At 46.9% G+C, this 140,414-nt stretch overlaps 3 protein-coding genes across 3 annotated transcripts; 2 read left to right on the forward strand and 1 right to left on the reverse strand.

Annotated features, from left to right (window-relative positions):
• Positions 1-2,162: 2,162 nt before the first annotated feature.
• Positions 2,163-91,605, reverse strand: HK1 (hexokinase 1). Its single transcript, XM_053586603.1, has 18 exons — positions 91,380-91,605; positions 63,619-63,781; positions 49,941-50,089; positions 44,273-44,392; positions 39,388-39,483; positions 38,711-38,810; positions 38,423-38,606; positions 32,325-32,480; positions 22,543-22,776; positions 19,695-19,999; positions 18,114-18,262; positions 17,734-17,853; positions 15,990-16,085; positions 14,009-14,108; positions 10,957-11,140; positions 8,588-8,743; positions 4,166-4,399; positions 2,163-3,066 (listed from the first exon to the last, which is right to left on the reverse strand). The coding sequence occupies exons 1-18, from the start codon at positions 91,440-91,442 to the stop codon at positions 2,922-2,924; spliced, it is 2,754 nt and encodes a 917-aa protein (XP_053442578.1). The 5' UTR covers positions 91,443-91,605; the 3' UTR covers positions 2,163-2,921.
• LOC128582584 (protein S100-A10-like) lies at positions 79,961-80,323 on the forward strand. The gene has a single exon (XM_053586609.1). It carries the CDS (start codon positions 80,030-80,032, stop codon positions 80,321-80,323), a length of 294 nt encoding a protein of 97 aa, XP_053442584.1. The 5' UTR covers positions 79,961-80,029.
• A 26,701-nt stretch (positions 91,606-118,306) lies between the features above and the next one.
• LOC128581069 (DNA damage-inducible transcript 3 protein-like) lies at positions 118,307-118,822 on the forward strand. The gene has a single exon (XM_053583494.1). It carries the CDS (start codon positions 118,319-118,321, stop codon positions 118,820-118,822), a length of 504 nt encoding a protein of 167 aa, XP_053439469.1. The 5' UTR covers positions 118,307-118,318.
• The last annotated feature ends 21,592 nt before the right edge of the window (positions 118,823-140,414 follow it).

Raw genomic sequence — 140,414 nt, forward strand, 5'->3', positions numbered from 1 at the left:
CTCTAGGAGGACTCAGCCACCAACAAGAATCAGAAAAGACAAAGGGCTTCCCACTTGGATCGTCCCTCTGCTGCCAGAGGCTGTTTCCCCTCTTCTGTTCACTTTCTTTTACTTATCATGCTTATCAATCTTTCTCTCTGTCAATAAACTGTCTTGGCACATTAAAAAAAAAAAAAAAAAGAATCAGAAAAGGCAGTATGAACTAGTATTTTCCTAATCTAGTCTAAGACTTGTGAGCTCAAATGCCTTCCCGGGGCATATAACTTTCAATGGGTACATTGGATCCAGTGTAAAAGAAAAACTGCAAATGTGATAGAAAGCAGCTAACTTCCAGCTTCCGTGTTGAAGTAATAGGGAATGGTGGGGACTGCGGCAAACTGGAGGGGACAGGTATCAAAGGGGACAGAAACTGCTCAACTCTGAACAAATGCTGCCACGTGGTAATGGCCACCCACTGATACCAGATCTTCTAAATCTTTCAAGAGAAGCTGCTAATCCAAATTTGTATGTAAGACCTCCTGATTTGTTAAATTTAGCTTGCATTCTCATAATAAACTTTAGGTAAGCCAAACAAAATATGTCTGTGGGCAGTATGAAACCATGGCACTGATTTGTTACCAGGCAAAAGATAAGCTTTGTATTTCACAAAGCTCAGTAGCTGTGAATCAACCCAGGGCTTCTCTGTCTCAACATCTGAGAAGTCGGATACAGCCCAATATAGACTGTAAGAGCCAAAAGAGTCAGCTATGTTTCCTCAGGCAAGTCACTCTGACCCTCAGCCTCTTCCTCATCCCATTGTCAAAATCACTTCACAGGGATGCTGTGAGGATCAATAGAAGTGACATCTATAGGCTCGGTGCCTGTAGCTAAGCGGGGCTAGTGGGTTCGAACCTGGCCCAGGCCTGCCAAACAATGACATCTATAACCAAAAAATAGCTAGGTATTGTGGCAGGCACTTGGAGTCCCAGATACTTGGGAGGCTGAGGCAAGAGAATCGCTTAAGCCCAAGAGTTTGAGGTTGCTGTGAGCTGTGACACCCCAGCACTCTTCCAAGGGCGACATAGTGAGACTGTCACAAAAAAAAAAAAAAGTGACATCTATACACCAGCAGGCAGACCAGATTAAGTACTCAATAAATGATAGCCAAGATTTTCATTACTACACAGCCATTTTTCACAAAAGCCACCTACAAATTAGCAGCACAGCTCCCACCATCACTTCTGCAACAAGCTGGCAGAGAACACCTATTGCTCCAGCTCTCAGAAGGCTCCAGGCCTGGCCCAGTCCACACCGAGAGCACCTCTCCCTGCCTGCTAACACCCTGCACACCCAGAGCCCCTCCGGAAAAACCACATAAACACTGTCTATTCACATCAAAAAGTTTAATATCTGTGTTCACCACAAAAACCACTGTGCCAGACACTAATGGCACCGTGCCCAAATGAAGGGATTCTGATCTACCTCACTCATCCAAGTGGGCAGGCAGGCCCTGGGGGAAGTCACTTAGAGCTGTGGTCATGGCTTGGGACATCTCAGAGAACCTGGATGCAAACTGACATGGGGTCCACCAAAGAGCTAGGGGAGACCCCAAAATGGCATTCAGGAGAGCCAGCAATCTTAAGGTGGGGGTGGGGATGGTAAAAGTAGTCAGTTTAAGATCAGGGAGAGGGTGGGTGTAGCAAGCCTACTACCCTGGGTGCTTCAAGATGTCACTTGCATCAGGGCAGGCGGTACATTTCATCACCTGGTTTGGGGTTGGCACGAGGGGACCCAATGTTGCAGTGTTCTCTCATAGAACCCAAAAGAGGCTTTTTCTTTTTCTGTGTTCCAACTATGAGTGAGCAAGACAAAGGCCTTACATTCTTTACCCTCTTAAAGGTGCTGGGGTGGAAGCTGCAGGAGACCCTCCATGGGGTGGGACCCTGGGATGCGTAAGGACCTGGCAGGATGGTCACTGGGAGACGCAGCAAGAGGTACTTTCGTGACATTCTGCAGGATGTGCATGGAAGTCCTCATGCCAAACAAAGGCCGTGTGCTGAAGACCATAATCTTTATTTTAAACTCTCTCCCCACCCAGGAGGCTACAAGAACACCCAGTGTTCGGTCTTCACCATGTCCTACGATAGCCTCCCCCTGCCCCACTACAAAGCACCACTCGGGTCTTTGAATTGGTACAAAGTTTACTAGGTCATACAACATGGCTCACAAAAGCGATGGGAAGTTCTGGTGATGGCACAGGTTGTTGATTGGTTCCTTTTACCCAAATGGAGACAAGACATTTTCCCGCAGGACTGCCCACCTCCCCCCACGAGACAAACAGAACGCAAGACTGTCACACGTGGCTAGGACTGGTTCCATGGACACACGATTCGGTGGCAATGCCATATCCCAGTGGGACGCCGGGCCGCAGTGGGTGCTGGGACGGGAGGAAGCGGCTAATGCTATGTCCACACTCGCCTTCAGGCCATGCCCCAGGAGAGGGGTCCCGGCAGTGTCTGCTGGTGATAATACATTTCACTCAGGAAGAGGGACTGACCCCAAGGACGGGCTTTGGAGGCCCAGAAGGCCTGTCAGGTGGTGTGACTGTCCATCTCGTGCCAATAAATAACTCCGCTGGATGAATGCATACAGTAGAAATGGAAGCCACGACACGTCACACGTGGGGACCGGGTGGAAATCAGATCATGCACAGTGGCAGGGCAGGTCAGGAGGATCCAGGTGAGAGATATTATCAACAGCACACACTCTATTTTGTACCCTATATTATGCGCCATTAGTTGGATTTTCTTTTCCTCCCCTCTGTGGCCATGGCAGGCTCAGGTGCCGGCAGCTCCCAGCACGCACAGCTCACTGGGAGGGGCGGGGGTCGCCACTCAAAGAGAGAAGTGCTGTAGGGACAGCAGGCTGGGGGTCCGGGGCTCTTAGCTGCTCGTCTCTCCGCGTAACCGCACGCCCACGGCCGTGATGAGGGCAGCCCCCTTGCCACTGCCGTCCTCAGATAGGAGGAAGGACACGTTACACTTTGGTGACAGTTCCTTCACAGTTTGGTACATGATTCTAGAGAAGCTAAAAAGGACAAAAAAACATAGTAGAAGGTAAACGTAGGTAGCAGAAGATGAGAAGAGAATGGGGGTGACCCCCAACACTAAAGTAAAGACAGCCCCGATGTGCAATGGTCGACTTGGGCTTTTTCAATGTTGCAATGGGTTTATGGGATGTAAGCACATGACAGGTGGGGCCTTCTGTAGCCAACAATAGGAAGGAAACAAGGAGGGAGGGGAGGCTGCTTAAAAGAATGACATGCAGGGCGACACCTGTGAGTTCAAACCCGTCCTGGCCAAAAACTGCAACAACAACAAAAAGAAGAATGACATGCAGAATGACAGGGAGGAGCGTGGCTTCAGCCCAGCTCCTAACCAGAGTCCTCAGCAGGAGGGCCACCTCTTCTGTGCAGCTCTGCAGGTGAGGGCAGGAACAGCACACTCACAAACCCCACCCTCAGGGCCTGGGGCTCTCAGAGGGGACCTGGAAACCAAGAGGGATGCTAGGGCCTGCACCTGAGCGGAGAAGGCAGGCCCAAGTGACTTATGCACGGGGTCACTTCGGGAGAGCACACAGGAATAACCATGACTCGCGCCCTGCCACAGCCTGTTGAGGCCCCCAGCATCAACAGCCCCAGCGCCCAGCACCCAAAGAGCGTTCCAGTGAGGGGCAGTCTCTAAACAAGCGGTGACTGTAGATGCTTTTATGTGTGTTTGTGAGACAGTCTCACACTGTCACAAAAGCCACTTCCCTGCCTCCCTAAGGGAGAGGTTTATTACCTCATCCCAGACAAGCCCCAACCCCTGGATACACAGCCACAGTTCCTCTAACCCAGTGCTTCTCAACCTTCCTAATGCCGCGACCCTTTAATACAGTTCCTCATGTTGTGGTGACCCCCAACCATAAAATCATTTTCGTTGCTACTTCATAACTGTAATTTTGCTACTGTTATGAATCGTAACGTAAATATCTAACATGCAGGATGTATTTAGGTGACCCCTGTGAAAGAGTCATTCGACCCCCAAAGGGGTCGCAACCCACAGGTTGAGAACCGCTGCTCTAACCCTAAAGGGAACTCGCCGTCCCAGCCAGCTCTGCCCATCCCACCGGAAGGCCCACTCACTGCGGATGAAGCTTGTAGAGCGTCCCATCCACTCCCACAGTGACATTCAGACGGTCCAGACCTCTGTTCTCGCGGATCTTGTCCACCACTGCAGCCATGCCTGCGCCACACAGCTGTGCGGCCCTTCTAGACACCACCCCGCACACGGTCTTCACGAGGATACTGTCGTCACAGGTGCTATTCAGACCCAGCTGCTGAAGGATGGCCCGGACCTGGAGCAGGGCTAACCGGTCACTGTGGCAGACAAAAGGCCAGGGGTCTGGATGTGGCCGGATCAACTCCAAAGGACCAGTCCCAAATCACTGCACTTATCCACAAACACAGTAGTTATTGTTTTCCTTCCAAACATCTTTCTTAATGATCCCAAAATATTACATGTTAAGTTGTAAAGATTTGGCAAATCTAGGAAAATAAAAATTAGGAAATTAAAACTATTCACAATCCTTGCCAGTGGCTCACACCTGAAATCCCAGCACCCTGGGAGACCAAGGAGGGTGGATTGCTTGAGCTCAGGAGTTCAAGACCAGCCTGAGCAAGAGCGATATCCCATCTCTGAAAATAGCCGGGCATTGTGGCAGGCGCCTATAATCCCAGCTACTAGAGAGGCTGAGACAAGAGAATCGCTTGCACCCAAGAGTATGAAGTTGCTGTGAGTTATGATGCCATAGCACTCTACCAAGGGCGACAAAGTGAGATTCTGTCTCAAAAAGAAAAAACTATTCACAAGCCCAACATCCAGGAAAATGCTGTCAACACCTTAATGTACGTATTCCCTTCCAATCTATTTTTCCGAGATGTCATTAAACAATGGTACTGTCATGATATGCAAAACAGAATTATCCTTTATATATGACTGTATTTCTTTTTTTCGAGGCAGAGTCTCACTTTGTCGCCCTCAGTAGAGTGCTGTAGCATCACAGCTTACAGCAACCTCAAACTCTTAGGCTTAAGTGATTCACTTGCCTCAGCCTCCCAAGTAGCTGGGACTACAGGCACCTGCCACAATGCCCGGCTATTTTTTGGTTGCAGTTGTCACTGTTATTTAGCAGGCCCAGGCTGGGCTCAAACCTGCCAGCTCAGTGTATGTGGCCGGCACCCTATTCACTGAGCTAGGGCACCGAGCATGCATTTCTTTTTTTCTTATTTCATATATCTGAGAACAGGATTGGAAGCAGCTGCCACAGTATTCTACTCTAGGGATGCTCCATAATTTATTTAACCAGTTTAGAGAAATTTTTTTCTTTCTTTCTTTCTTTCTTTTTTTTTGAGACAGAGTCTCACTTTGTCACTCTCAGTAGAGTGCCATGGCATCATAGCTCACAGCAACCTCAAACTCTTGGGCTTAAGCAATTCTCTTGCCTCAGCCTCCCAAGTAGTGGGACTACAGGTGCCTGCCACAATGTTTGACTATTTTTCTGTTGTTGCAGTTGTCATTGTTGCTTTTTAGCAGGCCCGGCCCAGGTCCAAACCCACCAGGCCTGGTTTATGTAGCCGGCACCCTAACCACTATGCTATGGGTGCCTAGCCCAGTTTGGAGAAATTTCAGTTATTTGCAATTTTCTGCCATTATAAAGTAATATTTATGAAGTTTCTTGTTCATAAATCTTTGTGGGCAACTCTGATATTTTTCCCTTGGGATACGTTTTTGGGTCAAAGGGATTTTGAAATATATTACCAAGTGCTTTTCAAAAAATTGTATTGATTTACTCTCTCACCAGCAGAGTATCTGGCTCTGTTTATCAGTCTCTGTCTGGCTCAATGGAAAGAATCTTTTTTTTTTGGTGACAGAAACTTACTTTGTCACCCTCAGTAGTGTGCCGTGGTATCACAGCTCACAGCAACCTCCAAGTCTTGAGCTCAAGCAACCCTCTTGCCTCAGCCTCCCAAGTAGCTCGGACTACAGGTGCCCACCATAACACCCGGCTAGTTTTTCTATTTTTAGAAGAGACGGGGTCTCACTCTTGCTCAAACTGGTCTGGAACTCCTGAGCTCATGAGCCACCGTGTCTTGCCAGAAAGGATCAGTTTTTAAAACTTTTGATAATTTCAAAAGAATGGCATCACAACTATGGTTTAATTTGCATTCTCCTCTTAGTGGTGAAGATGATGTTCACGGGCCCTATAAACTACCTATTGTGTCCCTTTTTTTCTCTTGAGATATTTGTCTTGGTCGTATTAAAGTAAGAGAAACGGCAGTGACTGGTGATTATGACCACAGTGACACAACCAGTCAGCCTTCCTGTGTGACAGGTGTTGCTTTTTTTTTTTTTAAGAGACAGAGTCTCGAGTCTCACCGGGCACGGTGGCTCACGCCTGTAATCCCAGCACTGTGGGAGGCTGAGGAGGGAGAATCGCTTGAGCTCAGGAGTTCGAGACTCGCCTGAGCAACAGCGAGACCCCGACTCTTGAAAAAAAAATGGAAAAACCCAGGCGGGCACCTTGGCGAGCACCTGTAATCCCAGCGGCTTCCGGAGGCTGAGGCAGCGGGGTGCCTACAGCCAGAGTCTGAGGTTGCGGTGAGCTACCACACCTACTGCACTCTGCTCAGGGGCATAGGGTGGGACCCTGTCTCAACAACAACAACAAAAAAAAGAGACAGAGTCTCACTCTATCGCCCTTGGTAGAGTGCCATGGTGTCACACAGCTCACAGCAACCTCCAACTCCTGGGCTTAGGCGATTCTCTTGCCTCAGCCTCCCGAGTAGGTGACAGATGTTTTATATACATTCCCTCATTTATTCCTCAACCAGTCAATGCATATGTGATTATTCCCATTTTAAAGAGGAGGAAACTGAGGCTGGGAGCACATAGCCAGCGTAGCAGAGCAGGTCTAAGCCCAGATCTGCCAAAGCCCACCATGCCATGCTGTGCACCTTGTCACATGTACATGGCTTCCTAGGTTCACCATTTGCTTTTAAGTTTCATTACCAATGTTTTTTTAACTTATACAAGCCATGTAGCTACATTTCGCAATTTTTCCTTTATGATTCCTTTCTTTGCTACTGTTTGAAAAAACTTTCTCCAGCTCGGCACCTGTGACTCAAGCAGCTAAGGCGCCAGCCACATACACCTGAGCTGGCAGGTTCAAATGCAGCCTGAGGCTGCCAAACAACGACGGCTGCAACCAAAAAAAAAAAAAAAAAATAGCTGGGCATTGTGGCAGGCACCTGTAATCCCAGCTACTTGGGAGACAGAGGCAGGAGAATCGTTTAAGCCCAGGAGTTGGAGGTTGCTGTGAGCTGTGATGCCACAGTACTCTAACCAGAGCAACAGCTTGAGGCTCTGTCTCAAAGAAAAAAAGAAAAGAAAAAACCAGTGTGAGCAAGACTGAGACCCTGTCTCTACTAAAAATAGAAAAACTAGTCAGATGTTGTGGTGGCACGTGTAATTCCCAGCTACTCAGGTGGCTGAGGCAGGAGGATCTCGGTTGCTGCAAGCTGTGACGCCACAGCATTCTACCAAGGGCAACAGAATGAGACTCTGTCTCAGAACCAAAAAAAAAAAAAAGGTATATACATAACAATGGAGTGCCATTCAGTCTTAAGAAACAAGGAAATTCTGAGATCTACAACATGAGGACATCATGCTCTGTGAAGTAAGACAGTCACAAAAGGACAAATGCTGTCTGATTCCATTTCTATGAAATATCTAGATCAGTCAAATTCATAGAAACAGAAAGCAGAATGCTGACTGCTGAGGACTGGTAGGAGGGAGGAATGGGCAGTGAAGTGTTTGGTGGAGTACAGAGCTTCAATTTGAGACGAAAAGAGTTCTGGAGATGGATGGTGGTGACGGCTCCACACCCAGGTGAATGTACTTGATGCCCCAACTCCACAATTAACAATGGTTTTGCCTGGGCGAACGCCACCCCCAGGCTTTGTCGGGTTATTATGCAGAGCCTACAGAAGGTTACTGTGACCATCCTAAGAACAAGGTGGTGTTTGTCCAGTTGCTTTCTTCTCACACAGCCTGGCTTGGGAAACAGCAAATGTTCCTCCACAAAAGAAAAGCAGGAAGAAGGTAGAACAAGTTGCTGAGGGACATGCCGCTACCAGGTGGTCCTGGGGTGTGCCACCCCAGGCTGCCTTTCAGATGAATCAAGGGCAGCTTCTAGTTCGCCCCTTCAATACAAGTATTTGCAATGTACCTTTACTGAAACGGGATCCATATAACCTACATGCACACCCAATTTCAAAGAAATCAATATAATGCCCCAACACGAAGAATGGATAAAAGGAAAATAATTTATAAAAAATTATATAGTATCAATATATAAATGCTCAGGACCTTCTATATCAGAGGAAAGAAAAGTCCCACACAAATTGCTTAAAATGTCTTCTAAGGTCCCTACTACCCCCACCAAAATCCACTGACCAGGTGACGTCTCACGGATGGGTGATGGCAGGGAAACCCTTCCCACTCACCTCTCAATCTGAGACAGAAACTTGGTCTCAAAGATGCCCCGGGTCTTCAGCGGCTCAGAGATCTGCCCTCGGAAGAGGAATCCTTTCTTGGTGAAGTCGATCAAGATGTTGCGGACAATTTCGCCCAGGTACATACCACTGATCATCTTCTCATACCTGAGATAGGAGGAGGGCAGTGAGCTATCTACGTAAAGTGGCCAGAGGGACTGGCAGGCTTTGGTCTCACAGTCAGTCCAGGTCTCTTACTGCCCTTTAAGGGCAATGACAGCAGCCAGCTGGGTACCCCACCCTGTGCTCCCTGCACACACCAGAAACAAAACCACAAGCTCTCGTGCCTGCCTGTAAGACTCGTTTCCCTCCTTACCTAACTTCCAGCTCTCAGCCCCAAGACCACTTCCGGAAAGGCTGTCATCCTCCCCATCCTGTATTCTACCTGTTTTGGGCTCACACACACCTCACCCTTCTCAGTCTTCACATCACCACTGCAGTGACAGCCCCAGAAGGACAGGGAATGAGAGTCACACTCAGCTCTGAGTCCCCAGGGCATAGCACTGCAAAGCATTAAGCCCTCAGTGAAATACATACCTGCTGATAAGCAGATGACTGGGCTGAGTTTTAAGGGACAAGAAGACAAGACTTTTTTAAGGTTTTGCAAACACTCAGAGTAGTGGCCAAGCAAACAAAAGTAATGAGGCCATGCAGTAAGGAGAATTCGGGTGGCCACCACATATGGGAGGGCAACCTGTTCTTGGGATTTTTACCTTCTCCATGCTCAAGGGCCTCAAGAAATAACAAGGGATTTAAATGTTTCCACAGCACACACTTATACCCAGTGTCCCCAAACTGAGAGGACCAATGAAATACAAATACTCCAGGATTCCTCAGAAGATTTCATGTGGTCCATAGAAGGAAATGAAATATGAGTCACAGAACTGTCATTACCCACCCCATTCCTCATTTTGGTGCTGACATGTCTTTAACCCCTCCCCACACTTGCTGATCTCCCTTTATAACAAAGGGCATCTTAGTTAAGACTCTTTGGTGGTGACAATATTAGGGAGAATTGAACGATGCCATTCTTCACTATATTCCATGCACACCTTTTCCCCCTCCCTTTTCCCTCCCTCATTTAATTTACATAAAAACACAAGCTGATTTGGCTTGGCGAGTAGAATGCCAGACACATACACCAAAGCTGGTGGGTTGGAGCCCAGCCCAGGCCTGCCAAACAACAATGACAACTGCAACCCAAAAATAGCTGGGCATTGTGGCGGGCACCTGTAGTCCCACCTATTAGGAAGGCTGAGGCAAAAGAAACACTTAAGCCCAAGTTTGAGGTTGTTGTGAGCTGTGATGCCACAGCACAGCACTCTACTGAGGGCAACATAGTGAGACTCTGTCTCAAAAAGAAAAAAAAAAGCTGATTTAAAGAAAATTGTAAGTTAGAGGCAGCAAAGATGGCATCCAGAAAAGGCAAACAGCTGAGGGCAGCTGGGGAACAACTCATGAGATCTGCTACTCTGGACCATTTTTCTGCTCCTAGGGATACAACTGGGACTGGCTAGTCCTGGCTGCAGCAGAGGACAGCCTGATTCCTGGGGACTTGAGACAAAAGGTCATTCATCTCATTTCCGAGTTGGGCGGACACTGCCATTTCAAAGTACCTGAGACCTGAGCTGCAAAGCTCCATGCAGCCACTGGGTGGTGCTGGAGGCTCTGGGAGGAAGAACCATTGCAACTCCATCTCCTGCACCCCAAATATCCCCACCTCCATTATTCTGACAGGGAAGAAAACACAGAGCAAGGAGAAAGACAGGCCAGAAACCTCCATGCTGAAAAAGGTCACTGAGATAAGAGTGTGGCCACTGTCACCTGGGCAGAGGAGACTCCCAGACAGAACATCAACCCCAGGCCATTTTATTTTTTTAGAGATAGAGTCTTACTTTATCACCCTCGGTAGAGTGCATGGCATCATAGCTCACAGCAACTCCTGGGCTTAGGTGATTCTCTTGCCTCAGCCTCCTGAGTAGCTGGGACTATATAGGCGCTTGCCACAACGCCTGGCTACTTTTTTGGTTGCAGTTTGGCCAGGACCGGGTTCGAACCCACCACCCTCGGTATATGTGGCCGCCATATCTACTGAGCCACGAGTGCCACCCCCAGGCCATTTTATACCATGCTGGGGGCCCATCTACCAGTTTTCTGCTACCTTTAGACCAAAAGCCAAGGTCAGGAGTGAACCAGAGGGACCAGTCTTCAAGCCTATGTTCAGACCCACTCCTGTAAGAAACTTCTTCCATTGCAAGGAAAATGCAGCCAAATGCTCTCCCCATCCTGACCTTAGGTGGCTTCTCTACCAGGCAAGTTACCTTTGTTTCCCAGCATTTAGAGAAAATTCATCCACCAGTCTGTCATAGAGTGTTCTGATGTCATCCAGACACCCGTTGTCACCAAAGGCACCCCATTCCATGTTGATACACATTTGCCCCTCGGTCCCCTCCACCATCTCAACGTTCTTCATTTCTTCCATGTAGCAAGCATTGCTGCCAGTCCCTGAGAACACAAGGGAACAATGAATAGCTGTGCCACCACACCGGGGGGCCTGCAACTGGGCCTGGGGCCTGGGGCCCGGATTCCACAGGTAAGGGGGATGTTTTATAAATGAAAAAAAGAATAGTTTTGCTTTCTCAAAGTTTTCCAGGATAATGAAACATAAACAGAGAATCTGAGTTAAATCACCCAGAGCACATTTGATTAATTTACTTTATACCAGAGCCTCATGTTTACCTGTCTAGGGAGAGCTATATTTATTTTAATAGAAGATGGTCTTAAAATAAAGCACTGTTATCTTCAATGGCAGAATTTTCCACAATATTCAGATTGGAAGAAAAAAATATGTATTTTTTTTTTCCATGCACACAGATCTTTTCTAAAGCAATGGTTCCTCACCTTTTAGCCTTTTAGTATTACAGACTTAGGAAAATTTGATGATTCTCCTGAGAAAAAAGGGTGTACCCACAAACTGCACACATGAAATCCGGCATATGTTTTCCAGGGGTTGAGGAGCCTCTGATTTCCATTCCTGTGCTCCCTTGAGTAGGGCTATGCAAAGTGGGGCTCACCAAGGGCCTGGGCAGGGCCATGAACTATCTGCTGTCCCAGTCCATGGGAAGCTGAGAGAAAGCTTTTTTTTTTTTTTTTTGTAGAGACAGAGTCTCACTTTACTGCCCTCGGTAGAGTGCCGTGGCGTCACACGGCTCACAGCAACCTCCAACTCCTGGGCTTACGTGATTCTCTTGCCTCAGCCTCCCGAGTAGCTGGGACTACAGGCGCCCGCCACAACACCCAGCTATTTTTTTGTTGTTGTTGTTGTTGCAGTTTGGCTGGGGCTGGGTTTAAACCCACCACTCTCGGCATATGGGGTGGGTGCCCTACTCACTGAGCCACAGGCACCGCCCAAGAGAAAGTTTCTAAAACTTTCAAAATCCTCTTAGTTACCATGACATCCAAGCTTGAGATTACTGCCTTGTCTCACTCAACAGATGGGGGAGTACTGTCTGCCCATCTAGGTGGGAGGTAGGTGAATGTTCATCAGAGGAAAACAAAGAAAGACATCCCCCCTAAAGAAACTCAAGTAGAATTAAAAGACTGTAACTGAATTATTTTTGTTTTCTCAGCTCCCTTTCTCTGATGGTTAAAACTGAGAGCAGTGGCTCACACCTGTAATCCTAGCACTCTAGAAGGCCGAGGTGGCAGACTGCCCTGAGCTCACAGGTTTTAGACCAGCCTGAGCAAAAGTGAGGCCCATCTCTGAAAAAAAAAAAATAGCTGGGCATTGTGGCGGTGCCTGTAGTCCCAGCTACTTGGGAGACTGAGCCAAGAGAATTGCTCGCTTGCTCTTGAGCCCAAGAGGTGGAGGTTGCTGTGAGCTGCGATGCCATAGCTCTCTACTGAGGGCAACAAAGTAAGACTATCTCAAAAAAGAAAAACAACTGAGAGGAGGAATTCCAGAAACGGAAGAGGCTGGGGGAGGACAAAGAAGGCCCAAACACGTAAACCACGCTTCCTGCTCATGGGAGTTCTGAGCAAAGATCCATTTACAGAGGAAAGAAAAGGTGGCGTTGATTGTGGCTGGAGTCCACAGCGGGAACATCTCAACTGGGCAGGCCTGCCCTCCCAGGTGGGAAGATGAGGAGAACTGCTGTGTCACTCTGGCTTGGCATCTCACACCTAAGCCCTTCCTAGCCAGAAGAATGGGAGCGGTTAGGCAGAGAAAGCTTTGCAATGAAAGGAAGAAACAAAGCCCTAAAGCAGGCCCCAAACTAACCCTCGCAAGTATCTTAAATTTCAACAGAAGCCAAAAGTGGTTTACCAGTGAAAAATGAAAAGGTCTTCCTGGGACTTGCATGAGCTCAGGAGTTTGAGATAAGCCTGAGCAAGAGTGAGATCCCACCTCTACTAAAAAGAGAAAAATAGCCAGGTGCTATGGCAGGCACCTGTACTTCCAGCTACTTGGGAGGCTGAAGCAGGAGGATGGCTTGAGCCCAGGAGTCTGAGGTTGCTGTGAGCCAGGCCACAGCAGTCTACCCAGGGCAACACAGTGAGGCTCTGTCTCCTCCAGGTCTTTCGGGCACGAGGAGGGTGGCCCACCACTGCCTCATCCCAATCTGTAGACATTCAACAAATGATCCAGTAGCAAGGGTGCCACTTCTCCCTGGACAGGTAGAGCCTGTAGGTGTCAGCTAGAACCTGTCCAGGGTCATTCCCAACATCTTCTGACACTGAGCAGAATCAACAGGACAAATGGTTGCCTCACAGCCCAAATCAGTAGGCTTCAGGCCCAGCCCCTCCACGTGTTTGGAATATAAGGGAACAATTTGCACAGCCAACAGATAACCCCTCTGCAACCCTGTCTGAGGGCTGGGACCACTCACAAACACAGTGGCTATTAAAGGCGAAATGAAGCCCAAATCCACCTTGCCCCTTTCTAGCTCTCAGCATGGTTAGGAAAAAAGGGGGTCTCTGCTTCCTTTCCAGCCTCAGACTCCCTGCTGCAATACCTGCCCGGAGCCCCCTACGTACAACCTCCAGAGAGTTGCCATGATGTCCAGGCCAGCTTTAGGTACCCATTCCTATCCACTCAAGCCATGAGAGCCTTTTGGGACCTCATTCCTAAAGCTCAGTTCTTAATAGTCTGATCACAATCAATGTGCAGCACCTGGGGGGGTGTCAGGGAGCTAAGAGTCCCCTGGTGAACTCTGTGGCCTCCCCATCCAGCACTGAACTCTGGATGTGGTCTGGGGATGGTATTAACCAACAGAGGTCCCACACAGAGGACTGAGCTGCTGGGTCAAGGGCCCACAAAACAGGAAAACACCAGCCTTCCCTTCCCCACAGAAAGAGATCTTCCAGGACACCCACCTACAATGAGTCCAACCTCGCAGGTGGGCTCCTCGTAAGCACAGGTCATCATGGTGCCCACCGTGTCATTGACCACAGCCACCACGTCCAGGTCAAATTCCTTTGGAAAGAAAGGAACACATTTTTAAGATTGTGATCACTCTGCCATAACATGAAACCTGCCAGTTCAGTCTGCTGCACAGTAGTCAGAATCTAAGACAATTTTCTTCCTAGCCTGTAAGAGGGTAATTAAATGCTCCTTCACTAATGAAACACCAGCTACCTGACCCATTTTACAGATGGCATTGAGTATTGGAGGGCACTGAGGAAAAGGGGCAATGTCCAAATAGCCCTTTCGCTTGGAAATTTAAAGAGTTACAACTTTTCAGAAGACAAAATGGAAATATCAAATCCACTTCTCAAACTCTGTCCTTTAGAAACAGTCATGCAGGGGCACACAGGTATATGTACAAGGATATTTACTGCATGACTTGCAGTAGTCAGACCGAAGAAACAATCCAAATATAGATCAAAAAGGGTGATGCAAACCACAGTTCAGGCACACACTCAAATCCTGTGCAGCCAGGAAAAAGAATGAGATTGGCCTCTATGTGGTGAGGAGACAAGATTTTATATTTAATGAAAAAAGCAAATTGTAATGTTATATGCATGGTTTGATTCCCATGTTTAAAATGTGTGATGTTTTGATATAACTAACATTAATAGTTGTAGAATGAGCAGGAATAGATTTGCAGGTAGCTTTTTAAGGAAATACCAGATGCTATCTAGAACACCCTGCCAAGTGCAACCCAGGGCCCTTTCACACACACATGCATTTTAGCCTCCCTGACTGTCTAAACTATCTGCCTGATCTTCAGATTGTCATTTGAACTGTTGTTTTTTTAAAAAAATTTCCCTCATTAATTAATGAGTTAAATAAAATCTTTGGAATTTTCCATTTTATGTTTTTTTCAATGCTCACCAGCCAAAAACCACAAGAAATGCACCTGTGGTTGAACAAAGTAGAGCTTAGTGACTCCCTGCAACGCAGAACACACCCTATGCCACCTCTCAGGAAGTACTAGAAAGGAACTATTAAAGAACTTGGGTCTATGAGGCAAGAGAATTAGTTAAGCCCAAGAGTTGGAGGTTGCTATGAACTGTGATGCTACGGAACTCTACCCAGGGCGACATAGTGATGCCACTCTGTCTCAACAATATAAAAAAAAAAAAAAAAAAGAAAGAAAGAAATTCTTGGTTCGGTGCCTATAGCACAGTGGTTACGGCACCAGCATGGCAGGTTCAAACGTGGCCCGGGCCAGCTAAACAACAATGACAACTGCAACAAAAAATAGCTGGGTGTTGTGGCAGCTGCCTGAAGTCCTTGCTACTTGGAAGGCTGGTAAGCCCAAGAGTTGGAGGTTGCTGTGAGCTGCACTCTACTAAGGGCAACAAAGTGAAACTCTGTGTCAAAAAAAAGAACTTGGGCCTGTATTGTGGTTTGGGCTAAAGTTTAAAGAAGCTCTTTGCTCTGGATTAGATGCTGCTGGGAACCCAGGAATCAGGGGCAAATCTATAATTATGTTCCAAGTCCTGACCTGATTACAGAGTGGTCTCACTCTTCTCTAAAGCAATCATGGTCACAGAGTGGCTATGTCTGATATTTACATGCTGTACAGTGTTCGTGCATTCTGTGAAATTTATTGTGTTCAACACCACCAAGGGCTACTGAGAGTTCCAGGCTGGGCACGGATCTCAAGGTCCACTTCTCTGTTCAATTTCTGTGGGAGTCATAACTTCAAATTTCTTTTTAAAACACCAAAAAAAACCATCCTTTAACGATCCAAAACTACGGACCCTGGTTCATAGCCAGCAGTTAAGAGAGAAAATGGGGAGCTTTTATAATGCAGGTCACGTATTTCTATATTTGAATCCTTTTAAGTTTTTATAAACAAACAAAAAACAGTAAAAGATTTTCTTCAAACATTCTTTTAATAGTTACCTCTCTCCTTTTTACCGCATCCCTTAGTAAGGTGGCTACATCATGCCCCACGCAGTCAGTTGCCTTAAAACCCTTTGTCCAGGTGATCAAGATTCCCTGAAACATGAAAGGAACCAGAAGAGTCCTCTGTAATTAACGTTTGGGGGCAGAATAAAAAATGTCACACCTTCCCTTCTGAGTCAACAACTGCTGAGGACTTGTAACATTTGACCTACAAACCAACAACACATGAAGAGAGCTCTCCAGGCCTGGCCCCCTCCTCACTGTCTCCCAAGGCATTTGAAACGATCCCTGTTTCACAGATGGAGAGGTCGAAGCACACAAGCTGTCTCTACATCGCTCAGCAAACACTACTACGGGTATAACCACTAGCTCCCCTGAAGAAGAGTGTGCTAACACCATAACCAAAGGAATCTAAGATTTCAGGAACACTGTTACAACCTAAAGCAGTGGTTCTCAACCTTCCTAACGCCACGAACCTTTAATACAGTTAAAAGGGGTCGCCATCCACAGGTTGAGAACCCCTGACCCAAAGTAAATTTTCAGTTTCATCAGACTGAAGTTAAAACACTTGCTGGGGGGAAAAAAACCCACAAGTGTGTGTTCACTAGGACAAATAGAAGTGAAAGTATAAGCAAACTGCTTTAAAAAAAAAAAAAATCACAGGTGGCGCCTGTAGCTCAGTGAGTAGGGCACCGGCCCCATTTACCCAGGGTGGCAGGTTCAAACCCAGCCCCAGCCAAACTGCAACAACAAAAATAATAGCCAGGTGTTGTGGTGGGCGCCTGTAGTCCCAGGTACTTGGGAGGCTGAGGCAAGAGAATCGCCTAAGCCCAGGAACTGGAGATTGCTGTGAGCTGTGTGATGCCACGACACTCCACCAAGGGTGATAAAGTGAGACTGTCTCTACAAAACAAAAAAAATCACTGGATGTTTAAAAACGTCCAAAAAACATGTTTATATAGATCCAATTGCTGAGATCTAAAAGGGTTTTGGAGGAAAAAAGTTCCAAGTCAGCAACAAGACTGGATAAACTGGTTTACCCAGGCAGGTGGCCCTCCCTAGCTCTGAGAGTGCTACTAAACAAGCCTTAAATCCCAGCCTAAGGCCACCTCCAGGGCCTCCACCCTAGCAGCTCCTGCGGCACACAGAGCTCCTTGCATCTCTTCCAATAGCACAGGCTCTATCTTGCTTCCCAGACTCTGCCCCGTCACCGTGACTGCACCAACATGGGTTACTCCTGCCCGCCCCTCCCCCCCAGCCCTTACTCACTGCTGGAGGTGACGACTAAGGACTAAGGACTTGGCTTTCCCAGTAAACTGTGGGTGCCCAGGGGACAGCAGCTGTAAACTGCAGCTCTGAGCCCAGCACTCAGTGCTCAGCAGGCGCTCCACCTCTGATCTTGGGCCCTGTCTCATCCCATTTACTGAATAGACATTTATCTCCTCTGATTGGATACTGTGGGGGGGCTGTGTGGGGATACAGGTGGTTGCTCAGGGAGCACACTACTTACTAGCAAAAAAAGAAAATCACAGTCACTAATAACTTAGTAGGCTATGCCATAATCGAGGGAACAATAAAAAAACAGGGAACACAGAAGAGGATGAGGTTCTTTTTGCCTGGATGAACAGAGGCAAGTGCTTTCAAAGCCTGGTCAACCCACTGTGACCTGGGAGCCAGCCCTTCCTGGCCACAGAGGAGTCAGAGTTGCCCCTGGACTGATGCCTGGGAGATAGGCACTCACAGCATCCAGACTGGTCTGCTTGCAGGGAAATGAGAATGTGAAGCCCAGAGGCATCCTGGGGCCTTTGATCCCCATGTAGTCCAGGAAATCAGAGATGCAGGAGACGATGTGATCAAACAGCTGCAAGAGAAAAGAAAGAACTACCATGCTCTCTGTGGTTTCATACTTGCAGCGCACATGTACAAGTGTGCACCCATACATAAACACGCATGTGCAGACACACACACAGCCCCCTCACCCCAAGATCTCCCCTGTCACTGGAGCATCCTAAGCCAAGCATGGCTTAAAGTGCCTCATGCTTTGTGGCCACAAGGACACAAATGCATAGCTGGGGATCACAAGGAGGATTCTGGTCAGAACATGCCACAAACGCCACTCACCTCTTCCCCTGTGCCCTGCATGATTTCAATGGGAATGGCATAGATCTTGTTGTGCATTTCCACCGTTCTCTTTTTCCCACTGCGGATTTTCACCAGCAAGACGCGGAAATTCGTTCCTCCAAGATCCAGGGCCAAGAAGTCGCCATGTTCTGTCCCAGTCAAGAACATAAAGAATCTCAAAAACAGCTACGTGCTTCTCGGCAGCCAGTAACTCTAAGACTCTAGACCTTCCAGGGGAGAACTCATCCAAAAAAGATGTCCCATGCCGAATACAGGGGGAAGCTGCGACTCCTGCCTCCAGCACACAGCACAGGTGCAGAGGAGGGGATGGCCCTGGGTCACCAACCACAAAGGCCCCCTGGGTGAACTATCACCATAAACAGACATTATCATGGTTACTAAAAAGCCTAGCAACAATGCCCTGGTTTTAAGAAAAAACCTCACATAAAAATTAATATTTATGGCTCAGCACCTGTGGCTCAAGTGGCTAAGGCGCCAGCCATATACACCTGAGCTGGCGGGTTTGAATCCAGCCCGGGCCCGCCAAACAACAATGACAGCTGCAACCAAAAAAAAATAGCTGAGTGTTGTGGTGGGCGCCTGTAGTCCCAGCTACTTGGGAGGCAGAGGCAGGAGAATCATTTGAGCCCAGGAGTTGGAGGTTGCTGTGAGCTATGATGCTACAGCACTCTACCCAGGCCCATAGTTTGAGGCTCTGTCTCAAAAAAAAAAAAAAAAAAAAATTAATATTATGTCAATGTGCGAAGTATTTGTAGAAATGGCTACAGTCATTCCCTTCCCTGTACCTGTCCGTCGTTGCATTATGTCTATGTAATTCCTCTTCCCAAACAGACCAAAAGATGGACCCTACTGCTAACTGCCAGACATGTGAAGGAGGCTGCCCGAGATCAGTTTCCAGCTGACCCACCATCTTACTGCAGATGCGGAAAGAGTCCAGCAGACGTCAGCCAAGCCCAGCCCTGATGAGCTTTAGAACCATCCAGCTAACCCACAGACAGTAATAAATGGTGGTTGTTTTTAGTCACTCTAAGTTTGAGAGTGGTTTATAATGCACATAGGACATATTCCTATCATAAATCTTCATTACTCCGAGGGCTCACCCCAAAACCTCTTCAGATTGGCCACTGTGTTCAGCTCTAAGAAGAACCACTAAGGTTAGCATTAAAGTAGAATGTCCCTGTCTACTACACACGCCCTATCAAGATTTAAGAAGGGCACATGGGTATTTACCCTTCTGCTGGTTTATTGTGTTTATGAGAGAACCTATTCAGTGCTGTGCCATTTGCCCAGCTTCATTCTTACAAGAACACTCTAAGCAGGGCTATGCCTTTGGAGATAACACCTGCCTAGGAGGTCCAACCTCATTTAGCCCCAAGTCACACACATGACACATCAGTGGTAAAAATAGAAAACAGATTTGAGTGAGTTGCCAGCTCTTGCAAAATCATGCAGCTCCGGTGCAAATGCATCCACTGGAAAACAAAACCTCCGCCCAGCCCTGCTGCAACTTGGTCCCTAAAATGAGCAGGAGAGGCATGTCAGCCCCCAACAGGCCCTCACCGGTCCCATCTGGAGTGCTCCGTACGAAGGAGGGCAGCATCTTGACCACGGCCTTGTCATTCGTCTCCTTCCTCAGCCCCAGCTCCATCTCGACCCGCATCCTCCTCTTCACCTCCAGCAGCATCTCTTTGGTAAGGTGGAAGTGAGCCAGGGTCTCCTCTATCTGCCGGTGCTGCTCAGCCAAGCGGTAGGCCACTGCCGTCACCATGGCGGCCCCCTTGCCGCTGCCACTCTCCGAGAGAAGAAAACGCACGTCGGAGTCGGGCACCAAGCGCCTCAGAGTCTTGTGGAATCGCCGAGAATACCTGGGGGTGAGGGGAGATGGATGAGCACCTGCTGGCGACCTCTCCCCACCTTTCTTTCTCCATTCTTTAACTTGATTTTCTACCCTACTTTGTTTCATCACATTAGTCACCAACATCCACTATAGAAAAGTTAGCAAATGCAGACAGGCAGAAGGGAAAAATGAAATCGCCCACAACGGCACATTTCAAAAGAGGATTCTCATTATGACATGTGTATGGAATACAAAAAATGCAAGATTTTGTTCTTCACCACGTAAAGATGATACAGCATGGAGGTCAACAGCACAGTGCTGAAAGTCAGATCTGAAAGCCAAGGGCAAGCACCACCATTCCCATGTCAGATGACCTTGAGCAGGTGACCTTGAAGGAAATGAGGGTCTCAATATATACTGACGGTGATGTGGAAGGAACTAAAGGCGCTAATAAAATGCTTAGATTAGTAACTGGAACGAGGAAGGGCTCCATAAACAACTGCTCTTGTTTTTTATTTTCACTTGGCTCTTCCCTCTCCCTCAAAAGTCTGGATGTTTCTTAGTGGCTAAAAGAGGACTTGAGGACAGGACTTGTACAGAAGGACAACAGAGGACAGTATGGAAGGCTGCCTGCCAAAGGAAACAGGAAAAACAGTTCCCCGAAGTATTGACCGTGTTCACCTCGAAGGGGTGGGACTAAGAAACGCTTCTGTTCTCTTTGTTACTTTTTGTTACAGTTTCTACACTAAGTATACATTATAAATGAAAAACATTTAATCAGTTGTTTTTTTAAATGTGGTATCACAGACAAAAAAAGAGTCCGAGAGAAGGCTCGTAGAGTTGCATGAAAATATGAATGTGCCTGTAGTCCCAGCTACTCGGGAGGCTGAGGCAGGAGAATCGCCTAAGCCCAGGAGTTGGAGGTTGCTGTGAGCTGTGTGACGCCACGGCACTCTACCAAGGGCGGTACAGTGAGACTCTGTCTCTACAAAAAAAAAAAAGAAAATATGAATGTACCTAACACCACTGAACTGAACACTTAAAAATGATTAAGATGGTCATTTTTGTCTATTTTACCACAATTAAAAAAAAAGTTTTAAAGTGATGTTGCAAATTCCTACACTTTTCTGCCCAAAATATTTTTTTAAATGACATAATTAGGCTCAGCGTCCGTAGCTCAGTGATTAGGGCACCGGCCACATGCACAGGGGCTAGTGGGTTCGAAGCTGGCTGGGGCCTTTTAAACAACAACAACAACAAAAAAAAAAAAAATAGCGGGGTGTTGTGGCGGGTGCCTGTAGTCCCACCTCTGTGGGAGGCTGACGCAAGAGAATCGCTTAAGCCCAAGAGTTTGAGGTTGCTGTGAGCTATGACACCACAGCACTCTACTGAGGGCAACACAGTGAAACTCTGTCTCATAAGTAAATAAATAACAAAATTAGGAACTTGGCAGATAACATTACCTAACCCCTCTGAGCAACACAGAGCAGAGCATGAAGGTGCAGTCTCTGCAAGGTACTTTGCACATATAGCGGGAAAAACCTGAGGTCCTGTACAGAAAAAATCCTGTCACAGCAATTATCATAAAAACTTATTTTTTTCTTTTTTTGTGGGAGACAGAGTCTCACTATGTCTTGCTCAGGCTGGAATCCCATGCACTCAGCCTAGCTCACTACAACCTCTTGTGTCAGGTGATCCTCTTGCCTCAGTCTCCCAAGCAGCTGGGACTACAGGCAACCTCCATGACACCCGGCTAGTTTTTCCACTGTTAGTAGAGACGGGGGTCTTGTTCTTCTTCAGGCTGGTCTCGAACTCCTAAGCTCACGCAATCCACCCACCATAGCCTTCCAGAGTGGTAGGATGACACATGTGAGCCACTGCACCCGGCTTCATTAAAACTTACTAAGTAAAGATTTAGAATTTACCTTTGGCCTTTTTAAAAGGTATGAACCAAGTTCTTACTAGTCAAGGGGGCTTCTAACACAGATCAGCCAGCACAGGGGGATGGCCTGGGCACCCAGGGGACCAGAACCCAGCATGACAAAGCAGCCCCACCTCAGCAACGGGGACTGTTTACAACTCACATTGTGCTGGCTCTCAGATACGAAAAATAATGTCTGGGGCAGCGCCTGTGGCTCAAAGGAGTAGGGCACCAGCCTCATATGCCGGAGGTGGCGGGTTCAAACCCAGCCCCAGCCAAAAACTGCAAAAAATAAAAATAATAATAATAATGTCTGAAGGTTTTGAGGATTTTAACAGGAGACTCTGAAACAGAAACCTGAGTACTGCACCTATAACCCAAGCTATAATGAGGATGAAGGTCCTCCAGATTAAATGTAGACAAGATACAGACACATTCCACCCAGAGGTCCTGGCAGCTACAGAAGTCCCTGCTACATCCTCTGTAAAGGTGAGATGATGACAGAGTACAGAAGGAACACAGGTGAGGATCAGCTGAGGGTGGGCAAGTATTAACCGTTCAGCCTTCGATGGGTACCAAAGTCCAACCTCTGGAAAAGGTCCCTCCCCCCATGGGTGTGAAGTCTCAATGACAGCAAAGGGCAGACTCACTGTGGGTGCGTCTTGTAAAGAGACCCGTCAACACCAACCGTGGTCCGCAGCCTGGGCGCGCCCTTGTTATCACGCAGGCGGCTCAGGATGGCGCCTAGCGTGGCAGCCACCAGGTTGGCCGAGCGAAACGAGACGATGGTGCACACGTGCTGGACTGAGATGCAGTCGTCATCAGACGGCTCCACTCCCAGGCGGGTGAGGATCTCCCTGGCATTATGGATGCCTTCTTTATTCCTGTGAGGGTAGAGGCCAATATTTAAGGTCCACATAGGGCAGTGCCAAGCACTAAGGTGTGACGGTACCTGGGAAGGCACATGGAGAGAAGTGAGAAGCAAGACTACGCGGCCTCAGCTCACGCCTGTAGCTCAGCGGTTATGGGGCTGGCCATGTACGTACAGCGGGGCTGGCGCGTTCCAGCCCAGCCTGGGCATGCTACAGCAAGGAAATGGCCAGGCATTGTGGCTGGCGCCTGTGGTCCCAGCTGCTTAGGGGACTGAGGCAGAAGAGTCACTTGACCCCAAGAGTTTGAGGTTGCTGTGAGCTGAGATGCCTCGGCACTCTGCCAAGAGCGACATAATGAGACTCTGTCTCAAAAAAAAAAAGACTATACAGCCTCTGATCAGGGAGAAACAACTGCTTCCACCCAGCCACCAGTATGTTGTGCCCTGGGGAACCTCCTGCTGGTGGGGTCTGTGAGGTGCCAGGAGGGTTAACACACTCTTCTTTGATGTTTCTAAGTCAAATTTTAATTTTCTATATACATGTTTTATATGACTCCTGTTGGACTCCTTCTGAGGTACTTTATAATTTTGTTACTATTATGGATGATGTCTTTAAAAAATATACATACAGGGAAAATATGCAGTGCCTGGCCAGCACAAAAGGGCTGGGGAGCGCCCGCGGGTCTCGAACCGGCTCTGCCAGATGCAGAGGATCGAAAGCAATGCACTGTCGAAGGAACCGCTGAGCTAAAGCCAGCCCGGATGCAGTCCTGGGGTTGTAGTTCCTTGACTGGTGAGAAAGACTTGCGTCACAAGGGGTGAGCCACAGGATGGGTGTTCCCGATGACTCAGCACCGGGACTATCCAATCGGCTTTCCCCTGAAGACACTGGAGGGCACCAATCGGGGACACACAGCAGGGGGACTCAGGCTTCCCACACTTCCCCATGGTGTGCTCTTCTGCAGTTGTGGACCAGCTGGTTCTCTCCTACTTAGCAGTCACGGGTTCACAGGAGGCCCCCTCCAACCTCAACCTCTGAGCTCCCCAACAACCACACAGGGGCGCTTTGTGATCACATCAACTTTCACAGCTAGCGCCTGGTGCAGCAGAATGGAAGATGCAAATTGTACAAATTGTATTTCAGACTCTTACCTTGGATCTTAGCTGCTAAACCAGATAAACCTCTGCCAGGTGTTATTTAAGTTTTAAAATCACTTCCTCTGTGCCATTTAAAAAATTTATTGCTTTTTTTTTTTTTTTTTTTTGAGACAGAGTCTTGCTCTGTCTGGGCCAGAGTGCAATGGCATCAGCCTAGTTCACAGCAGCCTCAAACTCCTGGGCTCAACCAATCCTCCTGCCTCAGCTTCCTGAGTAGCTGGGACTTCAGGTGCCTGCCAGCTAATTTTTCTCTTTTTAGTACAGACGGGGTCTCACTCTTGCTCAGACTGGTCTCGAACTCCTGAGCTCAGCGATCCTCCCTCTATGATTGCCTTTTTTATCTCATCTTTAGACATCTTTCTAACTTCTGCTGTTATTCTATTCATTTGCCTGTATATATTTTTGGAGGTGATCCATATAGACATTTACCATTTGCAGATGACAGTTTCAATTCTTTTTTGATCTTTATATATTTCTTTCTTTTCTTTTTATTTTTTTAAAACACTGGCTAAGACTCCAATACAAAGCCCAGTGGAAACTGGTGACACTGTCTTATTCCTGACTTCAGAGAATGCTTCTAACATCTGCCCTTGTGGGATGTTTTATAGGTTTTTTTTTTTTTTCTTTTTTTTTTTTATTGTTGGGGATTCATTGAGGGTACAATAAGCCAGTTACACTGATTGCAATTGTTAGGTAAAGTCCCTCTTGCAATCATGTCTTGCCCCCATAAAGTGTGACACACACTAAGGCCCCACCCCCCTCCCTCCATCCCTCTTTCTGCACCCCCCCATAACCTTAATTGTCATTAATTGTCCTCATATCAAGATTGAGTACATAGGATTCATGCTTCTCCATTCTTGTGATGCTTTACTAAGAATAATGTCTTCCACTTCCATCCAGGTTAATACGAAGGATGTAAAGTCTCCATTTTTTTTAATGGCTGAATAGTATTCCATGGTATACATATACCACGGCTTGTTAATCCATTCCTGGGTTGGTGGGCATTTAGGCTGTTTCCACATTTTGGCGATTGTAAATTGAGCTGCAATAAACAGTCTAGTACAAGTGTCCTTATGATAAAAGGATTTTTTTCCTTCTGGGTAGATGCCCAGTAATGGGATTGCAGGATCGAATGGGAGGTCTAGGTTGAGTGCTTTGAGGTTTCTCCATACTTCCTTCCAGAAAGGTTGTACTAGTTTGCAGTCCCACCAGCAGTGTAAAAGTGTTCCCTTCTCTCCACATCCACGCCAGCATCTGCAGTTTTGAGATTTTGTGATGTGGGCCATTCTCTCTGGGGTTAGATGGTATCTCAGGGATGTTTTGATTTGCATTTCTCTAATATATAGAGATGATGAACATTTTTTCATGTGTTTGTTAGCCATTCGTCTGTCGTCTTTAGAGAAAGTTCTATTCATGTCTCTTGCCCATTGATATAAGGGATTGTTGGCTTTTTCATGTGGATTAATTTGAGTTCTCTATAGATCCTGGTTATCAAGCTTTTGTCTGATTGAAAATATGCAAATATCCTTTCCCATTGTGTGGGTTGTCTCTTTGCTTTGGTTATCGTCACCTTAGCTGTACAGAAGCTTTTCAGTTTAATGAAGTCCCATTTGTTTATTTTTGTTGTTGTTGCAATTGCCATGGCAGTCTTCTTCATGAAGTCTTCCCCCAGGCCAATATCTTCCAGTGTTTTTCCTATGCTTTCTTTGAGGATTTTTATTGTTTCGTGCCTTAAATTTAAGTCCTTTATCCATCTTGAATCAATTTTTGTGAGTGGGGAAAGGTGTGGGTCCAGTTTCAGTCTTTTACACGCAGACATCCAGTTCTCCCAACACCATTTATTGAATAGGGAGTCTTTCCCCCAAGGTAAGTTCTTGTTTGGTTTATCGAAGATTAGGTGGTTGTAAGATGTTAGTTTCATTTCTTGGTGTTCAATTCGATTCCAAGTGTCTATGTCTCTGTTTTTGTGCCAGTACCATGCTGTCTTGAGCACTATGGCTTTGTAGTACAGACTAAAATCTGGTATGCTGATGCCCCCAGCTTTATTTTTGTTACTAAGAACTGCCTTAGCTATACGGGGTTTTTTCCGGTTCCATACAAAACGCAGAATCATTTTTTCCAAATCTTGAAAGTACGATGTAGGTACTTTGATAGGAATGGCATTGAATAGGTAGATTGCTTTGGGAAGTATAGACATTTTAACAATGTTGATTCTTCCAAGCCATGAGCATGGTATGTTCTTCCATTTGTTAATATCCTCTGCTATTTCCTTTCTGAGGATTTCATAGTTTTCTTTATAGAGGTCCTTCACCTCCTTCGTTAGGTATATTCCTAGGTATTTCATTTTCTTTGAAACTATGGTGAAGGGAGTTGTGTCCTTAATTAGCTTCTCCTCTTGACTGTTATTGGTGTATACAAAGGCTACTGACTTGTGGACATTGATTTTATATCCTGAAACATTACTGTATTTTTTGATGACTTCTAGGAGTCTTGTGGTTGAGTCTTTGGGGTTCTCTAAGTATAAGATCATGTCGTCAGCAAAGAGGGAGAGTTTGACCTCCTCTGCTCCCATTTGGATTCCCTTTATTTCCTTGTCTTGCCTAATTGTATTGGCTAGAACTTCCAGCACTATGTTGAATAGTAAAGGTGACAGAGGACAACCTTGTCTGGTTCCAGTTCTAAGAGGAAAAGCTTTCAGTTTTACTCCATTCAGTAAAATATTGGCTGTGGGTTTGTCATAGATAGCTTCAATCAGTTTTAGAAATGTGCCACCTATGCCTATACTCTTCAGTGTTCTAATTAGAAAAGGATGCTGGATTTTATCAAATGCTTTTTCTGCATCTATTGAGAGGATCATGTGATCTTTATTTTTGCCTCTGTTAATATGGTGGATAACGTTTATGGACTTGCGTATGTTGAACCAGCCTTGCATCCCTGGGATGAAGCCTGCTTGATCATGATGAATGACTTTTTTGATGATAAGCTGTAATCTATTGGCTAGGATTTTGTTGAGAATTTTTCCATCTATATTCATGAGTGAGATTGGTCTGAAATTCTCCTTTTTGTTTGGGTCTTTTCCTGGTTTTGGTATCAGGGTGATGTTTGCTTCATAGAATGTGTTGGGGAAGATTCCTTCTTCCTCAATTTTTTGGAATAATTTCTGCAGTACAGGAATAAGCTCTTCCTTGAAGGTTTGATAGAATTCTGGAGTGAAGCCATCTGGACCAGGGCATTTTTTAGTTGGAAGCTTTTTTATTGTTTCTTTGATCTCAGTGCTTGAAATTGGTCTGTTCAGGAGGTCTATTTCTTCCTGGCCAAGTCTAGGGAGAGGGTGTGATTCCAAATATTGATCCATTTCCTTCACATTGTCAAATTTCTGGGCATACAGTTTCTGGTAGTATTCAGAGATGATCTCTTGTATCTCTGTGGGATCAGTTGTTATTTCCCCTTTATCATTTCTGATTGAGGTTACTAGAGATTTTACTTTTCTATTTCTAGTTAGTCTAGCCAATGGTTTATCTATTTTATTTATTTTTTCAAAAAACCAACTCCTTGTTTCATTAATTTTCTGAATGATTCTTTTGTTTTCAATTTCATTGATCTCTGATTTGATTTTGGAGATTTCTTTTCTTCTACTGAGTTTAGGCTTAGATTGTTCTTCTTTTTCCAATTCCATAAGGTCTCTTGTGAGATTGTTGATGTGCTCTCTGTCTGTTTTTCGAATGTAGGCATCTAAAGCGATGAATTTTCCTCTCAAAACTGCTTTTGCAGTATCCCACAGGTTTTGGTAGCTTGTGTCTTCATTGTTGTTATACTTAAGGAAGTTAGTGATTTCCTGTTTGATTTCTTCCTGCACCCATCTGTTATTCAACAGAAGATTGTTTAATTTCCATGCCTTTGGATGGGGTCGAGCATTTTTGTTAGAGTTGAGTTCCACCTTTAGTGCCTTATGGTCTGAAAAGATACAAGGTAAAATTTCAATTCTTTTGATTCTGTTGATATTTATTTTGTGTCCCAGGATATGATCAATTTTGGAGAATGTTCCATGGGGTGATGAGAAGAATGTATATTCTTTATCTTTGGGGTGGAGTGTTCTATATGCATCTATCAAGCATAATTGTTCTAGGGTCTCATTTAAATCTCTTATATCTTTGTTTAATTTCTGTTTAGAGGATCTGTCCAGCTCTGTAAGAGGTGTGTTAAAGTCCCCTGTTATGATGGTATTATCAGATATCATATTGCTCAGACTGAGTAAGGTCTGTTTCAAGAATCTGGGAGCATTTAAATTTGGTGCATAGATATTAAGAATTGAAATGTCTTCTTGTTGTAGTTTTCCCTTGACCAATATAAAGTGACCATCTTTGTCTTTTTTGACTTTAGTTGCTTTAAATCCACATGTATCTGAAAATAAGATTGCAACTCCTCTTTTCTTCTGAATTCCATTTGCCTGAAAAATTGTCTTCCAACCCTTGACTCGGAGCTTTAATTTGTCTTTTGAAGCCAGGTGTGTTTCCTGCAGACAGCAAATGGATGGCTTGTGTTTTTTAATCCAGTCAGCCAATCTATGTCTCTTCAGTGGGGAATTCAAGCCATTAACATTTATGGAGATAATTGATAAGTGTGGTAGTATTCTATTCGTCTTATTTGGTGAGAGTCCATTGCTTAGTTTTATCTTTTGCATCAGTGTGGAGGTTAGGTTCTGTCCTTTGATTTCTGAGTTCTTACTTTGCTGCTGATCCATTGTGGTGGTCAGTGTGCAGAACAGGTTGAAGTATTCCCTGTAGAGCTGGTCTTGTTGTGGTGAATTTCCTCAATGTTTGTATATCCGTAAATGATTTGATTTCTCCATCAATTTTGAAGCTTAGCTTAGCAGGGTACAGAATTCTGGGCTGAAAATTGTTCTGTTTAAGTAGATTAAAGGTAGATGACCATTGTCTTCTTGCTTGGAAAGTTTCATTAGAGAAGTCTGAGGTCACTCTGATGGATTTGCCCCTGTAGGTCAACTGGCGCTTACTCCTGGCAGCTTGCAGAATCTTTTCTTTTGTCTTGACTTTGGACAGGTTCATCACAATGTGTCTTGGAGAAGCTCGGTTAGAGTTGAGGCGACCTGGGGTCCGATATCCCTCTGAAAGCAGTGTGTCAGAATCTTTGGTGATGTTTGGGAAATTTTCTTTTATAATATTCTCTAGTATGGCTTCCATTCCTCTGGGGCATTCTTCTTCCCCTTCTGGAATTCCTATAACTCGAATGTTGGAACGTTTCATAAAGTCCCATAATTCTGACAGTGAACGTTCTGCTTTCTCTCTCTTCTTTTCTGCCTCTTTTACTATCTGAGTTATCTCAAAAACTTTGTCTTCTACCTCTGAAATTCTTTCTTCTGCATGGTCTAACCTGTTGCTGATACTTTCCATTGCATCTTTAAGTTCCCTGATTGACTGTTTCATTTCCTTCAGCTCTGCTATATCCTTTTTATATTCTTCATATCGTTCATCTCTGATTTGATTCTGTTTTTGGATTTCCTTTTGGTTATTTTCCACTTTATTAGCAGTTTCCTTCATTGTTTCCATCATTTCTTTCATTGTTTTCAACATGTGTATTCTAAATTCCCTTTCTGTCATTCCTAACATTTCTGTATAGGTGGAATCCTCTGCAGTAGCTACCTCATGGTCCCTTGGCGGGGTTGTTCTGGACTGGTTCTTCATGTTGCCTGGAGTTTTCTGCTGATTCTTCCTCATGGGTGATTTCTTTTATCTGTTTCCTTGCCCTAATTTTCCTTTCACTTCCTCTTGCTCTTTAAGTTCTCGTGCCTGTGGACTAAGGCTAACAGGACCAGAAAGGTGAGAAGGTTGAAGAGCAAAAAAGGGATGAAAGAAAGGAGGACCGAGTGATAAGAAAAAAAAGAAAGATAGAGAAAGGAGAGGGGGTAGGGATAAGGAATATTGACAAAAAGAAGAGAGGCACAGAAAGAGGGAGACAGGGCAATATAGGTGTACAGTAGGGTACTTTGACACAACCTTAAAAAACCCCACCTTCTGGGGGTTGGGTGCCCAGTTGGGTGGTTCCCTTGAGGTCAGCAGCTCTTTGCTAACCTGGTCAGACACAGTACCCCACCTCCACCAAGTAGAGAGGAAAGACAAAAATGCTATAACTCAAACCAAAACAAGCAAACAGAAAACTTTATGGCGATAAAATTGGGTGAAAAACCAAGTGATAGCGGTAGAAACACTAGCAAAAATGAAGTTGTAGTTATTAAAAAAGGCAGCAATGGGAAATTATAATTAAACTAGAAAAATTGAGAAAGAAAAAGGGATCTGTATGGAAAAGATTGAAATTAAGAAACAAAAGAACATCAACAACGTCAAAATAAAGAAACAAAAAAACCCAACCAAACAAAAAAAAAAGAAAAAAAAATACACAACCAAAAACAAAGCAGTTTGTATATGTTGTTGAATATTGTCTGGGCAACATGTGGTCTTTTCGGGTATGGGATGTTAGTCACAGTTCCAATACGACTGGAGGCTGCTGATTTCTCAAACCCCAGCAGGTAGACACCCTAAATCTCTCTTCAGCCCACTTAAAAGGCACTTTGAACTTGTAAACTTGCTGAGCAGAAGCTTTCCCAGCTTTCTCGCTGGAATCGCTGCTGAAGTGGCTATCCACTTACTCAGTGTGCCAAAACCGGTCTCACTCTGCCCCTGAGGGTTAGGGCTGCAAGGCGGCTCAGACCCCACCCTTAGGCTACTTGGTTGCTGGGTTACCAGCTCCCACCCGTTTCTAGCTCTGTGACCCTGAGGGCGGAGCTTGCCGGGGCAGATCACTGACAATGGATCCGTGTGACCCACCGCCAAACACTATTAGCTCCGTCTGGCTCAGCGGCTCAGACTGGGGCCCTAGACAACGGCCAAAGTTCTCCGCACTCCCACTCAGGCCTTCCCCAAGGCAGTTCAACTCAGTGCCAAGTCCAAGGACATCAAAAGAGTTCACAGGTAAGGCCTTTCTGGTTTGCAGTCTCGCTGCTACTGAACTTACAGTTGTGGGCGGGTTTAGACGGGTTGAACACACGCGACCACTTGCCGGTTTTCCACTGTTTTAGTCCTCCTCTTGGGGTCCAGAAGTCTCTCGCTGACTCCCTGTATCCTCATAGGAGTGATGATAGGCAGTTCCCACCAGCCAGAGATGCCTGGAGTCCTATCTCCCCAGACTCACGGTGCCCAGATGCAAGGAAGCTGTTACTCGGCTGCCATCTTGCTCCGCCCCCCTTTTTATAGGTTTTTTGAAGATAGCCTTTATTACTATAATATACATACTTTCTACTAGCCAGATTAGTCTTGGTAATCAAAAAGCTCACACCAGAAGCAGGCCAAGAAGTAGGCAGGTATTTCCTAACTTCACCAGTGACTTTCAACACTAGCCATGAGCCTCTGGGTCCCTTCCTTCCCAGCCGCCAACTACGAGATGGCTAGAAATGGAGTAGGGTGGCCCCCTGCTTACTGCAGCGCCACACCAATTGTTCCTGAATGACAGTAATCCTAGAAAACACTCCAACCTGTGAATTTGAGAGAAAAGTCCACATAGGCCCCTTTCCCTGTCTAGCATCCACCCTTCCTAGCCAGAAGGACAGAGGCATCTTCTCCCAGGAGCCAGAGTTGGCTCTATCTGCCTCTATCTGAATTTCCAGGACGACAGAGGGAAAAGTGGGAACAACCACTCCATGCAGAGATAAAATGGCACTCTCGGCACGAAGGATGGCGGCAAGCTAGCCTTCTCTCTCTCCAGGTGGCCTCGTAAAGCTACACAGGATCTCTTGCCACAAGACAACAGCCCTTTAAACCTGGAGACATCGACTCTATCAAACTGCCCCTGGGACTGAGTTTACCTACGTCTCTCAGAGCGAAGGCCTGTCAATAACTATCAAGGCAGAATCTTGGGTTTCTCAAGTGATGCCAAAGGGCAGCAGTCAGTTTGCTAGCTGGACTCTGTCCTTCTATGTCTGTCTGTCCTGTCTCGTCTGTTAACCAGTGTTTCTCAAACTTGTATGCCAGGGCACATTTCTGGCTGATGGAGATGGTCATGATATTCCAAGGCAGAATTCCAAGAACCTAGGCTCTAGGCTTGGCCAGCTTCTTGCTCACCAGGAGAATCACCTTACCCTGACTATACGTGTGAGGAGCAGGGGGGCACGAGGGAAAATCATCCATGAAGTGTTTGCTGCTAACTAGGTTGTTCTTTAATGATAAACTGACCCAAGGGATGGGTCAGCTGAGAGTGAGGGGAGACTGACCCAGAAAGCCCTGACATTCTGGAGAAAAAAGCCCACCAAACCTGCATTCAGGAGGAAATGAGGGACCTGTCCCTCTTCTCTGCCCCCACCACCTCCAGAAAGCCTCAACGGGTGGTACCTACTTCTCGATGGCTGACACATCACTGGTGTTGAATTTCCCTCTGGTGAGCAGCTCTGGGGTGATCCGCCCTTCAAATAAGAGGCCCTCCTTGGCCATCTTGACCAGGATCAGTCGAACCAGCTCCCCCAGGTACATGCCACTGACCATCTTCTCAAACCTGTACAAGGAAAGCACACGGGCAGCTTGTCAACCTTTCCTTTGAACACGACACAAGGTGACATGTGAGATTGGGAGGAACAAAACAGGAGGCACCACCTCACTCCCATAAGCCCTCAGCCGAGTGACTGAACAAGAGGGAAGGGAAGGTTATGGAAGGGGCATGTGGAGGCAATGGCGACGTCTCAGGTGTCAGGTCAACCGGTCCCTACCTCTGACCCCAGAGAAACACTACTGAGTAGCAGCAACGAGGGAAGACTGCCTGGAAGTGGAGGGCGGTGGGGGGGGGTCGATCAAGACTTAGATTGGGGGCTCAGCGCCTGTAGCTCAGCGGCAAGGGCACCAGCCACATACACCAAAGCTGGCAGGTTTGAACCCAGCCCAGGCCTGCCAAACAACAATAACAACTACAACCAAAAAATAGCCGACGTTGTGGTGGGCGCCTGGGGTCCCAGCTACTTAGGAGGCTGAGGCAAAAGAATCACTTAAACCCAAAAGTTGGAGGTTGCTGTGAGCTGTGACGCCACAGCACTCTACCAAGGGCAACATACTAAGACTTTGTCACCAGAAAAAAAAAAAAAAAAAAGATTTAGATTGGGGACAATGAGTGGCGCCTGTGGCTTAGTGAGTACGGCACCAGCCCCATATACCAACGGTGGTGGGATCAAACCTGCCCCCAGCCAAAATGCAACAAAAAAATAGCAGGTGTTTTGGTGGGTGCCTGTCATCCTAGCTACTCAGGAGGCTAAGGCAAGAGAATTGCCTAAGCCAAGAGCTGGAGGTCACTGTGAGCTATGATGCCACAGCACTCTACTGAAGACAACAAAGTGAGACTCTGTCTCTAAAAAAAAAAAAAAGATTGGGGGCAATGATGGGAAGGCCCCCAGAGAAAAACAAGCAGACTATGACAATCTCTTATAAAACTATATGATATACTTTTTAAAGGACTTTCATGTCCATTGCTGTTGGAGACCCCAAGGCCTATGGGAGGGACATGGCCAGGAAGCATTTTCCCTATTTCCCAGCTCAGAAAGAGTAGATGTCTTCGCCAAGAGAAAGGTAGCCCTTGTCAAGGGGCCACTGGAAGGCATTTTCTGGTCATCTCCCCAGCACTGGCCAAAAGGACCAAGAATTTACCTTGAGGACACACTCCTTCCCCTTTGATCTCACCCTGAACTCCAGGATGGGCTCTGAGGACGTGAAAGGCAGTCAGCTCACCCTGCTGCTCCAGCCTTGCTCAGGCATTAGGCAATCAGAGCGAGCCTACTCTTACTGCCCCCGGGAGGTGTGGTGTGACACATGGACTGGGTGACTGCAGCAGCCACTTGGAGCCCAACGCTGCCAGGGACAGGCAGCCAAATAGATAGAGCCTGAGATAGATGCCAAGACATACTCGGGAAGGCCCTGCCAACAGCTGGTGAGAACCAAAGGTCAAAGCCATATCTGAGCCAGACTCAGTCCCTGAGGCCTGGCTGACCAGGGCCAGGAGGGACCTGGAGCAGTGCAGACCAAAGAGGTAGGTCCACATGGCAGCATACGGCTGTTCCTCCAAGGGAGCCCAGCTGGCATACCCAGAGCTGGCTGTGACACTGAAAAACAATTTGTTCCAGCCAGAGCCAGTCCAGGAGCCAAGGATGCTGCTGGGACCTGCGCGCCCAGCCCTTGTCCATCAACACGGCGTACAGGCCCTATTAGACACATAGTTCTCATTGTTCTGGCTTCTGACGGAGCAAGACAGGACCGCCCAGCCACAACCACGTGAGGATACCTGGCAACAGAGTGCCCTTCCAAGTCCCAGGCCCCCTGCCACCCCAGGCTCCTGTGAGAACAGTCTCTATGTAGCCCTGAGCCAGAATCTACAGCTGGGAGGAGCCACAGTTAGACTAAGATACCTCAATCTCCTTACCTGTATAAAGGGAATAATGACAGGGCTAGCCTATTAGGTTGTGCAGAGGATTTAAGATAATATAGGTCATACAGCACTGCATCGTCTGGCTAATAATGACTACTGTGCCTCTTTCTGTGCGGCTGACACTTTCCCCAGCCATTTTACACATATGAACTTATATTATGGCTGAGCGCAACAGCTCACGTCTCTAGTCTCAGTGATTTGGGAGGCCAACGAGGGAGGATTACTTGAGGCCAGGAATTCAAGGCTGTCGTGAACTATGATCTCACCACTGCACTCCAGCCTGAGCAATAGAATGAGACCTTGTCTTGAAAAAATAATAACAAAAAAAGATTAAAAATTTTTTTGAAAACATTTTATTCTCATTACAACTGTGTGAGGGAGAGGTTAGCATCACCCCCATTTCATGGGTGAGGAAACAGAGACACAGAGCTTGCCCAAGGAAAGAGCTAGTAGCAAAGAGCAAATGCACATTTTGAACCCAGTTGAATTTGTCTCCAGAGGTTATGCTCTAACCACTGCACCATTCTGCCTGTCTTTGGACAGTATCAGTCAAGGCTGGCTGCTACTACTGTCATGCTAAGGGCCACCTAGTCCCATCCCCTCTGCCTGTCCTTCTCTCGAGATAGCTTGTCCCTGTGGGGCAGTGTGATAGTAAGAAAAGTTATTCCCCTGAGGATGAGCCAAGATGTGCCTTCTGGCACCCTCTACCCACTGATTCTCACTCTGCCTTCTAGAGGTACACAAAACAATCTGCTCAATTTTCTACACAATGGTCACTCACAAATATATTGACATCCCCTTTCCCAGATAAAGGAGGCCCCGGGCCAAGGGTCTGTCTTCTCCCAGTCCCTAGAACCAACCATCAGAGCAACAGACCAAGCAAACAGCACCTCTCCCAAGACTTTCCTCCTCAAGCCCAGGCTCATGGAGACTGGCTCCTTTTGCACTCATATGCCTCCTTCTGCTCAAACGAAATCAAGTTACTCGTGAGCTGCCTTTTGGCAGTCAGACACCTACCACCACATGTCACCAGCAAGGGGCAGGGGCATGGTGTTCCAGCGCCCTGCCTCCTGGTGGGCCCAGGCAGGGCTGAGACAGGATGTGGGGGATGGGGTAGGGGAGTCATCAGCCACCAGGAGCCATGAGCAAGGACTTGCATGCCAATTAGGGGTTCCCTTGGCAGCCCCAATCTGCTCCAGCTGGAAGCCCAGGGAAAGAAAAGGAAGGAGAGGCCTATGGCCCAGCAAACCAGGACTGGGGCTGTGGAGAGATTCTACAGACAGAGGCGCCTGTGGCTCAGTGAGTAGGGCGCCAGCCCCATATGCCGAGGGTGGCGGGTTCAAACCCAGCCCCAGCCAAACTGCAACCAAAAAATAGCCGGGCGTTGTGGCGGGCGCCTGTAGTCCCAGCTGCTCGGGAGGCTGAGGCAAGAGAATCGCGTAAGCCCAAGAGTTAAGAGGTTGCTGTGAGCTGTGTGAGGCCACGGCAGTCTACCCGAGGGCGGTACAGTGAGACTCTGTCTCTACAGAAAAAAAAAAAAAAAAAGAAACAGTGTTTGGGGGCTGACTTGAAAAGACACGTAGTTACCCCTCCACCACCCAGGCTGAAGAGTTCACCTGACTGCCCATGTTCACTGTTGCTGTCACTGCTGTCACTGTTATGTGGGGCAGTGTCTCCTCACATTTTTTGTAGAGACAGAGTCTCACTTTATGGCCCTCAGTAGAGTGCTGTGGCCTCACACAGCTCACAGCAACCTCCAAATCCTGGGCTTAAGCGATTCTCTTGCCTCAGCCTCCCGAGTAGCTGGGGCTACAGGTGCCCGCCACAATGCTCGGCTATTTTTTGGTTGCAGTTTGGCCGGGGCCGGGCGTGAACCTGCCACCCTCGGTATATGGGGCTGGCGCCTTACCGACTGAGCCACAGGCGCCACCCGTCTCCTCACATTTTGAAGGATGTGTTAAGGAATCACAGAGAAAAGAGATGTAAGATTCCAGACACAACAGAAAAAAACAGAAGAGCAAGAACCCCGAGAAGACAAGAGGGAAGGAAAAGGAGAATTAAAACTGAAAGAGGGGGCGGCGCCTGTGGCTCAGTCGGTAAGGCGCCAGCCCCATATACCGAGGGTGGCGGGTTCAAACCCGACCCCGGCTGAACTGCAAAGCAAAAAATAGCCGGGCGTTGTGGCGGGCGCCTGTAGTCCCAGCTGCTCGGGAGACTGAGGCAAGAAAATCGCTTCAACCCAGGAGTTGGAGGTTGCTGTGAGATGTGTGATGCCATGGCACTCTACCGAGGGCCATAAAGTGAGACTGTCTCTACAAAAAAAAAAAACTGAAAGAGAGTGGAACCCAATCCATAGTATGAAACGGGAAACAGGTATAAGGGAGGAAGAAAGGAAGCCAGACGTCTGATCCTTTCTAGAAACAGACCTTCCAGCTCTGGGGCAAAGCAGAGACTCCTGAATTCTCAGTGTGCCAGCCTCCCAGAGAAACGTGGGCCTGCATTTCAGGATGTAGGTGACCCAGAGAAAGCAGTGCCCACCCTGGCCTAGTAACAGCACTCTTACTTCCGCAGCAGGGGGCTTTCAAGACCAGAAACAACTTGTCTGTAAGTCTGATGTTCTTTATGAACTTACATCTGTTCATGCTTGACAAGGGAGAAGTTCCTCCACCCTCCCTAAAGTCTGTTCGCACCCACTCCTCTGCTCGACAGACATTTATTTGCACATCTGACCCACCTCCCCATCGGGAGGGTTAAGTCCTGGGAAGGAAGGTACTGTTTGGGATCAGAGCTTAGCACACAGTAGGTGCTCAATAGATGTGTTGTTGCATGAATGGACATTCACTCTCCCTCACTCAGTAAGGCTCCAAATGCCACATGGTCTCTCTCTCAGCCTGAACAACAATGCTAATGACTACAGCACACACAAATGTTTTCACCACATATTTACACGAATGCTTCTGTGCTTTCCTTGAGGGGAGGGGCCTTTTTGAACCATTAAATATAATTTGTGTATGTGGCAGGGGATAATCTGAAGACTCTTTTTTTTCAGGGGGTTCAGAGCTCCTGCATTCCCAACTACCTCCTGGTCTCCTTCCCTGAGACCGCCTCAACTCCAGCCATGTCCTCCCTCCTCAGGAGGGTTTGCTGTGAGCTCTGCACCTGGCTGCATCAATGCTTCTGTGCTTTTAGTTTTCAAGATGTTTTGCAAGGATACAATCATAAGGTTCATCAAACAAGGAGAACATTGTTTAAAAAGTACCTTTAGGCTGGGAGCAATGGCTCACACCCGTAATCCTAGCACTCTGGGAAGCCAGGGCAGATGGATTGCCTGAGCTCAGGAGTTCCAGACTAATCTGAGCAAAACAAAATCCCATCTCTACTAAAAATAGAAAAACTAGCCAAATGTAGCAGCAGAGGCCTGTAGTCCCAGCTACTCAGGAGGCTGAGGCAAGAGGATCACTTGAGCCCAAGAGTGTGAGGTTACTATGAGCTATGATACCACAGCATTCTACCCAGGATGATAGAGTAAGACTCTGCCTCAAAAATAAATAAATAAATAATAAGGCCAGGCACTGTGACTGTAATCCCAGCACTCTGGGAGGCCAAAGCAAGTAGATTGCCTAAACTCACAGGTTTAAGACCAGCCTGAGCCAGAGCGAGATTGCATTTCTAAAAATAGCCAGGTGTTGTGGTGGACGCCTGTAGTCCCAGCTACTGCAGAAGCTGAGGCAAGAGAATCGCTTGAGCCCAAGAGTTTGAGGTTGCTGTGAGCTATGACACCACACACTCTACCAAGAGTGACAAAGTGAGACTCTGTCTCGAAGGGGAGGGAGGGAGGGAAATGAAATGTTATTTTAAGCTACAAAGTCTACAGCCGTGCACCTAACAAACAAAGAACAACAAAATGAATCTGATGGGCTTTTCCCTTTGGGGTCATCTGGCTTCATGCCCCTTATACCTCCCACCCCAAATCTTTCAATAAATGTCCCCTAAGTCACCTCTGTGGTTAGAAGAGAAGGTCAAGGACTCACAGCTGTTTTCCAGGGTTGAGGGACCCCCGGTCTATCTCCCTGTCGAACTCGGTGCGGATGTCTTCCAGGGACCCGTCGTCCCCAAAGGCCCCCCACTCCGTGTTGATGCACATCCTCCCCTCGTCGCCTTCCACCAGGTCGATGTGCCTCAGTTCCTCCATGTAGCAAGCATTGGTGCCAGTGCCTTGGAGGGACAAGATGAGAAGCTGTGACCACACTAGAGAGCAGAGGCTGTGCCTCCTGGAAACACCAGCTGAAGGAAGGGACAAGTGAAGGGGTGGACATTACCAATGATCAGGCCGACTTCACAATGCTGGTCGTCATAGCCGCAGGTCATCATGGTCCCCACTGTGTCGTTCACCACAGCTACAATGTTGGCATCATAGTCCTGGTGACAGATACCAGGACGTCACTATCCACTCGCACGCGGGAGCAGAGATCACCAACCTTAACAGAGCTTGGCAAGAGTGCTCCAGTTTTCACAACCATCCCACTCTTGTGGGCAGTGCTAGTTTCATTACTGCTAGTACTCAAATTAGTTGGATCAGAGTGCAGTGATTAAATTAAGGAAACCTCATAGTTCCCTTAATTATCTGGCTTCAGAGTCTTTGGGGAACAGAATTTACTCCTGGAGCCACATTCGTCCACAAACCTCTGTGTGAGGCCCACATGCCTACGTTGGGCTGGCTCCTGTGTCCCACGCTAAGTAGGGCAGGCTGTATCTGTGACACCTGCTCCTGTCAGGAGGCGGCAACCCCAGCCCCAAGCTTGGGTCCTTTGGGCAACACTTCTAAGAAACCAGCTTTGAACCACCCCCAATGCATTCTAGGCTATGGACCCTCACCTTTCCCCTGTCTGGGTCCTCAGTCCTTGGCATTACTCCCACTCCCACGCCCCAGAAAGGGCCTTGGATGTACACCCCTACCCTGTGTGCATCTGACTCAGTAGGGCCAAGGAGAAATTACCCCTCGCTTTTTGATGGCTTTGTGAAGCAGCTTGACCACATCTGCTCCTTCCACACCACTGGCTTTAAATCGTTTCGTCCAGGTGATCAAGACGCCCTGCAAAGGAGAGCAGGTGGGACTGGATGAGAACTAGGAGGCCTCCAGTACCCGGGCACTGCTCCAGGGTCCAGGTGGCTCTTTCCAAATCACACTGCATGGGGGAGCCAGACTTTGTTCCATCTCCTGTTCACCCACACATTGGAGTTCTCTTGGGGGTACCTTGGGGGTAGGGGTAGTACCAGCTCACAATATCCAAATCACACGAGAATAAAGCAGGTGGCTAACACCACAGCAGTGCCACATGGCAAGCCACTCTAATCGTCAGTCCGTCATGCAGCCAGACCCCACTTAACAAAAAGAGCAGGAGGAATTCCTGGTCATCCTTCCCCACTTTCCAACCAGACCTCAGCTTACACAACCACAAGGAGAAAAAGTCAGAGCCAAACTAGAAAGCGGGGGGGCAGCTCCTGTGGCTCAGTGGGTAGGGCGCCACCAGCCCTATATACCGAGGGTGGCAGGTTCAAACCCAGCCCCAGCCAAACTGCAACAAAAAAACAGCCAGGCGTTGTGGCGGGCACCTGTCGTCCCAGCTACTCAGGAGGCTGAGGCAAGAGAATCACCTAAGCTCAGGAGTTGGAGGTTGCTGTGAGCAGTGTGACGCCACAGCACTGTACCGAGGGCGATAAAGTGAGACTCTGTCTCTTAAAAAAAAAAAATTGGAAAGAGGACAAAATGCTATGGCAATTCTGGCTGCTGAGCTTCTAAGAGTCTGGTCCTGAACATTTAAGGGACAATGCTGACTCTCTATGAGATGTGTGCCTCTTCACCAACTTTGCAACATAAGCTCCATTTGTTCAGTGACTCCAATGTTCACACAGTATGATCCCATCTCTGTTTGCAGATTTAAAGACAAGGCCTTGGTAATACACTTGGCAATGTGAAGGGTTAAGAATTTTACTTTTTTGCTGTACAACTTTATTTCAATCGTTTTTTGTTTGTTTGTTTTTTTAGAGACAGAGTTTCACTTTGTCACCCTCGGTAGAGTGCCCTTGCATCACAGCTCACAGCAACCTCCAGCTCCTGGGCTTAGGTGATTCTCTTGCCTCAGCCTCCCGAATAGCTGGCACTACAGGCGCCCATCACAACACCCGGCTATTTTTTTGTTCTTGCAGTCTAGCTGGGGCCAGGTTCAAACCTGCCACCCTCAGTATATGGGGTCAGCGCCCTACTCACTGAGCCACAGGTACTGCCTGTAATCCTAGCACTCTGGGAGGCCGAGGCGGGTGGATTGCTTGAGCTCACAAGTTCAAGACCAGCCTAAGCAAAATCGAGACCCCATCTCTACTAAAAATAGAAAAACTGAGGCAAGAGAATTGCTTGAGCCCAAGAGTTGGAAGTTGTTGTGAGCTATGATGCTACAGCACTCTACCTAGGGCAACAGTCTGACACTCTGTCTCCAAAAAAAATAAATAAATAAAAATTTAAATTAAAAAAAAGATAGTTTTACATGTTACTTTTGTATTTTTTTTAATCAAATATACTAGAAAAAGAAAAATAATTATTGTACCTGGCTGTTTTTCTCTGATTAGGGAGTCACTACAAACGCAGCAGCATTTGGAGACTCACTATCCGGCCCGCAGGCCTGGGGTGGACGGTGACCAGGAATGGAGGCCCTGCCCAACACAGACAAGAGGATGGACTGGGGAGGGGGAGCCCTGCCAGGCACCACAAAAGCCCCTGGACACTACTGTTTTCTTCCTCTGGATTCTCTCCTTTTCCTTCCCAACAAGTTGCAGGAAGAGGGGGAATAGGGTTGGAAATCAGGAAACTTGGTCCTATTTCCACACCTTCTGCCCATTTCTTTGTGGACTGTTCCCTTTGCTCATCTAGAGAGCTGATCTAGATGTGAACAATCTTGGAGGCCTCAGCCAGCCTTGAGAAGTAGTGTACACACCTCCTGGAGGAAAAGCTGAGAGTCTGGCATATAGCCTGGCCGGGCCTAGGAAGCCTGCCCGGGATGGGGCCAAGGCTGGCAGGTGGGGCCCCCACCTCGGTCTCCTTCTCTGCCCACGGTGCCCCCTCCTCCCAGGCACATCTGCTTGACCCTGCAGGTTCCTGTGCCCATGAGGGGAAAATTGCACCTTTTGAGGAACAGGCCACATCTGTGGGCCATTCTCTCCCAGGCCGGAGCCCACAGCCAGCACAGGGACAGCACTGAGCAGACAGCTGCGCATGCACACACGAGTGACAGTGAAGCACAGTCCACTCAAGTCTCTTCATTTCCAAGCCACCTCCCTTCTCTCCCATCTCTCCCAGAGGAGGGATGTGACTGTCATGTCTCAGTTCTGAAAAATCAAAAACTGATGGCAGCCAGGAGGTGTGGCTCACGCCTGTAATCCCAGCACTCTGAGAGGACAAGACAGGTGGATTGCCTAAGGTCACAGGTTCGAGACCAGCCTGAGCCAGAGAAAGACTTTGTCTCTAAAAATAGCAGGGTGTTGTGGCAGGCATGTGTAGTCCCAGCTGCTTGGGAGGCTGAGGCAAGAGAATTAGTTGAGTCCAAGTCAAGAGTTTGAGGTTGCTGTGAGCCATAAAGCCATGGCACTCTACCGAGAGTGACAAAGTGAGACTCTGTCTCAAAAACAAAAACAACAACAACAAAAAAAACCTGAGGGCAACTTAGTACAGACAACAGGCTTCACAAAAGAATCTGGAAAGGATGTGCTAGAGGCCCAACTGATCTGAATACCTTGGAAGGGCAGCAGTGCCAGATAACAGCAAAAGTCTACCTGTGGCCATAGCAGTCTTAAAAGGGCTTGGTGCCCGTAGCTCAGGGGTTAGGGCGCCGGTCAAATACACCAGGGCTGGTGGGTTTGAACCCAGCCCAGGCCTGCTAAATAATGATGACAACTACAACAAAAAAAATAATCTGTTTTAAGTTAGAAAACTGAATAGCAACACTGAATACTGTAGAGATGCACTTTGCTCAGTAACACTTGAGTTGTTGCAATATTTGATTATCCGTTTGGTTGTTACAAAAAAAATTCTCAACTGTAATTGATGCTTGTTGCTGTAATAGTATATTGCCTGTATTTCTACCTCTAGAAATGGACTTTATGTGCTAAATTTTAATATCCTTGAGCCTGGGCAAGTACACAGTCTTTTTACAAAGAAAAATGGTTTACTTACACAAAACTGATCAGTTTTGAAAGCTCGTTAATGCCCTTGAAGTGGTTTTTGTGGGTGTGAAACAAATGGTGAGAATTTGAATTGGTCCCTCTTATTATAATATTGAAATTAAGTCTACTTAATTTATCAAGTCATGTCCATGCCCTGATTTTATATACTTGTATCTATCAATACACATTGTGATACTTAAAAAAAAAAAAAAAAGGCCAGATGTTGTGTCAGGCACCTATAGTCCCAGCTACTTGGGAAGCTGAGGCAAGAGAATTGCTTAAGCCCAAGAGTTTGACGTTGCTGTGAGCTGTGATGCCACAGCACTCTACCGAGGGTGACAATTTTTTTCCGTCTCTCAAAAAAAACAAAGCAGTCTTGAAAGGACCAAAGATCAGACAGCATCTCAGAAGCATTCACACGTTTTTTGGGGAGTGGGGTGGCACTGAATGGGGGGGCCGAGGCCCAGGATCTGCCACTAATAAGCCCTGTAACCCTGAGGAAGCCTCTGTGCTCCATCTTGGCCTGGTGGGCTCTCAAATTCCTTCTTGCTGATTCCACAAATTATCTGATAAAAGGGCTCTGGCAACATGAAGCAGCACCCAGGAAGGACACTCACTCTAAGGGCTAAAGGAGCCAGGGGTACAGCCTACAAGTGTGGAAGGCCCTTTGCCCTAATGCTACAAAGCAGAGCAGACCAGTTATGAGCACAGGCCCTGCCTCCTCCTAGCTGGGTGACCTTGGACAGGTTCTTAACACCTCCAAGCCTTGTTTCCTCATCTGTAAAATGAGAATTGTGGGCAGCACCTGTGGCTCAAGGAGTAGGGCGCCAGTCCCATATGCCGGAGGTGGCGGGTTCAAACCTAGCCCCGGCCAAAAACCACAAAAAAAAAAAATGAGAATTGTAAGCATTTAACTCACAGAGGTGTTTGAAGATTATATGCATTCGCTGTGAAGTGCACATTAGAACAGACAAACCATGACCCTATGGTCCCTCAATAATGTTAACTATCAGAATTACTGTTATTAGGAGTTTATTCGTGGTGGGGGGAAGCACACATTTCTGTCTCTGCATGTAGAAAAGGAACAAGGTTCATCTACTTATGCTGCACTGCAGCAATGCTCTGAGGTTCAGTGCACACGATTACTCTGAGTCCAATCTTGCTGCATGAATGATGAGCAGGAAGGCTGGTTCTACAAGTCACCCGGGAGGGCAAGAAGGGAACTAAACACCTCTCTGGGGCTGGAATCACTGACCAGCTGAGGCCTGGAGAGGTGGCTCTGGAACCTGAGGGACAGACCCTAACCAGATTTGCAGCAACCAGGAGGGTTTCCAGGTAGACGCCACACCACGCACCTCTGGCAAAGGGCTTTTCCTCCTCTCCACCATCATTAAACCTACTTTGTGTTCCTTCCCCTGCTTAAATTTGATAAATGGTGCTCTCTACCTAGTGGTCACCAATACCATGATTTGTTTCCAAAAATACATAAATAAGGTAATCAAAAATAAACACTACATCATGACATCACATTAATTTCAGCAGATGTTTCTTTAAAAATACCAGACACAAAGCTCATCCTGTTAGCAAAAGGGAAAAGTGGAGAAAAAGGCTTTGTTAGCTTTCCCACTCCAGGGTCATCAGAGCCTAATAATCCAGCATGTTCTTACCTCGTCTATTTTGGATTGTCGGCAAGGGAAAGAAAATGTGAATCCCACGGGTAAGTTTTTGTCCTTGATGTCCCTTTTCTCCATGAAGTCTCCCAGGCACTCAGCGACATGATCAAAAAGCTGGAGGAAGCATGAGAGGACAGTCAGGTGGGACAACAAGGACGCAGTGTTTCAGGGGGGAACCTAACCGGTCCCCTCCCGCACACCTGCTGATGTGGCCGTCCTCACTGTACTTGGGGGCCCTGTCTGAAAGGCCATTCCGTGTGAATGCAGACAAGAGGTGCTTAGAAGGAGCTGCCCTCGGGGCAGCATAGCTCCCAGGAAGCATTTCAAAACCTTCAAACAGAACTGGCCTTTCAGTGGTCACTAGTGGGTATCATCTGGGTACTGAGAAAAACGTAAAGCAACATAATGTAGAGGTCATGGGTCTCCGATAGCCACCCAGGGGCAGGGGCCTTCTGGCCCTTTCCCACACTGCTAACTGCAAACTCTAGAAACTCCACGGGCAAGTCCACAGCCTTGAGCACAGTGGAGCAATTTAACAGTCTTCAGATTATCATGTTTTTACTTCTTACTGAAATGTACTATGCATGCCAAAAAAACCACACATACCCTAAGCATAGAGTTCACTGGATTGTCACAGGCTGCACCCACCAGGGCTCAAACCAGGTTAGTGGCACCCAGATGCCCTCCTCCCCATCTCTGCAGTCACGAGTACTGTCACTCAGCCCCACAAAGGGAACTGCCAGCTGCCCTGACTGCAACACCCTCCATTAGTTTCGCCTATTTATGGCAATAGGATAGTCTACGCCCTTTGGTGTCCACGTTCACTCTGTTTCATGCATATGAGGGGCACCCATGCTGTTATCTATCTTTGTACACTGTTCCTTCTCATCATGATAGGAATATACCACAATTTACTGACTGAGTTGCAACTTAAGCTTGCCTGCTCTAAAACACATTACCTTTGATTTATTAGGTACATACATATCTTAGGAATCCACTAGAAAGGGGCCACAACACTAGTTCCCAAGCTTTTGCATGAACTCTACCAAGGACAGGGGGCTCACCACCTCTAAAGTAAACTTTTTGGATCTCTCTAATAACTCCCTCCACCTCTAAAATGTAAGTGACTATTCAACATATGTGTTCCAACCAGAGACGTGCTTAGTAGAACTAAGAACCTCCCTTCTTTAGCTCTATACCTCTATTCATGCAATCAGAGCATACACCGGCTCTTTGGTAGCCACACCACTCTGCTGAAAAGAGTCCAGGTAACCCTGTCATTTCATGACTGTCACACACTAGACCTTACTTACATGTGGGAATGACACAGACATTGAGCTCCCTGGAGCCCAGAAGATAGTGTTGGAAGGGCCAAACACGGCCCATGAGCAGCCCAGCCCTGCTCCCAGACAAGCTTTGCCTGCAGGGCATCCACAAGAGTGAGCCAGGAGTCACTGCTGCCGTTCCCATCTTTCCCTTTGCTGCCAGGGTAAAGAAAAACCCAACTGATTTTGATTTAGGAGCCTCTATCCCTGGGTCACTATTACTAAGGCTACAGCTGGCATCTTTGACTGAGTTGACACACAACCCCCCCTTGCCACCCCAAAGCCAGGCTAAGCTCACTGTGACCTATATTTCAGACTGATATAAATCCATTACTAGGTCAGTCCTTGCACTCCACGCCATCTGCACTTGGGAGCTCTGGACTCCCCTGCAGCCTCAGGAGAGAAGACCAGGCAGAAGGAAGGCTGCCTCAGAAAGAGCAGGGAGAGCCTGGGAGAGCTCTGGCTGCAGAAACAGAATCACACAAATGGGGCTGTAACCAGAGCCTGGATCCAGGCCAAACACAACACCCCAGAACACTCTATGGAGAAGGAAAGGTTGCTTCTCCAGAAGGCCCATAACCCAGAGCTGTAAGCATAGCCAAGGCGTCAGGAAGCTTCCCCTGGGTCCACCTACATCTGTGATCACCAGGAAGGGGAAGTTACCCCACCACCCTAAACTAAAAATGTTAGTATCTAAAAAACACTAATATTTTTCTCTCCTAACAACATACTCATTATTTTAAAAATACATACACACAGACTCGGTCTGTCTGAATTTAAACATTACTCAAAATTCCCAAAACTAAGTAAGTGATACTTTAAGAATGTTGCATTTGGGGGCGCCCTATAGCTCAGTGGTTGGGGCGCTGGCCACATGCTGCGGGGCTGGTGGGTTCAAACCCAACCGAGGCCTGCTAAACAACAATAACAACAAGAACAACAAAATAAAATAGATGGGCATTGTGGTGAGCACCTGTAGTCCCAGCTACTAGGGAGGTTGAGGCAGGAGAATCACTTGAGCTCAAGAGTTTGAGGTTGCTGTGAGCTATGACGTCATAGCACTCTACCAAGGGTGACAACGTGAGACTCTATCCCAATAAAAAAAATTAAAAAGAATAAAAAGAATGGTATATTTGTGCTTCTAAAATTGTTAAAACTCCAGATTACACTGAGACTTTTAAGGAGAGACCAGAGTGTGTGTATACATGTGTACGCGTGTGCGTGCGCATATGTGTGGATGAGGGAGAGACGAGGATGATGGGGATAGCTCAAAATTGGGGAATCTGGGTTCGGCGCCCGTAGCACAGTGGTGCAGCGTTAGCCACATGCACCAAGGTTGGCAGGTTTGAACCTGGCCTGGGCCAGCTAACCAACAATGACAACTGCAATAAAAAATAGCCCAGCATTGTGGCGGGTGCCTAGAGTCCCAGCTACTTGGGAGGCTGAGGCAGGAGAATCGCTTAATCCCAGGAGTTTGAGGTTGCTGTGAGCTGTGACACCATGGCACTCTACCGAGGGCAACATGGTGAAACTCTGTCTCAGAAAAAAAAAGAAAATCAGGGGAATCTGGATGAAAGGTACATATAGGAGCTCTTTTGCCTATCTTAAAACTTTTCTGTAATTTTAATACTATTTCAAATAAAAAGTTTAATAATCAATTTTAAAATTCTCACATATCACAGAGGATGAGCACCCCGTGATCAAACCCCAGGAATTCACCATGCTTAAAATGTGAGTTGCCTCATAGACCAAATGATGACCCTGGTTTGTCAGAATACTCTACAGGTCACTAAGAGCCCTCAGGAAGATAGACCGCCCAATATTATTTCTACCCTAACACCAAACTTCTGGAGGAGAGATTCCCATCTTCCGACCCTCTCTCCCTCATCTCCTAGACTATTTTTCTCATCCTCATAAAAAATTAAAAATAAATAAATAAAGTCAAAGACAAAACCTACCCTAGGAGTTCCAAGTTACTACAACTATAACATCTGGAGCTGAACTGCCTAGGTTCAAATCCTAATTCCACCACTTATGAGCTGGTTATTAAAACAGCTGAGCCTCTGGCTCAGAGCCCATAGCTCAGTGGGTAGGGCACCAGCCATATATACTGAGGCAGGCGGGTTCAAACACGTCCCGGGCCTGCTAAACAACAATGATGACTGTAACAAAAAAATAGCTGGGTGTTGTGGTGGGTGCCTGTAGTCCCTACTACTAGGGAGGCTGAGGCAAGAAAATCTCATAAGCCCAAGAGTTTGAGGTTGCTATGACGCCATGGCACCCTATTACCAAGGGTGACATAGTGAGACTCTGTCTCAAAAATAAATAAATAAATAAAATTTAAAAATAAACAGCTGAGCCTCAATTTTCCTATCTGTGAAAAGGGAATAATAATAATAATACCGACCCCATAGGAGTTGTTGTGATGATTGAACAAGTTAATACTATCAAGCGCTTCTATCAGTGACTTGTACGTAACAAGCACTGGGTATTCACTATCATGATACTATATTATCATCATCATCAACAGAATCTTTTAAGGCTGCTTAAAAGGGACAGAGGAATAAAAAGAAACAGTGGGAAAGAAAGTGATCCTGGGGGTGGCGCCTGTGGCTCAAGGAGTAGGGCACCCATCCCATATGCCGGAGGTGGCGGGTTCAAACCCAGCCCCGGCCAAAAGAAAAAAAAAAAAAAGTGATCCTGGGATTTAGAAGAGGGGAAGATGGGGGCAGAGGCTGACAGATGAAGGGGGCAGCAGTAAGAAGGATGTTCCTGGAGAAGTGAAGGCGGTTGAGAGTGCACCTGTGAGGAGAACCCCCTTAATTAACAAGCCCCGCTCCTAAAAGGTGACACCAAAGCACACAGGGAATGTTTGCAGCACAGGTGAGAGACCCAGTGCTGAAGGCACCAGGCTTAGATGGCTCAACCCAAGGACCCTGGACAATAGACAGTGACAGGCCAGTACGTGCTGCCAAAATGCAAAGGGCAGGATGCCAAACCACAGGGTGCTGGGAGGAGCTCGGCAGCCACCATACCAGGTCAGGAGACCTACCAGCTGGCGGCCTTTGTGCACACCCTGGGTGGATGGGCCGGTCCCTGTAGCCCAATGACAGAGAAGCAGGTGGGGTGCCTCAGGCAGGACCGTCCAATAGTGACGCCCCGGTTCCAATGGCTGATTGTAAAGTGGCTCACCTGTTCTAGTGACAGTGTCACCTGCGATGCTCACTGGGACATATTCTGAAAAGCTGAACCCAAACCCCAGGCCAGGATTAACCCTGTCTCTTAGATTATGGCTTCCTCCAGGTCCCAGCCACATTAAATTAGGAACAAAGTGGAGTAAAGAGGAGAGGACCCCTGTGTCTCACCTCAGAATCCACCCCAGAACAAACGGGCTCCTGAAGAACTTAGTCGTGAACCTGGCGAAGAATACACCCTTCCTAAAACAAACACTGGGCCAGCTCTGAATACACATGCTGGACAGCAGCCACGTCTCTGGAGGTGAGCTATGGGCTGGAGAGGCCGGACGTCTAACAGAAGGGAGGAACACCCACTGCCTGACAGGCTGAGGACCTGAAAATGATGGAAATCCTAAGGGAGGGGGGCTGCCTAAATCCCCTCAGGATCACAGCGTCCTCAGTGCACCAGGGACCCAACACTTGTCTCAGCCAGACAGCCAGAAGCGGGTGGACAGGCCCTTCCTGTGCGTACCCATGGCACCCAGGGCAGGGAAGGAAGGGAGCCCTCAGAAGGTGAAGCCCTGGAGCAGCTGAGCCCAGCACAAGCAAGAGAGAAAGGGATGACCTCCCTGGCAAGGCCTTGCTTGTTTTCTGTACCAACGACTTATATTAATACAGTGCTATGATTAGCCCAGAGCTATGAACCCTAATTCCTACCCGATAAGGCCACAGCCACACCCTGTGAGGCCTGAGCCTCTAGTGAGCAAGTGAAAAGACCAATGACCTTGTAGAAGGGCCCTTTTTACTAAAAGGCTCTGCTAACCCCCATACTGGGAACCCACTCCCAGCATGCTTAGGGAATGAGTGCATTTATCCCACAGAGCCATGGGCCTCCCTCCTCATGGCCTCAACTCTGCAGGAGTCCAAGCAGCCTACTCCCACTGTACCAGTTTATCCAGACAGTGGGCATCTCTTCTGGTACAATCCAGCCCCCACTCACTGTCACATGCTTCTACCCAGGAAGGAGTTCTTTCCTGTACACATCTACGATGGACTCCTTCCGGCAACCCTCTTCCAGGGGTTCAGGACACCAGTGCTTGGAGGTCTGCTCCCTGGAGGTGCCCTGGCCCGAGGGGCTGCCCAGAGGGAGCGGGGACCCACCTGGCTTCCACTGCCGTGCATGATGTTCTCTGGGGTGTCATAGACCTCGGACTCCATGTGAACATGCTGGTTTTTCTCATGATTCACTTGCACCCGCAGAATTCGAAAGGAAGACCCACCAAGATCCAGGGCAATGAAATCTCCCTTTTCTGTTTAGGGAGACAACAGGTATCACATCAGATTCGAGTGTTAGGAAGGAGGTCACATGCCACCCCATGTCCGCTTTTAGGCAGGGTCCAGGCTCTGTCTGCCTCCCCCTGCCACACTTCTAACTACAGGGGAATAGAAGTACTGAATTAAGTACAAATTCCCAGCCCAGCTTTTTCTAGTTCCTTACTCTATTTCAAAAACAGCACTGTTCTCCATGAATAAAAATCATGAGTAGCATTTCTTTTTTTTTTTTTTTTTTTTTGTAGAGACAGATTCTCACTGTACCACCCTCGGGTAGAGTGCCGTGGCGTCACACGGCTCACAGCAACCTCTAACTCTTGGGCTTACGCGATTCTCTTGCCTCAGCCTCCCGAGCAGCTGGGACTACAGGCGCGCGCCACAACGCCCGGCTATTTTTCTGTTACAGTTTGGCCGGGGCTGGGTCCAAACCCGCCACCCTCAGCATATGGGGCCGGCACCCTACTCACTGAGCCACAGGCGCTGCCATGAGTAGCATTTCAACCAAGAGAAAACCCTACCTCTGTGGTCCATCCCATACCTTGGGTTCCTTCCACGTTAACTCAGATGCCAATTAAAGCTAGCCCAGAGATGCACTTATAACCATGTACTTATTTCATGGTTCATTTTATGTTGTGTTTATTTTACCACTGCAACCATTCTGAAGTGTACAGTTCATTGGCATTAAGTACATTTACCATGTTGTGCAACCAAAACCACTATTTCCAAAACATCTTCAATACCCAAAACAGAAACTCTATAACCATTAAGCAGCAACTCCCATTTCCCCTCCCCCACAGCCCCTGCTAGCCACCACTCTGCCTCTGTCTCTATGAATTTGCGTATTCTGGATATTTCACACCAATAGAATCAAATAGTATTTATCTTTTTGGGTCTGGTTTATTTCACTCAGCATAACATTTTTCAAGGTTTATTCACACTGTAGCATATTTTAAGACTGAGGAATATCCCATGGTATAGATAAACGACATTTTGTTCATCCATTCATCCACTGGTGGATGCTTGCATTACTTCCACCCAGTGGATGCTTTTAACAGAAGTCCCTCCTGGTCACAGCGGAGTAAAGTAGCCCAGTACAGTTACCTCCCTCAGGACCACTGTACAGTACCTGGGTTGGTCCTCAGCAGGACAAAGCAAGACCCTGAAATGCTATACACCAAGACCACCAGACGACACCAAGGGAGGTGGCCATAGGCAGGTTCCAACCATTAAACCACCACCAAACATTCTTTACTCTGTATCTCATGAGTTACCTTCACACACACTCCAAAAAAAAAAAAAAAAAAAAAGTTTAAAATCTGATGATGCTAAGGTAACATCCCCACTGTCCCAGTGAGTACACTGCCAGGGGTGACAACCACCTCTGCTTCCCTGGGCCCCCAGGGACCACTAAGCCCTGCTTTGGGGCATCTCATTTTCCTGAGGAAAGATCTTCATTATCCTATCTTATGGCAACAGCATTATTGAAATTTAATCCACACACCATAAAATTCACCTATTCAAAGTACACAATTCAATGGATTTTAGTATATTCAGTTATGCAACCAGCAGCACCACACTGGTTTTATAACATTTTCACAATCTCAAAGCCAAGTGCTGTGGCTCCACATCTGTAATCCTGGCAGTTAGGAGGCTAAGGTAGAAAGATCTTACCTGAAGCCAGGAGTTTGAGACCAGCCTAGACAACGCAAGACCCCCCCACACACACACCCCTCTACCAAAAATGGAAAAACTAGGCAGGCAGGGGGTGCACACCTATAGTCCCAGCTATTTGGGACGCTGAGGAAGGAAGATCACTTTAGCCAGGGAATTGGAGGTTGCTGTGAACTAGGATGACTTTACTGTACTCTAGCCCAGGTGATAGAGTGAGACTTTGTCTAGAATATAGAGAGGAGGGGAGGGGAGAAAATAGAAACAAGGAGAGGGGAAGGGAAGACAGGAGAAGAGTGGAAAGGAGAGGAGAAACCCTGTACCCTTTACCTATAGCCTCCCAAGCCCCTCATCACCTCCAGCCCTAAGCAACCACCAGTCTACTTTCTGTCACTACAGATTTACATATGCCAATTCTGAACGGTTCATATAAATGGAATCATACAATATGTGGCCTTAAGGTTCATTGCTGAGCATGTATTCCTTTTAACGGCTAAATATTACACTGTATGGTTATATCACATTTTATTTATCCATTTGTCCATTGATAGACATTTGATCTGTTTCCGCCTATTAGCCATTGTGAACAATGCTACTATGAACATTTATGCCCAAGTTTTCATAAGGACACATTTTTGTTTCTCTTGGGTATATACCTACAAGTAGAACTGCCCTGTCCAGTGGAACCCATGCTTAACTTTCTGAGAAACTACCCTTGCTCTCCAAAGCAGATGCACTATTTTACATTTCCACCAATAATGAATGACGTTTTCAATTTCTCCCCATCTTCATCAATACTTGTAATTGTCTGTCTTTTCAATTTTGATTTGCAATTCTCAGATGACTAATGATGTCATGTGCTTATAGCCCATTTGTATATCTTCTTTGGAGAAATGTCTATTCAGATCCCTGGCCCATTTTTAAAATTTGCTTTGTCTTTTTAGTGTTGGGTTATAAGAGCTTTTTTATATGTTCTAAATATAAGCCTCTTAACTTACAGATAGATGACTTGCAAATATTTTCTCCCATTCCGTGGGATGCCTTTTCACTTTCTTAATGAAGAAGCCCTAAAGTTTTTATTTTTGATGAAGTACAATTTATCCATTTTTTCTTTTGTTGTTTGTACTTTGGTGTTGTATCTAAAAATCCATTGCCAAATCCAAGGTAACAAAGATTCACACCTGTATTTTCTTCTAAGAGTTTTATTACTTTTAGTTCTCACATGTAGGTATTTGATCCATTTTTAATTACTATTTTTTTTTTTTTTTTGAGACAGGGTCTTACTATGTTGCCAGGCTGGCCTTGAACCTCTAGGCTCAAGGGATCCTTCTGCCTCAATCTCCCAAGTAGATGGGACTTATAGATACCATAGTGCCTGGCTAATTTGAGTTAATTTTTATATATGGTGCAAGGTAGAGATCCAACTTCATTATTTTGCATGTGGATATCCAGTGTCCCTGGACATTTGCTAAAAAGATTATTCTTTCCAGCTAGGCATGGCGGCTCACGCCTGTAATCCTAGCCCTCTGGGAGGCTAAGGCAGGAGGTTAGCTTGAGCTCAGGCTGGTTTGGAACTCCAAGAGCTGGTCTGGAACTTCAAGAACTAAAAATACAAAAAAATTAGTCAGGCACTGTAATGGGGGCCTGTAGTCCCAGCTACTCAGGAAACTGAGGCAGGATTGTTTAAACCCAGGAATTTGAGATTGCTGTGAGATAGGCTGACACCACAAGGAAACAGAGAATCGGTCTCAAATTAAAAAAAAAAAAAAAAAGAAAGACTATGGTTTCCTTCACTGAATAGTCTTGACCATAAATATGTTAATGTCTGAACTCTCAATTCTGTCCCACTGATATCTCTCTCTCTGTCTGTTTAACCACAATGTCTTGGTTACTGACACTTTGCTGTAAATTTTTAAATTGGGAAGTGAAAGTCCTCCAACTTTGTTCTTCTTTTTCAAGAATGTTTTAGCTATTCTGGGTCTTTTGAGCTTTTTAAATTTTTTTAAATGATGGTTGTTCTATTTTAAAAAAATGTTCTTTTCTAAAATGGCTAATTTTTGTATTTGATTCCACCAAGCTGTAAGCAATGAAACATTGCTATATTTCTGAACTTAGAACAGTGTTTTGTATATAGTAAAAACTCAACAAATACTTGCAGAATTAATGAAGATATGAAGGAATGAAAGAATAAGCCAAGAATTCTCATTGAATTTCACTGTTCTTATCTTTTCTCTCAGGTTCCTTGAGGGAAGGATCACAATTTAGTGTTCTTGGCATTTGTCCTTGGCATTGAGGACAGCTGAGTAAGAGGCTCGAAGCTGTGTGATCACAAGGATTGGTAGTCCATTCATTCATTCAAGGCACCCCTGTTTATTGTTCATTAAGCACAAGCCTGTTACACAAGGTGTGAGATACAGAGAAAAAAACAAAAGTTATTTTTCCTGTTCTCTACTCACTACAACACAGAATCCTTCTGTGACCCTAGATATGTGCAAGTTTTTCCCACTCATCAAGCAGACAATCTGTTCTATAGCGGATTCTCTAGTGGACACCAGCTCAGTGTCCTCTAATTCAATTCTGACACCATCTACCTGGAGATGGCAACAGATCCCACAGGTGGAGGGCTCAGTCCCACAGAATACCCCCCTACTTTAGATGCCAATCACAAGCACAGGCTGTGGCCTGTGTTTCCACCTGACAGGTTATAAATTGGGGTTCCCACAACACCTTCCCTGGGCACAATTAATTTGCTAGGGTGACTCATAGGACTCAGGCTAACACTTTACTTGCATGTACCCATTTATTATGAAGGATATTACAAGATGAACAGCAGGGAGGAAGAGGTGCATAGGGGGAAGCACATAAGAAAGGATGCGAAGGCGGCACTTGTGGCTCAATGAGTAGGGCACCGGCCCCATATACCGAGGGTGGCTGGTTCAAACTCAGCCCCCAGCCAAACTGCAACAAAGTAGCCGGGCGTTGTGGCGGGTGCCTGTAGACCCAGCTACTTGGGAGGCTGAGGCAAGAGAATCGCCTAAGCCCAGGAGTTGGAGGTGAGCTGTGAGCTGTGATGCCACAGCACTCTACCAAGGGCGGCAAACTGAAACTCTGTCTTTAAAAAAAAAGAAAGAAAGAATGTGAAGCTTCCATGCCCTCTCTAGAGGTGCCACCAGGAACCTCCATATGTCAGGCTACCGCTAAGTTTTGGGAATTCGGTCCTTTTGGGTTTTTATAGAAGCTTCATTACATGGGCACAAAAGACTAAATCACTGGCCCGGGTTAGCCCTCTCAAAATGTAGCCCCTCTCCCTCCCTAGATTGGGAGGGGTTGTGAAAGTGCCAATCCTCTGATCATATGGCTGGTTCCCTTGGCTACCTAGAGCCTGTGACTTAGAACAGGAAATTCCAAAGGATTTAGGAGCTCTCTAAGAACCAAAGTCCAAGGTCAAATATTAGAACACAGGATTCTCTTAACACCCCTACTGATCAGGAAATTACAAGGGTTTTAGGAATGCTATGCCAGGGACTTGGGCCAGAGACCAAAATGTATATTTCTTTTTTTTTTTTTTTTTTTTTTTTTTTTTGAGACAGAGCCTCAAGCTGTCACCCTGGGTAGAGTGCTGTGGCATCACAGCTCACAGCAACCTCCAACTCCTGGGTTCAAGCAATTCTCCTGCCTCCGCCTCCCAAGTAGCTGGGACTACAGGCACCCATCACAACGCCTTTGTGGCTGGTCCGATGGTAGTGGGTTAGCAGAGCTTATTAACATTAGTGTTACTAAAGTTGGTATTCAACCCCTCACTGCTAAATTTGAGTGGCTTTTTAAAAAATTTTAAAAATGAATGTGTACTTTGTGCTTGCTATAAGAAATAACAGTTGCGGCTCGGCGCCTGTAGCTCAGCGCCTAGGGCACCAGTCACATATACCAGAGCTGATGGGTTTGAATCCAGCCTGGGCCGCCAAACAACAATGACAACTACAACCAAAAAATAGCCAGGTGTTGTGGCAGGTGCCTGTAGTCCCAGCTATCTGGGAGGCTGAGGCAAGAAAATTGCTTAAGCCCAAGAGTTTGAGGTTGCTGTGAGCTGTGATGCCAAAGCACTCTACTGTGAGACTCTGGTCTCCAAATTAAAAAAAAAAAAAAAAAAATATATATATATATATATATATATAAAACAGTTGCACCTCTTCCAAAAGTGATATTTGCAGCTTAGACATTTTTACTTTATTTTTTTCCTGAAGTTCAGTCTCTTTCTGCAGCATTGGGCTTCCCTCCAACTTCCTCTTCAAATCTCTGGTTTCAAACCTTCCTTCCTGCTACTGGGGCCTTTTACTTGTGACTTCTTCCCACAATTCCCATTTCCACTGAAGCCAGGAGAAGCACTCTTCAAGACAAGGCTCATTACACAAAACACCTGAAGGGCCCCTAGCAACTCTTCACTTTCTAATGACAGCCATTATTTCTAATAAATAATGGAAAACAAACACAGGACAGATGTCTCAAATCCTGGCCTGTGTTGGATACAGGGCAAATGTCTGAATGAAATGCCTACCTTAGTCCGGCTTAATGAATTAATTCTGTACATGAGCTACAACAGCATTCTCTCCTGTTTGCACGCCAACTACCTGATGAGAAATCTAATATTTGCACAAATATTAGCTCACCTCAGTTTATGGATGAGGAAGCTTCAAACAATTAGCTAAATGATTCACTCACAGTCACACCATAGTAAGGCCAGGGTGACCCCTCCCTTTCTTCATACTTAGCAAATAGTGTGATGCTCATTATTTTTTATGCTACTATATATCTTATCTTCCTCAGTTGAGTGATAAGCAACTTGAAGGCAAAGGTAATTTAGCACACGCACCTCCCTCCCACAAGGACTGAGTCCTGCAGGTAGCAAGCAATCAGTGAGTATTTGCCACCTGCTCAACAGGAAATGCCTGGGTCAAAGGCATGGTCTCCTTGATCCTATCCCCTGCCAGGCAGAGGACACAAGGAATGACTTCTGAGGAGGGCAAAATGATTTTTACTACCTATGTCAGACATCTAGCACCTTTTTAGATAACTACCCTGCCATTTTTCACCCTGGAGAGTAGAGGTAGAGGCTGAGCCCCTGATTTTGCTCCAGAGGGACCAGTGTGTGATCCAGGAACACGGCGTAGGCACATCCAGAGTCACCCATCTTGACCACCATGATTGATCTGGGATGGACACACGACCCAAGTCAACCAAGCCCATCACCAAGCCCATCACTGGTCCTATGGGAGCAAGGCCTGCTCTGGGCTGGGATCCCATCTCTAAGATACCAATCTAGAGCTGCCTCTGCCACTGCAGGGGAGAGATGGCCTACAAATGAAGCCAACACGAAGGTAAGTTGGACTGACTGAACAAGTAAGAGACAGATAAGCCCCTGGATACAAAAACCAACTCACGACTGGACCTCCCAGATATAGGAACAGTTTTTCTTAAACGGATTTCAGTTAGATTTTGTTTAACTACAACAGAAGGCTCCCAACTTCTTCATTAGGGAATGGATCCCCCAAACACCTACTTGTCCTCCAGAACAAAAAGGAATCTGTCATCCCCTCCTTTCATCTCAGATCAGTTCCCCCAATTCACATCTATGGTGTCCAGTTACCCCCTGTCTACAGGGGACCAAAGCTACAGTCTGTGGGCTCACCCACACTCTGTATGGCTAGCTCAAGGGTAGAGTGCAGGGGGAAGGAGGAGACAGACTGCCCTTACACTCTGCCTCCTTCCCTTATTAACATCAGGGAAATGCCAGTGAGTTCTAAAAAACTCCAGATCCTTCCTCCAGGGGCTAGCATTCCACGCTTAGGCCTAATGGGTGGAATTCTTCGGCCACATAGCTTAGGAAAGGCCTTTCCAAAGAATTCCTACAAAGTCAGTTATTATTATAAATTATAATGATGATGCTGATGATAATAACAATGACCCACTGTAACTCTTAACAGCAGTTTGCAGTTTCCAAAGCACTCATCTTATCCTGGAAAACTCTCTGAGGCAGGCAGGGCAGTGACAGATGCATGCCCATTTGACAGATGCAGAAATGGAGGCTCAGAAAAGCATGGTGATTTCTCTACAGACACACAGATAATTAACCTCAGAGCCACAGATATTGATCCAGTGTTCTGGCTTTTTACTTTATTTTACTTTGTTCCTTTAGCTTCAAGTTCAGCCTCTTTCTGCAGCCTTGGGCTTCCCTCCAACTTCCTCTTCAAATCTCTGGTTTCAAATCTTCCTTCCTGCTACTGGGGCCTTTTACTTGTGACTTCTTCCCACAATTCCCATTTCCACTGAAGCCAGGAGAAGCACTCTTCAAGACAAGGCTCATTACACAAAACATCTGAAGGGCCCCTAGCAACTCTTCTAATGACAGCCATTATTTCTAGTAAATAATGGAAAACAAACACAGGACAGATGTCTCAAGTCCTGGCCTGTGTTGGAATACAGGGCAACTGTCTGCATGAAATGCCTACTTTAGTCGAGCTTAATGAATTAAATGTAATTCTGCACATGAACTACAATGGCATTCTGTTTGCGAGCCAACCACCTGATGAGAAATCTACATCTTTGTTAAAAACCCAGAACACTTAGACATTCAGAAGATCTCACAGATGGAGAGAACTTTCAAGATAGTCCAACTATCTTTCCAAATAAGAAAACTGAAATAGCCCAAATGCCTCAGGAAGAGAAGGGAAATATTTTCTTTTCTTTAGCTAGAAAGTAGTACTATGTCTATTTAGGGACCCAAAATAACCGTGACCACACTATAAATCATTCTGCTTTGCATGAACAAAGATAATGGCACATCTAAGCTTCCAACAAAAAAAAAAAAAAAAAAAAATTGCTTCTCCTTTGTACAAAAGCCTCTCTTTGGGGTAAAGACTATACTAGAAACAATGAAATATCCAACACTATTTCAAAAAGCTTACGATCTAACTGGTAGTTCACCACCAAGGGAGGCCAAACACAGAGAGACAGCTATGCCCAAGAGACCAGGTAATGAAAGAAACCAAAATATTTTACCCCAGGTGGCGCCTGTGGCTCAGTGAGTAGGGCGCCGGCCCCATATGCCGAGGGTGGTGGGTTCGGACACAGCCCTGGCCAAATTGCAACAAAAAAATAGCCGGGCGTTGTGGCGGGTGCCTGTAGTCCCAGCTGCTCGGGAGGCTGAGGCAAGAGAATCGCGTAAGCCCAAGAGTTAGAGGTTGCTGTGAGCCGTGTGACGCCACGGCACTCTACCGAGGGCGGTACGGTGAGACTCTGTCTCTACAAAAAAAAAAAAATATTTTACCCCAAAAGATGCCTCCCTGGTTGTATATAACAAGTACTTGGAATTAAAGTTGGAACAGACTTTTCTCTAGCTGAATAAAGACCACACAGACCTGCCAAAGAGAACAATTGTTTCTCAATACCCATTGCAGAAAAGTAGACTGAAGAATGTAACCACTACAAGACAATGTCCGTCTCTCAGGCTCATTCACTTTCCAAAGGGAACCACTGACAAGTTAATCTCTGTTCACCCTCCATTCATTCTCCCTCCTAATCATTTATTACCCCTCAGTAGAATCACCTGCCTCTCCCACCTCCCTCAGCTTTGCTGAAAAGAGGCTGTATCCCTCTGGGCCCCACCGGGATATTTGAGCAATCACTCTGATTCTCCCTCATACATGTTACTAACTTTGTATACCTTTTTTCCTATAAATCTGCCTTTGTGAGTTGATTTCTCGGCAAACCTTCCCTTGGCCCTTATAGTAGTTTTCTTTTTTTTTTATTTTTTGAGGCAGAGTGTTACTATGTCGCCCTTGGTAGAGTGCCGTGATGTCACAGATCACAACAACTTCCAACTCTTGAGCTTAAGTGATTCCCTCAGCCTCACAAGTAGCTGGGACTACAGGTGCCTGCCACAATCAGCTATTTTGTTGTTGTTGTTGTTGTTGCAGTTGTCATTGTTGTTTAGCTGGCCCAGGCCAGTTCTAACCCACCAACTTCAGTGTATGTGGCTGGCGCTATAACCACTGTGCTATGGGCACCAAGCCCATACAGTAGTTTTGAAGAGGGAATTCTATTTAGCCAAGTCACCAGTATTAAAAGACTTTAATACTTTCCTTCTTTATTACCCATACCTTTACTACTTTAAAAAAGATTTACAGGGGCGGCGCCTGTGGCTCAAAGGGGTAGGGCGCCAGTCCCCTATGCAGGAGGTGGCAAGTTCAAACCCAGCCCCAGTCAAAAACCATTAAAAAAAAAAAAAAAAAAAGATTTACAGATGGCAGCAATTGCATTTTTTAATTATTAAAAAAAAAAAAAAAAAGATTTACAGGTTGGGCCCCCATAGCTCAGTGGTTAGGGCGCCAGGCCGACCACATGCTCTACGGCTGGTGGGTTTGAACCCAGCCTGGGCCTGCTAAACAACAACAACAAAAAAAAATAGCTGAGCATTGTGGCAGGTGCCTGTAGTTCCAGCTACTAGGGAGGCTGAAGCAAGAGAATTGCTTGAGCCCAAGAGTTTGAGGTTGCTATGACTATGATGCCATGGCACTCAACCGAGGATAAAAGTAAGACTGTGTCAATAAAAAAAAAAAAAGACTTACAATAGCTAAAAGCCACCTTAGTTTTTTGTTTTTTTGGTTTGTTTTTTTTTTTGGCCGGGGCTAGGTTTGAACGTGCCACCTCTGGCATATGGGGCTGACACCCTACTCCTTTGAGCCACAGGCGCCGCCCACTTTAGATTTTTTTTTTTAATTGATGTATAGATTACTGAAGAGCAACTTAAAAAAAAAAAAAAAAAAACCACTGCCCAGGCTTGGCGCACGTGGTACAGTGGTTACAGAAACAGCCACATGCACTGAGGCTGCAGGATTTGAACCCTGCCCAGGCTTGCTAAATAACATGGTTGATGTTACATTTTAAATTTTTATAAAAAAAAAAAAAAAACACTGCCCATACAAAATATCCAAAGAGGAAAAATTTAATAAAAAATGAGCAGATATATATCAGATATGTTTTCAGAAGTGTTTCTGAATCCAGTCCACCTGGTCTCCCTCCTTGAGAGAAAAGAAAGGCTTTTCTCCCCTTGGTTGGGAAATTGCCTCACTATTTAACTATTTAACAGGCATGAGCTTTTCTCCACTATGGTTGAGCTCCAATTTATCCTTCCATGGTCTGAGATTACCACTAATTCTGTCACAGACTAATTACTATAGTTGAAGCAGTGATTAACATTTCAAAAGGGGAACAGCACCATGGATTTACTATTAAGGAGAACCAAATTCTGATTACTCCAGGGGACCTCCTGGTTCTTGGACAATAAAGGAACACAAAGGCGGGAGAAGGAAGGAAAGAAGCACCTCATGTCACAGAGCAGGGGTACTGGACTGGGGGGCAAGTACCCAAGTCCTTGGCATCACAGCAATGTCTGTGTGGGGCTGGAGCACGTGGAGAGGTGGGCTATAGATGTGTTATGGGTTACACTGTGTCCCCCGAGGTGGGCTATAGGATGTGTTATGGGTTACACTGTGTCCCCTGAGGTGGGCTATAGGATGTGTTATGGGTTACACTGTGTCCCCCCAAAAGATACACGGAAATCCTAACCCCTGGTACTTATCAATGTGACCTTAATGGAAATAGGGTCTTTGTAAATGGCATCAAGTTAAGATGAGGTCATTGGCATGAGCCCTAATCCAGTACAACTGGTAGGTATCCTTAGGGGAAAACTCGGGTGAAGACAGAGCAGGGAGAAGGCCATGTGATGACAGACGCAGCAATGACACTGCAGGTCCAGGGATGTCAAGGATGGCAGGATGGCAGGATGGCAGGCCACCACCAGAAGCTGGAAGGGGCAAAGGAAAGGTTCCATCTACGGGCTCAGAGGGAGCACGGCCCTGGTGACACTTTGGGTTTGGACTTCCAGCCTCCAAAACTGCGAGACAACAAGCTTCAGTTGTTTAAATACCCAGTTTGTGGCATTTTGCTATTGCAGCCCTAGGAATTAATACAGAATAGAAGACAGGGGAGGGAGCCTGAGGGCAGGCAGCCAGACCCAGGGAGGGCCCTTGAAGTAGGCAGGGCTTGGATCTCACCTCTTCCTCCTCCTGTTCTCAACACTGACCTGTGCTCGGGAGAGGCCCTAAAGAGACCCTCTGGAGAAGACAGAGGCTCGAGGGAGACGTGGGGCCCAGGCTACTGGCACTAATTCTGCAAACTTCACGACAGTGTTTCCCAACATGGGTCCGTTGCCACATATATTAACGCATTTAAGACATCATTAAACACTGCCAATAATAATCTTAAGATGTGATTACTTGTGCAATGAGTTGCTGATTTCACAGTTGAATAAAGAAAAAAGAATAAGCATCCCCAAACAGATGAAATATTATAATAGATATTGAGGGGAAAGATCAAACAAATTTGGGCAAAAGGTAGTTAAACCAAGATAAACAGGTTTATCTCAGAGGGGGCTGGAAAATGTGTATATGAGTTCTGGGCTTAGTTCTGAGAAATAGCTAAGGTAGCAAATGGCTAGATTACTATTGTACTTAGATCACACTTTGAGACCTCAATCCTCCAAGCGATTTGTGCAAAAAATGAGGGAAAGCACCCCCTGCTGACATAGGGCCCTGGGAAAGAACACAAAACAGGGTTCAGGAAGAAAAGGGCAGCAGCTCCTCCTCCCTCCTTTGCGTCTGCCCTGAGCCAGTTGCACAGGGTCAGGTGCCTGCAGGGATCAGCTGTCCTTCCCTGCTCTCCCAAGCAAGGCCAAGCAGGTGCTCTCCAGGGGCCTGCCCACACCTGCCTCCCCCGCCCCACCCCCAAGCTGGAAGGAGGCCCTCATGCCTCTGCTACAGAACTCTGCTAGTTCTGAAAAGATGCCAGTGCTCCTGGATGGAGGTGACATTGACATCCAGGGCTGAGAAAAAGCAGGAGTGAAGTATAAAGTCTCTCTTCTCCAGCCAAAGACAAGTGAACACACCAGGGCATACTATAGTCTGGTCACTCTGATGGCCAGAATCCATCTCTCCAGTAGTTCTTTTTGCTTTTGAGACACAGTCTTGCTCTGTTGCCCAGGCTAGAGTACAGTGGCGTCAGCCTAGCTCACAGGAACCTCAAACTCCTGGCTTAAGCGAACCTCCTGCCTCAGCCTCCCAAGTAGCTACAGGCACCCACCAGAATCCTCAGTTTTTGTTTTTGTTTTTGTTTTTACAGTTTTTGGCCAGGGCTGGGTTTGAACCCGCCACCTCAGGTATATGGGGCCAGTACCCTACTCCTTTGAGCCACAGACACCACCCCTCAGTTAATTTTTTCTACTTTTTAGAGACAGGGTCTTGCTCTTACTCAGGCTGGTCTCAAACTCCTGAGCTCAAGGAATCTACCCATCTTGGCCTCCCAGAGTGCTAGGATTACAGGTGTGAGCCACTGCACCCCACCCTCTTCAGTAGTTCTCAAATGCTAAATTGCCTGCAGTCCCAGCTGCTCTGGAGGATGAGGCCAAAGAATCACTTGAGCCCAAGAGTTTTGGGTTGCTATGAGCTAGGCTGACACCCCCACATTCTAGCCTGTACGACAGAGTGAGACACTGTCTCAAAAAAGACAAAAGATAAAGTATCACAAGCCACCAGACAGGTCAATGGGAGTGGGCTGGCCTTGTCCAACCATGGTATCCCCAGTGCCTGACACATGGCAAATGCTTTGTAGAAACATGTTGGATGGATGGATGGAATGGTGACTGAATGAATGAATGAACAAATGAATGTCAGGATGATTTCACAGAACATTCAGCCCTTAGAGCTTAATGTCTAGATGACAGACTTACCAGAACCATCAGGAATGGACCTTACAAATGTTGGCAACATCTTGACTGTGGCTGTTGGATTAAAGTCTCGGGAGAGGCCGTTCTTCATCTCATCCTTGAACCGATTCATGATCTCCATCAGAGTTTCATCAGAGAGCCGCATGGCATAGAGATACTTGTCGATCTGAGGGAGGGATAAGAAGGCAGGAGAGTGAGGCTGAGGAAAGTCACATCAGCTTTAAGTCTGGCTAGAGGAGGTGACAGGTGAGGTTGAGGCATCTGCCTGCCCAAGACAACCTCTCAGAAGCAGGGGAACACCAGAGCTAGCTCCTCACTGGGTGGAAAGTCATTCAACTGCCAGTAACCATGTCACCCAGAGCAGGCTTGCAAATCCCCTTAGCCCTAACTTTTCACCTATAAAAAGAGCCAGATATCACAAAGGTCTTTTCCAACCCTTAAGTATTACATGGAACTTCTCTTCCATCTCCAAGTATATGGTGGAGGCAGGTTTCTCCCCAGATTAGACACCTCAAGCCTCCTTCTGTCTGTGCAAGGTGGCTGCCTCATCCCCACCCTTAACGCCCAGAGCTCGGGGAGTGAGGTCTTGTGCCACAGAAGCTAAGAATTCTAGCCTCAAGGCTTAACAGCTGTGTGAAATTTCAGTTTCTTCAACTGAAAAACTGACAAATAGGACCTAACCTAAAGAGCACTGTAAGATCAGACGAGACAGAGAAGCTCTGAGAACACAGCAAGTGTTCAATAAACCCCTGCTATCCTTAACACGAGACAGTGGCGCTGGGAGGTTTCCTTAGACTTGACTTCTAGGAAGGTAGAAATGGTGGCCTAAGGGCCGGTGCCCTTCCCAGAACATGGGGCAATAGGTCCAGAGCCCGGAGACCTTAACCCTAGCCTCAGAATGTACGGAGACAGTCCCCGGAGCCCCCATGCCCATGTGCCCACATTTCCAATGGAACACTCCCACCCTTCACCAGGACTGACCCAACCTGCTCCTCTTCTGGAGTTTCCCATTATCCTCAAGCTTCCCAGGCTCCCTAGATTGTCACTAGCTTAGCTGTCACTGGTTGTTCTTCCTTCGTAGCACCTTCCCATTTATTCTCTCAAAAAGTATTTACTGGCTCAGCGCCTGTAGCATAGTGGTTATGGCGCTGGCCACATACACCGAGGCTGGCGGATTCAAACCCGGCCTGGGCCAGCTAAACAACAATGCCAATTGCAACAAAAAAATAGCCGGGCTGTTGTGGCAGGTGCCTATAGTCCCAGCTGCTTGGGAGGCTGAGGCAAGAGAATCACTTAAGCCCAAGGGTTTGAGGTTGCTGTGAGCTGTGACACCACAGCACTCTACCCAGGGCGACATCGTGAGACTCCATCTCAAAAAAAAGAAAAGTATTTACTAAGCACCACTCTGTGCATGGCACTGTGGCTAGGCACATGTCCTCAGGGTGCTACTGGTAAGAGTCCACCACTTCCTGCCGCTCCTCACTTAAGGGAGCCCTGGTAATCATATGCCTAGATAAAACTGATGACTTGCCCACTGCTAGGGTTTTCTATCTTCACTCTCTCTCCCTTCCACCTGTCTTCTACACCACTGCCCATTAGCCTCTTAAAGTGCAAGCCTGAGCAAAGTCTTGCAATGCCCCCATCACCAAGGCAGCTTCACTCTGCATGTGGCTCCATGTGCTCTGAAACCCTGGCCACACCACCTATTCCTGGTAGGTGCCCTGGGCTTTCCTGCCTCTGCTATCATCTCCCCCTGAAATACCCCTCCTGTTCTGCCCAGCTATCCAAATCTCACCTAACCTTCAAGGTTCAGATCAAATGTCACTTCCTCCTAAAGTCCCTCAGGCTAGATACAACCCCCTCCCTCAGTACCCATCTCTTGGCATGATCTGGCCTGGACCCCAGCTTTCTGGGCTTGTCACCTCAACCTCCCCAGTGCCCTGCATGGAACCTGGCACACAGAAGGCTCCTGGCGGATCAAAAGACAATTTATGACCCAACAAGGCTGAAAAGATCTTCTTGCTGATTTGCTTCTAAGAATGTCATGTTGGGCCAGGCAGGATGGCTCATGCCTGTAATCCTACCACTTGGGGAGGCCGAGGTGGATGGAACACTTGAGTCAGGAGTTCAAGACCAGCCTGAGCAAGAACAAGACCCATCTCTACTAAAAATAAAAAATAAAAAAATTAGAAAAACTAGCCAGGCCTGGTGGCACATGCCTATAGTACCAGCTACTTGGGAAGCTGAAGCAAGAAGACTGCTCAAGCCCACAAGTTTGAGGTTGTTGTGAGTGATGATGCCTTGGCACTCTACCCAGGGTGAAAGATGAGCCTCTGTCTTAAAAAAAAAAAAAAGAATGGCATCTCATCCCCACATTTCAAGTGGTTGGAACCATCCTTACTCAAGGGCACAGAGTCCTCAGGCCTAGGTCACTTTTGCATATTTTGGTCTTACACAGCCTTCCCACTCTGGTCCCCAGGCCTCATGCTCCTCACAGGACTGCAGGATAATCATGCAGGCTAAACCACGCAGGGCCTAATAAAGCACATGAACAAATTTAGACTGGATGGCAAAGCATGAGCAAGCCTTGGGATGGCTTTAATGAGAACGTGATGGTGATGAGATTTGTGTTTCTGAAGGATCAAGCTGACTGCTGGGTCGAGAGTTGGGAAGCAGATTCAAGACAGTGCAGCATTAGCCACATGTAGCTTCTCTAGCGTCCTCATGCTCCGTCATGATCACCTGTGTATTGTCACATCCATCTCCTCCAATACCATGCAAGTTCCCCAGGGGAAGGAGACATGTTGAATAGATCTTTGGAATTCACCCTGTTGCCTGGCACACAGGAAGAATTCAAATAATGCTAGGTGCTGGAACACTTTACATTGTGGTTTTACAGTACATCAAGTGCTTTCATGTCCAATATGTCATTTAACTTTCAAAACTGTCATAGAGATGTTCTTAATCCCTATTCTACAGATATAGAAACTGAGGCTGATTATTTCAAAGCCCACAGCCATCTCCTCTGCACAATCATGCCCACCCCTTGGGGAAGGCCAGTCCCCCTACTCTGCAGAGGACAGACCCAAGAGGGCCGTTGAGGTTTTCCAACTAGACAGGCAGAAGCGTCTATAAAAGGCAGGGTTCTCCATAGCTCCACAGCCATCTTGACTCTTAACTCGAGGTTCAGCTCTGATCCACAAATCCCAACACTTCAGGACAGCTGAGTCAAACCCAAGTAGAGCCTAGAAGCTCAAAGGAAAAGTAGCTTGGAGACATAGAAGATGGGCTGGTGCCTAAGCTGCTATGGAGGGAGGGCTTTCCTCCTCTCATTTGGGTTCATGAGTCATCACAGGGACAACCTCTATTAGCAGGGACACACTGGAGCCAAAACTGGGGTACAACCACAGCAGGCCTGGAACCAAAACTGAGGCCTCCTGGACCCATGTGAATGAAGACAAGAGAAAGAAAGTCCCTTCTCTCCACTGCCCTCAGTAAGTCAGGAGGGGCCATTGACCTTGCATAGATCCTGTACCTGGGGCTGGACTGGCCAGAGAAGAAGGCACCTCCTTGTACCCACCACTTTGACCAGGCAGGCACCTGATGCAGGACTCAGCAGACACAAACCCTGTGGACTGTGGAGTCACTAGAGAAAACCACATCAGGACAGTGCCCGTAGCTCAGTGGGTAGGGCGCCGACCACATACACCAAGGCTGGTGGGTTCGAACCCAGCCTTGGCCAGCTAAAACAACAATGACAACTGCAACAACAACAAAAAATAGCCAGGCATTGTGGTGGGTGCCTGTAATCCCAGCTATTTAGGAGGCTGAGGTAAAAGACTTGCTTAAGCCCAAGAATTTGAGGTTGCTGTAAGCTGTGACTCCACTGCACTCTACCAAGGATGCCACAATGAGACTCTCAAAAAAAAGAAAGAAAGAAAGAAAGAAAGAAAACCACTTATCAAGAGACACCTGCAGAAAATTCCCAGGAGCCCAGAGTACCCAGTGCCCCTACTGAGCTCCTTCAGACCAGCCCTACCTGGCACCTGGTGGGGCCACCCCCGTCTACCTAGAAAGGGAAGCTGAGAATGGATGGTAGGTAGAGGAAGGGAGGGAGGGAGGGAGCAGGGCATCGGGGAAATCACTCCTGCCCATTTGCTCCAGATCTCTGCAAGACACCCAGTAAGAAAGGCTGACTCCGGGGATTTGGTCAAAGCCTGTACCCTTTCATCTTCTTTTTTTTTTTTTGTAGAGACAGAGTCTCACTGTACTGCCCTCGGGTAGAGTGCCGGGGCGTCACACGGCTCACAGCAACCTCTAACTCTTGGGCTTACGCGATTCTCTTGCCTCAGCCTCCCGAGCAGCTGGGACTACAGGCGCCCGCCACAACGCCCGGCCACAGTTTGGCTGGGGCCGGGTTTGAACCCGCCACCCTCGGCATATGGGGCCGGCGCCCTACTCACTGAGCCACAGGCACCGCCCTTCATCTTCTTTATATCTGTCCTCCTCTCCATAGTATCTCCAGATCTGTTTCTCTCTCTCCCTCCCTCTCTCTCTCTCTCACACACACATTTCCTAAATTCTGTCCCCTTCCCTTAGGATGCTGCCTGCAAACCACTGGTACTTTATTGCTCTGGCTAAATGCTGGCCCCCAAGAACCCCTTCCCCACCCTACATTTTGGCGATGGAGAGGACACAGCACAGTGCATCTACTGAAAGCCTTGGCCTTCGCCCTTCAGAGAATGTCATGAAACATGAGATGGAGGCTTGGAGGAGCCATGATAAGAACCCCTAGGGTGCTCAAATGTGTGTGGGGCTCAGGTCAGGTTGGGAGGGAAGGGGGAGTAGCCAGGCCCCAAACACCTGGACACCGAACACGGGAGCCACACTGGGCCCTGCAGACTGTGGCCTGAGACTGAGGAGGATGCCCAGCCAGCCTCCAGCACCTCTGTCCACCACCTCCGTCCACCACCTCCAGGAGGGAAGAGCGATGGGTGGAAGCCAGGATGGCTGCACAGCGTGGGCACTCTTGCCCAAAACACTGTTCAAGGGGGTCATGAAACTCCCAGCAGAGGCAGGAGGATGCCATCAGCAGAGAGAACACAGCCTTAGCAGAGGCAGGAGGACGTCATGAGCAGACAGAACACAGCCTCAGCAGAGCCCTCCAGCTAGAAGGAACCCAACAGCCTGGCACTGGGCTAAAACCACATACCTTTCCATACCTGACCCCTTCCCTGCCCCCTGCTCCAAACAGAACACCAGACACAAAAGTCAAGACTGGACATGCCCAAATAAGCAGGCCAGTCATGGGAGGAGGCACTGGTAACCACTGGTAACCAACCCAGGCATCCCCACCCGCCATGGAACGGGGCACAGCCATGGAAAATTTCATTCCCTCTCTCATCCATTCTCCCATGAGGATCAAGCATGAGGCAGAACAACAGGTGTGACTGAGCTGGCCTTTAAAATGAGAGTTCCAGGGCTGCGCCTGTGGCTCAGTCAGTAGGGCGCCGGCCCCATATACCGAGGGTGACGGGTTCAAGCTCGGCCCCGGCCAAACTGCAACCAAAAAAAAATGGCCGGCGTTGTGGCGGGCACCTGTGGTCCCAGCTGCTCGGGAGGCTGAGCCAAGAGAATCGCTTAAGCCCAGGAGTTGGAGGTTGCTGTGAGCTCTGTGAGGCCACGGCACTCTACCGAGGGCCATGGGGTGAGACTCTGTCTCTACAAAAAAAATAAACAAAATAAAATAAAATGAGCGTTCCAAGTGAGCTGCTTCTCACTTGCAAAGGAACTTGGGGACACTAAGGGTTAAGAAGGACATTAGCGGGTGGCGCCTGTGGCTCAGTGAGTAGGGCGCCGGCCCCATATGCCGAGGGTGGCGGGTTCAAACCCAGCCCCGGCCAAACTGCAACCAAAAAATAGCCGAGCGTTGTGGCGGGCGCCTGTAGTCCCAGCTGCTTGGGAGGCTGAGACAAGAGAATCGCGTAAGCCCAAGAGCTGGAGGTTGCTGTGAGCCGTGTGACGCCACGGCACTCTACCAAGGGCAGTAAAGTGAGACTCTGTCTCTACAAAAAAAAAAAAGAAGGACATTAGCTTAAGGGCAGAGCAAAAATTTCAACATCAGATTCACTTCCCCTTGCTAAGAAGACTGGAAGAATAGGTTCTGCATGCTCATTAATATTAGTAATAATAATTCACATTTGCAGAAGGCTTTGCTGTATTCACACACAGGACTTTCGCATAATTTATCCCATTTAAACTCTGCAGGAAGTGAGGAAATGAGCTTATGGCTGCCAGGAGCCAGGCATGAAGCAGGTGCTTTAGTGTTAGTTCCCTTTCTCCTGTGACTATACCCCAGTGAAACAGGCAGGAAAGACATCATTTTATAAGGAAGGAAACTAAGACCCATAATTCCTACAAAGTCCTGAGGTTTATTAAGTGGCAGCTAGGTCTAGGTCCCAGGTCTTGTGGCCCTCTCATTTGGGGATTCTTCTTGAGCATTTCCATTCTTTCTCCCATGTTGGGAAGTAGACCAGGCTGTGAACAAAGACAGCTGCTCAAATCCCATTTATTAGCTGTGTGACTTTGGACAAGTCACTTAATTTGAGTTACTGCTTTCCTCACTTAAGATAAGGATAGTAGCCAGCTGTGCTTGCTCATGCCTGTAATCCTAGCACTCTGGGAGGCTGAGGCAGGAGGATTATCTGGGCTCAGGAGTTCAAGACCAGCCTGAGCAAGAGCAAGACCCTTCTCTAAAAACTAGCCAGGCATGGTGGTGGACACCTGCAGTCCCAGCTACTTGGAAGGCTGAGGCAAGAGGATCGCTTGAGTTCAAGAGTTTGAAGTTGCTGTGAGCTATAACACCATGGAACTCTACCAAGGGCAACAAAGTAAGACTCTATCTCTAAATAAATAAAATAACAATAAATAATAAATTTTTTTTTAAATATGGGGATAGTAATACCTCCACTTCAGAGGGCTACGGGGAGGATTTTAATAATGTCCCCAAAACAAAGCAAGCACCCAGTATCATTTCCTCCCCTCCCATCTCTGCCTAAGTGACATAATCATGTGTCCCCAACTCTTTCACCTAAACACCTAAAAAAATGCATCTATTACAGTGCCATTGGCCCATTTTGTGGAAGAGAAAAGTAAAGCTCAGTTGCAATATGCCTATAAACATAGCAAATGAAAGATTCTGACAAAATTCCTCTGAGACAGTTAAACTGCTTTTTAAAAAAATAACAATAATAAAGGCTGGATGAGGTGGCTTACGCCTATAATCCTAGGACCCAGGGAGGCCAACATGGGCAGATAGCTTGAGCCCATGAGTTTGAGACCAGGCTGAGCAAGAGATAACCGGACGTTGTGGTGGGCACCTATAGTCCCAGCTGCTTGGGTGACTGAGGAAAGAGAACTGCTTGAGCCCAGGAGTTTCAGGATGCTGTGAGCTATGACACCACAGCATTCTACCGAGGGTAACAAAGTGAGACTCTGTCTCAAAAAATATATAGCTATAGTATGTATATATATTTACTTGTTGTAAAAAATATTCAACTATCCCCAGCTACTCGGGAGGCTGAGGCAAGAGAATCGCTTAGGCCCAGGAGTTGGAGGTTGCTGTGAGCTGTGTGAGGCCACGGCACTCTACCGAGGGCCATAAAGTGAGACTCTGTCTCTACAAAAAAAAAAAATATATTCAACTATCACATAAATACATAAAAATAAAAAGTATGAGATCTTCCCCCAACCTCCCAAGAGATATCCCTGCTTTACGTTCTAGAATGATTTTCCTACATAAACAGGCATACGGAGATTAGGGTTTTCATTTTGTTTTATAAACATGGAATTATATCATAAACACTTTCTCCTTTGAAACCTTAACTCCGGGGCGGCACCTGTGGTTCAGTGGGTAGGGTGCCGGCCCCATATACTGAGGTTGGCAGATTCGAACCCAGTCTCGGCCAAACTGCAACAAAAAAATAGCTGGGCATTGTGTTAGGCGCCTGTAGTCCCAGCTACTCGGGAGGCCAAGGCAAAAGAATCGCCTAAGCCCAGGAGTTAGAAGTTACTATGAGCTGTGATGCCACAGCACTCTACTGAGGGTGATAAAGTGGACTTAAAAAAAAAAAAAAAGGGGGTGGGGGGTCGGCGCCTGTGGCTCAGTCGGTAGGGCGCCGGCCCCATATACCGAGGGTGGCGGGTTCAAACACGGCCCGGCTGAACTGCAACCAAAAAATAGCCGGGCGTTGTGGCAGGCACCTGTAGTCCCAGCTACTTGGGAGGCTGAGGCAAGAGAATCACTTAAGCCCAGGAGTTGGAGGTTGCTGTGAGCTGTGTGAGGCCACGGCACTCTACCGAGGGCCATAAAGTGAGACTCTGTCTCTGCAAAAAAAAAAAAAAGGACAAGGAAACCCTAACTCCACCTTCCCATTTCCTCTGGACACTGTCTCTAAGACTAAAACTCACAAAGCCATACTTGAGATTTCCTCAGGAGCCTGCCTAGTTCTAAGACAGGGCACGGCCAGGGCAATACAGCCACCTGCATTTGATCTTGATCCCGTGGACACCTGTCTTTCCCTCTGTCATGTGGTGTGTTCATATGACTTTGATATCTGGCTTTGTCATCCTGTGGACACCTGTCTTTCCCTCTGTCGTGTGGTGTGTTCATACGACTTGGATCTATAGAGGCTTTGCTACCCTGCATGGCACTTTCACCCGTGGTCCTTGTGCATCCTGTCTCCAGAGGCAGGGTTATCGTCACTGCCAGAACCCTCAGGAAAAATCAGAGGCTGGGAGGTCCCTCCACTGGCCCACGTGACCTTGAGTTGGCAAAAGAACTGGAGTGGACACCAAGCTCCCAATGCTTGATCCTGTGCTCCTCAGCCCAAGGTCAGCCCAGGCCAGGGGCTTCCTGGAGAGGGAGACGTGGAGTGTCCTGCCACAGCTCCAGCGCCCCAGAGCAGCAGGTTCCTTTACCTGCAGACAGCACACCACGTGGCTGTGCACCCTCTAGCTAGGATCCACTACAAGCTACCTTATCTGCTCCTTCCTCTTTCACACAGTCCTCGGAAGGAAGTTCACAGCGAAGCAAGCCCACAGCACTGGCCCAACCCAACCCTCCACTGTGGTCTGTGCCAGCCCAGCACTTTCAGACTCCCTTTTCCTGCCCGCACATGGCACCCATAGCCACCTTGCCCCACCTAACTGCCGTAGGTGGTGGCTGAGAGTGTACCACCTACAACCGGCCTTTAAGCAAAGAGGTAGGCCACGAGAGCTGACAAGTTTGACCTGGTGGGGTCCCTACAGCAAATACCAACTCCCAGCACCCTCCTGCCACCCAGGACCTTGACAATGGCTTAGTACCTACAAAGGCCCTTCCTCACAGCACTGCAGGCCACTTGCTTCCTTGGCCTCGGGTCCCCGTCCCTTGGGTCCCCTTCTCCTTCTTCCTCCCAAGGCCACCTTCCCACTTACCTTCTCTAGAGAACATGCCATCATCCGCCCCACCCCACACTGTTCACTCTTCTCCTCAGCATCCCCTCGGCCTCCGGTGTTCTCTACATAGGAGTCAACTTGCCCAGGGGAAACATCCTGGTGTGTCTTTCTCAGGTGCTGCAGGGACCCGCACATGGTCTGTGCCAACAGCTAGACAGTGAGCGCCCAGGGGTGCAGGGGCCATGCCTTCAGGGCCCTTTGTGTACCCCCAGCCCTCAGATGGTGCCACGCGGTGGCTCCTCAGCTAGGCTGGGTGGCTCCTTGGCTGGGTGGGAGGCCTTGGGTAACGCCTAGCCCAGGGAGGTCTCAGATAAGGTCCAGAGACTCTTCTTCCCCAAACGGCCCAGCCCTTCTCCCTCAGCAGCCGCCCCTCACTGAGCCTCTCGCTGACATGCCATGAATTCCAGGCGTTTCCAACCTCCATCTTCCTCTTCCAACTTCTCCATTGTGCAGCTGAGGCCCAGAGGGGCAGAGGGAGTCCTAAAGATACTCAAAGATTCTCAGTCCCCTATTCAAGCTTCCCAGAGAACACTGAATCATCCACCAAGCACCAGAGGAAATGTGTCTGGGAACTCTCCAGTGCCGAGGCTCCTCGGGGGCAGTCTGTGCCAGAGCATCCCTCAGGCATTAAAACTCTCCCCAATCTCTTCTTCCGGGACCATAACATCTCTCAGTGCTTTTCAAGGGCTGGTTCCATTACAACCAGCATGGGCTAAGCACTACAGATTATTCATACAACTCACCACAAATGAGGAGGAAAACAGGATCCCATTCTTTTTTTTTTTTTTTTTTGAGACAGAGTCTCACTATGTCACCCCCAGTAGAGTGCGGTGGCATCACAGTTCACAGCAACCTCAAACTCTTGGGCTTAAGCGATTCTCTTGCCTCAGCCTCCCAAATAGCTGGAACTACTGGCGTCAGCCACAACGTCCAGCTGTTTTTTGTTGTGGTTGTAATTGTCATTGTTGTTTAGCAGGCCCAAGCCAGGTTCAAACCTGCCACCACGGTGTATGTGGCCAGTGCCCTAACCACTGAGCTATGGGACTCCAAACCCAGGATCCCATTCTTTTTGTTTTTTAGAGATTAGAGTCTCTCTTCATTGCCCTCAGTAGAGTGCTGTGGCATCACAGCTCACAGCAACCTCCAGCTCTTGGGCTTAGGCAATTCTCTTGCCTCAGCCTCCCGAGTAGCTGGGACTACAGGCGCTCACCACAATGCCCAGCTATTTTTTTGTTGCAGTTTGGCCAGGGTTGGGTTCAAACCCGCCACCCTCGGTATATGGGGCTGGCGCCCTACTCACTGAGCCACAGGCGCCACCCCAAGATCCCATTCTTGATGAAAAACTGGAAGGTTCTAGGAACAAGAATGTGAATGGGGCCCGCAGTGGGCACTTCCAGCTGCCCTGATCCAAATCTGCACAATGTGTAAGATGTACATTACTGACCCTATCTTACACAGGAAGAACCCAGAACCACACAGTTAAGCAAATGCCCTAAGCACCCAGCTACCCAACCAGAGCAGCATCAGCCTGCAACTCCAAGCTCAGCACCTTCCCTTACTCCCCAGCCTCCACTTGCTAAGAGGACTGGTGTAGGGCCCTGAGGTCATGTGCAAAGTTCTCCTGGTGACCCTGGCACCCATGAATAGGAGCTTCCTGGATGGTAAGAGTGACCAAGCTCTTGCCCAGGAAGAAAACAAAGCTGTCACACTAAACTAGCTAAAAATAAAGAAGGCTCCTTCTCTCAGGGGAAACAGAACAGCCCTGGAATGTGGTGGGGCAGGAACAACAGGCTCAATTCTAAGCTTCTGGGTGGATGGCTTAGGAAGGGGCCAGCCTCCAGACTGACAACTGCCAGTGTGCCAGGCACTTCCCCACAAGAGGGAAGAGAGGATCTGAGTGTAGACAGCTTTACTTTCACTGTGGGACAACCAAACCCTAATGCTGTGGCAGGCAGATACTGCAGTAGTGGGTGTTGCTGGGCTAGAAACTGAAAGACCTTGGTCACCCTGTAGGGCAGCATTGCCTTCCTCTACGACCTTGAGTAAGGGATTTCTATTTCTGTATTTCCATCGATAAAACAGCTATAACAAAAACTGTCCTCTCTCTCTCACCTATGGCAGACACAGAAGCTCGAATGCATTTGGATTCCTCAGAACATGGGCATTTCAGAAACCTGTGCTGGGCTTTTCATCTGTTTAGCCAGGGAACACGGACATGCAGATGGTCCGTGAACTCTTTACACACAATTTGAGGCAAAGGCAAAATGGTACCCAGGATGCACCCCCGGCTCAGAGGTCTCACTGTCTGCCTACCCTCTGTTATCCAGAAAGCTGTGGACCCCCACCTGCCTACTCAAGGTAGGTTCTGGGTGAATAACAGTAATAATGCCTGGCATCTGTTAAGTTCTGGCATTTGTTAATTTCCCAAGTGCCTACTGTCTAAATTGGTAAGCGGGCAGAAAACAATGACAACCATTCACCCCACAGCCACCTAGTAACACTGCTCAAGTTGGAGGGGTCGGCTCGACGCTGTAGCTCAGTGGTTATGTCAGCCACATACACTGGGGCTGGCAGGTTCAAGCCCAGCCGAGGCCTGCCAAACAACGACAACTACAATATATATATATATAAAAAAAAAAGCCTAGGTGGCACCTGTAGCTCAAGCAGCTAAGGCACCAGCCACATACACTAGAACTGGAGGGTTCAAATCCAGCCCAGGCTTGCCAAACAATGACAACCAAAAAATAGCCAGACATTGTGGCAGGTGCCTGTAGTCCCAGCTACTCGGGAGGCTGAGGCAATAGTATTGCTTAAGCCCAGAAGTTGGAGGTTGCTGTGAGCTGTGACATCACAGTACTCTACCCAGGGCGATAGCTTAAGGCTCTGTCTCAAAAAAAAAAAGACAGTGCCTGTGGCTCAGTGAGTAGGGTGCCAGCCCCATATACCACGGTGGTAGGTTTGAACCCAGCCCTGCCCAAACTACAACAAAAAATAGCCAGGCGTTGTGGCGGGCGCCTGTAGTCCCAGCTACCTGGGAGGCTGAGGCAAGAGAATTGCCTAAACCCAAGAGCTGGAGGTTGCTGTGAACTGTGACGCCATGGCACTCTACCGAGGATGACATAGTGGGACTCTGTCTCTAAAATAATAATAATAAATAAATAAATAAATAAATAAAGTCAGGTGTTGTGGCGGGTGCCTGTAGTCCCAGCTACTTGGGAGGCTAAGGCAAGAGAATCACTTGAGCCCTAGAGTTTGAGGTTGCTGTGAGCTGTGACACCACAGCACTCTACCGAGGATGACATAGTGAGACTATGTCTCAAAAAAAAAGTCAGAGGGGTCCTTTAGAGACAGACAATGGGTTCTAGCCTCTTAGGCTTATAGATGAGGAAATTGAGGTCCAAGGACACACAGGAATCCACTGCTTTAAAGACAAAGAGCCTCTGTCCAAGTTCTGAGCTATAATTTCACTGTCCTGCAGAGCACTGTCCAACAGAAAGATAATGAGACCATTTTAAATTTTCCAGTAGCCACATTTTTAAAAAGGGTGGGTGACATTAATTTTAATAATGTTATTTAACCTAGTATATCCAAAATGTTATTTCTTTGTTTCTTTTTTTTTTTTTTTTTTTTGAGACAGAGTCGCTAACCCTGGGTTGAGTGCCCTGGCATCATCATAGCACACAGCAACCTCGAACTCTTAGACTCAAGCCATCCCCTTGCCTCAGTTTTTGTATTTTTAGTAGAGACAGAGTCTTGCTCTTGGCTCAGACTGGTCTCGAACTCCCAAGCTCAAGCAATCCACCTGCCTCAGACTCTCAGAGTACTAGGATTACAGGCGTGAGCCACTGTGCCCAGGCTCAAAATACTGTTTCAACATGTCATCAATATTAAAAAATTACTGTAGAAGCTATTCCATATTGGTTTTTTTTTTTTTTTTTTTTTTTTGTAGAGACAGAGTCTCACTTTATCACCCTTGGTAGAGTGCCGTGGCGTCACACAGCTCACAGCAACCTCCAACTCCTAGGCTTAGGTGATTCTCTTGCCTCAGCCTCCCAAGTAGCTGGGATTACAGGCGCCCGCCACAACGCCCGGCTATTTTTTTGTTGCAGTTTGGCCGGGGCCGGGTTTGAACCCACCACCCTTGGCATGTGGGGCCGGCGCCCTACCCGCTGAGCCACAGGCGCCGCCCTCCATATTGTTTTTGTCACATGAACTTTGTGTAAAAGTATGTCGATTTTACACTTCATAGCACATTTCAAATCAGACTTGCTAGATTTCAAGTGCTCAACAGCCACCTGTGGCTGGCGGCTAGTGTTTTGGACAGCACAGATCTTGCATCTCAGACACATCTCCGTGATGGGAGCCTGGGCTGACATTTCTACAGAGAAGCGGCCGCAATACAGAACACGAGGTAGGGGAAAAGAAGTATCTTTCTGTCCCATCCTAGGTTCATGGCCAAGCCCCCTATAACAAAAGACAGATTAACAAGAGAAAAGTATACAAATTTCTAAGTTTTATGTGAAAAGGGAGCTTTCCAAAGTAAATAAAGACCTCAAGAAACATGTGAACCTGTATATTTTTTAGTTACCCGGTGTGATGAAGAAGTGAACAGTCCTAGAGAAGTCTGGCCAAAGGAGGCATGATCGGAGGGGATAAACGGGGAGGAACTTAGCAAGTCCTGTTCAGATTCTTCTCTGCAAGCCTGTGTTGTCAAAGATGAAGATGCCACTTTCTCTCTTTTTTTTTTTTTTTAACTATAATTTCCACTGGATTTTTCCCAAAGGATGGTTTTTCTTCAGTCTTCAAGGACTCAACTCCTTACACGGGCTTTAGCGGAGGTCGTGGGGCAGCACCCACAAATCTAAATCAGGCTGCAGGTGTTCAGTCCTTGCAGGCTTCCTGGGAACAGTTCCTGACTACCTTGCTCTGAATAGCGCAACTCACATAAATGTGTGAGTCTCACAGAGCTTGGGAAGCACGTATTTCACTTCAGAAATATCCCTGACAGCTGCAGCCTCCACTATGTTCCAAATGATGAACTTCTTTACAGCTTTGTCTTTAGACACACATCAGGCACAGTTCATGCAGCAAATAGGCTGCACAAGGCCATGGTCGTTTTTTTGGCACAACTGTTGTTCCTTCTTTTCTTTGTCATCTTCGAAGTGAGAGCGCAAAAGAGCAAGATGCCACTCTCTTTTGGGTATGGGGTGGGCACCTCTTGAATGAGGGTCTTACAACCTGCTGCAGGGGAAAGATGAGAGGGGCCTTCCTGCTTCTGCTGCTTTTTGAAAGCTAGGGTGGCACATTTTGGGGTAGCATGACCTGAGTCCCATCAGTAACTTTGGGAGGCTGAAGCCCTGAACTACATGGTTCTGGCTCCGCATGCATGGTGATAGTTGTCCACTGGGGTCAGGGAGGCCCGTGTCCTCACACTGGCCCTACTGCTTCCTGGCCATCTCAAGATTTCATCAATCCCAGTTTCTGGGTGTCACCCACCCCATACATAAGATACAGGGAGAAATACCTACATCCAAGCTTGCTGGAAGTATTCAACTAAACAAGTGTTTTGTAAATGGAATAGAATTTGGCAAAAATGAGGTGGTATAGCTATTACAGCCATGGCCTGGGTCTCTGCTCACCCCTCCCCCACTCAAGGTCTTGGAAAACACCAGAAGACAGCAGAGAAAAGAGTGCTAGATGAAGACAAACCCAGTGGTCATCAGTATGGCAGCCAGAAGCTAAGAGTGGGCTTCACTGGGGTGGGAGGGGAGTACTTACAGGTTAAACATTACCCTCCCTGGGAGTCTTCCTTTAAATGCAAACAAGGATGGGGGAAGGGAGACACATGAAAAGGGAACAGGGAGAGATTTGAAAAACAGGGCAAATTCCTAACATTTCACCGTTAATGACCTTATTGGACCAATTTCCTTTCCAAGTAAGAAGACTTCCTCAACTATGAGCAACTGAGGGTGGGGAGAGTACACAAGTCCGAACCAGTATGGTGGTATTGGGGAGGGGCAGGAGATGGGGGTCCAGGACCCGGAGGATCCCCTTCCCACCCTAGTCTTTCCCTCTAGGATCTATTTCACAAAACTGCAAAATGGGAGAGTCTGCCGTAGTGGCAGAATGGACACGGGCCTCTCAGTCGGGGGATTTGGTAGCAGTGTTCCTGTTTCTATCATTCATGAGCTGTGTGGTCATTAGCAAGCCACTTCACCAGCAGCTAGGGGCCTCAGCTTCCCCATTTCTTTCTTTTCTTTTTCTTTTTGAAACAGTCTCACTTTGTCACCCTAGGTAGAGTGCTCTGGCATCATAGCTCACAGCAACCTCAAACGCTGAGGCTCAAGTCATTTTCTTGCTTCAGCCTCCCAAGTAGCTGGGACTACAGGTGCCCTGCCACAAAGCCCAGCTATTTTTAGAGACGGGGCTCTTGCTTTTGCTCAGCCTGGCAGGAAACTCCTGAACTTTGGCAATCCACCTGCCTCAGCCTCCCAGAGTGCTGGGATTACAGGTGTGAGCCACCTGGCCAGTTTCTCCATTTCTAAAAGGAGATGGCTTTTTCAAGGTAGTAAAAAACAGGGGCTCCCCAGGAATTTCATTCCTACATATATACCCAAGAGGTATGAGCACATTAAGACCACACAAAAAATTTCATACACAAATGTTCGTAACAGTATATTCTTAACAGCCAAAAAGTGGAAACAATCCAAACATTATCCACTGACAAATGGCTAAACAAAACATGGTAGACAGATACAATGGAATATTATTCAGCAATAAAAAGGAATGAAAAATCAATACACACCACTGCACAGATGAACCTTGAAAATGCTACGTTGAGGCAGCTCTGTTCGCCACCCCGCGCCCCAGCCAGCTAGCGTCGGCCGCGCCTCTCGGCCCAGTAGATCTCACCAAAATGCCATCTCAGATGGAGCACGCCACAGAAACCATGATGTTCACATTTCACAAATTTGCCAGGGATAAAGGCTACTTAACAAAGGAGGACCTCGGAGTGCTCATGGAGAAGGAGTTCCCGGGATTTTTGGAAAATCAGAAAGACCTTCTGGCCTTAGACAAAATAATGAAGGACCTGGACCCGTGTCGAGATGGCAAAGTGGGCTTCCAGAGCTGCTTTTCCCTAATTGCGGGCCTCACCATCGCGTGCAACGACTATTTTGTAGGACACGTGAAGCAGAAGGGAAAGAAGTAGGCAGCACCGGGCAATTACTCTGCCCTGAAAAGTGTTCTCAGGATTGCTTCAAACATCTGCCCCACAGCTTCTCCCTACATGAGGATTTCATGAGCAGATCAGGATCCTTAGAATATATACAAATAAAATCCAACTCCCATTTGTCAAGCAGAGAAGAAAAAGTTAATAAATGCCAGATGAGCTTTTGTTTTTTACATTGTTTGTATCCGCTTGCCCTCAATAAACATAATCCTTTTTTTACTTCCAAATTAAAAAGAAAATGCTAAACTGAGTGAAAGAAGCCAGACACAAAAGGCCACATTTTGTTTAATTCTACTTATATCAAACGTCCAAAAGAAGCAATTCCATAAAAAGATGGGGGTGATGAAAATGCTTTAGAATTAGAGAAGTGGTAACTGCACAATTCTGTGAATGTATTAGAAAACATTGACCTGGGCGGCGCCTGTGGCTCAGTCGGTAAGGCGCCGGCCCCATATACCGAGGGTGGCGGGTTCAAACCCGGCCCCGGCCAAACTACAACCAAAAACTAGCCGGGCGTTGTGGTGGGCGCCTGTAGTCCCAGCTACTCGGGAGGCTGAGGCAAGAGAATCACTTAAGCCCAGGAGTTGGAGGTTGCTGTGAGCTGTGTGAGGCCACGGCACTCTACCGAGGGCCATAAAGTGAGACTCTGTCTCTACAAAAAAAAAGAAAACATTGAATTGTGCACTTTTTTTTTTGAGACAGAGTCTCACTATGTCACCTTTAGTAGAGTGCCATAGCGTCACAGCTCACAGCAACCTCAAACTCTTGGGCTTAAGCGATTCTCTTGCCTCAGCCTCCCGAGCAGCTGGGACTACAGGCACCCACCACAATGCCCTGCTACATTTTGGCTGCAGTTGTCATTGTTGTTGGCAGGCCCAGGCCAGGCTTGGACCCGCCACCTTTGGTGTATGTGGCTGGTGCCCTACTCACTGAGCTACAAGCGCCGAGCCTGAACTGTGCACTTTAAATGGTGACTTTCATGGTAGGCAAATTGTAGCTCAATTTTAAAAAATAAATAAAAGCAGGAGCTCTGCCATCAGCCTCGATGGGGCAGAGCACTGGCTCTAGCATTTACTCACAGAGCTTCGGGATCCACATCCAAAGGTGGAGAAGGGATTGCACTAATCTCACAGGGCCTTCACGGGGATGAAACAAGCTAACCTTATAATGCCTTTAGCACAGTACCTGGCAATAAATGTTGCAGGCATTCCACACCTGCTTCAATTAGTATTGTTACTACTATTGATTAGATGAGACCCATGTAAGAAGAAAAGACAGGCTCTTAGTACCCTCTACGTCTCAACATGTTCTCCTGGAGACCTTGAGCCGACATTTTCTGCCTTGCACAGGGACAGCTCAACTTGTTTGCAAAGGGCTGGGCTGCCGACTTTACATTACACTTTTCCCTGCCGCAGGGGCACAGTCCCCTCTCCTTTTACGGAAGATAGCCTGAGAAGCTACTGGCTGAGTTTTCTCTGAACAGAGCTGGGCAGGTTTAGGTGACTGATAAGCCTGCTCTGCCTGAGTCGGGTCAGATCCATCCAGGAAGAGCGTGTGAGTGAGTGAAAGCACGTGTGTTCTACTTTCCAGAGAAGTTTAACAGGGGTCATGCTAGAGCGCAAGGGGCCACAAAAAGCCACGATAAGCCTTCCTCTGCACCCACTGCCACCCCCAGTGCTGTGCAAGTGTTTCAGCAGCAGTCAATGAAGCTGTCAACTTCACTCAGTAAGACTTTGTAGCAAGGATTCTATTTGATAAGGTAAATTAGGAAATGGGCTAATTTTAAACTCAGCTAGAATGCTGTGATATGAATGGGAATGACTGAGAAAGGAAACAGACTATAAAAATCATCTAATACAAATTCGTAAAGGTTTGATCACACCAAGGGTCAGGGTGAAACAGCAACTGCATATACATCTGAGGAAGAATGCAAACCCGCATGCACAGAAGACAATTTGACAAAATCTTACAAGTGGGAAGACACACACCCCCTTCCACCTAGTAATTCCAGCCCTAGGTACACAGCTTAGAGCCTAGAGAAACTTGCTTACATGCAGGAGTTGATCGCTGCAGCCTGGTCTATCATTTAGAAACACAAATGCTTGGCGCCTCTGGCTCAGTTGGTAGGATGCCAGCCCCACATACTGAGGGTGGCAGGTTTGAAGCAAGCCACAGGCAAACCACAACAAAAAAATATCCAGGTATTGTGGCGGGCACCTGTAGTCCCAGCTACTGGGAAGGCTGAGGCAAGAGAATTGCCTAAGCCCCAGAGCTGGAGGTTGCTGTGAGCTGTGACATTACAGCACTCTACGCAGGGCAATAAAGTGAGACTCTTATCTCAAAAAAAACACACAAATGTTCAACTTGGCGCTGGTAGTTCAAGTGGCTAGGGAGCCAGCCACATATGCCGGAGCTGGCAGGTTCGAATCCCTGGGCCTGCCAAACAGCAATGACAACCGCAACCAAAAAAATAGCCGGGCATAGGGCAGTGCTTGTGACTCAGTGAGTAGGGTGCAGGCCCCATATACTGAGGGTGGTGGGTTCAAACCTAGCCCCGGCCAAACTGCAACAAAAAAATAGCTGCGTTGTGGTGGGCGCCTGTAGTCCCATCTACTTGGGAGACCGAGGCAAGAGAATCACCTAAGCCCAAGAGCTAGAGTTGCTGTGAACTGTGATGTCCCAGCACTCTACCAAGGGTGACAAAGTAAGACTCTGTCTCCTAATAAAAAAAAAGAAAAGAAAAAAAAAGAAAAAAAAAAAAAAATATATATATATATATATAGCTGGGCATTGTGGCAGGCACCTGTAAGTCCCAGCTACTTGGGAGGCTGAGGCAAGAGAATCACTTAAGCCCAAGAGTTGGAGGTTGCTGTGAACTGTGATGCCACAGCACTCTACAGAGGGCAACATAGTGAGACTCTGTCTCAAAAAAAAAAAGAAACAAATGCTCATCAAGAGAAGAATGAATAAATTAACTGTGTATTTAAACAAAGAGCACACAGCAATTTAAATTAATGAAACAGTTGCACAGAACATGGAAAAAATTCTCAAAATATAATATTAAGCTAAAAAAAAGCAGGTTGCAAAAAGATGCATATAGTATACCATTTTAAAAAGTTTAAAACTACACAAAGTGAGTCTTGGCGCCTGTAGCTCAGCGGCTAGGGTGCCAGCCATACACACCAGAGCTGACAGGTTCGAATCCAGCCTGGGCCTGCCAAACAATGACACCTAAAAAATAGCCGGGCATTGGGGCGGGCACCTGTAGTCCCAGTTACTTGGGAGGCTGAGGCAAGAGAATTGCTTAAGCCCAAGAGTTGGAAATTGCTGTGAGCTGTGATGCCATAGCATCCTACAGAGGGCGACATAGTGAGACTCTGTCTAAAAAAAACAAACACACACACACACATACACACACACACACACGCAAAAAACCAAAAACACACAAAGCAAAACCATATATTGCTTGATTAAGTGCAGCACAACACCATTTACAAAAGGTTAAACCCAGGTAAAGCAATACTATATGCTGTATATAGACAAATGCATATGTAATAGAAGTATAAAAACATGAACAGAAATGACAAACATCAAATTCAAACATCAAATTCAGGAGAGGTCACCCCTGGAGGGAGAAGGGAATTTGATCAAATATGGCATAAAGAGTCTTGAACTGTGTCTGCAATGTACTTATAATGATGTCTGTAATTTCTTTTTTTTTTTTTTTTTTTTTTTTTGTAGAGATAGAGTCTCTCATTGTACCGTGCCGTGGCGTCACACAGCTCACAGCAACCTCTAACTCTTGGGCTTAGAGCGATTCTCTTGCCTCAGCCTCCTAAGTAGCTGGGACTACAGGCGCCCGCCACAACGCCCGGCTATTTTTTTTTTTTTGTTGCAGTTTGGCCGGGGCTGGGTTTGAACCCGCCACCCTCGGCATATGGGGCCGGTGCCCTACTCACTGAGCCACAGGCGCCGCCCGATGTCTATAATTTCTTTTTTTTTTTTTTAAGAGACAGAATCTCACTTTATCGCCCTCTGTAGCCCTGGTATCACAGCTCACAGCAACCTCCAACTCCTGGACTTAGGTGATTCGCTTGCCTCAGCCTCCCAAGTAGCTGGGACTACAGGCACCCGCCACAACACCCAGCTACTTTTTGTTGCAGTTTGGCTGGAGCCGGGTTCGATCCCACCACCCTCGATATATGGGGCCGGCCTGCCACCCTCGATATATGGGGCCGGCCTGCCACCCTCGATATATGGGGCCAGATGACTCATTTTTATTATTGAGTCACAGGCGCCGCCCGTGTCTGTAATTTCTTAAGCTAAGTAGTAGAAATAGGTGTTTGTTATGTAAACCTCAGTGTTTTTAATGTACCTCAAATATTTCACAATAAGAAATTATAGCTTGTTGGCTCGGCACCTGTGGCTCAAGAGGCTAAGGCGCCAGCCACATTCACCTGAGCTGGCAGGTTCGCAGCCAGCCCAGGCCGCCAAACAGCAATGGCGGCTGCAACCAAAAAACAGCCATGCGTTGTGGCAGCCCCCTATAGTCCCAGCTACTTGGGAGGTGGAGGCAGGAGAATCACTTGAGACCAGTAGTTTGAGGTTGCTGTGAATTGTGATGCTACAGCACTCTACCCAGGGTGACAGCTTGAGGCTCTGTCTCAAAAAAAAAAAAAAAAATTACAGCTTATCATTTTTTGTTTGTTTGTTTATTTTGTTTGTTTGAAACAGAGTCTCACTTTGTTGCCCTCAGTAGAGTGCTGGAGCGTCACAGCTCATAGCAACCTCCAGCTCTTGGGCTTAGGTGATTCTCTTGCCTCAGCCTCCCAAGTAGCTGAGACTATAGGTGCCCACCACAACGCCTGGCTATTTTTTTGTTGCAGTATGGCCAGGGTCAGGTTCAAACCCTCCATCCTCCGTATGTGGGGCCAGCGCCCTACTCACTGAGCCACAGGCGCCACCCGGCTTATCATTTATTGATTGGTGAGGGGAAAGAATTAAAATACAGGTTCCAAGGTAAACCATTAAAATCAAATAAGATGGGTTTTTCCCCCAAAGAAACAGAGTGAGCAAGCAGAGTCCTCTGGTTCGCATTCCTGATTCTTTCAACTTGGTAAAATCTTATCTCCTCTGGGTGGGCCTCCAGTGCCTGTTTCTAAATGGGGAAGAAAATCTCTTGCCTTCTGTCTGCAGCACAAACAGGCAGGCAGCACAATGCCCCGGGCAGGGAGCTTTGCTGGGAAGCACAGAATATACTTCCTGTCCTGACAATTTGCCTAGGTTTTTGAAAGATCAAATGAAAACATATACACACATACACATATGTATACACACAAATACACCGTGTATAAAACATTTACAATGTAATTTCAATTATATATATAATTGATATCTGCTATGACACCAATGAAGTGTTTCAAGATGCCCAGACACAACAAACCATTAAAAGAGAAGGCAAAATCACATTTTTGTTACTATCCACTTGACTTCACCTTACTAAGTTTCTAAATATAGCACCCCCATCTGTACTGTTTACCAGAAGTCAATGTTATTTCCAGAAATAAATACCTATCAAACAGTAAAAATTTTTACCTATTTTTCTTTAAGATCAGATACAATAAACACAAACCCAGTGTACATTAAGAGGCTTCATAACCTCTTGCTGTTAAGGTTTATTAGGTTGGATAGCAGTGGGCACCTGTCCTGCTAATGTTCACCACATCCCCAGAACTAGGGGTGAGGGGCAGCTTCCTAAAGTACTTAGGGGGCAACACCTGGAGCCTGGCTCTAGCAGTTCCTAAACTAGTGATTTCCTACCCAAGGTCTGACCACACCCCACTGCATGTCCATGCCCTCCCAGGAGTCTACACTTTGACATGTCATAACAGTAAATAATTATGCTCCATGAGAAAAAGGACCAATTCTGCCTAGTTTATGGATGTTGCCCCAGCCTAGCACAGTACTACTGTGCACAAAATAAAAGACTTATTTTCTTTTTTTTGTTGTTGCAGTTTGGCCGGGGCTGGGTTTGAACCTGCCACCCTCGGTATATGGGGCCGGCGCCCTACTCACTGAGCCACAGGTGCCGCCCTCTTTTTTCTTTTTTTTTTTTTTTTTTTAGAGACAGAGTCTCACTCTGTTGCCCTGGGTAGAGTACTGTGGCATCACAGCTCACAGCAACCTCCAGCTATTGCGCTTAGGCAATTCTCTTGCTTCAGCCTCCAGAGTAGCTGGGACTACAGGCACCCGCCACAACACCCGGCTATTTTTTTTGTGGCAGTTTGGCCGGGGCCAAGTTTGAACCCGCCACCCTTGGTATATGGGGCCAGCACCCTACTCAATGAGCCACAGGCACCACCCAAGACTCAAGCAACTTTTAAAGAAATGATTGAGTTAGAGTGATCAGATTTCATTCTAAGGGCCCTCAAATCAAAGACCAGGTGCCAGCAGTCTGGCCATAACTGATTCCTGGATGCAGAAGTTTAGGACTACCTCTCTTTATCCAACATCTCCCCTGGGCCTCCACTGGCTAATTCTATCCATCTGCACCAGGACTCCCTGACTGTAGACACACACACACACAGACAGTCCCAGTCACGCAAATCAGTCTCTTTAGGAGAATTCTGCCATGCCTTCTCCAGAGAACAGCAGAAGCGTGGGAGGAGTGTGCAGTGAGGCCAGATGTGGAAGCACCTCGCAGCCACCCACCCACCCAGTTTATTCCTGCAAAACATTATACCAAATTATCCAACCAGATGAAGTGACTCTTGAGGAGAAAACCGAGGAACACCTAAAGTAGAGGAGACAGGAATTATAAAATGAAGATTCCCCAAGGAGCACACTGAATACCTGTACAACACCAGAATCACCTCAAAACACTTTCCATAATTTCCTAATTCTCACCTCTCTCACCCCTTAGCAATAAGGAACCCATCCATGCATTTTTGCCTGGGGAAGGGAGGGTTAATCCTTGGTCTTGCTACTAGGACACATGGGCCCTGAGGAAATGGACCTGGGACACCCCTTTAATTGCTAAGGATAACCCCGCCCCACCCCCATTTTTCTGAGCCAAGCCATCAAGGACTCCTAGGTTTGACCATTGGACAAATCACAATGTCCACTGACCAATGGAAATTATTTAGGGTTATGGGGCTCCCACTCAGAGAAAATCCACTGGCATTTGTGCACCATTCAGACAAGCCTGGAGGAAAAGAAAGGAAGACCAGTCTTTCTTGGGAGACCAAGTTCTGAACTTTCTGGACCCATCTTCCTCTTTTAAAGAAACAGAGCACTGGGTGGTGCCTGTGGCTCAAGGAGTAGGGTGCCTGTCCCATATGCTGGAGGAGGTGGGTTCAAACCCACCCCTGGCCAAAAACCACAAAAAAAAAAAAAAGAAAAAAGAAACAGAACACTGGGCGGCGCCTGTGGCTCAGTCGGTAAGGCGCCGGCCCCATGTACCGAGGGTGGCGGGTTCAAACCCGGCCCCGGCCAAACTGCAACAAAAAAATAGCCGGGCGTTGTGGCGGGCGCCTGTAGTCCCAGCTACTCGGGAGGTTGAGGCAAGAGAATCGCCTAAACCCAGGAGATGGAGGTTGCTGTGAGCCGTGTGAGGCCACGGCACTCTACCGAGGGCCATAAAGTAAGACTCTGTCTCTACAAAAAAAAAAAAGAAAAGAAAAGAAACGGAGCACTGAGCAATCCCTCAGCCTTCTCCAGGCGCCTCCTGGTGAAACGGAGTGGAAGAAGATGACAAAATGAAAGGAGTGTTAAAAGTTACTTAGAGGGGGTGGCGCCTGTGGCTCAGTGAGCAGGGCGCCGGCCCCATATACCGAGGGTGATGGGTTCAAATCCGGCCCCGGCCAAATTGCAACAAAAAAATAGCCAGGCATTGTGGCGGGCACCTGTAGTCCGAGCTACTCGGGAGGCTGAGGCAAGAGAATCGCCTAAACCCAGGAGATGGAGGTTGCTGTGAGCTGTGTGATGCCACAGCATTCTACCAAGGGCGATAAAATGAAACTCTGTCTCTACAAAAAATACAAAAGAAAAGGAAAAAAAGCCTAGATGGCTAATAATTTTTTTAAAAGTTACTTAGTGGTCAAAGAACCCAGCCTCAAGCTGCAGAACTAGCAGATATCTGGTATTCTGATGAACAGAATCCTTCACAAGCACACACGTGTTCTTTTCCTCCTAAAAGCATTAGAAGAGTGAAAGGAAAATATGTGTTTTGTGCTTAGCTCAGCCTAATACCAGGACACCCTTTTCACAGCCAATATTATGCAGGTACAGACTGGAAAATGGGACTCCACGCTGGGAAGTCCGACACTTGAACTCAGGATGCATTTTATAAGGTTGAATTACTGATATACCTCTTAGGCAAGAAGGAAAGAAATTACACTCTTTCATGATCACTTTTCAAAACATCCCCACCTTCTCTTCTCCTATCTCTGGGCCTAAGAGCAAGAAGATGGATGAGGGATGCCAGGTCCACCTCCAGAGCCCCAAAGGCTGCAGAGGGCAGGAGGGCTGAATCATCATGGCCGCCTACACTGGGTGAGAGGGAGGAGCGTCCTCACTGGGTCCTCATCAGGTGGCAGGCAGCAGGGCCCAGCCCACAATAGAAACAGGGAATCGTGCATCCCCACTCGGCCTTCCTATGGTGAGGGTGGGTGGGAAAGACTAGTTTCTAATAAGTTCTGGGTCCCAGGAGAGTAGATGTGGTCCCCTAGCTCCTGCACACCCAGCAGTGGGGAAAGCTGGCCAGGTCAGTAGAGCAAGTACCCACTATATGCCTGTGCTCAGGTAGCCGAGAAAGATTCCTGGGAACTACACTCAAGAATGGCAGTGCCGCAGAACCCCATACAGGTTGAGGTGATCCTCTGGCAGGAATCTATCCACTCTCCCCATAAAAAGCGAAGTCCTCAGTGAGATGCAAACGAGTAGCTTATTTTAAGAATCTCCTTGACAAATAATATTATCTACAGGAAGCTTTGGACTCACAACCCTCCTCCAGCAAGGTTCTGGAGCTAATGGAGGGAAAAGATATCCAACTCATCATCTCAGAATGAGAAGGGATGTAATTGAATCAGAAGTCCCACACTCAGATACCTGCAGGGGCCTGATAGACAGAATGTGCATTGAAAGACATGAATCAGGCCACCCTTGGTAGTGGAGGGCTCTGGGGCCACTAGACACTGTGTAACTTATCAAACCCACTGAGTGCACCACCCAACTCAGTGGCTGGGCCAAGCTGGGCCTGAAGCCATAGCCACTGAGCCTAGTAGTCACACAGGTGGTGATGGGTGTGGATGTTTAAGGTTTACAAGGTCATCCAGGGTCCCACCCTGCCCCACCCGCCCAGCAGAATGCTGTCTTGAATACAAAGGATACCATCTCCAGGAGGGCAGTAAACTCCTCTTGGCTTCAAGAGGCCTGTTCTAGCATGCCCTGCCATGCTGGGAGGACTACCTCCCTGCTCCAGTAGGAAGAGCATCAGTGATGCACAACATCATTGAAGAAAACTCATGAAATGCATGTGTTGGCATACACAGCTCCCTGAGGAGAGTGGCCAGAAGGAAGCTCCAAGGATGCACCACAGGAGCAAGTGTGTGAGTCCCACACTTTGACAACCCAGAGTCATCACTTAAAGCTGTCAAGGATGGTGGCAGATTACCATGCCGATCTCTCAACTACCTCGCTCCTGGTCCCCACTCAGCATAGGATGCAGGATAGGTGACTGTCCCCAGGGGCGGGGTCTCTCGGCACCTCCCTTGCCCTCAGCTGATTTCAGGGAAGAGCTTTGTTCAAGTTGCAGGGTAGAAGAGCGGGGAGACTAGGTCCCGGCCCTGGCTCTGTCTCTAACTTGCTGGGTGACCTTGATGAGGTAGCTACCCTCACTAGGCCTGTGTCCTATGGTGCCAGATGAGAAAGTCATCTTAGGTGGACAGGAAAAGAACAGAACATCCTGTGCCTTACAGGACTGAAAATCAAGGCCTGTCACTTCCACCTCTCACCTGTAGATTGACTTTGTATGTCCCTCCCAGCTAGCCCAAGCAATAACGTCACCACCCTGGGTGGGTGGCCGGGTCGGGAGCCTAGGTCAGACCTGGCACTGATAAAATGGGCGTATTTCCCCACACGGGGGTGTTTCTTAAATATGGTAGAAAGGCTGGCGAAAGGGAGAGAGATACCTTTCCGGCCCGCCAGTGGACAGTATCTTACACTAGACAGATTTTAAAGACAACATCTCAGGGTAGGAAGGTGGGTCCAGGTGCAAAAATGCACGTGCCACAAGCATACACGGCGAGGCCTCTATATGACTCAAAAGACCGTGTCTCTTATTTGAGCTCTTGGGCTGGCTGGAAATTACAGCTTAAGAAGAATAAAAAATTCCATTCAGACGTGCAGCTCCAGACGTGAGGCCTATGAGCAAAGTTTCCGGCGGCCTCCGCGCCCCTCCCCGTTCCGGGAAGCCGGCCGGTCACCCTGTCCTCAGATTAAGGAGCAGCAGCAACAGCTGGGAGAGCCCGGGTGACAGCTTCTCCAGAAGAGCCGACACCCTCCGCCGGGAACCTCAAATATGGGATGCCTGGATTCCAGCCAGCACCCCCGCCTGCCGCTTGTTCACCTCCCCAGCATCTCCGTGATCACACCTCCGCCCACTGCTCTCGGACCCTTCCAAACAGGCCCCACAGACGGGCCAGGCGGCCCCCACCCGGCCACCTCCCCGCACGGCCCAGGGCCCTATCTGACATCCACTGCCAGTTTCAAGGACACTGCAGCAAGCAGCCCAGGCTCGAGGGTCTTCCACCCTTCCGGTCGCCCTCCATCCCCCGCCAACAGAGAGAGAGAGACACTGACAATGCTGGGAAGAAGTGAAGGCAAGCCTTTCCCCGCGCCCTGCAGTCCAACCAGATGCTGGCCTGGGGAAGGCCGGGCACGGGAGGATGGAGGCGGCTGCGCTGGCGGCGGCGAGCGGATGCCGGAATGCAAGGCTGCGGCCAGGGCGCCGGCAGCGGCGCGGGCGGGGGCTCACCTTTTTGACTTGGTCATCTTTCAGCTCGGTGAAGTAATAGGCCAGAAGCTGCGCGGCGATCATGCTGGCGGTGTGGAGCGCCGGACAGCACGCGTGGGGCGGGTGGGTCCTCCGCAGCCTGGGCAAGCAGTGGTCCTCCGGCGGCTGCTCCGCGGCTCCTCCTCCTCCTCCGGCGGCTCCTCCCCCTCGGCCCGGGGCGCGGCGGCGGCACGCGCGCTCCCGGTCTCCGCGCTCCCGTCCCGGGGAGGGTGACAGCCGCCAGCCGGCCCACCTCCTCCGCGCCCATTGGCTGCCGCGCGCCTCTGCAGCGCCGGGCGGTGGCGTCGGAGCAGGAGGAGGGGGGCGCGGCAGCTGCCGCCTCCAGCGCCGGAAAGGGGGCGGGCGACGCGGCGAAATCCCCCCAGTCCGGCTTCACCCTGCACGTTCCCCACGTAGGGAGCCGGCGCGGGACGGGAAGTGCTCTGCGGCGCGCACGGTCACGCGTGGCGGCGCCGAGCCCGGGTGGGCGGGCGCTGGCGGAGAGGTGCGGGGCGTGGGCTGGAGGCGTCGCCCAGCTCTGCGCACAAGAGTCCCGAGGGCTTGTTCCGGGATGGGACAGCCTGCGGGGCGGGAAGGTGGGCCCACTCTCGGAGATTAGGGCTAGCCCCTAGGAGTCCGTCGACGGAGAGGCGCGGGAGGGGGATTCAAGAAGTGGGCGTGGAAAGCGAGCGGAAGCCGGAGCCGTGAGGCCACGGAGTCCTTGCACCCTGGTCCCTGAGCCTGCCCATTCTCGCGGGTCCTGAGTCTGAGTGCGGCGCACCACTTAAGTCCTCACCGCAGCGCATCTCCCTACTCCGGCCCGGCCGGCCTAACCTCCGGATGGCGAACGTTGTCGCTAAACCCACAGCGACACCCCAGAGCGGCCGCCCGGTAGTCACAGGCTCCTGCCGCTCTCCCTGAGGGCGCACGCCGGTTGGGCGGGACTTGAGGCGCAGGCCTCAGCCTGTCCCCATCCTCCGAGCCGCCTCTGGCTCTTTGGTATCCAGGCCAACAAGGGCCTGGGACGCAGTTCAGGCACTCCTTCCAGATGCTGTCTTTTCACTTCCCCAAGAGAAGTTAGGAAGGGGTTGGAGGGAAATGCGTACAGCTGGGTCGGGTAGGGAAATTGCTGAAACGGAGGTGTACTTGCTGCTGTAGGACAGATCACAACTTTAGATTATTGCTTTTGTGTGCTGGAGGCTGCCAGGAGCTTTATTAGTGTCTTACGAGATAAGCGCAAAATAACAAAAAAGTGGTTACTATTCTGATTCAACAGGTAAGGAAATTGAAGCTCAGGGAGGCCTCAGTCTCGCTGGGCTTTATAAATGCAGCCAGGGTATTGTAAATCCAGGATTAGAGTTTGGGTCTGTGAGTCTTCAAAGTCGGTGCTCACCCAGTTGTATGTAGCCCCCTCTGCCTAAATAAGCCACTTTCTTAGGACCAAGGCTGTACCATTTAGTGCCCAGAGATGGCCAGGGTCCAAACCCCCAACCTCTACCCCAGCCTTGGCGTCCAGTCCTAACAGCTGCTGTTACCAAATAAAAGTTTAGATTCAGGGCGGCGCCTGTGGCTCAGTGAGTAGGGCGCCGGCCCCATATGTCGAGGGTGGCGGGTTCGGACCCAGCCCTGGCCAAACTGCAACAGAAAAATAGCCGGGCGTTGTGGCGGGCGCTTGTAGTCCCGGCTTGGGAGGCTGAGGCAAGAGAATCGCTTAAGCCCAAGAGTTAGAGGTTGCTGTGAGCCGTGTGACGCCACGGCACTCTACCCGAGGGCGGTACAGTGAGACTCTGTCTCTACAAAAAAAAAAAAAAAAGTTTAGATTCAGTCTGCAGGTCTAGGTTGATCCCCACTCCCTGCCTTACAGCCTATGCATGATCACTTCTCTGAACCTGTTTTTTCATCCATAAGATAAGGATACTAATGCCCACCCCTTGGTTGTTGTGAAATACCAAAATAAAATACCTGTATATAACACACACTTAATAAAGGGTAGGCATTGCCATAGAATTTACTGGGAAATTATTGAGATTAAAGCTTCTGGGTCTATCACTTCCCCTTTGTCTGTATAAGTAGAAAACTGCTAGGAGGGCCTAGTAATTTTCTTTTTGTATATTTATATTTGGATTCTTATCCAAAGAAAGCCCCCAAATTATTTAAGCTCCAAGCCCCATGAAACCTGAATATGCCCCTGGATAATAATTATAGGACAGAGAGGTTTTCTTTCTTTCTTTCTTTCTTTCTTTCTTTTTTTTTTTTTTTGCTACAGAGTCTCACTTTGTTGCCCCCTGTGCAGTGCCCTGGCCTTATAGCTCACAGCAACCTCAAACTCATGGGTGTAAGCAATTCTCTTGCCTCAGCCTCCAGAGTAGCTGGGACTATGGGCACCTTCCACAATGCCTGGCTATTTTTAGAGACAGGGTCTTACTCTGGCTCAGGCTGGTCTCGAACTCATGAGCTCAAGCTGTCCACCCTCCTCAGCCTCCCAGAGTGGTAGGATTACGGGCAATAGCCACCGCGTCCAGCCCAGAGAGGTTTTCTTGGACACATCAAATACTTGCACTGTCTACATGGCTATGAAGCAAAATGGAGTGAACGAGAACAAGATGATTGTTCTCTAACCCCATTTGATTTGAGTCTTTTAAATGTGATTCTGCCGGCGGCGCCTGTGGCTCAGTGAGTAGGGCACCGGCCCCATATGCCGAGGGTGGCAGGTTCAAACCCAGCCCCGGCCAAACTGCAACAAAAAATAGCCGGGCGTTGTGGCGGGCGCCTGTAGTCCCAGCTGCTCGGGAGGCTGAGGCAAGAGAATTGCGTAAGCCCAAGAGTTAGAGGTTGCTGTGACCCGTGTGACGCCACAGCACTCTACCCGAGGGCAATACAGTGAGACTCTGTCTCTACAAAAAAAAATGTGATTCTGCAAAGCTAGCAGCTCCTTTTTGCTAATTGCTTTGTTTCTCATACCTAGCTAGAGCCTGGCAAGCCCAGTGTAAGATCAGGAGCATGGCCCTTAACTCATCACCCAACCCCTGCTGCAATTTCTGTCTGAGCAGAAGTCAGGGAGAAGCTGATGCTCTGAATAGCCAGGCCCCGAATAACCATGCCAAGCTGTTCTCTTTGCAGGAAGAAAGGCTGGCTCTGCTTTCTCTTCCCTGGCCCTTGAGAGAGAAGCTTCTCAAAGTGATTCATTCCTCCCTGAATGCAACCAGGCCCCAAGGCCTATGGATATTTACTGAGAAATCTCTCTAGGCCTGACCCTCTGCTGCTTCCCAACCCCCAGGCCTCATCTCCCCATGCCAGAAATATTACCAGAGCCTTCTAGCTGTCCTCCCTGGTTCCTGGCTTCCAGCCACCCAAGTCATTCTCAGCTCCAGGCCACATTAATCCTGCTAAAAAGCAGCCTAATCACATCATGACCCTGCCCCAAATCCCTTCGTGACCCCCTCCTTCCTGAGAGCCAATTTAAACATCTCTACCTGGTGCTGAAGCTTTCTGTAATCTGACTCCACTCTTCCCTACTTATCTCTTCTCCCACCCTGGCCACAGCAAGGCGACTTCCCATGGGCCTCAACCCCCAGAGTCCAGACTCCATTCTATGTGTGCCCTGCTGATGTTCCCAAGTGTCCCCTCTCTCACCTAAGTTCCAGCTCGCCCACCATCCTCATAAAGCCTTCCCCGACAGCTACTCACCCCAGTCTCCCAGGCATCTGTACTTGGACAGGGACAGGGCCAGCTTGGACTGTGCTCAGAGTCCATCTAGATAGACACCAAGACTCTTCTTTACAGACAAGGAACCTGAAATGCAGTAGGTGGGCCATCTCCCTTGGAAAGTAAAATAAACTTTTTTCTTCAAATCTATCCTAATCTTTGAGTAGAGAGGGTTGTGGTAGTTTAGGGCTGGGGCTCAAACCCAGTTCTCATGCCCAGCCAGTGGTCTGTCCTCCCACCCCACCCCCTCACTCTGCCTGGGCCTCCGATAAGTAACACTGAGTCATGACAGCCTGCCTGATATGGGTGACGGTCTTCTGGGGGGCTGGTCCTATCTGCCCTAATCAGACAACTTCCTGAGGCCAGAACCCATGATGCCCTGCTGTGTCTCCTCTCCATTCTACCAAGGATCTCCTTGCACATTTCTTTGTTATTTCCCCTCTATTTGCTGTTCCATTGTTCTTAGATCTCAGCTAAGTCCCCTTGATGATTACTTCCTGGACCCCCAGGGTCACCTCAACCCATAGAAGTCCTTAGTTCCCTCACCCTCCAGAAAGCCCCCATTTCTTCCAGACTCCTGAACTCGCTGCTCATTTACTATGGTTCCTCTTGTAAAATTGGGGAGAGAGGGGCCAGATAACACCAGGCTGCCACCCCTTGAAACATAACCCGCCTATAAGACAAGCCTGGCTGTATTCTAAGTCAAAATGTCTTACACCCATTCCCGTCTGCCCTGTAGCACTAGGAATAGTACTCCAGAAATGGTCTTCAACAGATAAAAGCTGTACCTCAAGCACCTGGGAGCATGTTCATAATAGCAATAATGTTTGCATAACACTTTATTGCCTCATTTCTCCAGATAACAACCCAGTGAGGTTGGAAGGGCAAATACCATTATCCACGCTTAATCAATCAATGAGGGTATGGAGGTTACAGAGCTTGTTTAAAGTCTTATAACGAGGGCAGTGCCTGTGGCTCAAAGGAGTAGGGCACCAGCCCCATATACTGGAGGTGGCAGGTTCAAACCCAGCCCCAGCCAAAAAAAAAAAGTCTTACAAAGAGTGAGAAAAGAAAAATTAAGGCCAGTGCGTGCAATATCTTGGAATCCAGATACTATGGGACTGGCATGTACAATCTGTCTTTGAAGAGATAGATGGCTGGGTAGGGATTCTGACCTAGCATTTGTTGGATCAATAATGATCAACTCCTCTGCACAAAAGAGTCACGTGGAGAGCTTTTTGCAAATGCTGACTCCCATGCTTGAATTGATCTGAGGTGCAGATCAAATATCACTTTCTAAAAATTCCCCAAGTGAAACTAAGATGCTGCCAGGAATGAGAGCCACTGAGTTAGACCCTAACTTCCCATGAGAACACCTGGAAGAACTTTCTAAAATGAATGGGCCAGCTGGACACAGTGGTTCATGCCTGTAATCCTAGCACTCTGGGAGGCCAAGGCAGGCGGACTGCTTGAACTCAGGAGTTCCAGACCAGCCTGAGCAAGAGCAAGACCCCATCTCCACTAAAAATAAAAAGAATCAGCCAGGCATTGTGGCAGGCCCCTGTAGTCCCAGCTACTCAGAAGGCTTAGGCAAGAAGATCACTTGAACTCAATTTGAGGTTGCTGTGAACGAGGCTGAGGCCATGGCATCCTAGCTTAGGCAATAGAGTGAGACTCTGTCTCAATAAATAAATAAATAAAATGGGCCTATAATTTTTTTTTTTTTTTTTGGTTTTTGGCCAGGGCTGGGTTTGAACCCACCACCTCCAGCATATGGGACCGGCGCCCTACCCCTTGAGCCACGGGCACCACCCATGGGCCTATAATCTTTTTAGCAGCCTCTCTTGGACCTCCAGATGTGGAGCACGATGGAGTGGAAGTTCATTGTGACTTTCCCATCAGAGCTGCGTCAGTTCTGCTTTCTGTGTGAGAAGGCTGGTGAGGATACAACCACGTATACACACACAAAAACCCTGCAGTGGCTGGAGTTGTTAAAAAAAAAAAAAATCACATTCTCAGCCTCTCCCTTTCTTTTTTTTTTTTTTTTTTTTAATGCAACCATAACACACCTGAACTCTCTCTTTATTTATTTTTTTGTGTGTGTATTTTTTTTTTTGTGTGTGTGGTCTTTTGGCCGGGGCTGAGTTTGAACCCGCCACCTCCGGCATATGGGACCGGCACCCTACTCCTTGAGCCACAGGTGCCGCCCAGCCTCTCCCTTTCTTCTTTCATTTACCACAACTCCTGCTCTCCAGCAGCACAGCAAGGCCAATAAGTTGGCAACCGTCAGGCTACAACAATGGCTACAACATCTTATTTGACCCACTTGATGTTTTTATAAATTGGACCAACACTTAAAAATTAGAAAATTTCACTTTAAAAATCTAGGTTTCTCCGACCTAACAGGTACAGTGAACACTATCTGGGTGATGGCCACACTCAAGCATTATAAAAGCATATCATGCAACCAAAAACATTTGCACCCCCTGAATTTTTTTTTTTTTTGAGACACAGTCTCAAGCTGTCACCTTGGATACAGTGCCTTGGCATCACCAAAGCTCACAGCAACCTCCAACTCCTGGGCTTAAGAGATTCTCCTCCCTCCGCCTCCCAAGTAGCTTGGACTATAGACGCCCGCCACAACACCTGGCTATTAGTTGGCTGCAGCCGTCGTTGTTTGGTGGGCCCAGGCTGGATTTGAACCTGCCAGCTGAGGTGTATATAGCTGGCACCTTAGCCACTTGAGCCACAGGTGCTGAGCCTGTTGTTGTTGTTTTTTGCAATTGTCATTGTTGTTTTAGCTAGCCTGGGCTGGGTTTGAACCTGCCAGCCCCAGTGCCCGGCCGGCACTGACCTACAGGCATTGTCCCTCTTAATATTTTGAAATTTAAAAAAAATCTACATTTCTGGGCCTGGTAAGATGGCTCACACCTATAATCCTAGCACTCTGAGAAGCCAAGGCGGATAAGTTGCCTGAGCTCACAGGTTTAGAGACCAGCCTGAGCAAGAGCATCACCCCGTCTCTAAAAATAGCCGGGCATCACAAGAATGGAGAAGCATGAATCCTATGTACTCAATTTTGATATGAGGACAATTAATGACAATTATGGTTATGGGGGGGGAAACAGAAAGAGGGAAGGAGGGAGGTGGGTGGGGCCTTGGTGTGTGTCACACTTTATGGGGGCAAGACATGATTGCAAGAGGGACTTTACCTAACAATTGCAATCAGTGTAACCTGGCTTATTGTACCCTCAATGAATCCCCAACAATAAAAAAAAAAAAAGTGAAAAAAAAAAAAAAATAGCCGGGCATTGTGGTGGACACCTATAGTCCCAGCTACTCAGGAGACTGAGACAAGAGAATCACTTGAGCCCAAGAGTTTGAGGTTGCTCTACTGAAGGGGAAAAAGTGAGACTCTGTCCCCCTTCCCCCCAAAAAATCTATGTTTCCGAAAACTGAGGTCTAGTGACCGAGGGCCCAGTGTTCACATGGCTGTGTCAGCTAGGTTTGGGCAGCTACTGTCCCCCTTAGGGCACGGGAGTTCCAGCCAGCCCTAGGCCCCACTCAGCCCTACTGACTCACATATTTATCTGTTGACTGGCCTCTTAAAGCATCTAAGTTTTTAGTTCCTTATTATTAGAATTTACCACGTAAGACCTCAGGTACTAGGGCCGAGATGAGGATGAGGAAAGACAAGATTTAAGTTTGCACCTGACTCTTGCGCCCTACATGCCTCTTAGCTTCCTTCACCCAAGCCCCAGTCCTCTTAGGTGTCATAAGGCTCCTGGCTGCCTTCCCCTCACCCGGCTCATAGAAGGCTGACCCCTAAGGCTACCTTTTGTTTTTTGAGACAGAGTCTCGGCTGTTGCCCTGGGTAGAGTGCTGTGGCATCACAGCACAGCAACCTCCAACTCTTGGGCTCAAGAGATCCACTTGCCTTAGTTTTTCTATTTTTAGTAGAGATGGGGGTCTCACTCCACCCCCGCCCCTCAGGCTGGTCTCAAACTCCTGAGCTCAAGCACTCCACCTGCCTCAGCCTCCCAGAGTGCTGGGATTATAGGCGTGAGCCACTGTGCCCAGCCTCCCTAAGGCTGCCTTTCTCAGCTTCTGTCCCAAAGAGGTGAAGGAAAGCAAGATTTTTTTTTTTCTTTTTTCTGTATGAGACGGAATCTCAAGCCGTCGCCCTGGGTAGAGTGCCATAGCGTCACAGCTCACAGCAACCTCCAACTCTTGGGCTTAAGCGATTCTCTTGCCTCAGCCTCCCAAGTAGCTGGGACTACAGGTACCAGCCACAACGCCCGGCTATTTTTTGGTTGTAGTTGTGATTGTTGTTTGGCAGGCCTGGGCTGGATTTGAACCTGCCAGCTCCAGTGTATATGGCTGGCATCCTAGCCACTGAGCTACAGGCACTGAGCCAAAATCAAGATATTTCACTCCAAAATATTCCTGGCTCACTGATACACTGAGTATTTTGAATTAAAGACCCTTAAAGATCAGGGTGGCGCCTGTGGTTCAAAGGAGTAGGGCGCCCACCCATATACCAGAGGTGACAGGTTCAAACCTGCCCCTGGCCAAAAACTGCAAACATAAATTAATTAATTAATTAATTAATTAAAAAATAAAAATAAAAAATAAAGACCCTTAAAGATCAACAAACATTGGAAGAGAACTTTCCCCTATCTACATAAAGATCCACTAGAAGGACCCCCCAACTAACTCCAGAACAATTGATTTTCCTTCCCCCTTCCAGTCATCTCCTCATCTAGCAAAGAAAAGAAGACTGAAGAATGGAACCATATCTGAAAGGACCTTAGACAAAACAGTATCTTTCTCCCAGGCTCATTCGCTTTCTAAAGAGAACCATTGACCAATTAATCTCAATTCTCTGATCCATTCCTCCTCCCAGCAGAATTACCTACATTTCCCATCTCCGCCTCTCCTCTGAAAGGAGGTTAGATAAGCTTCTGGACTTCAGTGAAGGATTGGAATAATCACTCTGTGTTGCTCTCTGTGCGTGTTAATAAATTTATATGGCTTGTTTGTTATTAACCTGCCTTTTGTCAGTTGATTTTTCAGCAAACCTTCAGAGGACAAAGGGGTATTCTTCCTTGGCCCCTACAGAGGCTTCTACTCCCCTTTGGAGATGTTTGGAGATGACAGTCCCTCGGGGGAGCTGAGAAAAGACCAGTACCATGCTGTCACTTTCTAAACCAGGGGTCCTCAAACTGTGGCCCGTGGGCCACGTGAGGCAGTATGATTGTATTTGTTCCCGTTTTTCTTTTTGTTTGTTTTTTTACTTCAAAATAAGATATGTGCAGTGTGCATAGGAATTTGTTCATAGTTGTTTTTTTAAACTATAGTCTGGCCCTCCAACGGTCTAAGGGACAGTGAATTGTCCCCCTGTTTAAAAAGTTTGAGGACACCTGTTCTAGACTTTCCATCCTTATCAGTTGCCCCTGATCCAGTCAAGCCTCCTGGGCAGGAAGAACTGTGACCTGGGCAAGGGTGAAATGGCTCATACCTATAATCCTGGCACTCTGGAGGCCGAGGCAGGTGGATCTCTAAAGCTCAGGGGTTTGAGACCAGTGTGAACAAGAGTGAGATTCTATCTCTAATAAAAATAGAAAAACGACACCTAGCCAGGTGTCATGGTATACACCTGTAGTCCCAGCCACTCAGGAGGCTGAGGCAGGAGGATCGCTTGAGCCCAAGAGTTTGAGGTTGCTGTGAGCTATGACGCCAGGGTATGCTATGCTATCCAGGGCAACAGAGTGAAACTGTCTCTCAAAAAAAAAAAAAAGGCTCACGCCTGTACCTCAGTGGCTACGGCGCCAGCCACATACACCAGAGCTGGTGGGTTCGAATCCAGCCTAGGCCTGCCGAACAACAGTTTCAACTACAACCAAAAAATAGCTGAGCATTGTCGCAGGCGCCTGTGGTCCCAGCTACTTGGGAGGCTGAGGCAGGAGAATCGCTTAAGTGCAGGAGAATCGCTTAAGTCCAGGAGTTTGAAGTTGCTGCAAGCTGTGATGCCACTGCACTCTGCGACATAGCAAGACTGTCTCAAAAAAAAAAAAAAAAAAGAACTGAGGCCTGGAGGAGAAAGAGTAAACTGACAATAAGGCCTGCCAGGCTTCACACAAGCTCTTTATTTCAGGCCAGCTCCTTCCCCAAAGGAAGCCTGTATCTGGTTGGACCAGAGCAATCTCAAATCATTTTACTGGTTACCCTGAGTTTCCCCTGGGACAGATCTGCCACCCACAACAGCCTTCACAGGACCGATAAAAGGTCCTTAATCCTGCCCTTAGAATTAGGTCCAAGATAAACTGGGAAATTCTCACACAGAGAGTCCATGTCAACACCTAAGCAGGCTCCTCAGGCTGGGGATTTCACAGACTAGTAAATTAAACATATAAACAAAAATTATGTGGGCAGCGCCTGTGGCTCAGTGAGTAGGGCGCCGGCCCCATATGTCGAGGGTGGCGGGTTCAAACCCAGCCCCGGCCAAACTGCAACAAAAAAATAGCCGGGCGTTGTGGCGGGCGCCTGTAGTCCCAGCTGCTTGGGAGGCTGAGGCAGGAGAATCACGTAAACCCAAGAGTTAGAGGTTGCTGTGAGCCGTGTGACGCCACGGCACTCTACCCGAGGGCAGTACAGTGAGACTCTGTCTCTACAAAAAAAAAAAAAAATTATGTGCAGACTTTTTACTTTGCCAAGGAAGGATTTTTTCTTTTTCTTTTTTTTTTTTTTTGTAGAGACAGAGTCTCACTGTACCGCCCTCGGGTAGAGTGCAGTGGCGTCACACGGCTCACAGCAACCTCCAACTCCTGGGCTTAGGCGATTCTCTTGCCTCAGCCTCCTGAGTAGCTGGGACTACAGGCGCCCGCCACAACGCCCAGCTATTTTTTGGTTGCAGTTCGGCCGGGGCCGGGTTTGAACCCGCCACCCTCGGTATATGGGGCCAGCACCTTACCGACTGAGCCACAGGCGCCACCCAAGGAAGGATTTTTCCTTAATTATAATTTTCATCTCCTATCCCCACAACTTACCAAAGGAAAAGATGTATAATTTAATTTATTTATTTATTTTGAGACAGTTTCACTTTGTCACCCACAGTAGAGTACGATGGCATCACAGTTCACAGCAACCTCAAATTCTTGGGCTCAAGCAATTCTCTTGCCTCGGCCTCCTGGCACTACAGGTGCCCTCCACAATGCCCAGCTATTTTTAGAGACAGGGTCTTGTCTTGCTCAGGCTGGTCTTGAACCCATGAGCTCAGGCAGTCCATCCTCCTCAGCTTCCCAGAGTGCTGGGATTATGGGTGTGTGCCACCACACCCAGCCAATATGGTCACTTTTTAAACTAAATACATTTGCCTTTATAAATAATAATAGTTAGTGCTTAGGTAGAACTTCAGGTATTGATCTAAATGCTTTATTATTTATATAACTTATATTAATATAATATTTATATTAACTTGTTTTACCCTAAAAAAAAAAAAGAAAAGAAAAATGGCTGGACACAGGTGACTCATGCTTGTAATCCTAGCACTCTGGGAGGCTAAGGTGGGTGGATCGTCTGAGCTCAGGAGTTCGAGATCAGCCTGATCAAGAGCCCTGAGCAAGAGGGAGACTCCGAGGGACTTTACCTAACAATTGCAATCAGTGTAACCTGGCTTATTGTACCCTCAATGAATCCCCAACAATAAAAAAAAAAAAAAAAGAGGGAGACTCCATTTCTAAAAATAGCTGGGTGTTTGGGTGGGGAGCTGTAGGCAGAGGCTGAGGCAAGAGAATCACTTGAGCCAGAGATTGAGGTTAATGGAAGCTATCATGCCAGGGCACTCTACTGAAAGGGACAAAGTGAGACTCTGTCTCAAAAACAAAAAAAAACAAAAAAAAAGAAAATCCTGGCTGGCGCCTGTGGCTCAAGCGGCTAAGGTGCCAGTCACATACACCTGAGCTGGCGGGTTCAAATGCAGCCCAGGCCCACCAAACAACGACGGCTGGAACAAAAAAATAGCCAGGCGTTGTAGTGGACGCCTGTAGTCCCAGCTACTTGGGAGGTGGAGGCAGGAGAATCGCTAGAGCCCAGGAGTTGGAGGTTGCTGTGAGCTGTGATGCCACAGCATTCTGTCACCCAGGCTGACAGCTCTGTCTCAAAAAAAAAAAAAGTCCTAGCACTCTTGGAGGCCAACACAGGTGGATTGCTTGAGCTCAAGTGTTTGAGACCAGCCTGAGCAAGAGCAAGACCTATCTCCACTAAAAATAGAAAAATAAGCTGGGCAGCCTGGTAGGTGCCTATAGTCCCAGCTACTTGAGAGGCTGGGGCAGAAGGATTGCTTCAGCCAGGAGTTTGAGGTTACTGTGACCTATGATGATGCCACAGCACTCTAACCTGAGTGACAGATTAAGATTCTGCCTCAAAAACAAAAACAAAAAAATCTGAAAACTGAGTCACAAGTAACTCCTTCAAGGTTACACACAGTTACTGAATAGAAGAAGTGGGACCCAAGCCAACACAGTGTGTCACCAGCCCACCTTGTTGTTCCAACAAGGTGAAATGTTCATTCTTCCATACTGTCCTTATTTCTCTTTTTTCACTCAGGTCCAGTGAAACTTCAGTCACAGATAGGTCCAAGGACTTACATTGAGGAACCTTTCCCCAGGGGACTGAGTCATGGCTTGCTTAGATTTGTAAAGCCTGGCAAGTGGCCCTCGCTCTGCAGAGTCCCTTTATACAAAGTATTCTCAAGTGGGGAGACCAGAGGGGCTGTGAGTGGGGTGTGGACACAGTGGCAGCTCCCCCTGTGTGTTCATGCCTTTTGTTTGTGTGTCCAAATTTCCTCTTTTGATAAGGACACCAATCAGGTTGGTTTAGGGACCATTCTAAGCTCATTTTAACTTAATTTCCTCTGTAAGAATTTATGTCCAAACACAATTACATTCTGAGGTACTTGGGGTTAAAATTTCAACATATGAATGGGAGTGGGGGGGGGCACGATTGAGCCATAACAGGCTAACAAATGGTTAAAAACCCATCACTAAATCCAAACCCATCACTAATCCATACCTACGCTTTTCTCCAAGAGTTTCATGTTTTTAGCTCTACATTTAGGTCTATTGATCCATTTTGAGTTGAATAAAGTTTCATATATGGTGTGAGGGGAATCTGCTTTATTCTTTTGCATATAGATATCCATTGTCCCAGCACCATTTGTTGAAAAGACTATTCTTTCCTCCATTGAATTGTTTTCACAGCCTTGTTAACATTCATTAGACCATAAATGTAAAAGTTTCTTTCCAGACTCTCTATTTTAGTCTATTGATTTCAAAGCACTTTTTCTAGGCCAAGTCTGAGAACTTAACTGTCAGACCTCCTGCAACAGCTCTATGACCATTCCAGAAAAAGAGTTCCAAAATTGCTTTGAAGGAGTGCCCTAGGCACTGGCGCGGGTGTGTATTTTCCCAAGGGGAGTATTTCAAAGGTGATCATAGGGATATTCAGCAAGGAGGTATGTAGCACTATTTCTCAAATTAGTTCATTAACTTAATTGTCTGACCTGCCAGAATCACACTCTCTTGATTACTACAGATTTATAAATTTGGAAATCAGGAAATGTAAGTTCTCTAACTTTCTTTTTATTCCAGATTGTTTGGACTATACTAGTTCCCTTCTGTTTTCATATGAATTTTAGGAGCAGATTTTGAATTTCTGCAAAGAAGCTAACTAGGATTTTGAAATCCCAGGTTGAATCTGTCGATCAATTTGGGGAGTACTGCAGTCATCTTATTATAATATGTGCATAAGTCTTCCAATACTTGATCGTGGTTTATCTTTCCACTTACTCAGATCTTCTTTATTTTCTTTCAACACTGTTTTGTAGTTTTCAAAATGAAAGTCTGTATTTCTTTTGTTAAGTTTATTCCTAAGTATGATGTTCTTTTTGATGCTATTGTAAATTGCATCAAAAGAAAAGGAATTGTTTTCTTTATTTTTGGATTGTTGATTACAAGTGTATAGAAGTACAATTGATTTTTGTATATTGATCTTGTATCCTAAAACTGTGCTAAACTTATTCATTAGTTCTGATAGATTTTTCACATATATCTTAGGATTTTCTACAGACAAAATCACAAAGGAATGAACTCTTGATATATGCAGCAACATAAAACATTAAAACCAGGTACAAGAGAGTAGACGTATGTGATTATATTTACATGAGATTCAATAACAGAAAAGCTAATTTATGGTGATGGAAGGCAGAATAATGATAACCTCAGGACAGGGGTGGAGAGGTGTTGACAGGAAAGGAGCCGGAGGGGATTTGGGGGATTATGGAAACGTTCTATATCTGGAACTGGGCAATGGTTACACTGTGGTGTATGTGTGTTAAACTCATTAAGCTGACACTCGGGATTCGTGCATTTGACTGCTAATAAATTATGCTTTAACAAAAAAATAAAATAAAAGTAAAATAAAGAGATAAAGATGAAACAAGCCCAGCCTTCTCCATCTTTACAGTCTCCTCCAGCTTCTTCCCATCCTTCACAGGTTCTGCTTTTCTTTTTCTTTCTTTTTTTGAGACAAAGTCTCAAACTGTCGCCCTGGGTAGAGTGCTGTGATGTCACAGCTCACAGCAACCACAAACTCCTGGGCCCAAGTGATTCTCTTGCCTCAGCCTCCCAAGTAGCTGGGACCATAGGCGCCTGACACAACACCCAGCTATTTTTTGGCCCAGGCTAGATTCAAACCTGCCAGGTTTTTGTTTTTTTTTTTTTTTGGAGTTTTTTTTTTTTTTTTTTGGCTGGGGCTGGGTTTGAAACCCCCACCTCCGGCATATGGGGCCGGCGCCCTACCCCTTTGAGCCACAGGTGCCACCCAAACCTGCCAACTTTTGTGTGTGTGGCTGGTGCCCTAGCTACCTGAGCTACAGACACCAAGCCAGGTTCGGCTTTTCTTTTTTTTTTTTTTTTTACATGTTGTATGATTTTTATTGAAGTTCTAGAACACACAAAATTAATTATTCAGTAATAATAAATATCAGAACAGTGGTTGTGTTGCCTTGGGGTGGAGCAAATCAACTAGAAAGGGATATAAGGAAACTTTCTGGAACAATAGAAATGTTCTATATTTTGTTTTGGCTACATGCAAGTATCAAAATTCATCTAATTAAACGCCTAGGATTCTATGCAATTAACTACATGTTAATTATAACTCAATTTAGAAAAATTAAATCCTTCATTTTTGCAAAGAAAACTTTTATTAATGTTTTACCTACTTGATTCCAGTCAGCTCCATATTCCAATAACTATACCCACAGTTTTTTCTAAATATGCCTTCTCACAGGCTTAATTACACATAGTTTGAGCTTGTCTAACTTTTGGAGGATAACACTTTCAGTTCTTTTTACCAAGTCCTGTGTCTAAAAGGATTTAGTAGGAACTACCTTAATTCATTGTGTATTTTAACAAATTCTACAACCAGGGCCCTGATTTGATCTTTGCCCTGAGGACCCATCATAACCAGCCTTTGTTACTCTAAGTATTTCTTTATTTTATTTATTTTTTTTTTTTGGTTGCAGTTTGGCCGGGTTTGAACCCGCCACCCTCGGTATATGGGGCCGGCGCCCTACCCACTGAGCCACAGGTGCCGCCCTAAGTATTTCTTTAGCTCTTTTTTTTTTTTATTAAACCATAGTACATTAATGCAATCACGGAGTTCTGCTTTTCATATGCTGCTTTCTCTGCTTTGGAAAGCCCTTCCCTGCCTGGTACATTCCTTCCTGTGCTTCAAGACCTTCCTCAAATCTCACTACCTCTAACTCCCCAAGACGAGGCTGACCACTCCCTCACCTGGCTCTTAAGGTATGTGTTACCCTATGTTGCATTTTTTTTTTAATACTGATCTTCACGATCTAACCATAAGTCCTTTGAGACTAGAGAGATTAGAGACAGAGTCTTATTCATTTTCAAAATAACAAGAATAGGCTTCGCACCCATAGCTCAGCGGGTAGGGCGCTGGCCACGTGCACCAGGGCTGGTGGGTTCAAACCCAGTCCAGGCCTGCTAAACAAACAAAACAAACAAAAAATAGCTGAGCGTTGTGGTGAGTGCCTGTAGTCCCAGCTACTCAGGAGGCTGAGGCAAGAGAATTGCTTGAGCCTAAGAATTTGAGGTTGCTGTGAACTGTGATGCCACAGCACTTTACTGAGGGTGACATAGTAAGACTCTGTCTCAAAAAAAAAATCAAAAGAACAAGAATACAGGTGCGCAAGCAATGGAAGGAGGAGCATGGCAGAGGTGGCTATGAATCCAGACCCAGCCTCCAGCCTCATCTGGGACTAGGTAACAGACCCAGGTGCAAGGGAAATCAAGTTGCTATACTTTTCTCCTGACAATTTGGGTCTCAAAATCTCCACCTCACCACCTTCACATGAAACAGCCCACCTCAGGTCCACTCAGTGGTAATTATAAAGGCACACTAAGTTGCCTGCTTGGGGAACAGCTAGGAGACGGGTGGGTCATTACAAAAATGCTATGACTTGAGGCCATGTGGGATATATCAATAGGAAAGGTCTGAAGCCCGTTCATGTCAACATGCAGAGCAGATAGGTGCCAAGTTCCTGGCATGCCTGACTGCACAATGGAAAAGGGGAGGGGAGAGACCTTTCCATTTCCCTTCCCAGGTTTGCCCCCATAGTCAGTATGCCTTGCAGCTCCAAGGCAGCTCTGACACTTGGCATTCTGCTTCCAAGAAAGGGCTGAGAATGGGGCCAAGTAACAAAGGTCCCCACAGAAAGTACCTTCCCTGTGGAAGTGGACAGGACCCAGGAGGGAGCAGATTGGTGGTAAAGACCTCTCCCATCCCAGGGAGTTCACTACAGGGCTGCTTGGCTGGCTTAAACCCATTATCAGAATTCCCAAAGGGAATTGCCATGCAATATCTATCTTTTACAGAAAGCAGGGCACGGTGGTTCATGCCTGTAAATCCCAGCACTGTGCGGAGGTGGAGAAGGGAGAATTGCTTGGCTCAGGAGTTCATGACTCACCTGAGTGAGAGTGAGACCCCGACTCATGAAAAAAAATGAAAAAACCCAGCTGGGTGCCATGGCCAGCGCCTATAATCCCAGCGGCTTCCAGAGGCTGAGGCAGCAGGGTGCCTGCAGCCGGAGTCTGAGGTTGCAGTGAGCTATGACGCCATTGCACTCTGCTCAGGGGCATAGGGTGGGACTCTGTCTCAACAACAGAAATAAAAAAGCAAAGAAGTAAAAATAAAAAATAAGCAGGGAAATAAAATTTAAAAAAATTTTTAAAAAAGGAAAGAAAATGTTACAGAAGAAAATGAAAAGAACATTTTGATTTCTTACCTTACTTTCATTAAGAGGGGGCCGTATTGGCCTTTCAGCTGCAGACTGAAAGAGGGGACAAGATAAAGTCTTACAAAGGCATCTCAGCAACTTGCATTTACAACATAGTGAGGCTCATAACTACCCATCCCACTCAGAAGCAAGAGTAAAGGCCAGCCTGTAATCCTTGCATTCTGGGAGGCTGACGCAGGTGGATCACTTGAGTTCAGGAGTTCAAAACCAGCCTGGGCAAGACTAAGAATCTGGCTCGGCACCTGTGGCTCAAGCAGCTAAGGTGCCAGCCACATACACATGAGCTGGTAGGTTCGAATCCAGCCCCAGCCTGCCAAACAATGACGGTTGCAACCAAAAAATAGCTGGGTGTTGTGGCAGGCGCCTGTAGTCCCAGCTACTTGGGAAGCAGAGGCAAGAGGATCACTTGAGCCCAGGAGCCGGAGGTTGCTGTGAGCTGTAATGCCACAGCACTCTACCCAGGGTGACGGCTTGAGGCTCTGTCTCAAAAAAAAGACTAAGAACCTATCTCTACAAAAAAAGAAAAACTAGGCTGGGCGTGGTGGCTCAGGCCTGTAATCCTAGCACTCTGGGAGGCCAACTCAGGTTGATCATTTGAGCTCAGGAGACCAGCCTGAGCAAGAGCGAGACCCGTTCTCTAAAAAATAGCCTGGCACTGTGGTGGGTGTCCATAGTACCAAGCTACTTGGGAGGCTGAGGCAAGAGAATCACTTTAGCCCAAGAGTTTGAGGTTGCTGTGAGCTATGACAACACAGCACTCTACCAGGGCGACAAAGTAAGACTGTCTCAAAAGAAAAAAAAAGAATAGAAAACTAGCCAGGCGTTGTGGTGCATGCCTGTAGTGCCAGCTACTGCTCCAAAACTTGAGGTTGCTATGAACTATGACTCCAGAGCACTCTACTCAGGGCCATGGAGTGAGACTTTGTCTCTAAAAAAAAAGGAAAGCAAGAGTAATTACAGGTAACCTCAAAATGTCTAAGCAAATTCAAACTTTGTTAATGGTTCTCTGGATGAAATACATTAGAGCTCAAAAATGTCTAATTCATGAATTTAGTCACATAAACATTTATCAGGTGCTAAAAGATGTGCCAGGCACTGTGCTGAGAGCTACAGATTCAAAGATGGAAAACAACAGCTGCTCAGCACTCAAGCCTGCAGTCCCCTAGGGAAGACAGACGTGTGCCTCAGTCATGAGAACTCAGCACTGGCTGAGCTGTTACAGTGGCCTGGAGAGTGGCTATAGGAGCACAGGGTCTGATCTCTGCTCAACCACTGGCCCCACCGAGTCCCCAAGATTGCAGGATGCATGGTTCCCTAGAGAGCACAGAGAGAACATGGCCATCAAGCAGCGGCCACCTCTTGGTGGGGGCTGGGATGGGAGGAGTTAGCATCCTGTCTTTTCATGACTTCCCTTGACTCACAAACTTTGGAAGGTGTTGCCAATCCAGAGAAAAAGCCCTTGGGATTTTTTTCATGATGGTAGCTGCATGGACAAGGAGAGTGTAGTACATTGTTTGCAAAAACAGGTACCATAGGCTTGGCGCCCATAGCCCAGTGGTTAGGGAGCAGGCCACATACACCAGGGCTGGAGAGTTCAAACCTGGCCCAGGCCTGCCAGAACAACAATAACAACTACTGGCTCAGCACCTGTAGCTCAGCGTCTAGGGTGCCAGCCACATACACCGGAGCTGGTGGGTTTGAATCCAGCTTGGGCCTGCCAAACAACAATGACAACTACAACCAAAAAATAGCCGGGCATTATGGTGGGCACTTGTAGTCCCAGCTACTTGGGAGGCTGAGGCAAGAGAATTGCTTAAGCCCAAGAGTTGGAGGTTGCTGTGAGCTATGACGCCATGGCACTCTACCAAGGGTGACGTAGTGAGACTCTGGCTCAAAAAAACAACATCAACAGGGCAGCGCCTGTGGCTCAAGGAGTAGGGCGCTGGTCCCATATGCCGGAGGTGGCGGGTTCAAACCCATACCCGGCCAAAAAAAAACACACACAAAAAAAACATCAACAACAAAAACGGGTACCATAATTCCCCTCCCTGTAGCCATACTCTTACATAGCTCTCGAATTGGCCATGTGACTTGCTTAGATGAACAGGACAGTAGCAACCCGATGCAAACAGATCCCATAAACATGCTTGTGCTTAGAGGCTGGCTTGCCCTGTCCTGCTCCTGAGACCCTTGCAACCACCACATGAGAATGAGTCCCAGCTAGTTTGCAGGAAGGTGTGTGACTCAAGGCCTAAGGCCAGTCAACTGCTGTGTAAGAGAAACCACAGCTTTCAAGCTGCCCGGGAACATCTGAGGAAGCCCAGCCAACAGGAAATGGGAAAGACAACAGTTGTCCCAGTAGAGCTCAGTCCAGATTGCCAAATCACAGGATTGCAGGTAAACAAAGGATGATAGTTTGAAGCCACCACATATTATGGTGATTTATTACACAGCAAAAGCTAACTGATACAGAGGAAGATCTCAGAGTTGGAGGCAGAAATACAGGTATACACATCTCAGAGATACTGTTCTTCTTCCTCCAATATCTCTGAAATGCAAATGCAAGCTGGCCTGTTTAGGCCCTTGACTCTCTGGTTGCTGAAATACTTCATGGAAAAGGAAGCCTCGACCTGTTGGAGATCTGAGGCTGGGACCTCAGAAAGACAGGTGAGGACCAGCCCTTCTGTGAAAAGGGCATGCTGGGGCAGCTTGCTGAGGCTGGAGAGTGATGGCCTCTGGGCACAGAAGGCCACTGAAGGAGCAGAGATGATAAACGCACCCATGTGCAGCAGCTGCCAGGTAGGGTTGGGACATGAGTAAAGATGCTCAGTGATGGATCCAGGCCACACCTCCAGGAGTGAGAGGCCAACCTGATTGTTTTGGAGCCAGTGGAGGCTAAGAAGTGAGACCTGTCAGATAGATGAGACTCTGGCCCACCAGCCAGGGGATGGTGTGGGTTCTGGTCGCAACCAATCTCTGGGCTGCAACAGACAGACTTTGTGGAGAGCTCTAAGCCAGAACAAACAGGGCCTAAACTCAATTAGTCCTAAGTAGAGGCTTCAGAGGACTCTGCTCTTAACTTGGAAAGCTCACAGGACTCCGTCAATCTCTACTCAGCTATCTCTGCACTATCGGGGAAAGAAAATTCAGGGGGAGAAATGCAACAATTTTTGGCCCTCCCTTAGAGTAAGAGTGGGAACTTAATATCCAGAGCACAATCTTTCTAAGTTTGGAACAAATTGAAATACAATTTCAATTGCCCTTAGAAAGATATTGTTGGAGTAAGACACTTCACCTTTATCCTTGAACTTGATATAGAGATAGGAAGTGCACAGTTCTAGAGTCAGAGAGACCTGAGGTTTATGTCCTGCATCTGCCAGGACCAGCTGTGCAAACATGGGCCAGTAATATAACCTATCAAAGCCTCAGTTTTCCCATCTTGAAAATGGGAATGATACCCATTTCACCCAGCCTCTGTGAACATTGAAAGGGACCACATAAAAGCAAAAATAAAAACAAAAAAAAAGAAAGAAAGAGAACCATGTAAATTGAAGTGACAGACACACAATTGCTTGGTAAATAGTGGCAGCTACAGTAAAGATGACAGATCAACAGACAGATGATAAGAACTCCAAATGTCCTTGGCTACTTGAAGGTCAAATCAATTTCTCGCTCCTCGGTTTTCCACCTGTGACCCTAGATCCTATGTTCCTCTCCCTGGCCCTCCAAGTACCACCCAGAACCAGTCCTAGACCACAGATTGACATGGAACTCCAGGTCCCAGAGCAAAAACCTGCTGACTGCCACATGGCACCTGTGACACTGGCCACTTTGTGCCACTTCGCCAAGGCTGGTTTGTCAGTGGCATTCTGCCTGTGACTGGCAAAGCCAGGCCGGGAAACAGGATGATGGGGACTGTGAGAGGTGGCAGTGACATCCCAAAAGAAACCTCCTGGTTTGGAAATGCTTCTCTTTTCCCAGAATAGGCAAAAAATTTGCCCTTGTTAGGGAATGAAGGAGTAGAAAAAGAGGAGACTTAAGGGGTCCGACAGGCTTTTGAGTCTTCAGATTTATGACTTTAGTGACCTCACTTCCCTCTACAAACCAAGCAGGCGCTTCAGGTTCTACAAATGAGAATGAGAGCTTCTACTTAGAAGCAGGATTGTGTCCAATTTTCTCAAAATCCTGTGAAGTAAGTAGATGTGCTGGGCCTGGACTTGGCAAAGCCCTTCTCAAAGGTGACAGTGAGAAGAAGACATTTGTTTTTTTAGTTTGTTTGTTTGTTTGTTTGTTTGTTTGTTTGTTTTTGAGACAGAGTCTCACTGTGTCCTCCACAGTAGAGTGCTATGATGTCACAGCTCACAGCAACCTCAAACTCTTGGGCTTAAGTGATTCTCTTGCCTCAGCCTCCCGAGTAGCTGGGACTACAGGCGCTGCCACAACACCCGGCTATTTTTTTTGTTGTAGTTGTCATTGTTGTTCAGCTGGTCTGGTCTGGGTTCTAACCCACCAGCCTCGGTGCATGTGGGTGGTTCTGTAACCACTCTGCTACGGCGCCAAGTCTGAAGAGGACATTTTAAACCACTTTGCAAGGCTGAGGGAAGGTCGCCTCCACCACGCTGTCTCATGCCCCTGACCTCTAGGGGGAAGCCCCTCCTGAGCTTTCACTCCCCACCTTCAGATGCTCATCAGGAATTAGTTTGCCACCTAAGGACTGCCCAGGGGAAAGTCTTCACAAAACAAATAGGCTGGCCACTGCAGTGACCAAAATGCAGCTCAGAGAGTCCCCAGGACATTGGGATTATTTAAAAAAAAAAAACAGAAAAAAGCGTCTATGCCTCAGTTTCCCAAACTGTGAAAAGGCAGTGGCTGTAGTCCTTGCTCCAGAGGGGATCCGCCGCAGCACAGAGCCAGCTGCTCAGAAGACGTGATTTCTCCTATAAATGTTTCTAGGATTTATTTCAACATGGGAGGGGGGAGTAAAGCTTTCCTAAAATGTAAGAGTAGGCTTCTGCATTTACAGGGCAACACAAAATTTGGCCAGAGGGGGCTTCTCTTAGAAAGAAAAGGACAAACTCCTGTTTACAGCACACATTCATGACTCCACAGCACAACTGTCCAAGAAGTGATTAAACAGGGGGTTACACGACTAATCCTCCCAGCTCCCCCATGGTCAGGACTCACGTGGTCCCGGGTGTGAATTTATCTGCAACCAAAGTTAGAGGCCAGATCTGAGGACCTCCTGCCTTCTCCGCAACACGTTCCTGCTGTGCTGTTGCTGAGTCCCCTCCTCTCGGATAGACTCCAGGGAGAGTGGGCTGGGCAGGCAGTGGCACATGTGACCCTCTGAGAAGCTAGTGAGACGCTAGGGACAAGCTTACCAATCCTCGCTGGCAGTTCTGCCCCATGGTGAGGAGGGCACTTGATGCTGGGTCCTCCCTGGTTCTCTTCCACCCTCAGCAGCAGGGTCTCCAAGACCTGAAGAAAGGCAGAGTTCAAAGGAGGCAGGGCCAGGGTCTCTGCAGCCTCGTTCCTGTCTTCACCAATGGTGAAACTCTCCACTGTGATACTGAGGGCCAGGGACAGAGTGTGGGCCCGTTCCAGAAGGATCCGTACAACCCAGGTGAAATGTCATCAAGTTTCTAGCAGGATATTATTATTATCAATTTTTTTTCTTTTTTTTTGAGGAGAAGGAAAGAGCAGTTTATTAATTTGCTGGCAAATGAGGAGGCTGATGGAGCAGACTCCGTCTCAAAGTACCAGCATCCTGCCCTGGAGCAGAACAGAGCTTTTAAGGGGATGGTTCTGATTAATCCCATCTTTGGCTAAGATAATCTAGTGACCTCTGCCGGGATTAAGACAATCTTGTGACCTCCACCCAGATTCATCTCATCTTCTGTGGCACAAAGAACAAATGGCACTCCCCTACCTCTCCCAAAGAGATTCCTCAAAAGGAGAGGAGGAAGTTTTAAAGAGAGAGAAAATATTTTTGCCATTTTCCAGGCAGGTCCCTCCATTACCTAGTCCCCATCGTCAATTTTACCTTTCCATATCCATGCGTCATCAAGCTACTTCCTGCTGAATTGGGGCATGTTTTAGATGGAAGGTACGGATTATCAGGTGAAAAGGGACAGAAGCAATAACTACTAGAATCTCCATAGTTGACCACCTTCCTACGCTGACCACCTCCTTTACTAGACCAAATTTTCATGGGCTGGACATGCACCACACGTATCTATCAGTACAGTAGGCCTAGTTCTTATGCTGACCACCTCTGTATGGTGACCAGCTTGTTACAGTCCTAAAGTGAAGTGGACTGTTGCCTTGCACTCAATGTCTGATATAGGACTGGCTTAGAAAGGAAGCGTGGGACCTCTGAGGGTAGCACTATTAGCGGCCAGCTTTGTGTATTATTCTAGAAGAAATTCCCTGGTGCTCTGTTTAGAGGTAGTACACCTCAGCACCAACTGCACTCCCTCTGCTTATGACCAGGTCTGCAGAAAGCCAAGATTTAGGAAGAACTGATAGAAATGGAGATTAGCTAAAACATCTTCAAAAGGCCATATTTTCTTTTCTTTTTTCTTTTGAGACAGTCTATGTCACCCTCAATAGAGTGCTGTGGCATCATAGCTCTCAGCAACCATAAACTCTTGAGCTCAAGCAATTCTTTTGCCTCAGCCTCCCAAGTAGGTGGGACTACAGGTGCCTGCCACAATGCCCAGCTATTTTTCTTTTCTTTTTTTTTGAGACAGAGCCTCAAGCTGTCGCCCTGGGTAGAGTGCCGTGGCATCACAGCTCACACAACCTCCAACTCCTGGGCTTAAATGAGTCTCCTGTCTCTGCTTCCCAAGTAGCTGGGACTACAGGTACCTGCCACAATGCCCAGCTATTTTTTGGTTGCAGCCATCATTGTTTGGCAGGCCCGGGCTGGATTCAAACCCACCAGCTCAGGTATACGTGGCAGGCACCTTAGCCGCTTGAGCCACAGGTGCTGAGCCAACCTGGCTATTTTTGTTGCAGTTGTCATTGTTAGTTAGCTGACAATGACAAGGGACCAGGTTAGAACCCACCAACTTTGGCGTTTGTGGCTTGCACCATAGCCACTATGCTATGGGCACCAAGACAAAAGGCCACATTTTCAAAAATGCACTCTTTTTTTTTTTTTTGCAGTTTTTTTGGCTGGGGTTGGGTTTGAACTTGCCACCCCTAGTATATGAGGCAGGCACCCTACTCCTTGAGCCACAGGTACCAAACCCAAAATACACTCTTTATCATTGTCCACATCTGTGTCATTAAACAGGGAGGGGGCGGAGTCTGTGGCTCAGTGAATAGGGCGCCAGCCCCATATACCGAGGGTGGGGGGTTTGAACCCGGCTCTGGCCAAACTGCAATAACAACAACAAAAAAATAGCCGGGCGTGGGCGGCGCCTGTGGCTCAGTGACTAGGGCGCCGGCCCCATATGCCGAGGGTGGCGGGTTCAGACCCAGCCCCGGCCAAACTGCAACAAAAAAATAGCCGGGCATTGTGGCGGGCGCCTGTAGTCCCAGCTGCTCGGGAGGCTGAGGCAAGAGAATCGCTTAAGCTCTGGAGTTGAAGGTTGCTGTGAGCTGTGTGAGGCCACGGCACTCTACAGAGGGCCATAAAGTGAGACTCTGTCTCTACAAAAAAAAAAAAAAATAGCCGGGCGTTGTGGTGGGCACCTGTAGTCCCAGCTACTTGGGAGGCTGAGGCAAGAGAATTGCTTAAGCCCAAGAGTTTGAGGTTGCTGTGACGTTACAGCACTCTACTGAGAGTGACATAGTGAGACTCTGTCTCAAAATAAACAAACAGGGAGGGAGCATCTCCGGTTAAAGTGTACTTTTTTTTCCCCTATAGACAGAGTCTCACTTTATCACCCTCAGTAGAATGCTGTGGTGTCACAGCTCACAGCAACCTCTAACTCCTGGGCTTAGGTGATTCTCTTGCCTCAGCCTCCTGAGTACCTGGGACTACAGGCACCCACCACAATGCCTGGCTATTTTTTTGTTGTTGTTCAGTTTGACCGGGTCCATGTTCAAACCCGCCACCCTCAGTATATGGGGCCCGCGCCCTACCCACTAAGCTACAGGCGCTGCCCAAAATGTACTTTTCTAATTATAAAAGGAATGCATGATCATAAAACATAAAGTCAGAAAACATAGGTAAGTCATTTAAAAATTAAAATCAAGGTCCAGGCACAGTGGCTCATGCCTATAATCTTTTTTTATTTTTTTATTTTTTATTTTGGCCGGGGCTAGGTTTGAACCTGCCACCTCTGGCATATGGGACCGGCACCCTACTCCTTGAGCCACAGGCGCCACTCTATGCCTGCAATCTTAAACACTCTGGGAGGCTGAGGCAGGTGGATTGCTTGAGCTCAAGAGTTCAAGACCAGCCTGAGCAAGAGCAAGACCCCCATCTCTACTAAAAATAGGAAAAGTAGCTTGGCATAATGGTAAGTTCCTCTAGTCCCAGCTACTCAAGTGGCTGAGGCAAGAGGATCACTTGAGCCCAAGAGTCTGAGGTTGCTTTGAGCAATGATGATACCATGGTAGTCTACTGAGGGTGACAGAGTGAGACTGTCTCACAAAAAAAAAAAAAAAAAAAAAACATCATTTTTTGGAGTTTTCTAACAGCACAGGAAACAGAAGGAAAAATTAATGAGACAACACCAAACTAAAAAGCTTCTCCACCTGCCTCAGCCTCCCAGAGTGTTTAAGATTACAGGCATGAGCCACTGTGCCTGGACCTTGATTTTAATTTTTAAACGACTTGCCTATGTTTTCTGACTTTATGTTTTATGATCATGCATTTCTTTTATAATTAGAAAAGTACAGGGTGGCACCTGTGGCTCAGTGAGTAGGGCGCCAGTCCCATATGCCGGAGGTGGCGGGTTCAAACCCAGCCCCGGCCAAAAAAAAAAAAAAAAAAAGAAAAGTACATTTTGGGCAGCGCCTGTGGCTTAGTGGGTAGGGCGCGGGCCCCATATACTGACCCTCAACCCCACATATTCAGAGGGTAGGCTTAGGACAGACAAAAGGAGAGGGTCTCCCCTTGTATATAGAGTGTACATTTATTAATTACTATCTATATCCATTAAATAATTTTCTATGAGTCAAAAAAAAATGAAAATAGACCTAACATATAATTCAGCAGAAAGCAATCTACAAAGTGAAAAGTCATATAGGGGGCAGCACCTGTGGCTCAAAGGAGTAGGGCGCTGGCCCCATATGCCGGAGGTAGAGGGTTCAAACCCAGCCCCGGCCAAAAACTGCAAAAAAAAAAAAAAAAAGAAAGAAAGAAAGAAAAGTCGTATAGAATGGGAAAACATACTTGCGAACCATAAGGGGCTAACATGTAAGGAACTCATGCAACTCATATAGCAAAAACCAAAACAACAACAGAACCCCACAAATAACCCAATTAAAACAATGGGCAAAGGATCTAAATAGATATTTTTCCAAAGAAGACATAGACATGGCCAACAGTTATATGAAAAGGTGTTCAACATAATTAACCACTGGGGAAATGCAAATCAAAACCACAATGAGATATCACCTCACACTTGATAGGGTAGCTATTATCAAAGAAAAAAAAGGAAGAAGGATATAGAGAGAAAGGGAGTCTTGTGTGGTGCTGGTGAGCATGCAAATTGGTACAGCCATTATGGAAAACAGCTTCCTTAAAAAATGAAAATCGGGTCAGAGGCTTGAGTCTAAGACAAATTGCATATCATGTGGAAGATGAACGGGTGGCAGCGACAGAGCCAAAATCAGAGCCAGAACCTGAGGAGAGAGACCTGACCCAACTGCAGAGATGGCAGCTGAGTCATTGCCTTTCTCCTTTGGGACACTGTCCAGCTGGGAGCTGGAAGCCTGGTATGAGGACCTGCAAGAGGTTCTGTCCTCAGATGAAAATGGAGGTACCTATGTCTCACCACCTGGAAATGAAGAGGAAGAATCAACAAAAACCTTTACTACTCTTGACACTGCCTCTCTGGGTTGGCTGACTGAGGAGCCAGGAGCAGCAGAAGTCACAGGCACTTCCCAGAGCCCTCACTCTCCAGATTCCAGTCAGAGCTCCCTGGCTCAGGAGGAAGAGGAAGACCAAAGAACCAGGAAACGGAAACAGAGTGGCCATTCCCTAGCCCGGGCTGGAAAGCAGCGCATGAAGGAGAGAGAACAGGAGAACGAGAGGAAAGTGGCACAGCTAGCTGAAGAGAATGAACGGCTCAAGCAGGAAATTGAGCGCCTGACCAGAGAAGTAGAGGCGACTCGCCGAGCTTTGATGGACAGAACGGTTAATCTGCACCAACCATGAATGACTGGGACCATCACCCTCACACACACACACGCGGGCCACACTACTACCTTTCCCAGAAGTGGCTCCTGACCACCTTCTCACTAGTGCCAATGATGTGACCCTCAACCCCACATATTCAGAGGGTAGGCTTAGGACAGACAAAAGGAGAGGGTCTCCCCTTGTATATAGAGTGTACATTTATTAATTACTATCTATATCCATTAAATAATTTTCTATGAGTCAAAAAAAAAAAATGAAAATAGACCTAACATATAATTCAGCAGTCCCACTTCTGGGCATACGTCTGAAAGAAATGAATTATCCCCACATCCATTGTCCACTGCAGCATTTTTCACATTAGCCAAGGCACAGAAATAATCTAAGTGTTCATCAGTGGATGAATGAATAAAGAAAATGTTAATTATACTCACAAAACTCAATTAAATTTTTTTATATAAAATGTAAAAAAAAAAAAGAAAAGAAAATGTGATGTGTGAACTGTTATTTAGCCATAAAAAAAGATGGAAATCCTGCTGTTTCCAACAATGTGGATGAACCTGGAGGAAATTATGCTAAGAAAATAAGACAAACACTGCAGGATCTCACATATATGTAGAATTTTAAAAAATGAAACTCACAGAAGCAGAGAGTAGAATGGTGCTTGCTAGGAGATGGGGTGGGGAAATGGGGAGATGTTGGTTAAAGGCCACACACTTTCAGTTTTAAGATGAACAAGTTCTGGGGCTCTAATACAGCATGATGGTTATAGTTAATAAGACTGTATTGTGGCTCGGCGCCTGTGGCTCAAGCAGCTAAGGCGCCAGCCACATACACCTGAGCTGGCGGGTTCGAATCCAGCCCAGGCCACCAAACAACAATGACAGCTGCAACCAAAAAATAGCTGGGCGCTGTGGCGAGTGCCTGTGGTCCCAGCTACTTGGGAGGTGGAGGCAGGAGAATCACTTGAGCCCAGGAGTTGGAGGTTGCTGTGAGCTATGATGCCATGGCACCAGCTTGAGGCTCTGTCTCAAAAAAAAAAAAAAAAAAAAAGACTGTATTGTACACTTGAAATTTGCTAAAATGGTAGATCTTAAGTGTTCTTACCATACATAAAAAATCGCAAATATTTTTTGGTGATGATGTGTCAGTTAGCTTGACTATAGTAATCATTCTTTTCTTTTCTTTTCTTTTTTTTGAGACAGAGTCTCATTATGTTGCCCTTGGTAGAGCTCTGTGGTGTCACAGCTCACAACAGCCTCCAACTCTTGGGCTTAAGCAATTCTCTTGCCTCAGCCTCCCGAGTAGCTGGGACTACAGATGCCCGCCACAGCGCCCGGCTATTTCGTTGTTGTTCTCGTTGTTGCAGTTTGGCCACGGTCAGGTTTGAACCTGCCACCCTTGGTATAGGGGGCCAGTGCCCTACCCACTGGTCCAGCACCGCCCAAGAGTCCACACTTTTAATACTTTTAAATATTGGCATGATGCTAGGCATCCAGCCATGGAACCATTGGTGAATTCCACTGGAGTTGGACTTGCCCAGATTCCTGGCACTTCAAGCATCCCAAACTCCCCTTGGCCTATCTCAAAGAGATAAAATCTGTGTGTTTTCTATGTTGTTTGTTTGCATAAACAAAAATTTTTTTTTTTTTTTTTTTTTTTGTAGAGACAGAGCCTCACTTTATGGCCCTTGGTAGAGTGCCATGGCATTACACAGCTCACAGCAACCTCCAACTCCTGGGCTTAGGCTATTCTCTTGCCTCAGCCTCCCAGTAGCTGGGACTACAAGTGCCCACCACAATGTCTGGCTACTTTTTTGGTGTAGTTGGCCAGGGCTAGGTTTGAACCCGCCACCCTCGGTATATGGGGCCGGCGCCCTACCCACTGAGCCACAGGAGCCGCCCTGGGCTTTTTTTTTTTTTTGAGACAGAGTCTTACTTTGTCCCCATTGGTAGAGTGCTATGGCATCATAGCTCACAGCAACCTCAAACTTCTGTGCTCAAGAGATTCTCTTGCTTCCTGAGTAGCTGGGACTACAGGTATCTGCCACAATATCCAGGTATTTCTAGAGACGGTGTGTGTGTGTGTGTGTGTGTGTGTGTGTGTGTGTGTCTTACTCTTGGCTCAGGCTGGTCTTGAACCTGTGAGCTCAGGCAATCCACTTTCCTCTGCCTCCCAAAGTGTGAAGATTACAGGCATGAGCCACTGCGTCTGGCCCAGGAGATTAACCTTTGAATTGGAATGTTGTAATGGATCACTGAGTTATGTGATTATTATTTGGAATAGAGGTTGGTGTGGTCTTTGCTTTGAACTTTTATGTATAAAACGATGATTTTGGAAATGGAGAAACAGAACAGTCTTGGAGAGGCTACTCTTATTGTTCTCCAGAATCACTGGCCTTCTGACAAATAGTTTGGTGGACCTATCCCTATCTCTGCATATTGGCTGACAGTGACGGGCAGCCAGACTCTCTTTGTTTGGTAACACACACAATATTAATTGTCTTATACTTACCTGTTTATCCTTCTCTTCATTAGAATACAAGATCTCAACGTGCAAGAGCTTTGTATGTCTACAGTGCTCAGCACACAGTAGGTCTTGAGTGCAATCTCCAGGGTACATACATGGGTGCTGGGGCCATGCTGCTTGGCCTTTCAGTAGCTTTAACTCTAAGAGAGCTATCTAACTGCCTACCAGAACCTCAGTTTCCTTGACTTGCTTTTCATTTTTTTTTTTTTTTTGCAAACAGAGACTTAAGCAGTTACCTTCACCTTGACTTGTAAAATGGGGATAATAGAATTATAGAGCCACACAGATTGGGAAGTTTTTGTATGCAAACAGAACACTTAGAATAAAGTACTTGGCACCCAGTAAGTACTCAATATATCAACTATTGTTGATTCATTAGCAACTTTACTAAAATTCAAAACAGTTACTAAAGCAAAAAGAGTTTTCACTAAAGCCCATAAATGGCTTCTAATCAGACGCAAAGCCTTTTCAGAGGAGATTTAAACGCCAGTACAGTGGCTCGCACCTGTAATTTCAGCTACTGGGGAGGGTGAAGACAGAGGATCACTTGAGCCCAGCAGTTCAAGACCAGCCTGGGAGGCTGGGCATATCTATAATCTGGAGGCTGGGCTCACATCTATAATCTTAACACTTGGAGGCTGAGGCTGAGGCTGGATGGCTTGAGCTCAGGCTCAGGAGTTAGAGACCAGCCTTAGTAAGCACAAGACCCCATCTCTAAAACTAGATGGGCATAGTGGCGGGTGACTTTAGTCCCAGCTACTCCAGAGGCTGAGGCAAGAGGATCGTGGGAGCCCAAGAGTTTGAGGTTTTTGTGAGCTGTGACGCCATGGCACTCAACCTCAGGGCAACTGAATGAGACTCTGTCTCAAAAGAAAGAAAAAAAAGGCCAGCCTGGGCAATATAGCAAGACCCTGTCTACTCGGCCAGGCATGGTGGCTCACACCTGTAATCTTGGCACTCTGGGAGGCCAAGGTGGGTGGATTGCTTGAGCTCACAGGTTGGACACCAGCCTGAGCAAGAGCAAGACCCCCGTCTCTACTAAAAATAGATAAACTGAGGCAAGAGGATTGCTTGAGCCCGAGTGAGTTGGAGGTTGCTGTGAGCTATGACGGCACAGCACTCTATCCAGGGCAACAACTTAAGACCCTGTCTCAAAACAAACAAACAAACAAACAAAAAAACCCCGTCTCTAAAAAAAAAGTTTAAGAAAAAGAAGTGTGGAAGTGCATGTAATTAAAAGAATTTTAAAGGGTGGCTTATAGTATTGGCTTCTCGGGGAGTGCTCAAGACAATTTGTTGGGGTGAGGGAAAATGTCACCCTATACCTTTTTTTTTTTTTTTGAGACAGGATCTTGCTCTGTTACCCAGGCTGGAGTGCAGTAGCATTATAGCTCACTGTGATTTCAAACTCCTGGGTTCAAGTAATCCTTCTGCTTCAGCCTCCCAAAGTGCTAGGATTACAGATGTGAACTAGCCTCACTTTCAGAAAGGATGCTGTCACTATTCAATTAACTTCCCACCTTGCCCTTAAGCAACTCATTTGGAGGTAATTATAATCAGCATTTATTGAGTACTTAACTGTCTCTCGGGCACTGCTATAAGTAACTTACATTAGTTCACAAAAACCCCTCGTAAGTACGGTTACCCCCACTTTACAGGTGAAGAAACTGAGGCTCAGCGAGATCAAGTAACCAACTTCCCAAGTTCATACAGATGGTAAGTAGCAAAGCTGAGATCTGAAATCAGGCTGGCTCCAGCTCCTGCATTTTTTTTTTTTTTTTTTTTGTAGAGACAGAGTCTCACTTTACCGCCTTCAGTAGAGTGCCATGATGTCACAGGACTCACAGCAACCTCTAGCTCTTGGGCTTCCACAATTCTCCTGCCTCAGCCTCCCGAGCAGCTGGGATTACAGGCATCTGCCATAATGCCCGGCTATTTTTTGGTTGCAGTTCAGCCGGGGCTGGGTTTGAACCCACCACCTTTGGTATATGGGGCTGGCGCCCTACTCACTGAGCCACAGGTGCCACCCTTTTTTTTTTTTTTTTTTTTTGAGACAGAGTCTTACTATATTGCCCTCAGTAGAGTGATGTGGCGTCACAGCTTACAGCAACATCAAACTCTTGGCCTTAAGTGATTCTCTTGACTCAGCCTTCCAAGTAGCTGGGATTACAGATGCCTGCCACAACACCTGGCTATTTTTTTGTTGTTGTTGCAGTTGTCATTGTTGTTTAGCTGGCCTAGGCTGGGTTTGAACCTGCCAGCCTGGGTGTATGTGGCTGGCACTCTACCCACTGAGCTACAGGCACCACCAGCTCCTACATTCTTAACCATTGAAATACACTGTCCCTTAACAGCATCACATCAATTCAGACAATGAGGTTAACAGAGAAGGGCAAGTGGGTGCTCAGGGGAGAGAGGTGTTCCACAGTTTATTAAGCATGGTGAGTGCCAGCACAGCATTTGCCTTTTAGTAAAAAACATAGATGACATTAGTGCAGTCACTTTAAACACTAGAATTAACTGTCATGAGTTTTGGCTCCGTTACAAATACAGTATGTCCCTGGGCAAGAGATTGTCCCTCTCTGGGCCTCATGTGTAAAATAAGTAGGTTTAAACTCCAAGATCTACCCTTTGAGACTGTGAGGCTGAAGTATCTCTTTTTTCACCTTATTTTATAGAGAAGGACAGAAAACTACTGAATGCAAAAGGTCGGAGACGGTCTGTCTGATGCGGGGGGAGTGAGACTGCCACAGCCCATGCCACCCACCCACTTGCCTTGGGATGACTTGAGACACCTCTGTTTGCTCTTCACTTGGGCTCCCTCTCATTTTTTCAAAAGGACAACTTATTCTGTCTTTGCAACCCAACTGCAGATTCTTGGCACAAAGCAGGTGTGGGTGGTTGGACTCTTTTCTTCGGCAGGAATAATGCTCTGGGTAACAGTTCTTTAATTGGTTAGTTGGAGTCCTGAGAACAGAAAGAGACAAAAGATGCATTTGTCACAAAATTAGAGTCACCAAAGGACTGGACAGAGCCTGCACCAGGGTGGTGGGCATAGGCTGGGGCATTTGGAGACCCTTGGCATTCAGACAGTGCTTTATAAGCTTATGAAGTTCTTTGTCCTACCAGGACCTCATAGAAACCTGAGGTTGGAGGACAGGAATGGTGACAATGGTGAGGAGGATGATGATGACAATGACGATAGTGAGACAAGGACAGCTCGTGTGCATTGAACCCTCATGTGTGCTGGGCACTGTGCCAGGGACTTCACAGGCACTGATCACAGAAGCTTCCCGATAGCATTAGGAAGGAGAAACCATTTGCAGCACAGGGAAGCTGAAGCTCAGAGAAATTAATCCTTGTACACATGGAAACGCAGCAGTAGTAGAACTGGGTTTTGAACTCAGGTCACTTCAGCCCTGGGGCCGTAACTCTTTATTTATAGGTGCTGCACCTGAGGCTTAGAGCTGGTAAGTAAGTCAGGGCTAATAAAACCGGCTCAGGTTTTGAAATCTGTGAAGAAATGAAATGCCCAGCCTGGTGGACACAACAGAGCAGTGAAACCTCTGGTTGGTGCTGAAGAGAGCTGGGGTACACTTGGCAACAAAACGTTTGTGTTTTTTTTTTTTTTTTTCTTGAGACAGAGCCTCAAGCTGTTGCCCTGGGTAGAGTGCCATGGCGTCACAGCTCACAGCAACCTCCAACTCCTGGGCTCAAGCAATTCTCCTGCCTCCACCTCCCAAGTAGCTGGAACTATAAGCACCTGCCACAATGCCCGGCTATTTTTTGATTGCAGCCATTATTGTTTGGCGGGCCTGGGCTGGATTTGAACCCGCCAGCTCAGGTGTATGTGGCTGGTGCCTTAACCGCTTGAGCCACAGGCGCTGAGCCTGTGGGTTTTTTTTTTTTTTTTTGAGACAGAGTCTTACTCTGTGGTCCCATGCTAGAGTGCCATGGCATTAGCCTAGTTCACAGCAACCTCAAACTCTTGGGCTCAAGTGATCCTCCTACCTCAGCCTCCTGAGTAGATGGGACTGTAGGAAGCTGCCACCATGCCCAGCTAGTTTTTCTGTTTGTGGTAGAAATGGATCTCACTCCTGCTTTGGCTGGTCTGGAACTCCTGAGCTCAAATGATCCTCCTGCCTTGGCCTCCCAGAGTGCTAGATTATAGGCATGAGCCACCATGCTCAGCCAGTAGCCTGTTTCTGCACGCACTTTCATTTATTTATTTATTTTTACTTTTTATTATTTATTCATTTTGAGACAGGGTCTCACTCTGTCACCCAGGCTGGAATGCAGTGGTGTCATCACAGAGCTCATTGTAACCTCAAGCTGCTGGAAGCTCAAGCAGTCCTCCTGCCTCGGCCTCCCAGGTAGCTGGGACAATAGGTGTGCACGACCACACCTGGCTAATTTTTCTATTTCCTGGGCCTCACTATGTTGCCCAGGCTGGTCATGAATACCTGGCCTCAAGCAATCCACCAGCCTTGGCCTTCCAAGGCATGAGCCACCACAGCTGGACTTACTCTCTTTTATTGTTCACAATCCCAAAGGTGACTCACTATCACTTCCACCAAACACCTTCCCTCTTATTTATTTATTTATTTATTTTCTGAGACAGAGTTTCATTTTGTTGCCCTCCGTAGAGTGCTGTGGCATCACAGTTCACAGCAACCTCAAACTCTTGGGCTCTTGCCTCAGCCTCCCGGGTAGCTGGGACTACAGGCGCCTGGCTATATTTTAGAGACAGGGTCTCGTCTTGCTCAGGCTGGTCTTGAACCTGTGAGCTCAGGCAGTCCACCCACCTCAGCCTCCCAGAGTGCTAGGATTACAGGCGCAAGCCACCGTGCCCAGCCTCTTTCTTATTTTCTTAAGTGCTATCCTCATGGAGCTTACAGTCTCTGGAGGAGAGAAAGATCAATTAAGAAATCACTCGGGAGGCTGAGGCAGGAGAATCGCTTGGGCCCAGGAGTTGGAGGTTGCTGTGAGCTGTGTGAGGCTACGGCACTCTACCGAGGGCCATAAAGTGAGACTCTGTCTCTACAAAAAAAAAAAGAGGAAAAAAAAAAAAAGAAATCACACGAGGCCGGGAGTGGTGGCCCACGCCTGTAGTCCCAGTGCTGTGGGAGGCCGAGGCGGGTGGATTGCCTGAGCTCAGAGGACCGAGACCAGTATGAGCAGCAGTGAGCCAGAGTAAGATCCCGTCTCTACTAACATCAAAAAAAAAAAAACAGCCGGACGTTGTGGTGGGCGTCTGTAATCCCAACTACTAGGGAGGCAACGGGAAAGAGCATCGCCAGAGGAAGAACATTAAAAAGAGGAAGAACATTTAAAAAAGGAAGAAAATGAACAACAACAAAAAAAGCGTACTTCAAATGAAGAAGAATGAACAAGCAAGTTGAAATTAAAAAAATTAAAAAGAAGAAATCACATGAATCCCAGTTGTGGTAGCAATCACTGTGGAGAAACACAGGGAGCCATGAAATCTAATCCTGGGACTCATGGAAGGCTTCCCAGAGGAAGTGACTTTGGATCCAGGATACACTGGTCTGGGTCAGAGTTTCCTTTGGAAGCTCTGAGGCAGGGACCAGGTTAGCCTTAATCAAAGAGGAGGACAAGGCAGAGGAAGGGAAGGAGGAAATGGAGGAAGAGATGCCCTCGACCTTATTAATCTGCCCCCTCAGATTTAGGACTTAACTGAGAGTGGGCTGGCTTGGTCTCTGTCCTCAAGGTGGGTGGTTTTCAAAGTGTTGTCCCTGCCCCAGTAGCAACAACATTATCTGAGAACCTCCCAGAAGTGCACATCCTCTGGCCCTGCTCCAGACCTATCGAATTGAAAATTTTAGGGTGAAATCAAGAATCTGCATTTTGGCTCAGCGCCTGTGGCTCAAGCGGCTAAGGTGCCAGCCATATACACCTGAGCTGGGGGGTTCAAATCCAGCCCGGACCCGCCAAACAACAATGATGGCTGCAACCAAAAAATAGCCGGGCGTTGTGGCGGGTGCCTGTAATCCCAGCTACTTGGGAGGCGGGAGCAGGAGAATTGCTTGAGCCCAGGAGTTGGAGGTTGCTGTGAGCTGTGAGCTGTGATGTCACCGCACTCTACTCAGGGTGACAGCTTGAGGCTCTGTCTCAAAAAAAATAAAAAAGAATCTGTGCTTTAACGAGCCTTCCTGGTGATTCTGTGACATCCTACGGTTTGAGTGCCATGTTCTAGATGGCTATAGTCAAGTAGGTTCGCTCATGACAATAGGTCCTGGCTCTCTCTCTTTCATATTCTCCACAGGGAAGAGGAATTCATAAGTGATATTCTGAGAGAAGGTCTCATCACCATCTGCAACTGTAGAAAGAAATAGGACAAGTTGTTTGATGGGGAGAGGATGGGAGTAAAATTCAAGGATTTTAGCAACTCGGAGATTATTTTCTCAGGGGATGAGACTTCTAGGAGGTCAAAGCTTATCATTTGAGAACTGGAAGGAACCTAGCCCACTGAATCCCATTTTCACCTCACCATCTGAGTCCATTCAGACATCTATGATAAATAGCCACAGACTGGGTAACTAACCCTTAAACCACAGGGTTTTATGTCTCACAGTTCTGAAGAGTGGGAAGCCCAAGGGAAGTCACTGGCTGATCTGGTGTCTGGTGGTTAGGGTTCAGTTTTCATAGACAATGACTTCTTGCTATTTCCTCCCATGGTACAAGGAACAAGCAAACTCTCTGAGCTCGCTCGCTCTCTTTTTTTTTTTTTTTTTGAGACAGAGCCTCAAGCTGTCACCCTGGGTAGAGTGCTCTGACGTCACAGCTCACAGCAACCTCCAACTCCTGGGCTTAAGCAATTCTCTTGCCTCAGCCTCCCAAGTAGCTGGAACTACAGGCGTCTGCCACAACACCCGGCTATTCAAAGGCCCCACCTTCTACTACCATCTCATTGAGGATAAGGTTTCAATTCCTGAATCTGTAAGGACACCACCATTCAGACTGTAGCACCCACCCAAGACAAGAGCCAGATAGGTGACACTTCACTTTTCAAAGCCACAGTTTAAGTCTGAGATGAAATCTGCTTTCCTCTGACCTCCTTCAGTTGCCCTCAGTTCTCTGAATTTTTGCAGGTAAGCCCTCTTGTCTTTTTTTCATGTCTGCCCAAGGCTGACAGTCATGCTCATTGATGGTTCTTAGACACAATCGCTGATCATCCAAAGTATAAGAAAAGATGCTCGACTTATAAATGTTTTTATTATAGCAAGAGCGGAGATGATAGAAATGTCAGGTACACCTACTCTTCATCTGGGCAAGTTAACGTGACGGTAGCTTTATAGACTGGTCCACATTCTGGAGAGTGTTAAGTAAAGGTCACAGGGTCCTCATTCCTAACTCTGACCCATGTCTCCTGTGTTCTCTACGTCACTGACACCTCTCCCATGTGGTTTCTCTTAAATCCTGAATTCATGACTTGGTGGGGGTTAGGAAGAAATTTTTGGACCACATATTTAACCTATTGCTGCTTTTCATGGGTATGAACTACTCCACAGCCCAAGATCTACTTAGTTTCTAGAACAATATATTTCCTGTGTCATTCTGAGGTTACGCATCACATTCAACCAATTGTATTTTCCTTCATACATTCATTTGACCACTCCACACATCCTGAAACCCTAGTCTGCCCTGCTCTGTCCACCTGCAGTTGGGTACTACACAGCTGCTTCCCCAAATCAAGAAACCTAAGTTAACCCTGGACAAGTTCCACTTTAAAAAAATAATAGTAACAAAATGTGGCTGAATACAAAAGTGTAGCTTAATTCTCTTTCAAACTGTGCTCACATCCTGTTCCAATGTCCTTCACGCACGAGGAAGAGGGCAGAGTTGATCAGCCCATGTCAGAGAGAGCCAAACTAAAGTCCAGGAAGAAATGCCACACAAGGATCTGCCTCTCAGTCTGGACGTCCCCGCCACCAACAAGAACCCCCAGGCCTATGAAGGCTCCTGGGGACATCACCATCTGGAGGTGGCATCAGCCCTTGAGTGATAACAGCATCAAACAAAACAAAACCTCAAAAGAAACTTACTATGAAATGGGGTTCTGACATTTCTTGCATCAAGATCGTCTTTGGAAAGTCACACCACAATAAAAACGCACTCCTCTGAGGCTGGAATCACAGCTCCTCTATGCTCTTGATGACGCTGGACAAAAATGTGACCACATGCTCTTAAATAGGCTTCCTGCCAAACACTGGAGAGCAAGCTCATCTGCCCACTACCTCGTAACAACCCAAGGCAAATCTCTGTTTCATTTTTACCAATAAGGAATAAAAAAGACTTCATCTTACCACAACAGTCCATTGAATTCAAGCCTGTCACAGAGGAAGCAAAAGACTTCCTAATCTCAGGCAAAAAATGCCAGCTATGTGCTCCCACAGGGTTCCAGCTGATGGAGGCCGCAGGGCACCAGGGCTGTCACAATAACCTCCCAGCTGATCTACAATTCAATTCCCTTTTGTGCAAAAGTCCAGACGCTGTCCAACAGTTCAGATCCAAGCTTCATTCCCAGGATGGTCCACACTTGTTCTCGCCCAGATCATTTTCTAATCTTGCAAGCAGACTCAGAAATCTAGACAGACAACCAGGATCTGGGGCCCAGAGACCAACCAGCATAGCTGTCTGTGAGAGGAGAGATGGATTTCCAATTTGATCCATAGTACTTTCCATGTTCCAGCCACGGGAGGGAAAGGGCATGGTGAGTGTGGTGAGGGCAGAGTGGAGCTATGAAACCCTCAAAAATCTTCATAGACAAAACACAGATTAAAAACATGCACATACCCAAGACCAGACTGCCGTAGTGTGAGAAGTCAATGCTTTATAACCAGTGTTTTAGGTGTTCGCAGAAATGGCAAGGTGTCCATCTAGGAAGATGGATTTGGCCTGGAACCTTGACTAATCTGTCAGTTTCCCTAGGAAATGTCAGTCTCATTTCCTGTGCCCCTTCAGTCCTAATCTGACCATCAGATTTATTTTTGTGCCCAGTCCCGTCCCCTATTCTTCTACAGTTTTCTGTAAAACGATTTTTATCAGCACTGGGGTAGCTGGTAAGTAGTATTTTATTTAGGCTTATAAGGAGCTACAACAGTACAAAAGATGACATAAACCTAATGGTTACCCAGGATGTATTGTGAAGCCAGAAAACTAGATAAAGAATAATGTGTAAAGTAGGATCCCATTTTTTTTTTTTTTTTTTTTTTGGTAGAGACAGTTTCACTTTATGGCCCTCGGTAGAGTGCCGTGGCCTCACACAGCTCACAGCAACCTCCAACTCCTGGGCCCAAGCGATTCTCTTGCCTCAGCCTCCCGAGTAGCTGGGACTACAGGCGCCCGCCATAACACCCGGCAATTTTTTTGTTGCAGTTCAGCCGGGGCCAGGTTTGAACCCACCAGCCTCTGTATATGGGGCTGGCACCTTACCAACTGAGCCACAGGTGCCGCCCAGGACCCCATTTTTATTACCACCAACAGCAACAAAAACAACCTTATCCATGTGTATTAGTGGCACCGTGTGGAATGGCTGTTTCTGTAGGTGAGAAATGGTGAAGGTTAGAGAAGAGGTTAACATTTGCTCCTGCCTCTCTCTCCATGTAACGTGAGACAATCCCTCCCTGGTGGCGGGAATACCTCAGGCCTTAGTGGAGGTGTCCACGGGGTAAGATCAGGGCATAGCTCTGCTGGGGTGAAGAGCTGGGAAAGCAGGTGGGGCTTGGCCAGCTTTGGGCAGTCACTCATCCATCCCCTAGGGTTTGTGGATGGCCATCTTGTCGCCCTCCAGCTGTGCTTCTCTCTGAGAGGTTAAAAGCCAATCCCTAAAACTTTGACCAAGGGATATGCTTAGGGCTAAGAGGAGCGCCTCGTTGAGGATTTAGGGTGCTCAGGACTTTCTTCCCTAGAGTCCTGCCTTCTCCTCTCATTGAATTCACTGGGACTGACTCAACTGGCCTAGTGTTAAGCCCCAACCAAATACACATGCCAGGACAGAGTAGTGCTTAACCCTTAGGTGAGTATCAACTCACAGGGCAAAACTAACTAACCATCTGAGGAATAAAACTACTTGAAAAGAATGTCTATAAATTGGACATGTACTGTATGAAGCAGCAATATTACAATAGGCAGACCAAGGATATAAAATAAGAATGGTAAATATACTTAACGAAATAAGGAAGACAATAAGAACATGAAATAAGACATTAAATCTTTCTTTTTAATTTTTTTGGGGTTTTTGTTTGTTTGTTTTTTGAGACAGAGTCTCACTCTGTGGCCCTGGGTAGAGTGCCACAGAGTGCAATAAGGATCGTAAGAAAATAATGGAAAGGGTGGGGCCTGTGGCTCAGTGAGTAGGGTGCCAGCCCCAAGCACTGAGGGTAGCAGGTTCGAACCCGGCCCTAGCCAAAACTGCAACAAAATAATAGCCGGGCGTTGTGGTGGGTGACTGTGGTCCCAGCTACTCATGAGGCTGAGGCAGAAGAATCGCCTAGGGCCAGGAGTTGGAGGTTGCTGTGAACTGTGACGCCACCGCACTCTACCAAGGGCAACAAAGTAAGACTCTGTCTTTTGAAAGAAAAGAAAAAGAAAGAAAGAAAATAACAGGGAAATATGAAGGCATAATAAAAATATTTTCAGTCATTAAAAAGTCCTCAGTTTACCACACAAAGGCTCTACATCAAAATAATTTTGAAGTGGGCAGCGCCTGTGGCTCAGTGAGTAGGGCGCTGGCCCCACATACGGAGGGTGGTGGGTTCAAACCCAGCCTTGGCCAAACTGCAACAACAACAAAAAAAATAGCCGAGTGTTGTGGTGGGCGCCGGTAGTCCCAGCTACTCGGGAGGCTGAGACAAGAGAATCGCCTAAAACCCAGGAGTTGGAGGTTGCTGTGAGCTGTGACACCACAGCACTCTACCAAGGGTGATAAAGTGAGACTCTGTCTCTAAAAAAAAAAAACAAAAAAATAATTTTGAAGAAAGTCAATTAAGTGAAAGTTTACCAATAATAACACAGAGCTAAAATTCTAGACGATGTCCACATACTGGGCTATAGTTGTAGAAGAGCTAAAGTCATAAAAGCACGCTAAATACTTATCTTCTTTGGAAGAAGCTACATATATCTACCAATCCTCCACTTCCAATCCACACATATATAATTACACATAATTATAATTAGCATTATAAATAATTGGTGATTAATAATTTAAATTACTAAATAGTTTAGCAATTGTTTATTATTAAAATATCGATTGTGTAATAATTAGATTATTGTAATTATTTAAAAATATCTTATTGTAGGCTCGGCGCCTGTGGCTCAAGCAGCTAAGGCGCCAGCCACATACGCCTGAGCTGGCGGGTTCGAATCTAGCCCAGGCCCGCCAAACAACAACGATGGCTGCAACCAAAAAATAACCAGGTGTTATGGTGGGCGCCTGTAGTCCCAGCTACTTGGGAGGCGGAGGCAGGAGAATCGCTTGAGCCCAGGGGTCGGAGTTTGCTGTGAGCTGTGATACCATAGCACTCCACCCAGGGTGACAGCTGAGGCTCTGTCTCAAAAAAAAAACAAATACTAAAATTCTTCCAGATTTTTCATTTATTTTTAATGTATGTATACACCAGTACAACCTAAATAGACAACATTATCGTCACCCTGGAAAAGTTTACGTTTTTGTATCACACTACATTTAAGGTTGTTACTCTAGGGATTACGGTATAGATTCTTTACTCATCACCCAGGGGCGGCAGCTTGAGGGTCTGTCTCAAAAAAAAAAAATCTTTGAGATATTAAAATTCTTTTTTTTTGAGACAGAGTCTCTCTATGTCACCCTGGGTGGAGTGCCATGTCATCACAGCTCATAGCAACCTCAACCTTTTGGGCTTAAGAGATTCTCTTGTCTCAGCCTCCTAATTAGCTGCAACTACAGGTGCCCACCACAATGCCCAGCTATTTTTTGGTTGTAGTTGTCATTGTTATTTAGCAGGCCTGGGCCCACCAGCCCTGGTGTATGTGGCTGGCTCTCTAGCTACTGAGCTATAGGCGCTGAGCCTTAAAATTCTATTATAATAAATTAGCCTCTAAATACTTAAAGCAAAAATAGACCTATAGAAAGAATCTGCTAAATCCACATTAGAAGAGTAATGTATTTCCTTTTTCTTTTTTTTTTCTTAGAGACAGAGTCTCTATCACCCTCACAGCTCACAGCAACTTCCAGCCCTTGGGCTTAGGTGATTCTCTTGCCTCAGCCTCCCAAGTAACTGGGACTACAGGCGCCTGCCACAACACCCGGCTATTTTGTTGTTGCAATTTGGCCAGGGCCAGGTTCGAACCTGCCACCCTCATATATGGGGCCAGCCCCCTACTCACTGAGCCACAGGAGCCATCTAGAAGAGTAATGTATTGCTCTAGGTTGTTAGGTCAAGCAAATAAACAAACAAAATCAACTAAGATATAAAAAATTCAAACAACAAAATTAATGAGTTTAATCTAATAGATAAACAGAGAGAATTCTTTAACAGAGACTATATATTCTTTTCTTTTCTTTTCTGAAACAGAATCTCACTTTGCTGACCTTGGTAGAGTGCTATGGCATCAGAACTCACAGCAACCTCAAACTTGTGTGCTCAAGTGATTCTCTTGCCTTAGTTTTTCTAATTTTAGTAGAGACAGGATCTTACCTTGCTCAGGCTGGTCTCGACTCCTGAGCTCAGAAAATCCTCAGCCTCCCAGAGTGCTAGGATAACAGGCATGAGCCACCATGCCTGGCCTGTATATTCTTTTTAAGTGCACATGGACAGCACTTAATTTCAAAGCAAACATGTTTATAAAGCAAGCCTTATACATTTATAATTAGTATAATTCAGACTAGGGGTTAGCAAATGACAAACTGCAAGTCAAATCCAGCTCACCATTTGTTTTTGTAAATGAAGTTTTATTAGAACACAACCATGGGCGGCGCCTGTGGCTCAGTGAGTAGGGCGCCAGCCCCATATGCCGAGGGTGGCGGGTTCAAACCCAGCCCCGGCCAAACTGCAACCAAAAAATAGCTGGGCGTTGTGGCGGGCGCCTGTAGTCCCAGCTGCTCGGGAGGCTGAGGCAAGAGAATCGCGTAAGCCCAAGAGTTAAGAGGTTGCTGTGAGCCGTGTGACGCCACGGCACTCTACCCGAGGGCGGTACAGTGAGACTCTGTCTCTACAAAAAAAAAAAAAAAAAAAAAGAACACAACCACACCCATTCATTTACATATTGTCTATGGCTGCTTCTGGGCCACCATAGTACAGACCACAAGGCCTACAGAGCCGAAAATAGTTGCTCTTTGGCCTTTTACAGAAAAAGTTTGCCAATCCCTGATGTAGAGCATAGAGCACGATTAAGTTAGAAGTTAATAAGAAAATGACACATTTTTAAACTTTTATCTTTGGAAATTATAAAGTACAAACTTAAAAGTTTTTAGAAGTTACTCATGAGTAAAATAAGAAATCATAATGAAAAAGAATTATTTTTTTTGAGACAGAGTCTCACTTTGTCACCCTTGGTAGAGTGCCGTGGCAACCTCAAAACTCTTAGGCTTAAGTGATCCTCTTGCCTTAGTTTTTCATTTTTAGTGTCTGGCTCAGGCTGGTCTGAACCCCTGAGCTCAGGCAATCCACCCACCTTGGCCTCCCAGAGTGCTAGGATTACAGGAGTGAGCCCCTGCTCCCAGCCCCATAATGAGAATTTAAAATACATATTTAGAATTAGTGTTTAGGGTTTCTGTTCCCGCCCGCGCCTGTCCTGTCTCCCCTGCCTGGATCCCACTGCTCACAGCCCCGGGTGGGCAGCCCAGCGACCACCCGCACCTCTTTGGCTTGGGGGACCACACATCTTGAGATGATGGTAACAGGCTGCTGTGTCAACTGGAACAACTGGAAAAAGATGGATATTGTTGGTAAAATCATATTTCTTTTTACAGACACTGAAAGGCTATGAATGGGAAGAAATCTAATGGAACTACCTTTCAGAGAAGAGAGGACCCTTCCAAGGTGAGTGGAGATTAGTAACTGCTTTCCTCTCTGAGGATATTTGCTGAGTCTGGGCTTTAGCTGACAGAGATTGGATTTTTCAGAACCGAGGCAAGCCTGCTCTGAAGAGATGGAGAAACCAGCCAGCTTGTTCGGCAATGTGGGCTGCCTTGACAAAGCAGAACCTGGAGAAGCCTCGAATGCATGGCTGGTTTTCCCCACCTGCCAGTGTTCCCCAGGGATTTTTGCTAAGGGCTTTTGGAGCTAGATGGGAAATTCAGATAAATATTTCCTACAACATTATCATATTTGGGAAAGAGAAAGGTGTTAGAAAAAAGGACCTGCAATAAACACAAAATAGGGCGGCACCTATAGCTCAGTGGGTAGGGCATTGGCCACATACTTCAAGGCTGCTTGGTTCAAACCCAGCCCCGGCCGGCTAAAACAACAATGACAACCGCAATAACCACAACAAAAATTAGCCAGGTGTCGTGGTGGACACCTATAGTCCCAGCTCCTTGAGAGACTGAGGCAAGAGAATTGCTTACGCCTAAGAGTTTCAGGTTGATCTGAGCTGTGAAGCTACAGCACTCCACCCAGGATGACAGCTTGAGACTCTGTCTCAAAACAACAACAACAACAACAAAACAACACAAAATAGTCATCACTCTAAGATATTTGAAACTAAAAGAAATGGCTCAATATCAGACTGGATCAAAGTGGTCAGTCTATCACCTTAGCTACTTGAGAGAAGAAAGGGTGTTTTCTCACTGGTAAAATATAATATCTAGGTTAAGTCTATGGCTATTTATACATAATACTAAAAAATATATGGCCATTGGCAGCGCCCATAGCTCAGTGGGTAGGGCACCAGCCATGTACACCAAGGCTGGCGGGTTCGAATCTGGCCTGGGCCAGCTAAGCAACAATGACAACTACAAAAGAAAAATAGCCGGGCATTGTGGCGGTCACCTGTAGTCCCAGCTACTTGGGAGGCTGAGGCAAGAGAATCACTTAAGCCTAAGAGTTGGAGGTTGCTGTCAGCTGTGATGCCACAGCACTCTACCCAGGGTGACAGCTTGAGACTCTGTCTAAAAAAATATATACATATATATATATATGTATGTATGTATGTATGGCTGGGCCTGGTAGCTCATGCCTGTAATCCTAGCACTCTGGGAGGCCAAGGTAGGTGGATAACTTGAGCTCACAAGTTCGAGACTAGCCTGAGCAAAAGTGAGACACCCTTTCTCTACGAAAAATAGAAAAACTGAGGCAAGAGGATTGCTTAAGCCCATGGTCCAGGGCAACAGCTTGAGACTCTGTCTCAAAAAAAAAAAAAAAAAAAAAATATATATATATATATATGGCTGGTCACCGTGGCTCACACCTGTAATCCAAGCACTCTAGGAGGCTGAGGTAGGTGGATAGCTTGAGCTCACAAGTTTGAGACCAGCCTTAGCAAAAGAGAGACCCGCCCCCCGCTTCTCTACTAAAAATAGAAAAACTGAGGCAAGAGGATCGCTTAAACCCAAGAGTTGGAGGTTGCTGTGAGCTATGATGCCACGGTCCAGGGTGACAGCTTGAAACTCTGACTCAAAAAAAAAAAAAATATATATATATACACTATATATATATATATATATATATACACAATATATACACACACACAATACATGCAAAGAAGTGGAATAATGTAACCTAAAAATAAGAGAAAAATAGACAATATAAGTAATGCTATAGGTGACCCAGATGTCAGAATTAACTGACAAGGACTTTAATAACTATTATAACATAAACAAACTAAAAAATAAGGACCACATGATTCTTTCTTTTTTTTTTTTTTTTTAGCATTTTTTTTTTTATTTTTATTGTTGGGGATTCATTGAGGGTACAATAAGCCAGTTACACTGATTACAATTGTTAGGTAAAGTCCCTCTTGCAATCATGTCTTGCCCCCATAAAGTGTGACACACACTAAGGCCCCACCCCCCTCCCTCCATCCCTCTTTCTGCTTCCCCCCCATGACCTTGATTGTCATTAATTGTCCTCATATCAAGATTGAGTACATAGGATTCATGCTTCTCCATTCTTGTGATGCTTTACTAAGAATAATGTCTTCCACTTCCATCCAGGTTAATACGAAGGATGTAAAGTCTCCATTTTTTTTAATGGCTGAATAGTATTCCAATGTATACATATACCACAGCTTGTTAATCCATTCCTGGGTTGGTGGGCATTTAGGCTGTTTCCACATTTTGGCGATTGTAAATTGAGCTGCAATAAACAGTCTAGTACAAGTGTCCTTATGATAAAAGGATTTCTTTCCTTCTGGGTAGATGCCCAGTAATGGGATTGCAGGATCGAATGGGAGGTCTAGGTTGAGTGCTTTGAGGTTTCTCCATACTTCCTTCCAGAAAGGTTGTACTAGTTTGCAGTCCCACCAGCAATGTAAAAGTGTTCCCTTCTCTCCACATCCACGCCAGCATCTGCAGTTTTGAGATTTTGTGATATGGGCCATTCTCACTGGGATTAGATGATATCTCAGGGATGTTTTGATTTGCATTTCTCTAATATATAGAGATGATGAACATTTTTTCATGTGTTTGTTAGCCATTCGTCTGTCGTCTTTAGAGAAAGTTCTATTCATGTCTCTTGCCCATTGATATAAGGGATTGTTGGCTTTTTTCATGTGGATTAATTTGAGTTCTCTATAGATCCTGGTTATCAAGCTTTTGTCTGATTGAAAATATGCAAATATCCTTTCCCATTGTGTGGGTTGTCTCTTTGCTTTGGTTATTGTCTCCTTAGCTGTACAGAAGCTTTTCAGTTTAATGAAGTCCCATTTGTTTATTTTTGTTGTTGTTGCAATTGCCATGGCAGTCCTCTTCATGAAGTCTTCCCCCAGGCCAATATCTTCCAGTGTTTTTCCTATGCTTTCTTGGAGGATTTTTATTGTTTCATGCCTTAAATTTAAGTCCTTTATCCATCTTGAATCAATTTTTGTGAGTGGGGAAAGGTGTGGGTCCAGTTTCAGTCTTTTACATGTAGACATCCAGTTCTCCCAACACCATTTATTGAATAGGGAGTCTTTCCCCCAAGGTAAGTTCTTGTTTGGTTTATCAAAGATTAGGTGGTTGTAAGATGTTAGTTTCATTTCTTGGTGTTCAATTCGATTCCAAGTGTCTATGTCTCTGTTTTTGTGCCAGTACCATGCTGTCTTGAGCACTATGGCTTTGTAGTACAGACTAAAATCTGGTATGCTGATGCCCCCAGCTTTATTTTTGTTACTAAGAACTGCCTTAGCTATACGGGGTTTTTTCTGGTTCCATACAAAACGCAGAATCATTTTTTCCAAATCTTGAAAGTACGATGTAGGTACTTTGATAGGAATGGCATTGAATAGGTAGATTGCTTTGGGAAGTATAGACATTTTAACAATGTTGATTTTTCCCATCCATGAGCATGGTATGTTCTTCCATTTGTTAATATCCTCTGCTATTTCCTTTCTGAGGAGTTCATAGTTTTCTTTATAGAGGTCCTTCACCTCCTTCGTTAGGTATATTCCTAGGTATTTCATTTTCTTTGAAACTATGGTGAAGGGAGTTGTGTCCTTAATTAGCTTCTCATCTTGACTGTTATTGGTGTATATAAAGGCTACTGACTTGTGGACATTGATTTTATATCCTGAAACATTACTGTATTTTTTGATGACTTCTAGGAGTCTTGTGGTTGAGTCTTTGGGGTTCTCTAAGTATAAGATCATGTCATCAGCAAAGAGGGAGAGTTTGACCTCCTCTGCTCCCATTTGGATTCCCTTTATTTCCTTGTCTTGCCTAATTGTATTGGCTAGAACTTCCAGCACTATGTTGAATAGTAAAGGTGACAGAGGACAACCTTGTCTGGTTCCAATTCTAAGAGGAAAAGCTTTCAGTTTAACTCCATTCAGTAAAATATTGGCTGTGGGTTTGTCATAGATAGCTTCAATCAGTTTTAGAAATGTGCCACCTATGCCTATACTCTTCAGTGTTCTAATTAGAAAAGGATGCTGGATTTTATCAAATGCTTTTTCTGCATCTATTGAGAGGATCATGTGATCTTTATTTTTGCCTCTGTTAATATGGTGGATAACGTTTATGGACTTGCGTATGTTAAACCAGCCTTGCATCCCTGGTATGAAGCCTACTCGATCATGATGAATGACTTTTTTGATGATAAGCTGTAATCTATTGGCTAGGATTTTGTTGAGAATTTTTCCATCTATATTCATGAGTGAGATTGGTCTGAAATTCTCCTTTTTGTTTGGGTCTTTTCCTGGTTTTGGTATCAGGGTGATGTTTGCTTCATAGAATGTGTTGGGGAAGATTCCTTCTTCCTCAATTTTTTGGAATAATTTCTGCAGTACAGGAATAAGCTCTTCCTTGAAGGTTTGATAGAATTCTGGAGTGAAGCCATCTGGACCAGGGCATTTTTTAGTTGGAAGCTTTTTTATTGTTTCTTTGATCTCAGTGCTTGAAATTGGTCTGTTCAGGAGGTCTATTTCTTCCTGGCTAAGTCTAGGGAGAGGGTGTGATTCCAAATATTGATCCATTTCCTTGACATTGTCAAATTTCTGGGCATAGAGTTTCTGGTAGTATTCAGAGATGATCTCTTGTATCTCTGTGGGATCAGTTGTTATTTCCCCTTTATCGTTTCTGATTGAGGTTACTAGAGATTTTACTTTTCTATTTCTAGTAAGTCTGGCCAATGGTTTATCTATTTTATTTATTTTTTCAAAAAACCAACTCCTTGTTTCATTAATTTTCTGAATGATTCTTTTGTTTTCAATTTCATTGATTTCTGATTTGATTTTGGATATTTCTTTTCTTCTACTGAGTTTAGGCTTAGATTGTTCTTCTTTTTCCAATTCCATAAGATCTCTTGTGAGACTGTTGATGTGCTCTCTTTCTGTTTTTCGAATGTAGGCATCTAAAGCGATGAATTTTCCTCTCAAAACTGCTTTTGCAGTATCCCACAGGTTTTGGTAGCTTGTGTCTTCATCGTTGTTATGCTCAAGGAAGTTA

This window comes from Nycticebus coucang, chromosome 3 (assembly GCF_027406575.1).
Source record: "Nycticebus coucang isolate mNycCou1 chromosome 3, mNycCou1.pri, whole genome shotgun sequence".
In the NCBI taxonomy this organism is placed as follows: Eukaryota; Metazoa; Chordata; class Mammalia; order Primates; family Lorisidae; genus Nycticebus; species Nycticebus coucang.

Excerpts from the sequence above, each read along its gene's own strand:
- LOC128582584 (XM_053586609.1), top strand. The coding sequence starts at position 80,030 with ATGCCATCTCAGATGGAGCACGCCACAGAAACCATGATGTTCACATTT.
- HK1 (XM_053586603.1), bottom strand. The coding sequence starts at position 91,442 with ATGATCGCCGCGCAGCTTCTGGCCTATTACTTCACCGAGCTGAAAGAT. Across the intron at positions 32,481-38,422 it reads CTCAACCCTGGAAAACAGCT|GTTTGAGAAGATGGTCAGTG; the intron begins GTGAGTCCTTGA and ends TTCCTTGTACAG. Across the intron at positions 11,141-14,008 it reads CGAGGTTGGACTCATTGTAG|GGACTGGCAGCAATGCTTGC; the intron begins GTGGGTGTCCTG and ends TTGTGTTCTCAG.
- LOC128581069 (XM_053583494.1), top strand. The coding sequence starts at position 118,319 with ATGGCAGCTGAGTCATTGCCTTTCTCCTTTGGGACACTGTCCAGCTGG.